The 119,344-nt window shown below is 33.3% G+C and overlaps 2 protein-coding genes, 1 long non-coding RNA gene and 1 pseudogene across 3 annotated transcripts; 3 read left to right on the top strand and 1 right to left on the bottom strand.

Moving 5' to 3' along the window:
- Positions 1-2,434: 2,434 nt before the first annotated feature.
- Positions 2,435-92,512, top strand: wge (BAH domain and coiled-coil containing protein winged eye). The gene is made up of 14 exons (XM_090104926.1): positions 2,435-3,044; positions 48,462-48,547; positions 50,337-50,408; positions 56,010-56,133; positions 64,123-64,297; positions 64,570-64,765; positions 67,096-67,197; positions 77,629-77,748; positions 84,086-86,526; positions 86,951-87,173; positions 88,176-88,834; positions 89,159-89,341; positions 89,813-89,971; positions 90,648-92,512. The coding sequence occupies exons 2-14, from the start codon at positions 48,490-48,492 to the stop codon at positions 90,867-90,869; spliced, it is 4,734 nt and encodes a 1,577-aa protein (XP_089961052.1). The 5' UTR covers positions 2,435-3,044; positions 48,462-48,489; the 3' UTR covers positions 90,870-92,512.
- On the top strand, positions 26,874-27,050 carry LOC149906741 (U2 spliceosomal RNA; annotated as a pseudogene).
- LOC149906742 (uncharacterized) lies at positions 48,866-49,581 on the top strand. The gene is made up of 2 exons (XR_016457016.1): positions 48,866-49,093; positions 49,397-49,581. It is a non-coding gene; the product is annotated as an uncharacterized LOC149906742 (long non-coding RNA).
- On the bottom strand, positions 92,497-114,013 carry Fmo-1 (Flavin-containing monooxygenase 1). Its single transcript, XM_090104927.1, has 8 exons — positions 113,912-114,013; positions 110,967-111,164; positions 108,641-108,779; positions 107,376-107,559; positions 106,641-106,916; positions 105,214-105,377; positions 104,555-104,698; positions 92,497-93,291 (listed from the first exon to the last, which is right to left on the bottom strand). The coding sequence occupies exons 2-8, from the start codon at positions 111,161-111,163 to the stop codon at positions 93,100-93,102; spliced, it is 1,296 nt and encodes a 431-aa protein (XP_089961053.1). The 5' UTR covers position 111,164; positions 113,912-114,013; the 3' UTR covers positions 92,497-93,099.
- Positions 114,014-119,344: the final 5,331 nt, after the last annotated feature.

A 119,344-nucleotide genomic window follows, 5' to 3' on the forward strand; every position in this document is an offset into this window, starting at 1 on the left:
TCGTGATCGAATTTTTTCTATTCTTTATAAATTTATATTTATAAAGCATTTGAATGCCATAAAACCAAAAATATAAATTCAACAGAAAAGGTCGTGTTCCATCGTTACAATATTGTATTCACTGAAAAGTGCTTCATATTGGTTGAAATGGTTGTTAATCATCTCAATAGATGGCGCGCGGTGTGTCCCTTCAGACACATAAAACTGAAAGAATAGAATAAATTCGATTGCTCTGGCGGGTCACGAGTGGCTGAGTTGGTCAGGCATCCGCCCCGGAATGGCGCGAAGGATGCGGGTTCGAGTCCCGCCTCGTGATCGAATTTTTTCTATTCTTTATAAATTTATATTTATAAAGCATTTGAATGCCATAAAACCAAAAATATAAATTCAACAGAAAAGGTCGTGTTCCATCGTTACAATATTGTATTCACTGAAAAGTGCTTCATATTGGTTGAAATGGTTGTTAATCATCTCAATAGATGGCGCGCGGTGTGTCCCTTCAGACACATAAAACTGAAAGAATAGAATAAATTCGATTGCTCTGGCGGGTCACGAGTGGCTGAGTTGGTCAGGCATCCGCCCCGGAATGGCGCGAAGGATGCGGGTTCGAGTCCCGCCTCGTGATCGAATTTTTTCTATTCTTTATAAATTTATATTTATAAAGCATTTGAATGCCATAAAACCAAAAATATAAATTCACTCTATCTATTAAAAAAAACCGCATGAAAATCCGTAGCGTAGTTTTAAAGATTTAAGCATACAAAGGACATAGGGAAATAGGGACAGAGAAAGCGACTTTGTTTTATACTATGTAGTGAACTGTGAAGTGTAAATTATTGACTTTTACAGAATTAGTTGAAGACCATCCTCAGTTGCAAGAACTTTTTTAAAAGTCAGGCCAGGCAGATAATTAATATGAAGATAGGTAGGTACCTACTTTTTAGTAATTTGGTACTTAAACCGTAAAATATGTAAGTGTTTCGAAATACTATTAATTAGGTTGTTATTTTAAAATCTTCATTTGACCAGTCTCTTCCCTTGCTTTTTTCAGCTCCCTCAAGAATTGTTTTTTCTGTAGGTAATTTTCTCTTGAAAAGAAAAAATCTCTAGCATATTTAAATAAACTTTACAAACAGATTTAGAAGTTAATTAATTACAACATCAGAGCTCGTCCAAAATTTTTATGGCCAAAATATATGGCAGCAATCTTATTAATATTAATTAAAATTTCAGTATATCATTCGTCTCAATGATTTTATTGATGTAATCGTTTCATTGAACTAATTAAAAAGTTTCCAAAAAGCGATCTGATTACAAAATAGTTCGCCGGTGGGCGATTCGAAGCAATAAAAATACCATTGTCTCTTTCACTCCTTAGAACCTGCGTAACTTGATAAGGTGATAAATAAAATATGCTCTATCTGTTTCGCTCTCGCACACGTGTAGGTGTATTTTCATCTCGGTCTGGACGAACCTATTTGTGTAAGTTCTGTTATCGCACAAATACTTTAGAACTTTTCTAACCTTGAATTCCGCTCAAGTTACTTTTGAATTTAAAGCTCCGAACTTATTTTTAAAAACGAATTGTTGTTGCTTGGAGCCGTTCTTATTAAACAAAAAAGCTGTTGTACTAATTTATAATGGTAAATAGAAACTGGAAAAAGTATTGAATTGCAAGTTTCTCTTTTATACGCTGTACCTACTAATCGTTTTCTAGTAATTATATGAATTATTAAAACTTCATAGTACGGTACGGTTAAAAAATCCGAGATACGTATCCAGTTAGACAAGTATTCCTGCGACCTGCAAAGCGGGTTTTATTTTGACCGCTACGATGACGTCACAGCAGCGAGCTTATCTAGTTTTTCAAACTTGTGAGCATATTTATTTGGCTTTCATTTCATATTTTATTATGAAAAAGTTCTTTAATGCTTTCACACCTCTTACAATTTTTGAAAGCAATTTCTTTTGATAGCCATGAATGATTCGATTTGGTTACACAATGATGGTATGGTTTATTCCGCTGTATGATTGACACCGTGGAATTTGAAACGCCAGCATATTGCATTCATCGCGAAACTAAAGCCAGAAACGCGATACGCGACTTCTGATTCGGCAGTACTTAATTACTGGAATTATTTCTTCATTACCCCTTCATGCCCAGAGCGCTCTCCCCTTTTTGTCGCCGCACAAAATACCTCGAACTTTGAAACCTTACGCTCTTCAAAGTTAACAGAGACCGTTGCCTCGTTCGAAGAATGGCGGAATCCTTATAATGCAGGTTGTATACGAAACTTGTTTGACCAGAATTGAGGAAAAAAAAAAGTGGCGGGTGAGTTCGCCTACAATAGCATTCCGCTTCGGCCCGCCTGCGATCCGCCCCCCGGTCCCCCCGCGCCCCGGCTCCGCGCGCCCGCCGCCCGCCGCCCGCCGCCACGCACAGTCCGCGGCGGGGCACCGGCGCGTGTTGTGCTTGCTGAACCCACTAGACACACAAAAACATAAGCAATTCCTTACTTCAAGTCTATTGTAAACAGAGCATGTAATTCTCGATCACTTTCTATAAAAACAAGCGTTTCGACGTGCGGCGTCCTACTCGATATTCGTAGTAGAGTGCACTATTAATGCATTTGCATTGCATTGTTACTGTGTGAAGTGTTACCATCGCTCCAATTATTCGGCGTTATCGATTTTACATTCACTCACCCCGAACAGCTGTTTGGGCATGCGGAAGACACCGGATTGTTGTGTATTTCCCAATTTATATAAAATAGTTTGATAGTCGTGCCGGTTGGAAGTGACAAAGAATGGTGGCGGTGTCGTAGTCACTGCTAAAATTGTGCCTTACAGCAGTGAAACAGTGATGTGAAGTGATATTAAACTCATCAGGTTCATTTGCTTGAAATACGAGTTTGCAAAAATCGCGATATTTCTGTATCCCTCTGGTCGGATGTGTCTCTGTGATTAACGGAATTTTGTGTAACATTACTGTGGTTTTCGCTTTGGATTTCCTATTCGGATGTGCAATAAGACCTGTTAATAAGGTGAGTGATAGTTTTAATTGGTATTTCACAGTGTAAAAGGGCTAAAATAACGTTAGAACGTCGTAGTTTCGTGAGCGGTTAAACGCAGTAGGCCTATCCGTCCCGCGGCAGAGTGAACGAACTTTACGCGTGCATGTGTAGGTCTAGTAGAAAATGTTCTAAATTCAAAATATTATTGCTTTTGTTTTGTCTATGGCACGAAGATTAAAAAAAGTTACGTTATGCCGTAAAGACAAATCTTAGTTTCTATGATAAAATAAGATGGAAACAACAAGATAGAGCCACTGTCTTAGATTTGTTTGTACAAATCTTCAGGAATGAATTTAATAAAATATATTTTCTGTATTTGTAACCGAGGCCAAATAATATAATTTAAAGTATGAATATAAAATGAAAAAAGTGCGAGCTAGCATAAATTAACGATAAAATAATTGCAACAAATACCTACACCTATTGTAAAAAACTAATTTTACTGTTCTATATCGATTTACTCCATTTGAATACGCATTGAAAACTGTATTGGGAAAATGATTTAGTAGAAAAAATGATAGCTGTGCACTTTTTAGTTATAATCCGAAGGTACCTACCTAGGTACTTGGTAATAACAAAAGAAAAACAATAAAATTCACATACACATAAAAATGTTATTTTTTATAGTTAAAAAAGAGGTGATAGGGTAATTAAGCCTATGTACGGCCTTGTAAAGAAATTGATAACCCTTAACGATTTTCAGTGTTCTTGCTCGATCGAATAATTAAAAATAAAATGCAATTTATATGGTAATCATTGTAATAATCTTAACATATTATTTAATGATAAATATTAGCATTTTGCAATATTACTGAAACTAATTTTTTGTTTATGGAAATTTCCTTATTCATGACCGTTATTTTTTTATTTACACAACTTTGTGTTTTGAACAAAAATGCACAATTAGTTGATAGCTGATATACCTATGAGTATTGTGGTGTTGGTTACAAGTTACAACCGCAATGTAAATTACTTCAAACAGCTGAGTTGGCGGATGGCTAAGTTTATTTTTAGCTCTTGTCACATATAAATGTTGGAGTAATCTAACCTTCGTTTATTCGTACTAAATTGAAAATCCTATTACAAAACGTTTCTATTCACGTAAAAACACCTAGATTGAATTGCAATTTTTTGTGTAGAATAAAAAAATTAATCTCTTGTAGTTAGTTACGTACGAAATGGCTGTTCGTAAAGACAAAGCCGCGGGCTGAAGCAAGTTTGAATTTTATTGTAATAATTGTTATATATAGTTTTACTAACACAACAAGATTATGCTCTCATTTTGAATCCCGGTACATGTCGATTGTATGTCAGCATAAAGGCTAATAGGTGTTTGTTCTGCAATCTAAGATACTTCTCATGCTTTCCCTTACATTCCAATCTTGTAGTTATGATTATCGAAAGAAAACATAGCATCGAGTTTATTGCACGCCTCATAAGCGAAGCGTTGAGGTGGGTACTACTGTCACTTCGCGCAAAACATCTGATTTTTCAAACTTAAAATGTCTTTATGTATCATACATTGCACTTGTAAGATAATACATACACACACATATTAAGAAAAAACACTATTTTTAACGTTCATGATATTTTTGATGTCATTTTTGTTATTTAAACTAGTTAAAAAACAGTTTAAAAAAGTTCTGTCTTGGACGTCCGTGTGTCTGTATGTGCGGATCCTTTTTCTTGTTAACACGATAGCGACCGAAATACTTTACTAATCGAGTCTTTTTTTTTCTCTTACGCTTGAGTATGCTCAGGAATAGAACCCTTTCATTTTTCAGGGTCTGATTCGATGTGGTTTAATTGTTATTAAATAAACAAAAATAATAATTAATAAATATTTATTAAAAAAAAATTATGAGGCGTGCACTTTTGGATTTTCCAAATTATTTTTAATTACATTTCTGACTTGAACTTTGGAGTGGTTGTTAACAACCAGTTTTCGATTTTCCTCTAAGGAATAAAATGTGGCGAATTTTAGATAAATTTAAATATATTTTGGTTATTGCCCGATTTGTTTCATTTACCCTATACATATTATGTAATATTTATTTTAATGTGATGTTTAGTAATTGTGTGTTGGTAATATTGTTTATACAATAAAAAAGAGAAGACAAATAAAAAAATACTGATATTAACCAGTTTTGTTAATTATTAGACGAAATGTATTGATATAGGTATTATTGGTATAATACACGGCAATTATAAAGTGAAATTATAGGTTATTTATACACGGCAATTCTCAAAGTGAAATCATAGCTTTTCTATACTAATTTTATAAAGCTGAAGAGTTTGTTTGAACGCGCTAACACCGGCTCGATTTGAAAAATTCTTTCGGTGTTAGATAGCCCATTTAACGAGGAAGGCTATTATAGACTACATAATATATATATCATCTCGCTAAGACCAACAGGAGCGGAGCACTGCGGGTAAAACCGCGGAGCACAACTACTAATCAATACTTCTACATAAGATTTAAAGAATAACTCATAAATGAACGTTCACGAATTCTATGAGTACCTGTTAGTGACGAAAGCTCCCAAGACGCAATCCTGCTTTAACCAAGATTAAGATGAGATGACTCCTAGTCTTCTAATGTGTATGTGGTTGTAACTCTAGATGCAATGAAGTCTCAAGAAGACAGAATAAAACTCAAACTATGCTTGTGCTAATTACCACATTAAATAACGTACTATCTACTGTCTGTATCACCCATGAACAAATGACTAGCAATATGCGAAAAGATGAAGAAATAAGATATGGATAGAAAATAGGTAGAGAAATATGATATTCGACTCTTAATCGCATATTTTTTCTCGTTTGCCGGTATTCTGTGTCCATATGATCAGCGTGTTGAGCTCTATTGTATGAAAATAGTGCCTAAAGAACATGTTAGAGGTAACCACACTTCATTCGAAGACTTTAGAAGAAATATTCGATAAACTTACGTGAATATCGCTGTTCAATGTAGGTCTCTGTTTTGAGATAAGCACAACAGCTATTCATCATCATTTCGATATAAATATATGCCATTTAGCTGGCGCTTGATCCATATTCGTATAATAAAGCTAATTACGTATAAATAGCTAAGCTAATTACGTATAAAGCTAGTTACGTACTACGTGTAGAACGACACATTTTGGATCTATATAAAGAATTTTAGTATCTAAATATTAACTCTGTATAAACAGATGATAATAGTTATCAACTGTTATAACCGCGACACGTAAAGATGCTTTGCTGACTATTTTTTATTTGAATTACTCTTTTTTATTTTTAACATTATCAGCATTTGTCGAAGGCGAAACTTTGCATATCAGTCCTAACTCCTACTGCTGTTCCTGGAATTGTATCCGGACGGATTCAAGAATTCTTCGTGTAAAGATAAAAATCCTTTATGATTCGGGTAGTATCTAGTATAGGTACATATACGACGTAGTATATAATACCTTTCATTCCGTTGTCCCACTTCGCACACAAAGATTTAGTCTATATTTGACCAGACCTTTTCCCTACCAGACTATCGATTTCCTCAGTACAAAGTCAGCTGGACCAGTTCGAACCGGTAAAAGTCAGGACCATTTACGGCGAAACAGAGGGTTTCATAACGCGTGATATAAGTTTAATTTTGGTTTTATTGCCGCGACATCCGGCCACCGTCGTCTAATAAAATACCAGTATTTCCCACGGTCTCCAAATGTTTTGTACACATTCTTTCGCTAATGCTAAAATGTTTGCGATAGCGGCTGATTACGGATTGTTTATGGTAATTACTTGCGAAACCGAGTTATTAGTGGCTTTCTTAGTTTCTTATAACGCGTGAGTCCTAGGTTTTTATGGAGAAAAATAATACTCACTTCATTGATTTTATCACAGAGAAATAAATTCGATTTATTAAACATGTGACATGCATCTGTTCGATCAATCATTTGAGAATGTATGATACGTTGAATTTTGATTAATTACTCAAGTCAGAGTACCGTACCTTTCTTTTTTCCCTTTTATCTTTCTTATGTCATTCTTAATGGGTATTTTTGTCTGCAACCCATCAATAATAACAATTAATCCTTTGGTCTTCTGGAAATGCTCCTTTGTACATAGTAAGAGAGCCTTGCAACATTGTGATTATGCAGGGTTTAATAGAGTTACCCGCGGCCCCATCATTAAAGCGGCTCGACGGAACACAGTGGGGTTTTAGTCGGTAAGAATCCGACATAACCCACGGCTCCTTCCCCGGGGGCTGTGGGTATCTTTGGAAGATTTCCCCACTATAAAAAAAAAAAAAAAAGGGTTTAATAGAGTGAAGACTGTTCTACTTGGTTGTAAAGAAAACCTAATCCGACCCGCCAAGAGAATCCAGGACAGAATTTAATTTATGTTGTATTAATTTATGTGTTTATCACGGGTATGTGTATTGTTTAGTTGAAATAGGTAGGTATATATGGCTTTCGCAAAAGTTCGATACGTATGATAGTTATGGCGCATACTTAATAATTTTGACTATTCTAGCCTTCACCAAGCCTTGTGCTGATATTAAAATAATTAAAAACAACGTTTGGCACTCGGGGACTTCCGCGTTAAATAATTAACACTATCAAACTGTAACTGTATTCAAATTTACAATCATACATTCATTCACTTGTATTTGCGCTTTAGTAAAGCTCCAGCTAACCGGTTTTTCTGACTTCGTTCAAGAATTACTTCTAAATTTCGGCATAAATTTATCATGAATAATTATATGCATAACATAATTCTTCCTCGTCACTTTGTTTGATCGTTTTTTAATGTTTATTTAACTCATTCAAAAAAATAAACGAGTCGGGAAAATTTGTTTTTTTGTAAAAGTTATGCATGCAAGTTGTCATGCAGCGTGGCTGTCTAGACGTGCCTTTTCGTAATCTTTACGTAAACTGTTAACTCATACGTATAAGTAATTAAGTAATTAATATTCCATAATTACTATAAAATTATGAGGTTATCCATACTAATATTATAAATGCGAAAGTAACTCTGTCTGTCTGTCTGTTACTCAATCACGCCTTAACTACTGAACCAATTTGCATGAAATTTGGTACAGAGATATTTTGATATCCAAGAAAGGACATAGGCTACTTTTTATTGAGAAATATGTACCACGGGCGAAGCCGGGGCGGACCGCTAGTATGAAATAAAATGGTTTGGAATAACTAATTAGGTATTTTTAGTTTATTAATTTGCTGAATATCGAAGAAAAGTTGTAGGTATTCTGGGATGTACACATTTTCTTTTTTTGGCGAATTGTATTATTAGGTATTTCAACAGATTTTCTTTCACAAAAAGGTCTTTATGGAAAAACTGATAAATATCAGGAAAAAATCTAATTAAAACTCCGACGTCTGTGTTAGTTCTGACTTATTAAACCAAAAATCAATCTAATTCGGATCTTCTACAAAAGTAAGGATGTTGGCCTTTGAACTTTCGACTGTCCTTTATTAATTTCATGGATTTCTGTTTCCCTGGTAACTGAGGGCTGGATTTTATAAACTACCTAATTTTATAGTAGAAAAGTTTGAATGTTTGTACGGATTTTGATGAAACTTGGCAGTGTATTTATTACCTTAAAGTTTTCAGAATATATGTACAACACAAACTATAGAAATACCAGCTTTTGCCTGTGGTTTTGTCCGTCAAACTGCCCATCAGTAGCGCGCTAATCGAAAAAAAACTAAAAAGTCTAGTCGTTATTCGAGCAGACCTAAAAAACAAAACTGACGATATAGGTATTTCCGTTTATAATTAAATTTCATTGCACACATTTGTTCGCCATATGTCCATTGCTTGGTTAATACTTCTGAAGATAATAAAAACAGTACGAAATTAATTAATACTAAAACGCGAGTGAGTTTTTCGTACTTCCAATAAATGCAAGAATTTGAGAGATTGTTTATCTATAACTCACGTGAAAACTGCCAAATCGTTTTAGGTTAGGTTCGGTTTAAACAAATACGATAAATCTTTGTATGATAGCTTTTACGCGAGTATTCACTCGATTGTTACTTGGGTAAATAAAATTATATCTAACTATATGTTATTACGATACCATAATCCTTAGTTTTTCCGTCAAGTGAAGTCCCATGTCCCCAAGTGGGGTAAGGGGTAGATGCATTATGCATACATCTGTTTCACTGATCGATTTTCTTTAGGGACAAGTAGGTGATCAGCCTTCTGTGTCCTACCAGACCGAGACATTTTTTTTTCTTCGTCTCCACCGGGAATCGAACCCAGGACCCCTCGGTTCTACGCTCACGCGTCAACCACTGTACCAAGGAGGCGGTCGAGTTTTTCCGTCGAGTTTTTCCGTCAAAGAAATACACAAATAGAATCAATAATTTTTCGTAATATTAACAGCATTTTGGAGTGTATTCTTTAGTAGTCATAGTGTAGAATCATATTTGAGATACAATACAGAGTCTGCTTTTCTGTACCAATTTCGTAATTCTTTTATAATTCCTTTCTTAGGTAAATAAAAAGACCAATGCATGTTGCACTCTTTAATCTGACTGGCAGACTGACAGATTTACTGATTGGCTTTGCACTTTTTTTTGGTTTCCTAAGTGACGTAAGTTAGTATATGCGGCTAATTCATTCATCAAGTGGAAAAAATCCTTCAGTTTTATGAAATCTTGTTTTTTCTACTGACCTAAAATCAGCGTCTCTTCATTACTTTATCGATAGAATACCTAAAGGGAATACGTCAATAAGTTCATATTCTTCTCTTTAATTAAGAGAAAAGATCATTGCGATGAAAATACATAACTGATACTATGTTAAGGGGGCGCATAAAGCAAAATAACCAATCTTCTATTAGATGATACGTGTAATATGCAAGACCAAATCTAAAAAATAAAATATATTATATCAAACTAGATGATATGTTCAACGATTCTGTTTAATCAAAAACATAAAATATTAAAATTTACTCGATAAAAAAAAATCACCAAGTTAGCTCTAATTTTCACACTTTTACGTTTTCTACTTGACATGGTAATACTTATTATGATTTTTTTTTCATAAACAATTATATTAAAACATTTGCAAGATATTTGTCAGAGCATTTTGTGTAATTACTTTTAGTTTTGGTTTTATCTGCGATAAACCACTTTTGGCGCTCTTTTTTTCTCGAGATAAACGTTTGATTTTGTCACGATAAAAGTGGTTTATCGCAGATAAAACCAAAACTAAAAGTAATTAAACAAAATGCTCTGACAAATATCTTGCAAATGTTTTAATATAATTGTTTATGAAAAAAAAATCATAATAAGTATTACCATGTCAAGTAGAAAACGTAAAAGTGTGAAAATTAGAGCTAACTTGGTGATTTTTTTTTATCGAGTAAATTTTAATATTTTATGTTTTTGATTAAACAGAATCGTTGAACATATCATCTAGTTTGATATATATTTTATTTTTTAGATTTGGTCTTGCATATTACACGTATCATCTAATAGAAGATTGGTTATTTTGCTTTATGCGCCCCCTTAAGTATTACTAACTATAAGTTATTAAGCTAGCTTTTCATGTTAAATGTTAAGGGTTATAAGATGTTATCTCTACATTTACTTAAATAAATACACAAAATAATAAAATGATCAATTAAAAAACTCGACACTTACAAACCCTTTTAAAACAAATCTCTCTAATAGGCGCTTACATTTTTTTCTTACTTTGGCTTAGCGATTTTAAATGAGTCCTATAACAGGCTTTAAAACTCCATTTACAAATTGAAGCTTAACTTAAGGACGAATACCGTAATCGGCCAAGATGGACATTCTCAAGAAACAATACGTTAAAAGGATTTTAAATCAGCGCTGTTTTTTTCCTTGCCATGTCTGAAAACGGGAGGATCGTGGGAACTGAATGGATTCTTAAAAACAAAGCTTATATTGAATTGAATTATTTAGTTTTTTCTTTCATTAACTATTTGCGAACATTATTTGATTCCTGTACTTTCTTTATACATATCTACAACAACATTATTTAAAGATAAAATTTGATCGTTCATAAGATTTCCAGTATATTTGTTATAGAAAAAGTCTCAAGTAGAAAGTATAAGCTGAGTAAAATAGGCAGTATTGCACGACTCATGATGCGAAGCATCAGAGAGTGCTTTACGATCGAAAAATTTTTTTCGCCTCATTTTTGCAGCTATTCTTATTATTATAGCCTTGTTAGTTCACGGAATCAATATAATATTTGGAATATTTTGCATACTATTGTCGAGATAATTTAATGGAGAATAATCCCATACTTTTTAAAAATTGATTTACTTCAATAGAATTGGAAAAAACACCGAAATAGGTCAAAAAATTTTCCTGTCCGTCATGTGTGAAACATGAAAACACTATAACTTGTGAAAAAATCCATCATTTGAGTTAATTTTTTTTTTAAATATTCTAATCGACGATTGTAGGTCACTGCATGCGAATGATTAATTAATTCAGTGTCGTTTAATTGCAATTAATAAAAAACGAAAACTACAATAAGTTTTTTTTATTTTTTATTTCATAATTAAATGAGCATTATGAGTCGTGCACTTTTGGATTTTCCAAACTTTATTTTTCATTTTGTTGCCATCTCGACCAACCCGGGCAGAGGTGAGCGGCTGGCAACTAATAATAGAAATACTCTCTATCCTCGAAATTAATATTTCTTTATAGTTATTTATATTTGATTAGATCTTTATCAATCATTTTCCAAATTAATAGTAGTAGGTAGATACATAATATAATTCGCAATTCGATTATTCTTGTTGTTGTATGTTTATTTTCATGTTCGACTGTTGCTAAACAATCATCATCAAAAAGAAGCAGAGCAAAAGAAGTAGAAGCATTCGAATTCGAAGACTTTATTCGAATGTACCCTATTCAGTTTAGGTTCTCGAACATGGGACTGGAACATGTTTCCTGAATCTGTGTTCCCCCACGAGTACAATATGGTCTTCGAGAGATTAGTGAACGGGTACCTTCTAGGGAAGCGCGTTCCATCTTAGACCACATCTTTGCTTACCAGCTGACGAGATATTGGTCAAGCTTGATCAATATCTCGTCTAGAGAAGGAATTAACTGTATGTATTATAACCTACAGTTAATATTCTAAAGCTGAAGAGTTTGTTTGACCACGCTAATCTCACGAGCAACGGCTCCAATTTGAAATATTCTTTGAGTGTTAGATAGCGCATTTAACGAGGAAGGCTATAGGCTATATATCATCACGCTATTACAAATAGGAGTGGAGCAATGCGGGTAAAACCGCGGGGCACAGCTGTTCATAAAAAAGAGCTCATAAAACATTAGACTCAATACGTATCTAATCTTAGGCCCATTAGACATACACATATAGTGCTTGGAGAACAAACTAGAAGTTTAACTGCACAGTATATCAAATTTTAGTGTCCATCCATTAGGATTGGACTGTAATTAAAGATAGCTGGCCTATAGACTGGTCTTTTATCTGCAAGGGAAAATGTCAATTCTGTAGTTGTTTTTAGCTAACTATAATTATTATGTATAATTATATTTTTGTTTGAAAGTTCGTTCAAGGTAAATGTTCACAATTCACATGCACAAATATATTATTTGGTGGATTTGTACGATCATATAGTACCTATTTTGTCTTTATCGCGTATTTTACTGTATGTATGTATGTATATGTTATGTTTGTGGAATTTTAAATAATATGGGTTTCAATTCTTTCTTATTAGTGGTTTGAAATCAATTGCTACTTTTTAATTTCACAATTTGCATCAAAACCGCACTTAACTACATTATAGGTACTTTATAATGATAAATAAGTACTAGTTATATCCGAATAAATTTATTTCAATTGCTTGGTTTAAATTCATAGTAACCAGTCTCGACTAATTTGCATTTCCGATCAGATAATACAGGTAAATATATTATGTAGGTACCTTGGTTATGCTGTAGGTATTTATTATAGGGTTTTTAGTATTTAAAAATATTATTAGTGAAAGTCAGTTTTGATTGCGACAAGACAATCGCTGAAGCAAATTTGATGAATTGAGGCTTTCAGACAAATTAAGAAATGGGGAATATTTGTTCAATACCACACATTTTTTAAAGTTTATTTCATACTTTACAAAACATATTTCCCTCAGAAATGAAATACATACCAAATAGGCATGAAGTAAATAGCTATTACATACAAATACCTATACCTATTATAAAATATATAAGTTGCATCAAAAGCGACTGCTCTATACAGTGGCTAAGCACAAGTTATTCTAAGCTCTGTCAAACTTTTATACCAACATTATCGGTCAATTAGGGAAAGCTGGCATGTTCACAGTACTCACACTTATGCAATTTCACTTACAGTATGTTCAAAAATAAATGCGACTCTAGTTTCATTTTAGACTTGAATTGTAAAATGAGTGCGTTGTAGATATATACCTATATATATATATATATATATATATATGCAAATATAATTACTTATGAAAGCTCTCATAATTTACCTGTAAAATTATAATTTAAAAGTAAATCAATTGATGAAGTTAATTATTTATTCTAATAATAATCAATTGGATAAAAGTATTAATAATCATTCAATTATCAAATAATAATTAAATTCCTGACTTTGGTCGAGTAAAGATATCTAAGAAATATTATATTTGTATTAAGTACGTAATAGCTACCAATACGCGCTAACAAATATGTGTTACATGTTTATTGTATAATTTTCGCATTATTGGTTTTAAACTCAAACTCAAACATTTATACAATTAGACTTCTTCTAGAAGCACTTTTGAATCGTCATAACAGTTTAACAGTTTTAACATTTACCACCAATTCAGAAAGCAGTATCTATAGAGAAGAAGAAGAATCTATTTAATCATAATCGTAATCTTCTACTTCACTGTAACTTTCATCGCTCGAAGAACTTGATGTTTCGTTGTCGGAATTTCTTAATGTTATTATAAATGAGTCAGTGTAATTATCTACTTTTGGTTCTAATTGAATATATTTTTCCTCATGTTCTCGCGTCTTTCTCCAAACGTCACTAAACATATCCAGACTAATAGCATTTGCTTCCTTTCTAAATAATTCTTCCACAGTTTTCAAGTTAAAGTTCACATTTTGTGATGCTACTTTCCCTTTAATTATGCCCCATAGTAACTCTATTGGGTTGAGTTCTGGATGGTATGGTGGAAGGCGCAATACACTATGTCCATGATCTTTGAGGATTGCATCAAGTAGGTAAAAATTGTGTATAGTTTGGCTTATTTTTTTTAATAATGTGATAACTCTGATTATTAATTAGTAATTTGATTTTTGAAAAAAAAATGCCGATTTTAGTCAAAATTTATATTTTTCTAACAAGATCCTTATCATCCAAATTTCCACCTTGGTGAGAAAAATTGACATTTCTAATGAAAATGAACAAAAAATTAAATGATTTTATTAAATACTGTAAAATAGTCTATAATTCTTCCATTTACTGTATCACAAAATTCTTCATAGATTTTTAGATATTCGTACTACACCAATTACATCACCCTGTATTTATAAACAATTGCAAAATATGACACATACATAGGCCGGGAGATACTGACACAAAATTTCGGGTCATTTGTAACAGAATGGCGGTTCTACAGAGGTCTTATTACGCAATGACTAAAAGAAAAATGATGGTCAGAACTCAGAACGCTGGTGCCGGCGGACTAGTCGCGTGGGCGTTAGTCGAACTCGTCGGATGAATAGCGAAAGTCAAACGATTTGTAACACAAAAATTTTAGAATTCACCGATAGCCCATAAAAAAGATGTAGGCGGTAGTGTCATGCCATACTTTTCCGGTGTAACTTACAGCCCCCCATACCGACGCGATGCGTTGATTAAAAAAAAAACAATTCAAACATTTGTACCAGGCTAACTTTTGCACAGGTAATCATCATCGTGCAGACATTTACGAAAATCGCCATGCCATACTTTTCGGACGATTCCAAATGGTCGCCATACCGCCGAAAATCTGCAAATTTTTTTTTTGTAAAAATTGTAACAGACAAATGACTCGAAATTTTGTGTCAGTATCTCCCGGTCTACTACCACCCGATTTGTTTTTGATTGTGTATGACCGTGAATTGACCTCTATTTGGATGCGATGGGGGAAGCGCGCCTGCGGTACGCCTGCGGTACGCCCGCGGCGCAACCGTGGCGTGCCGCCTCGTCGCCTTTCCAAAATTCTTTCATACAAAATGTATAAGAAGGACGTGGTGCAAAACAGATTCAAGAGGTGCGCTTATGGCACGCCCGCGCCCGCGCCGCTTGTGTTTGACCCGCGCCTAAAGATTAGATCGAAGCAGTACAATCTAAAAAACAAGCTATTTACCCACTCAATTCCATATTACCTATATTATATAATATAGTAAATATATCTACCGCTTTGAAAATCCTTCTAAAACAAGAGACCTAAATATTTGTTTGTTAGATGACTTAACTAATAACATAATACAAAATACCATCTCATATTCAACTATTTATTCAATTGCAATGTAACTCAAGTCCTGATAACGATGTTTATTTCCTACATTCCTCTAGTTTGTTATTGTAATACAATTCCGTTTGTTTTCAAATGTTGGTGACACAAAGCACAACTGTTTTATAAATAGCTGTAACTTGCTGACAATATAAGCTCGGAAGTTTTTGAAATGTATGTGCATCCATATTTTATAACATACTATCTTTCCGCCCACAGCTCCGCCCGATTTTTATAAAAGCTAGTAAAATATACTAAAACCTGCAAAAATTCCTCGAGAATCACTATCAATAAAAAAACCGCATCAAAAACCTTACGTAGTTCAAAGATTTAAGCAAACACACAGACAGCGGGAAGCGACTTTGATTCGTAATATTATGTTAAAAATTAAAATACCTTATATTACTTTTACAATTTGATTATTGATAGAGCAAACAGCCAAAATGTTATACATATAGAAATGTAATGTCTTGTTATTTAGATTTCTATGGTTATTCATATTGTAAAGGCTGTAGCAGTAGGACCTACCATTTCTACGCAAACTTCGAAAGTTACAGCTTTTTGCTGCTAAATCACACATTACGGTATAATCATAATATAACTACCCCACACTTAAATTTTCATCTTTACTGTAGGTAGGTACATATATTATATCGTATTTTTCATTTGCATTATATTTGGATTGCGTAATTTTTGCAATTACACCATTTATAATATCTAACTTATACATGAAGAACCAAAATACTCCTTCAAAATCATTGAGTTAATATGTACTAGTACATGTATCTCAATGTTCAAAATTGATAAAAATTTCATCCAAGTTTAACTTTTCGATGTAATATTCAGCATTCCTGTTAGCAAATACCTAGCTAAAATGGATCTAGGTCTCAGATACGTAGTTATTTGATATTTCCACTTCCGTATAACGGTGCACTTTCTCCACGATGCAATTTTAGTTGCAAGCCTTATATTTTACGTGTAACGTGTAACAACTATGGTAAAGGAAACTGTAATGTCCCTTGTTTTGAATGAATGAAAATTCTTTATTGTACTCCATATAGGATATATTTTATAAACTTAACAATAAATTAATCAATGTACAGAAGGCTGCCTTATCGCTGGCAGCGATCTCTATCAGGCAACCCAGAAAAGACGAGGAACATAAATAAATAAATATTATAGAGGAAGAATATGAAGTTATTGTTAAACTTATACATATGTAATATACAATAATAGATACACGCTTCTGTAAGAACTTGTGAAATTGTTCTAGGTATTGTGTGGTATTGTTATCGATCCTTGAAAAGTGTAGGAAGTCGCAGTTAAATCTGTCCTTTTAGTGGGTCTTAATTTAAACTACCCAAAGGCGTTAATTACATTGAAGCTTGCAAACATACAGGTACTAATAAAAAGGGTGTTCAAAATACTATTATACAAAAAAGGTCAATTGTCTCAAGAAAAATCTATCTAGACTTTAGAGCACTGCGTTTCTACTGTTGTTTTGGAAATTTTAAAATAAACAAAATTTTATAAAATTTTGCTCATAATCATTTTATGAGCTTAATTCTTCTGATTTATTCGCGTACTAACCAGATAAATAAGTCTTTAATAAATGTTATTTCCTGTCATAATCTATTCACATACCATACAGAATTCGATTTTGACATCATTTTGAAGAGTGAGCAATACAAGTTCTGTCTTACTTTTTATGGTAAAGGTAGCTAGGTAGTTTAAAGAGTATATAATACGTAAATTAAATGTATTTTGATATACAAGAAACGATCTGGAAACAAGCTTACAACATACAGAGTAATAATTATTGTCTGTTACGCGAACATGTAACAACTAATTACTGTACACATCCATTTTTTGTTGACATAATCATAGGAATGAGTTCAAAATGATCGAGAAACCCTACTTCTTTTTGTACAAATCATTTTCGGATGTTTAAACAAATTTCGTTTATCCTTCCAATGAAATACCAATGTATTTTAAAACATGTAATATGACATTAAAATGTCTCGCAACCTATTCTTCTGTGAGAGCGTGAGATGAGTCATAACAGAAATAGACAATAATTGAAATGAACTTTAAGCTGATGCGATGAACCTAAAAATAATCCAATCAAAAATAGCAAAATATAATTTGATAGATCGAACGTCGAAAACGTTGCAGTGCCATATTATTTGAATCTCGTTGTAATTACGGATCATCCGTCTTTGCCGTGAAATATTTTAGCGCTCATGCAACTAGCGGCCTCCAGCCGAGTGAAATGCACAAAATCCATTCGCTTTTATCTCGTTAACTCGTACGACTAATTTTAAGCCCTCATCCCGTAACTTAACGTTCAAATTGCAAGAACACCGGCTTTTTATTCCATAGATGACGTGTTTCGTTAGCGCAGCTTACGGTCGACTTTGATATTTTGTGCGACGTGTCTGAGTTGAATTTCGTTTGATGTGTTTAAATAAGGGTCGGGGGAGGGTCTGTTGTGGAAATTCGATTTTAGGCACTCGTGTTAGAGTCGGTTTTGCAATGGATGGTATTTAAAAGTTCTTTATGGTGTTCTGGCAATCAGCTGTTTGGGCACGCGCGTCCCCTTGGAGCGGATGATGTCAGCTCCCTTCGTTGTATTAAATTTTGTAAAATTGCGTCCCCCAGTGGTTTAGCACGGGATAAATGTAGAAATATTCGTTTAAAATATCAAAGTAGAACTAATATCGTTGATGTAGAATAGATTTTGAGCCACATGAGTGTCGCTATTTGAGCGTGAATTTTTAATGAGCAAATACTACGTTAATGGCTCTAGTTTCTGTAGCCTTTACAATTAAGTCGCAGAATACCTAATAATGCTGACGTTGTTAAGTTGATGACTGTGAGGTGAATATTATGTAATATGTTAAATCTAGAATTAGTTGAAATATTTTATTCATTTTAAAGAAGGAAATTAAATTGGCCAAGTACTTTTATAATATCATAATTTAAATAGCAATATTAGGACTATTAAAGTTCTATTTGACCAACATTAAACGAAAGATGTACTTGAATAGATTTATCAATCTGAGAGTAAAAGTAATTCAATGTATTATTAATAGTACGATTGAAAAAACTTATTAGCATAAGAAAGACAAGGTCAATCTTAATCCCAAATATATCTAACCTGATTATTAACTGGACCTTATTGTTTTTGATCAGATACTAGTAATTTATGAAAAAAAGAATTTATACCACGTATCAATAACCGGTTTGATCCAAACTTTATCACTTTAATATCTTTAAGCTCTGTTCTTCTCCTACTCTATAACAATTCCGATAAACAAATTTAATTAAATTAAAAGCCTTTTTTGAGAATTCTGACTTAAAATAACAAGACGTAAAGATAAGACAAAACAACTTATAACATTATCTTTTAGACGATGTTTACTAAGTCTCCAATAGATAAAAGATAAGAGATATATCGTCTACTTTTATAACATTTAGTTATTAAATATGTAAATACTAACGTGTGTAACAATATTTTGGATCTATAAAACAAACACATACATGCCTAAAAATATAACATCTCTAGGGACTAAGCCTACCTAAAGTTAGGTTATTAGTTAACCTTTATGAAAGGACAATTTTTTGCATCAACGTGGCTAGAACGCCGTCTGCTAACGAAATCATGACGCTGTCTTCTACAAGGATGCATATTTGTTACTCTTTCATGCAAAGCTACTAACAAGTAATAGATCAGAATAACACACGAGCTAGCGTGGGTGAAACTACGCGGCACTGTTAGTACCTACAGTTTAACAATTACCTCGTTTCAATCCACAAGAATAAACTTTTATTCCACCACCTCAATTCTCAACAAATTAAAATAAACCAAAAACACAGTGCACGCGAGTTCTAATAATTGAGGATGTTAAAAAAAGTGTTAAAACAAAGTCCAAGATGTCCGCGATAAGCCGCTGTCCGAATGAATTATGCATAGCGCTCGCGACTTTTGACTTGCCTAATTAACGTGCTTTAACCGACTTGCACCTTAAAGCTGTAAGGTTTTCAGGGTCTCGTTTCGTACTTTTAAATTATATTAAAAACTGGCTGTACCGCGTGTTTTCGCACGCGTACGAACTCAAGTAAAATATAATATTTCTATAGCTCATGTATTCAGATGGATAACTTATATTACTGTACAGTTTCATCCAAATTCGTCTTTTTGGGGCGATTCTTTGGAAACATACTGACCTACAAATTTTTCCGTAATAATCTTAAGATCGATCGACTCAAATAAATCGGTTGATTGGAATTAGCACTAAGAGTTAAGACGGCATGGTTACTTCGATGTTTTAAAGGGAAATTGCGATGGCGCTAGACCACCTATAAAGCGTTATCATTTTTCCACACTCGTAATAAGACTTCATGGTAAGGGATCTGGTCTGGTCAGTTCGATTATGAGCTACTTGGCTTTAGATTAAATCGATCAGTGACACAGATGTGACTTGCATTTGCCTCATACACTACAAATTACAAAATGATACTAGTTCCTATTACTTATTTGAAAAGCAATAGGTACCTAGTACTGTATAAGAAAACACAACGCATGAGCAAAAAAATTAATAGAAAATGGATTGTATTTGAGCCGATAGTAAAACGTTTTTGCTCAACTATGAACACACTTACCCAACTTTTCTAAACTTGGGTACTCTTATTACGCACGACTTACGAATCATCTTAAAAACGCTCCGATTCGATTTAAATAAATTAATTAAAGAGATAAACATTTACGATTCATTCATGGCTCATATCTTATTATGCTTAGCAGGTACTAACCGCCCACACGGCAATGTCTATGAAATGAAAATGAGTTCGAATTAACATAGTGGATAGTAAATCTGGATACGTGAAACCCTTATCCATAGGAAGTAATCAATCAGCCAGTTATCTTGCACCTAAGCTATGGGATTTTAGCTCTAGAGCCTTGGGAATAGGGTGGAAGATCCCATGCTCAGATTGCGCTGCTTCAACTGTGTTGTAGTATTTCTATTTAGTTGTAAAGTGTCGTGTTTGCATTATGATTGTAGTTGAAAAATGTTTGAGGTTTCGAAATTTGTTATTTTTTATATGCGCGTGTGTGGTAATATTACGATATGAGATTGATATATTTTTTCGTCATATTCAATGGTTAAAATTATTAGAATTGGTTTGTACGTCTGTTTATTTTATCCGCTAAGTTCGTATAGAAATACTGCGCAATAGATTGTATAGGTACCTAGTCAACAAATAAATTTTACACTTAGCATAGGCTGATACCTAAATTATTTCGCAATACATACCTACATAGATGTTGTGTTCCCAAAGAAGATTAGAATAATCGTAAATCTTAATGCTTACGTTAATGAAATAAAGTTTATTAGACTTAGGAGATATTACGTATTTCAGAGAAGATTTTGCTTTCTATACAAAAACATGTGATAAAATTATAATTTACCTTTCTGAGATCCCGATATTATAATTTGATTTCATATTTTCATAGTGGTTGTATTCATTGGTGCATTGATCACATATAATGTAATTAAATTTTTTTGAGATCTACGTTCGTATTTTTATAAAAACTCATTCGGAACACTTAATAAAAGTCATTTATTGGAGACATTATAATAGTGAAAGGGGAACGTTGAAAATATGAGTTGAAATTATATTTATACACAAAAGCAATATAAATAATAGCATACTGTGGACCGTATTAAGGACCGCACAGGCTATGCGGGCTTATGTGATGCAAGCTGTGAGCTTACGCGATTATCTTTAAGCTTTCTTAAAATAAAATAGAAAATATTTAATTAATTATATTGATTTAAAGGTTTTCGGTTGTTGTTGTTGTTGCTGATCTAGTTTCATCATAAAACACACAAAACAGTTCAAATAGTTTAAACTTTAAAGTAACTATGTACATTAACATTATATCGTAAACTTTAGACTGATGGTAAAATAATAATATTTAAAATCGAACCACCCGTTTGAGTTAAAACGTTACAAACAAACAAATCTTTCGTATTTATAATATGAAAAAAAATATTGAACGAAAAACATTTAGTAGGCGAGATCATACCTACGTACGACACAAAACAAAGTAACAACCAAGATTTAAAGCATAAAATACAGATACAAAAAATATGAGTAGGTATAGATAGTTTATACGTACTTATAATAAAAAAGTCTTAGTATAGACAGAAGTTCTAAAATTGTACCACAGTCCCACTAAATAACTGCGAGGTCCCTGTGGGCAGTAAAACGTAAAAAGGACCATTTCGTCGCTTCACCTCGCTTATTGCCAGCTGCCTACCGAACTTACCTGTATAATAAACTAAGAATTTTTGTATGAAATTTGAATTATCATTTGGTACTTCTAATTCCTTACTTACTAATTTAAGTATCCTGAAAGAATCTTATCATTTGGTAACACTCAATTCTAAGCTCTAGCAAGCTAGGTACTTTGGCTATGTCAATTTTGAAAGATAAACACAAAATAACATCTTGCATTGCCCGTTCAAATGGGATCTAGATAATAAATAGTTTACAATACTTTAATTAAAATAATTAATTAGATTTGTAGAGTTTAATTTTCTTAAAAGTTTTACAGATTTCCTTCCACGTATCTGTCGATTGTAGGTTTCGTCGCGATTCCTATAATATGAGTACCTACCATTGGTAGAGTCGTTAGAATATAAAGGTCGTTTAACCACCAAGGGATTCTAGTTTATATTTAAATACATTACATTTTTCGGTATAAAAATATCGTATGAGGATAGCGTAGCTCTAGATGGCTCTAGCAAAATAGTAGGAATAACGTCACAGAAGCAATCTAGTTAATTGAATAAAGCAACATATTAACATTTATTACTAAACTTGGCAGACGATACAACTCTATATAATTTTCCTAGTAAATAGGTATTAGATACTACATTGATTTTCAGTACAAAATTACAACCTGACGCGATTTCTCCAAAAATGTAATTGCAAATACACACCTTTTAATACGAAAAAAGCACGAAGTTTTTATTTTTCCATTTTGTAAAATGACGATATTTATTCCTACGTGACATAAGCTTTTCTATTTATTCCCAATTAACATAAGCGAAGCCGGGTTGAAGAACCATGAGAAAACATTTACAAAAGCACGACCAAAGGCGCCGCACGTTACATAACAATATCGCAAGTGATTACGATTCATTGCACAAAAGTCCGTTGACCTGCCAGCGACGTAAACTTCATCACTATCTGTCCAGCCGAGCGTGGAAGGCGCGCTTTACCTCGTCAACCACCTATTGTATGCAGATTGGGCAGAGAGTAGGTACGCAGTACGCAATACGCAGATGCGGTATACGTTTACTAGAAACATAAAATCGTGTTCTCGATGTACGATGTGTATGTTTCGTACTTAGCAAAGATTTATTTTAAACTAATGAAAATTCAAGTCATATCAAATCGCGTGTGAAATGAGTTATACAACGCTTTTCTGACTCATGAAATTTGATCGTGCGTTAAATTTACGAGAGCTTAATCATTAGGTACTTTGATAAACTAGCCTTATTTAAATTTTATGTACATACGTAAGAGTCTTCTGAACTTTTTATGAATATTACAAATATATTTGCATAGCTTCATAAACTTTCAATTTGTTCGATTTGTTCCGTCAATTTGTTCCTCGTTGAGTGTCGTTTCTTGCCACATCTATGATCCTCGCTCAATTTATATAGGTACTAGATATATATTTTCATGTGCAGGCACGTTCATTTATAATTTATATGCACTAAAGTGTATTTACTATTTATACGCAATTAAATTTGTAACATCTGTCCCATACTCCTTGGCTTAAGGTTGAGATATACGATAGCCCAGAGGTCACAGTGTTTCGCGCCAACGCCCCGCGGTGACGTCATCAGCCATATACCAGTAATTGTTCCGATCTATATGTATGTATGTTTATCTTATATGTGAACGGAAGTGGTCATGTAATTATTATGTAATGGAGAGTTATGAACGATACTTTTTTAGGATTATTTTTCGAAGCGATGCGAAAACATATTTATTTTAAATTCAACTTGCCTTCTTTTAGATGCGCTTTTGAATGATGAAAAGGAAGAAATTAGTAATTATATCCTTATTTTTAAGAAATTATAATTTACTGGGATAAATATAAATTTTAAGGAGATATAGTTACCTACCAAAATATAGATTTAAGCCCACACATACCTTTTGGGTTAAGTTTCATAAGTCGTTCGGAAAAATAAGTAAGGATTTTCCTTAAGTTTAAGAAAGGCAAGTTCTTGGAAGTTTAAGTAAACAGTTTTCCTTACGTTGAGTCATAGTTAATAAATGTTTCTTATAAATAAGCGATAAATAATGAAGTAGGTAAATGAAAACATAATATCTCGTTCATCTTTAGGATAATTTCAACATCTGTAATAACTTCAAAGCTTTTGTGTTCGTTTTGTTTATTTATGTTCGAATTATTTTATTAGCATTTCAAAATAAAAGACAAAATATAAATAATGTGAGAAATTGCCAATTCTAGGCTTTATATTCACGGTAGGTAATCGATTTACGTCGCGCGATGAATAATGGACTCCTGCGCTAAGAGTTTGTGTTTCGTATCTCTTTGTTTCTAAAATAACTAAAATTCTGTAACTTTATACAGGAAATATCCGCTACATAATATATTTATGAATTATGAAGCGGTAGGTACCTATACTGGTGCGTAAAATTAAAAAAAAAAATACAATTTTTGAAACAAAATTTGTTTATTTTCGATCCGAATTTCACATCGAAATCGAAACAATGAGGTCCATGGGCCATGGGTATATAAATTTATCTACCGATAGCAATTAATAAGTGTTGTTATCATAATAAAACTTATTTGTAACATAACAATGTTATGTATAAGGCTATTACAATCGAAGAAAGTTATAAAATTATAAATACGAAACGAAGTTTGCCGACCTTCCAAAGTCCGTTAACATTTTGTAGACTTTACTTTTATGTTTGGATACTTTATTTACAACGTAACGTCGCGTCTGTAAGGAGTTTGATCTATTATATAGAATTTGTTATATTAGCTATTTATTACACGCTTTTTATTAGCTTCACCTGCAGTATATTTGTAACCGACTTCCTTGGGCGCGATTTTGACCCACTTTAAACGGCCAGATTTCGTTCAAACTTTGTAGATTTATTGAGGACCGATGACAATACACTAATTTGATAAAATTATTCCATTTTTCAATTTGCAAAAAGCGTGTTTTTTAGTTTTTACACGCTTTTTATACTGGAAAAGACCCTCAAAACGCCTTGAAGCGTATAACTCCAGTTACTATGTAACATAATATGTTTGTGACAGCTCGCAACAATGTTGAACTACAAAACAATGGTACATTTTGTAACAAAGCCCTTTAATTCACTTTTTATTGCGCAACTCATTTAGATTTTTGAGGGCCATTAAAAGAGTCAATGTTAGTGGGGTCTTTTTGAATGTATCGGATTGGTCTCTGATTTGAATGTGTAGTATTTGGTGTCCATTCTTGGTGGAATTCTTATAGAAGTTTCTAGAGTAATTTATATAATATCTACTATATAAAAATAAGTCGGGTTTTCCTTCCTGACGTTATAACTCCGATTTCCACGGTTTTGCATTCGTTGGAAAGGTCTCGGGATCCGTGAGGTTTATAGCAAAGAAAAGGTGTCTCTGGTAGCGAATTGGCTAGTCTGTCATATAACTATTTGGGATTGAACATTGCCACATAATCGAGTAAGATTGCTTAAAAATATCTCTGAATAAATTCAGAATTCGCCAGCCAAAATAAAAAGGTCAAAATTAATTAATAACTTTGTGATCGTGTTAATTTTCAATGAATAAAATTTTAATAAATGTTTCTATAAAAACGAATATCCCATGTCTTTGCTGCTTATGAATGATCAAATTACGTTTTATAAAATCAGTTCATCGTATTATATTTTGTTACTTAATATGTGTTTAATACTAAAATAATAAGCGGTGAATTCATTGAATTCTTTATGAGAACTTTGTCAATTATTAGATTTATGATCCAACTATACAAACTTTATGACTATAATCACAAGCGCAGTCACAGGCGTGACTTATGTTGACTTATTGCATGATGATGATGGTAATAACAGAGGCAAAGGTTAGCTCAATCTTATCATAGAATATTCACTCTTATAGTTATTAATGTTAAGGTAAGAAATCGCGTAACGTAATTATATTAACAAACCGTTACTAGGTATGTGTATAATATATTCTGAAGATGTATGAAGATATCAGTTTATTGATTATTAAGTAATTCACGAGTCATCAAATAGGATACATGGATTAGTTAATGCATAATAATTGTATCAAGTGAGACGCTTGGCTCTAACTTGTGTTACAAATAGTGTAGTAGAGATGGCCTCTCTAATACATAGTAGATAGTAACTCAATGTTTTAAATACGCTTTATTTTATTCCTTGACTAGTCAGTCAAGAATTCAAAATAAAGACGAAATTTTGGCGTCAATAATTAATTATTAGTCGATCAATTTTGACGCCAAAATTTCCTATTTTTGAAAAAATCTAAGGTTAAGTTTAAATTCATCAAGCCGTATGGTCTACAGATCACGCGAAAGAAATCATGCGAGTTTATACAGGGTGTTTTGCACATGGACCGACAAGATTTTTTGGGGGGTGGGGGGGGTCATGTGCTATTCTCCCCCGTGAGACCCAATACCCTAAGTCTCACGGTAGTCTAGATATGTTTTTTTTTAATTTTTTTGAAATCTACGCGAAATCTTGCCTTTAAATCGTCCTAACTTTTTTGTTTGTGGTTATAATACCATAAAACAAAGTATGCTTGTATTCTACAATGTTTTCTTATTCTAAATAAATCATTACATGTTACAATTGATATCCACAAAAAAACTTCTGAGCTTTCAAAGTGGTAAATCGGTGTAAATGTTATGAAAAGTGACAACTTATCAATTCATTAAAAAAAAAACTAAAGTTCATTTTGAATTTAGCTTTTTTTTTTAAAGTTCTTTACTTATTACCCCTTCTAACGATATGCTACATGACAGAAATAATACATCAGGGGTCGACCTAAGAGATATTTTGTTGCTAGGGTCAAGATAATGAAAATACGTTTTTTTATGTTAAGTTGTTTTTATTAAATAGCAAATTTTAGCCATGAAGGCATAGCAGATTTGCTATGCCTTCATGGCTAAAATTTGATCGCTTCTCGGCCTTTTGGCTAAGATCAAAGTGTAGTATCTGTTCTTTTCAGCTTAATATTATCTTGACCCTAGCAACAAAATATCTCTTAGGTCGACCCCTGATGTATTATTTCTGTCATGTAGCATATCGTTAGAAAGGGTAATAAGTAAAGAACTTTTTAAAAAAAAGCTAAATTCAAAATGAACTTTAGTTTTTTTTTAAATGAATTGATAAGTTGTCAATTTTCATAACATTTACACCGATTTACCACTTTGAAAGCTCAGAAGTTTTTTTGTAGATATCAATTGTAACATGTAATGATTTATTTAGAATAAGAAAACATTTTAGAATACAAGCATACCTTGTTTTGTTGTATTATAACCACAAACAAAAAAGTTAGGACGATTTAAAGGCAATATTTCGCGTAGATTTCAAAAAAATTAAAAAAAAAACATATCTAGACTACCGTGAGACTTAGGGTATTGGGTCTCACGGGGGAGAATAGCACATGACCCCCCCCACCCCCCAAAAAATCATGTCGGTCCATGTGCAAAACACCCTGTATATACGTTTACAAACATACAATCTATTAACATTACCTCTCTTTTTGTGCAATCGGATAAAAAAAGCTAATTATTCAAAAAATAGACACCACTACACACTAATAAACCTTACGAAGAGTTTAAGACATGTTTATGAAATAATTATTAAATAACGTACAAGTCCTTTACAGAGTATTTTATAGTCGCAATGAAGACTGTATTAATACTGATAGTGTTTACTTTTCAAAGTTTCTGCTTTTAAACTTCGATACGACGACCGACTAACTTCTTCTGAGCTTTCTGTTAAAATTTTATAATATAACTTCCTTCAGTGGCTTCGCTTGTACTTTTATTTTTCGAAAGAGCAAGTCAGGTCTGTCTGATGTTAGGTTAGTTATAGGTAACCATATAGTTATCATAGTCACCATAAACTTTACACTTGATTTTTAAGTATTTTTGGTTTTCTATTAAATAGTTATATGTTCAACGTATCTAGAGTTGCGTTATAGCTTTTTACCAAACATATTATTTCTTATTCTGAAAGCCCCAATATTGTAATAGTGCAGAACTCCGCAATTCTTTCGTGGTTTCAAAATATATCTTGCCACATTTAGGAATAACCGTTTTTCAATCCACACTGTTCCTTATTTAACCCCCTAATAGATTGATTATCATGTATCACTATTTAAAAACTATGTATTTATATTTTTTATCAACACATATAGCCTTCTACTATATTATACACGTGGAAAAGTAACATAATACATATCTACATTTGATATGTTTGATACAGTCGAGCTTCATCTTACAAAAGTAACGCACAGAATATATATTCGTCCATGATATAACCTAACTTTTATATTTTAGCTAGGTACTAAATTATTTCTATAACAATAAAGAATATAAGTTATTAGAAAGCGATTATTAACAGATATCTATATGTATATTTATAATAATTTCGAAAAAAAAGGTATTTTTGGATGTTTTGCATTAGATAGATTTTTCATTTTACTATAATATAGGGACATAGTATCAAGAGAACAGATTTTAAACTATTAGACGTTTTCCTTACTAGATATTGAAATATGAAATATGTATATATTCTTATTTTTACAAGTAAAAGTTAACAGTCTTTTGTATAATAGAGTACGTTATTTATTTTTCTCGTATCCTGTTTTGACTGGGATATTATAAGCAAAACTATTGTTACACTTCAGACAATAATATTTACTTGTTATGGCTCGCTTAACTAAGTAGCTGACTTGGTAACTTATTATTTACTTATGAAAAATTTATGGTTCGGAATAACGGCTTTTCTGGAATATGTTTGTAAAATCTATTTTAGTATTGACTATTAAATATTAATTATTAGTTGTGTAGTACGTCTAATAGTAAAACGAGTAGGTAGTACCTACCTACTAATCGTAATCACTATCACATATATTGAATAGCCAGGAAGGAAAGGTTGATTCGAGCCCAATGACCCTTAAACGAAAAGCTGTAACATACAAAGTATGTACCTATAGTTGTCTATACATTAAGGAGTAATCATTTCACTATCACTACATAGTATAATACAAAGTCGCTTTCTCTGTCCCTATGTCCCTTTGTATGCTTAAATCTTTAAAACTACGCAATGGATTTTGATGCGGTTTTTTTAATAGATAAAGTGATTCAAGAGGAAGGTTTTAGTATATAATTTATTAGGTTTTAGACAAAGCGGGCGAAGCTGCGGGCAGTAAGCTAGTATAAAATTATAATAATAGAAGTAGGTAGGATATGAAACTGTATGATAATTCACATATGATAAAATGAAGATGTACCTACAAAATATCAACAGAAAAAAATGTATTTATTTATTAAGTCGAATAAAAACACCTATTTCCATATTTGCGAATCTATTCGGAAGTTTTTATGTAGTTTTATAGTGCCTACTTATCTATATGATAATATTATGTACTCCTTAATGAGCTGATGCTATCAAAATTACACGTAACAAACACGTATTGGTATTATATAAGTTTGCCATGCTAAATTATATCGTATCACGTACGAATAGAGTCGAAAATCACAAATTAAACGTTCCTCTCAAACATGATCGCAATACCAATGCGTTATCTTAATTTTGCATACCGCAAGCGAGGGTTGGACAAAGTTTGCGTTGCGGTCGTGAAATACAGCACTTAGAAACAACGTCTTATGTGTTAGGCGTTAAGGGCGATAATCGCCTGTCCACGTTTTTGGGGTGAACTGTATCGATGTACTGTGGTCAGCACGGCGCATGCGCGGTGAACCCGGGAGCTATACCTGTGACCTTCGCCAGTGACATTTCGATAGCTGAGATGAAAGGATATTTATCGATTTTTTGTTTGTTTGCTTGTCCGGAAATGTAGCCTATGTATTAATGCAGGTCATAATCTATCAGCATACCAAATTTCAGCCGAATCCGTACAGTATTTTTTGTGTGATGGAGTAGCGAACGAATATTTGTATTTTATATTCATGCAGTTTTTTGTATGTATTTTCCATATAAGAAGACCTTTATTTCATGAAGTCGAGAACTTTCCTCGTATTAGCTGCTACCAATCCGTTCGATAAATGGACTTTCAAACAAAATAATACTGAATTCATTGTAATCAACCGAACCAAATAAACTTCATAATATTAGCACAAGTATCTACTTGTAAATACATCTGTAGGTATTTCTCCACTTATGAACCTCATTTTTACCAACTTAACAAGAAACCACTGAACTAAATATAGGTACCATCAAATAACCTTTAAAACACTTTCATCACCAAATAATTATCGTGAAAATTACCGCTATTAAAAACAAACAGAATCAGTAAATAATGTCTAATCGCTAATAAATCTGAAGGATAGATCCATAAATCGGCCCTGCGCACGCGCTTATTAGCATCCAACCAGGATCTTATTGTATTTGTTACTGAATATATTAATACTACACGGTAGGTACTTAAATTATTATTAAGATATCTTTGTGTTTACTTTTAGGACTTATTTTATGTCGATGCATTTGAATATATACTAATATTATAAAGCTAATAAACTCAGGAACCACTTTTCCGATTGAAAAACGATTTCAGTGTTAGATAGTCCATTTATCGTGGATAGGCATATCATCACGCTTAAACCAAAAGGAACAGAAAATACTATTTAAATCTAATTAAAAAAAAATATAAATCTTTAAAAAATACATTAAAGTACAAAGCTATACAATGTATAAGAATCCTCTTCAATAGACGCGTACCTATTCATATATTTTCGCGCTAAACGATATGAAATCTTTCACAAGAATTCAATAAAGCTAGTCTACTCTTTTACGAACATTTCAGCTCAGCTTTCAGGTGACACATAGCAATATTACAAAATTAAATCCTACTTATTAGATTTTCAATACATACTTTATATAGTTTTGTAACCTATACATACAAGATGAAAGGTAAGACGTTTGAAAAATTTAGACAGGAGCTTCTACTCATGAAACTGAACAACTTTGCTGAATTCGTAAAAAAAAAATTGGACTTTGTAATTGTAAGGAAACTTCGCTAATCAGCTGACAGATTTCCATACAAAGTCCAAATTTTTTTCTACGAATTCAGCAAAGTTGTAGAACAAAAGTTGTTCAGTTTCATGAGTAGAAGCTCCTGTCTAAATTTTTCAAATGTCTTACCTTTCACCTTGTATAATATTCTCGCTTTTACCTTCCTGTATGAGACAGTTGGTAATTGGTAGATATGAGATAGGTATCAAAATTGTATACTCGTAATCAATAATTTAATCTGCATTGATTGCCTTGAAGATCTCACATTAAAAAATAGCTAAAGAAAACAAATATGTAGCCTTTTTTATCCCAATCTTTCTGTCCTTATCCCGGTCAACATAGACAGAGACAGCACTCTCCTCGTACAAAAACTCTCCGCCTTTGAAGTAGGTATCTATATTTAATTGTTCGCAGTTATATTTGTACAAACCGAAACGGCAAAAGTCAAGGATCATTGCGTACTAATGTTTAATTCATTACATTTGCAGTTGAAAAAGGTCGCTATGTATGGTTTAATTCGATCTTGACATTAACCAATCCCGTTTATAATTTATTTACTTCCTTCGCTTGGGATTAAAAAACCGCCAAGCCTTTGATACGTTACGAAATACATTTTGTTATAAGTCACTACATAGTATAATGGCTGGTTCACACTTTGATTAGTGTGAGTGCAGGTGATTAGTGCGAGTGCAGGTGTGTAGTGCGAGTAGTGTCCAATTCAACTGCGAGTGCAGGTGATTAGTGGGAGTGCAGGTCAATGGTGAAATTCGCGACGCTACACACTACGCTAAACACTAAACACTCCTGTCCAGACGTGTTTAGGCAGGCACACTGCGAGTGAGGGGGAAGGGAGGGCGCGCGGGACGTGGCTACTCGCAGTCCACTCGCAAAAAAATAGAACACGCTTCTATTCACTTTACTACACAGCCTTCTAAACACTCGCACTAAACAGTCGCTGTCCACACGTAGTACTACTCATCACCTGCACTCGCACTAATCAAAGTGTGAACCAGCCATTAAACAAAGTCGCTTTCTCTGTCCCTATGTATGCTTAAATCTTTAAAACTACGCAACGGATTTTGATGCGGTTTTTTTTAATAGATAGAGTGATTCAAGAGGAAGGTTTTAGTATATGATTTATTATGTTTTAGACAAAGCAGGCGAAGCCGCGGGCGGAAAGCTAGTATGAGCAATATGAAAAGGTTATTGCGTAGTACGATCGCGTAGTTGTGCAGACTATGATTTTTTGTACTTATATTAGACGGCTAATACATTTCTGTATATCTACAGATCTATACTAATATTATACAGCTGAAGAGTTTGGTTGAACACGGTAATCTCAGGATCTACGGGTCCGATTTGAAAAGCAGTGAGACTTGAGAGCTGCTTTTCAAATCGTAAAAGTGAGGTTTGAAATTTGTAACGGTAGTACCTATAAACTAATTGACTGTGAGAATTGTAAAACGATAATGCACAACTTATCATTTATTTGGATTAAGGTACTTCAAAGTGAAAGAAAAACATACGATCGCAGTTAGAGCTTAAACTAATGTCTCTCATTAAATTTATTAAGCAATAATAGTATCAATATTATTTATACAATCTATGTATTCTCCTAATAAAACAGAAGCACTTCTCACCCTTCGACAATTCAAGTGATATTGGATCGAGAAACGATCGACAAAAACTCGAACGTTCGAGACGCTGTCTCGCTTCCCTGGGGCGCGTTTGACCGATGAGTAATGGCTCCCAAAGTCTGGCCTGTGTGGGGCAAGGGGCAGGTTATAGCGGGAATTTATATTTAGTATTGTGGATAATTTATCAAAATTAATATAAGAAAACTGTATTATTGTAGTCATGACTTATTATTTTGTTATATAATAGAAAAAAAAAACTCAATGGGAGCAAACATCAATATTGAAACTGAATATCTACCTAGACTGTATTTCGAACATTGAAAAAGAGTTTCTTGGATAATTTTGTGTTTTGTAGATCCGAAGACGGTATTAAAATTGATGTAAAAGTGCGGTTACCGTCTTCGTGAAATAAGGTTAACAAAGAATTTCCAGAAGAAAACCAATGAAATGTAAATTAATGAATCGGTCTGTTTGAATGGGACAATAAAAAACAACGTGATATCGTGTAACAATATTTTTAGTGACAATAAATAAATGTATTTTATTTTTAAAGTTTATTTATAGCACAAAACCATTATCATATTATATTTTAGGCAGCAGTTTTTTTAGATAGGTAGCCTGTACAGCGTGCATGGTTTATATTATCTTTGCAATATTATATTTAAGCTTTAAATAAAATATCTCGACGCAAATGATTTATAGCTTCTAAATTACGAATATGTAAATTTTATGCGATTTTTTATAGTATTTAATTTAAACTCTGACGTTTATTGATCTGTATTTAATGTTGAGTTGTAAAAATGAAACATCAATTTGAAATTTCGTTATATTCGGCAGCGTTGTCATAGCAACCTTCATTTGTTTTTGTTACGATTGTAAAATTCTGTGGTAACTTTATTTATAAAAGTTTGAAAAGTTTGAAGAAAAAGTTTGGACATCAGATAAAATTTCTATTTTGAAGTAAGTAAAGTAGGTAGGTAGGTTCCTGCCGATTTATTATAAGTAGGCAAAGTCTCTAAAGTCATTAATATTTTTGTTTTTGTATAGAAAGAAATAACTGTGCAACTATTAGAATATGTGAAACATTATAGTGATCGTTTTTTATATTACATATATACCTACATAGGTATATGTAGGTATCCAAATTAAAACATGCATGCATCTTTGCCTCTTCTGACTACTAAAAAATATTTTCAAGTATTTCTCATAAAATATGATCTTCATAGAAAATAATGATGAAAATTAAATCGCGATATTCCATACCTTGGCCCATTTCACAGAAATAGGAACGATTACGACATTTGAAGACAGAGCAGTGAAATAAAGAGTGTATTCCATTACACCATTTGTTCAATTTGAACTAGCTAGCTCCCCAGGCTTTACTTGCGCACGTTTATCGCGAAATAGCTTTATGTCGTTAACAATTTTACTGTTGCCCTTTCAAGTTTTGTTAGCTTATATCTTTCATCGTTGATCATGTTTATGTACAACTAGCTTACCGCCCGCGGCTTCGCCCGCTTTGTCTAAAACCTAATAAATTATATACTAAAACCTTCCTCTTGAATCACTCTATCTATTAAAAAAGCAGCACCAAAATCCGTTGCGTAGTTTTAAAGATTTAAGCATACATAGGGACATAGGGACAGAGAAATCGACTTTGTTTTATACTATGTAGTGATAAATTTGTTTAGCAGCTTTCGAGCTTGAAACAGACAAACAAACTTAGGAGATATTATGAATCTACATCATTGGTTATTACTTAGTATTTTAAATCTATCTGTGACAATTAGACATGGTTAGTCATAAAGGTTGGCATCTATGACTTTGCATGAACGTTTAAGTAAAAAAAAAAACAAAAAATATTGAGTATATTTCGGCTGATGTGTACATACATGAGGACTGATACCTCTTATAATTCAATGCAAGGAAAGTACTTCATTTCAATACTGTCATAGCTACATGGAAATTAAAACATTTTATTCAAAAAGAGCTATATTATACCTATCCTTTAAATAGAAACCGGTAGAATCTCAAGATACAAGATAGTGGTATTGCGATTTGCGTGTAATTGAAATCGCCACACGTGTTTTCCTTTTACGATATCACAGAGGAAATAAAGCAAAAACGTATATTTAAATTAGATACAAAAAATAGAAGAATTGTCCTTAAGAGTATATAGTTAAAGATTACTAAATAATTAGGTATATACTGCCTGAAATTATTGTATTATCACCGATCCCTGATAAGTGTACAAAGTTTGAATTGAAATATCTTTGTATGAAGTGGTTCGAGTGATACAAACATACGAACAATGAAGCTAATAAAATCAAGTTAAAAATATGCTGAACATTTGAGGTAAATTTTATTAACAAATAGGTACGGACTGTAATTGTTCGCTTTCATAATAGGAGAAAGAATTTTTAAAATTTATGGAATAGTTTTAGACTAATACTATAATGAATGTTAATATTCCTTGTTAATTAACATTACAATTTGTTAAGGGATGATATTATTAGAATCGATTTTTGTAGTCCCGTTGTTTATGATAATAATTTAATAAATATATTTTTGTTTCAGGTAAATCTATTTACAGATCTATACGTAAGTCTTGCTTTACGAGCAAGGTATAAGTAAACAAGCATTTTCGTCTGCTTTCAACACATGGTTTCCTATTAGTCGTAGCGTGATGTTGTATAGCTTTCCTCGATAAATGGACTATCCAATACAATCCTAATCTTCTTATATATAAAAATGAATCGCAAAATGTGTTGGTAAGCGCATAACTCGAGAACGGCTGAACCGATTTCGATAATTCTTTTTTTATTATATTCCATGAAGTACGAGGATGGTTCTTACGTAGAGAAAACGTAAACATGTACCACGGGCGAAGCCGGGGCGGACTGCTAGTAATATTATAAATGCGAAAGTTTGTGAGGATGTGTGTGTGTGTTTGTTACTCTTTCACGCAAATACTACTGAACCGATTACAATGAAATTTAGCACACATATAGAGGGTAACTTGGATTAACACATAGGATAGGTTTTATCTCGGAAATCTCACGGGAACGGGAACTATGCGGGTTTTTCGTTGAAAACGTGGGCGAAGCCGCGGGCGGAAATCTAGTACTGTAATACTCTTTCAATCCAAAAGTCTAAGTTAGAGATGAGCGCGTTCAACCAAAGAAACAATTTTCTTGATAATATTACTAGTGGTCTGCCCCGGCTTTGCGCGTGCTTATTATAATAGTACTAATCCAGCGTTATATAATTTTTGAAATCAACTAGTTCCTGAGCCTAGCGCGTTCAAACAAGCAAACTACATATATAGATTATTCGAGCATGCAAAATATCTAAACGGACTTTACACCACTTGTACTTTGTTACAATGTACTTGAATAAACAAAATCTTACACTATCACTGCACTTGCCCTGTGACATAATGTTCCAGGAACCGATATCAGCGCTGACTCAGAATGACACAACTCTGAATCACAGCTGTTATCCTAGTATAGAATAACAATTATTGCAGTTAACAGACTTGAGCACACGTCTTTACTTAATGTAAGAAATAGCCTATTTTTTAGCCTTATACAATGTAAGATACATATTCCAATTTTAAGTGATAATAATTCAAGTTGAATATAAGAGCCTTCTGCAATGTTCTAATTCTTTCGGATTTAAAATGTATTTAAAATGCTGTTTATTCACTACTTTCATTATTTTAATTTAACCATACTGTGAGCTGTTCAGTATATTTTATATCCGTGATTCCGATAAGTCTATTCGATGCAGTTAAGAATCGATAGCATGAAACAAGTTTTAAATTGAAAATACGTTGTAGAAATACAGAATTTTTTTTAAATATCTCTGTTTAGCCCTATATAAGGATTAAGGATATACGTGCAAGTAAGTGAGTCAATAGCTTTTTTATACGTAACAAGAGTTTTATTCCTGCAGATGTTTACGTAACATCAAACAAAGTACTAGGAGTCCATATTCGCTTTGATAATTTACGTTTTTAAATCGAATTACTTACAGAGGACCATTAGTTGGACGTAACCGTGCACTTCCTCGCAGGTGCAGGATAATCTCATTAGCTCCCTTTCCCTTCCCTGAGTGGCCTCGCATTTATTGCAATCATACGGTTATTCGATTATTTCGGTATGCGCTAAAAAATCTGGTTTATACGACGTAGGTTATACTAGATTGAAGTAGGGTGAGAAATTTCGAATAGGAACTATGGATAAAGTTTTATCAACAACCGTTATACGAATATAACTTAAAATATATATATGTACTTATAATGTCATTACATAGTAAGATAATTTTCTGTAAAATGTTTCTGACTTCAGACTTCAGAGATGATGATGAACTTTATTTAAATCTAGAAATTGACCCTCTTATAACTCTCTCCAGTTTGAACTGCATAAAATCGTACTACATAATATATCGAAATAACATTAATTTATAAAAAGTATAGGTAGTTTAATTTTCATACACAATATTCTTACGATCTTGTTAATTTGCAAAACAAGTGCAACCTATAAAATCAATAAATGAGTCACGGATGTGTCACTTCACTTAGCAAAGTGGAAAACAATCCACCTCCTGCTAGCAGAAGACAATAACCAGGACAACATAAACACGAAATGGTGTCTAATTCAGGAATTGCCATAGAACACGCGAAGCTTAAAAACAATTTGTTCTCAAAACCAGTACATCAACAATCATAAAGCGGAGCGTATTTATTCTGTGGCTTATCGCGTTATCAATATCAAGTGACGGAGTTCTCGGAAACGCCTACCTAGCCAGGTAGCGCCCTTGCTGTGAAAACAAGATAGTGTTGTGCGTGGGACTATCGATAAGTGTATTAATTCAATAAATCCATTCAGGTAGAACTTTGCTTGTGTTTTTTTAGTTTATGGCATGGCATTCGATTTGCTATTAAGAAAAATGTACCTATTGTCTAGGCTCGATCGTAAAGTTAATGATTAATATGACTCTACTCCATTTCTAATTAACGAAAGAATTTTCTTTGATATTTGCTACCGTAGTTCCTACACAAAAAGACATTGTTTTCAACATTATAAGGCATAAACACGGTTAGTGATGCGCGCCGATATGATCACGATAAGGTCGGAATGTCGACTGGTGGCTAGTGACTGCGCAACTCGATTGTTTTTACCACAATTAATTTCATGTAGCATTTCATACATTTACTTTGTAACGTTTTTGAAAGCGCCGTTCATGTTATTCAAAATATTTGATTTGTATTAGATTCGTTTTTGTTTATTTTAATTAGTACGTGATAGCTAAAAAATACCGAAATTTAACAATGATTGCAATAACGAGAACGTAAATTGTGTAATTTTTTTTTATTTCTGCGCCGTTCTAATATTATATTTAAAAAAAGCTCTAGCGTATAATTACCTCTCATGTATTTATTTATTAAACTTTACGTGAGAAATTTTCGCAAATGTTAAAAAGAACTAATTGATTACAGCCATTCCACTCACTGATATAATTAAACAATATAAAATAATTTCACATTAAATTATTATGAGATTATTAAGCCGTGGCCGTAATTGTTGTGATAAATGCGTAAACGTAATTACACGTTGCAACGCCTCGCTGCTTCAAACACAACCAGGAAAGCAGCAAAGCATCAAAGCTTGTTGAATTAACAACATCACTGTTGCAGTTGCATATTTGGAAAACTCTGAATATTCAACGACGATCATTAAGATGTCCTTTTCGTGGATGCAGCGTCGTATTTCAAAACAGCAGTAAGTGATTGTTATGTAAATTACAAAAGCAATTATCTTGCGAGATCGCAGTTAATAGCACGAATGCACCAATGAGTCGGCCGACACGCCGTGCTCGCTCGGCTATGCCGGAGTGTACCTAATTGGTATAGTAAGCGATGGAAATGTTCTAAATAATTATAGCCATTATCATAGGTACTCCGTTTTTGTTTGGTTTCACTGTATAATTTGTTGTTAAACAATTTTGGAATTTAGTCCATGAATAGTGATTAATTTAATTCGTATCATTATGTCGATTATTGATTTAGACTTTGTTGACGTATTAATTATTGGCTTAATAAAATAATATGGTGTAGGTATTCAAGTGGTAGTGGTAGGTATACATCTGTATTTGGTATTGAGTGTGGTCTATGTGAATCCATTGCAAAAGCTTTAATAGCATCAACGGTTCAAAATATTTTTATTGCTTTTCATTTTATTTAGTTTATAGAATGTAATGTTTTATTCATACCTTACTAGCCTTTTCGATTCTACATCTAGGGAAGTATCAAATCGAAATCGATTAATAGTTATATGTTTTTTCTACATTATTTCCTAGAATCTAGTTTAACATAACTTTAAACAAGTAATTATCGTTTGAACAAAAAAAGTCAACCGGGAAAAAACAGCGCAAAACACCAGCCATAATTAATTTAAATTTACCCAGTGTCGCTCTCACAATTAATGCAAATCTAACGACACATCCGGCTAAAGTCCATCCAAGCGATACACATACATTAATAAACACTACTCGCTTTGGCAATGTCGGTTAAAAGTAAATAAAAACATCGATAACTCAATCGCGACATGCCTATCCCTATTCACTGTAGCTATGATGAGAATTTTTTTTCATCCATTTTTTGTCGCATTCAACGAACTATCGCGGTGCATTTTTTGTCCTAAAATTTTTTCAGTATGTTTTTTGTCAAAATCTTTGGTTTAGTTCCCCGTCGTACGTAAATTGGATTCAATTGCTTTTTTAATTCATTGAGATGCCATTCGAAATTTAAAACGATAATTATAATGCAGTCTACTTTGAGGCGGTTTTAATTTCTTTTAGATTGCCTATTTAACCAGTATTAACATTTTCATTTAGATAGACACGGATGTTAATTGTGTATGTAAAATAGTTATTTAGGTAAAAATTCGTATTGAAACAGTTTATATCTTTTAATTTTGAATACACAAAGAAAAGGGCTACTTCTTTAAATTATGTACCTACACATTCATAGTAAAATAAATAGAAAAAGAAAACGGAACGGTATGTTTTAATTTGGCAACCAATAATGGAGGAAAAGTTAGAGACATTATCCATTCTCTAGACTCTAACATATACATTATTATTAGATAAACATTTTATACTAAAACTAAATGTTTCGAAATAGATCGATAGATCGAAGTTAACAAGAAGTCATTTTAAATAATGAAAATGTTCTTTTCCACTTATTTACACACCATATCTTATCTGTGGTCAATATTGACGTTCAAATTTTGGGTTTAGGAAGCGAGCGCTGTGAATACTAAAGACCATTTTTCGTTTTTTCTTATTTATTTTTGTTTGGATTTGTAGATAAATTCATGTTAGATATGGACAAAGATAATTAGAGAAGTATGAATTCATTCAAATTGAGTTTGTTTGTAACATAACTTTTTATATTATGTCTATAATTATAACACATTGTCTTTGTTGAATCTTAGTTCTGCTTATCAAAATAATATTTATTTTGTTATGTGTATATTATTGTAGAGCCATTTTAATAGGCAACATTTGACAGTTCAACAAAATTCAACAACGTAACCTAGTAACCACGACATAGAATAACATGATATTTCGTTTTGTTAGAACTGCACATTTGTTTAACTTTTTTCAATTACGATTACATATTTATAATAATAATGACCGATAGAAGTAATTTTAGGACTTGATTTTACTGATAAACCATTCTAAACATAATGAACAATTTCTGATTTAAAGAACTGACGTCGCTACAATTTTGTGTCAATAAACATTTTTTCTTTTTAAATACCAGAGACGTTACTCTAAAAATCGAAATCTGACATCTAGAATCGAATGCATTGATTACTTGGGAATAAAAATTATCATAAATTATTGACATGTGTTTCAAGTTCGATTGACAAATGTTTCAAGTCCGTATCGATTAATTCACTTTAATCGATGTTTTTAAGCAGGTTACCACCCTATGAAGATAAAATTGATAGACGTCAAATGTTGCCTATTAAATTGGCTCTACTATAATTGATTTCATTAAGACGTTTATCTTTAGTAGATACTATTACAATTAAAAGCAAATAATATTCAGACTTTCAGAATAAGCTTTATTTTATTGTTCTACATAGTTAAATTATGTATGATTAAATGCGCGGTAAAGAATGTAGTAAAGAATTTTTCATATCTCTCGCTATTTTCGGTATATGTTAGCAAATATTTTGTTTACCCTCCCCCTTAAAAGAGGGCTCGTGCTTGGGATAATTACATCAGCGAGTACCAGGGCGGCATAACTACGTAGGGGTAGCCACCCCTACGTAAACATTCTGTCTGGACGTAGTGCACACACCATTTTTACACATGTGTGCGTGAATATCTAGAAGTATTTGTAGATATTTGTATTTCGTATGGCAATGGTGTTTTATCAATACAAAATATCTTGATTAAGAAATATACCATTTAGGTTTTGATTGGTACATCAATCAATCACAGACCTTATTATAATTACATTATGTTAGGTATTAGATATAATGTTTCATATTCATTTCATACTGGTCGTTTCATTTTCGTGTTTTAGAGAATTGTTAAGTCATTCTTGATATTGCGGCAGAATCCATATAAACTCGAAAATGTTTTCTTCCCTTCCCTTCAGGCCACAGAAACTTCCATTACTCGAAATCTCACCTCTAAAAGTCGAAACAATCACTGAGTTCCTGCAAACAAGTTTGGTACATACAGAGTGTAATCGTTAAGTGTGCAAAGGCGATTAATCCGTAACTATTGCAGATATCAAAAAACTTTAAACTGGTATTAAAAGTACTTAACCTAATTAGTAAAATGACAATAATAACTTTTTAAAAATAAAACGAGAAATATCCAAAAAAATTACATCAACGCATATGATTAAGTACTGATTCCCGTACAGGGTTCCAAGTAAAACCAGCATAGATATTACAGAATATAAAATCTTTTATGAAACATATTAGTACTCTATAATTTCTCGAAAAAAAAAACCTTTTTTGCACATCTATTAATACGTTCAGAGAAGTTTATAATTATAATAGAAATTCATACTTTGTTTGCAAGAAACCGCTAATTATCAACTTAATATGCTTCTTTATGTTTTAATTTACAATTTTATAGCTCTCCTCGTTATAATCTTTATTATTTTAGATTACTTTTATGTGTTTATGTTAATAAGCTTTTAAAATACCTACGTTTTATTAAGCAATACAAATTTAAAAGTAGGTAGGTACATCAATAATTGTCTAATGCAAATTAGGTAAATATGCTTGAAAATCATAAAACTTAGGTGGGTATAGTTGTTTCAAAAATTGTGATTTTGAGTAATTAGACAACCAATAAACTTACTTCACTACTAGATCTAGATTCTAGATTCTAGATCTAGTAGTGAGTCTAGAATCTAGATTCTAGATCTAGTAGTGAAGTAAGTTTATTGGTTCTAGAAGATGTACGATGTAGGTATGATACGTATGGATTGAGTGTAGAATCTTCGTAATTACACGCTGACGAGTCTGTGTAGGTTGCAAATAGCTATGCTAAATGATTTGAACAATTTTAATACTCTTGTAAGTATTCTTGCTTCCCATACTTATTTCTATTCAACTAAGGAGTTTGGATAGATCCAATCATACCTATTATAAACAAAACCGTTTGTTTGTTCCTTCTGTGTCTCGCAAAAACAGGATCAGATCAAATTTGGCACATAGATGCGGATGATAAAATCTTTCTAACTTTACACCTTTGCGCCGCTGACAGATTTTCATAGAATTTTCATAAATAGGCGTACAGTATCATTAAAGACTCAATACAGTATTATTCATGTATATTACAAGGCAGGCAAATTCGTACGTAATACGGCTATAAAATTAAAAAAATTTGGAAAATCCAAAAGTGCACGCCTCATAATTTTTTTTAAATAAATATTTATTAATTATTATTTTTGTTTATTTAATAACAATTAAACCACATCGAATCAGACCCTGAAAAATGAAAGGGTTCTATTCCTGAGCATACTCAAGCGTAAGAGAAAAAAAAAAGACTCGATTAGTAAAGTATTTCGGTCGCTATCGTGTTAACAAGAAAAAGGATCCGCACATACAGTTACAGACACACGGACGTCCAAGACAGAACTTTTTTAAACTGTTTTTTAACTAGTTTAAATAACAAAAATGACATCAAGAATATCATGAACGTTAAAAATAGTGTTTTTTCTTAATATGTGTGTGTATGTATTATCTTACAAGTGCAATGTATGATACATAAAGACATTTTAAGTTTGAAAAATCAGATGTTTTGCGTGAAGTGACAGTAGTACCCACCTCAACGCTTCGCTTATGAGGCGTGCAATAAAGAGCACATGATTAGAAAGCTATTTAGCTAGTATTTTAATTCATACTTAACTAATAAGCCTCTACACAAAATAAAATATTGCCTTTATTTACCATGCAACTATTCCCTCAAATATTATATCGTGTCTCAGAAAGGGAAGACAAGCGTGCTCGGTAAATATTTGCCCGTGTCTGGCGAGACTAAGTGGACCTTTACAAAATATTCAAGTACATATATATTCAGTTATATTTAGTAGTTAGTATTTAGTAGTAGATGAATTAGAAAGTAATTATGTCCTAATTAATAGGTTGATTGATAGGTACTTGTTACATTGTTTAAGTTGAAGAGAATTACATTAAATCTTTAAGTAAATAAAAATATGAAAATAATAGTCGATAGTCGGTACCTTCTTAGGTACTTATAAAAATACCACCGCTGGTATTAGTTTTTGTCTTGAAAAACGACTCGATCTAGACCGGGAGATACTGACACAAAATTTCGAGTCATTTGTAACAAGGATGGCGGTTCTACAGGGGTCTTAGTACGCAATGACAAAAAGAAAAATGATGGTGTGAACGCTGGTACCGGTGTCTTAGTCGCGTGGGCGTTTGTCGAACTCGTTGGAAAAATAGCGAAAGTCAAACGATTTGTAACACAAAAATTTTAGAATTTACCGATAGCCCATAAAAAAGTAGTAGGCGGTAGTGTCATGCCATACTTTTCCGGTGTGACTTACAGCCCGCCATACCGACGCGAATGTGTTGATTTAAATAAAACAATCATTCAACCATTTGTACCAGGCTAACTTTTGCACAGGTAACTATCGTCGTGCAGCCATTTACGAAAATCGCCATGCCATACTTTTCGGACGATTCCAAATGGTCGCCATACCGCCGAAAATCTGCAAAAAATTTTTATTTCGCCAAACTTTTTGTACCAGTATTGCATTTGGATTTTTGGAGAGTATTTGATAAAATGTGACCATTACTATATTTGCCATACTTCTAGTAGGGGGAAAAAGTGCTGTTATACTTGAAAACTTAATTTATTATTAATTTATATAAGTGAGGATTTCCAACACTTAGATCTTTGAAATTTTGTATTTATATTTGTTGATCCTCAAACTTACAGGAAAAATAAGTGCCATACTGTTACAAATCGTTTGACTTTCGCTATTTTCCGACGAGTTCGACTAACGCCCACGCGACTAAGCCGCCGGTACCAGCGTTCACGCCATCGTTTTTCTTTTTGTCATTGCGTACTAAGACCCCTGTAGAACCGCCATCCTGTTACAAATGACTCGAAATTTTGTGTCAGTATCTCCCGGTCTAATCTATTTCGTTAAAATGTGTTTAATCAATTACTTGCGATAAAAAACGTGAAAAAAACATACAAAAAATGTCACACATAGGTAAAGTCGGAAAATATGATCTAATTCCAAAGATAATACCAGGAACACATGAATCGAAGGAGAATAATAAAAAAGGCGCCAGTATCAATTATTGTCTCGCGTTTAGTTAATTTACACGTCTGTAATTAGCGCAATTACTTAATTGTTGAACTCCACCCCAACTATATTTAAAGTTACGGGCAGATGGATATTATATTAATTGGAACTTGTGTTATCTTTAAAACCCTTTGAAGCTTGTTTGTGAGATGTGTAAAGGGGCTCATTTTAATATTAATGATCGTTGATAGGCAGTTATTTGAAAATAAACATATTGATTATTTGGGCACCTGTTTACTTTTTAAATAAAACCCTTTGCTACATTTTAAATAAGGATATGGTAATATAAATTAAATTAGGTACAGTATTAATAGTATGCTATAGCATAGCCTATAAGAAAAAAAAACCTTGAGATAATTGAAAAAGATGTAAAAAGCATCGAGAACCGTGCAAAAAGGTTTAATTAAATTAATTAATTTATCAATGAACGTTCGACTACGTTATTGTAAATGGTATTGAAAAAGTCGTACGACGTACGTTTTAAATGTACCCTCGGTGTGATTGTTATTTTTTATAGACGTGATATGGACCTTTTTATTGGTGTTTTTTTACACTAAAGCTTCTATATTACAGTTAATTAAAAACTAAGTAAGAATAATAAAAATAACATTAAAAATAACACATTTCTTACGGAAATGAACAATGTGATCTACCACAGAATACTTAATAGTAGCTAATACTCCTACAACAACCTAACTATAGGTTTTATTTTCGCATTGAAGTCGGTTGCCTGGCAGCACCCTCTTCCGGGGAAGAAGCCGCACTAAATCGCCGGAGTTGATTGCTTACGTCTAATTGAAAATGGAGTATTCCTAGAAGAAAGTATTGGCTTTAGCCTTTAACCATTCATCAGGCTTTATGATACCCTGGTATTTAATAAAATAACAAAACACTTCTAGTAATAAGTTGAAGTACTTAAATTACAGATTACATCGATAGGAAAACAATGCTGCCCGTTACAAATGTGATGAAAATATTGATATTTGATATCTTGGACTGTAAATTTAAGTTTCATTATCTTAAAAAGTTTTTGTATTTACTGTAAAAAATATTGTATCAAACATAAAGTAGGTATGTTTCATGCAATAATTTGTAATGACAACACACAATTTCTATGTGAAACTGACCTGTTTAAAAATTAAAGAACCACCGCATACAGGCTGATACAAACTGTTTTAAATATTATGTTTTATTATAAGCCAAATCTCTCTATGTAAGTCACATTTTAAATTAAGGCATAAGAGAAACCCAGTTACAAAAATGTTTTGAACGATCCGGCAACCATAAAAATATAAGGCCTTTTTAATTACACTAAAAAGATACCCAACTTGCTGCGACCCCAAAAAATGAGAGAACAATTTAGTGTCCTTTTAAATATTTGATGGTATTCAAAATAGTTCATTTAACTTAACTGTTTCACTAATGAGCTCGTCACATTCAAACTTTAGTTAACAAATTGACTAATTGGGAGCTTTTGAGGACTCTTGCAAGCAATGCGTTCACTTTTTGAGCTGACAAAAAGTATACTAAATGTATAAATGCTTTTAAATTCATCGTGACTCTATTATAATTGTGTTCTTTTTATTTGGGGGTATAATAAATTGTATACCTAAGATGGAAGTGGAAATTAGACACAGTGATTACGAATAGTATAAACTACAGAGTATTTAATAATTTATTGTTTCCTTTTAATTTTTAAGTACTACTAGTTTATGAATCACCATCTGAATTGTATAAACATCGTAGGTGAAGTTTTGGTGTTCTACTTATGAAGTTAATTTTTAATGCATTTATAACGATTATTATTTTAAAATTTAATATCCCTAGCAACAAAGCGTTTTAGCGTTCATTTTTTTTCATTTTTTTTCATTTCATTTTACCCAGTAGAAGGTAAAGTATACCTAGATATGAAATTAAAATATTTATTGCAGCATAATTTGTATCCGTTTATTGCGTCTAATTGATTCTTAATCTTAATTTCGTCGAACTAATTAGCGATCAATTACAAAATTGATTGTTAAATTGGTTTGTTGTTTTCGACAAATTCATTACTAAAACGGATTTTATATTTTGTAACGTAATTTAGGGTACATTTTTGTTGTTTAATTATAAAAGTGAAGCCACCAATAAAGAATTACGGGCAAATGGCAACAAAACAGATTGTTAAAAAGCAGATAAAATATTTTAATAAACATAAAAAGACGAGAACGCCCTCGCGCAGGAATGGAATGGGTTCGGAAATTTAATGGGAATTAATTAACCCCGTGTCACTTCCCATAAACCTAATGCACACCTCTAGAATCTGATCCTTTGGAGCTCGATTCAAAGAAACCCATACAAATAAATCCATCCTACATAAAAACTTCGGAACTGGTTATCGTAATTTATTCCACATCTTTCACACAATAAGCTTTTTGTCTGTCCGTCTATTTCGCCGCCTCATTTTTAACGCGATATTCGACTCTGGTACCAGGCAATAAGGATCGCAATGCGGTGCTAAATGGCATTTTTACATTTGTATGCTTATTAGGTTTTTGCTGGACCGTTTCTGAATTCATTACAAATTAACGTTTATATTACATTATAAATTGCTCGTATTTGTATTGTTGTACACTTTATTACTAATTAAAGGTTTGAAACATATTTAAGTTGTTTAACAACTTTAAAATTGTATTATACTTAGGTATCTATAGTCTGTCCACTATAAGAATTGCTTTTTGACAGCTCGACGGGTGATACCAGAAGTGATGTTCAAAAGATTATCGATTGTGATAACATTTCAATTATAAATTCAAAATATTATCATAAATCGAATCAGGTACGTAAATAATAATTACAACGTAAACGTACTAATAAGATATGTAATAATAAGACCACATATCCATGCATTGTATGTTAAAACTAAACTAAACTAATATTTTATTGTTTATTGGTTTCTATCTTACAATTTGGTTGTCTTTACGTTTAAATTATATAACATAATAGAAGAGTTTTTCTGTATCGGATATATTTTACAGAGTATTTCTATCGATTATTTTATTCTATCGACCCATCATTGAATAATTCTGTGTAGGCATCACTAAGTGGGCGGGACCTGTCCATGAAGTACGATAATTATTTGTATGACATTTTAACATAGACAATACAATCCTACATAGGCGTGAAGCTGTCAAAAAGCAAATAATATAATGGACAGAGTATACTTACTTGTAATCACGTGGTTCCTACTCATAAATTGTCCTTTTATTTATTGAAATAATTAAAGTGGTCGCCCTAAATTTAACAAACATGAATATAATTTTAATTTAATTCTTTCCAAATCCTACAAACCTATTGATATTCGATTTTGAAATGCGGTCTAGTTTATTTTTCAGATAGGTATTTTTCATATGAATTCATCAAATGAATACCTATGCATTCCTATTTCAAATTGATTACTAAAACCCCCATACATTACTTTAACTGGCGGATTTACTAGCTCGTATTACTAGGAAAATATAAATTATATGAAAGTCTGAAATGCAAACGACGCACAGCATTATGTTATGAATAGCGCGGTAGTTTACTAAAAGCATTCCCTTGTAACGCGTTAAGCTCGCGAACATTTTTATTAAAATTTTTATATAAGAGCTAAATATTCCTAATGATTTTTAACATAAAAATTCTTGAAAATCCTGAATGCCTGTTTAAATCCTACTGAAATTAATGTTGCGAGAACATTTTAATTTATAGAACTGCAACTGTAGAAAAGCTATAGCAATGTTTTTAAAATAAGCTCCGGTTCATTCGAACAGAATTTTGAAAATAGTGCTTTTTACTGAAAGGTTTTTAAGATGTTTAACCAGTTCAATACGAAATAGCATTATAAAAAATGCCTCTATCGATCGTAAAAATTACTACATTTTTACATTACTCACTTTAGCAGGCGTTCCATTAAGCAAATGTATACTAAGTTTGTATGTCTGTCGCAGGTGGTGAGGTGGTTCAACACGAGGGGCGATGCTGGGCGGGGCGGCGGGGGGCGCCCGCTCCCGCCCGCCCTCTGATCTCCAACAAGGTATGTGAGCCTGGTACTCGACGTGATCAAATTTCGATTTTACGTTGGAATGCGGTTTTTGGCTTTCCGACTTTTTTCTATGTTACAAACTCAAAAAAATTTATGAAATAATTACCTATTGCTTTGCTTGGATAACTCATTTCGGTGATTTATTTATAATTAAGATTCTTTTATTAATAAATTAGGGAAACAATCAACACAGTAGACGATTAGAAAGTTCTCGATTGTACTTAAACTAAGGTGCTTTACCAACATGTCTAACATCATTTAATTGTCATGTACACTTATTTTTCATAATGTATGACTTATTTCCACAGAACAGTAAAGTAGATAGAAGTGTGATGTGGGCGTGGCCCACGTGTCACTAGTAAGGTAAGATCACCTAACTTGCTCTCAGTTATGCGCAGAAAAATATTCGAGTCGGTTGTCAGCTGTCAAACCTTTTTTCCATATTTATTCATTAATTAGGACGTGTTGTTCGGTATTAGAGTGCAAAAATGATAGCAGACGAAATAATATCAGCAATGAAGGCATTTCATACCATCGGTAAGTCTTATTTTTATTTATTTTAATTAAATTTTATGTTATAACTTCGCTTGTCGTAATTTGTCAAAATTGTATACAAATATCTAGTCAAAATGAACCTTAATACGTAAGAAATTAGTACTATTATAGATTGAACAGCAAACAAGACTTTCTGGAATATTATTGCAATAAACAAACGAATGTCGCTTTAGTGATGCTTGTGGCGTATATCGACAGTATTGATACTTTAGAAAAGACAAACATTATAAATATTAAATTTTATTTTATTTTTCCTTAGCTTTCATTTGTCCAATTTATTTATAGATTTCCTAAAGAGGCTAATTTAAAAGAGAAATGGATAAATGCAACGTGGCGAGTTAACTGGATGCCGAACAGCACTAAGCGGTCTAACAAAGGCCACCGATACAGCAAACCTACGGCAGTTCCAAGATTTAAAATAATGCATATTTTCTGTTTGTATTTTGTAAATATAGATTAATACTATTCTATTCCGTTTTTTATTTAATAATAATAATATAAAAAGACGTACTTAGTAGTAATAAACATACTCCAAAATGTGACACATTATACTATACTCATATTATAAAAGAAAGAAAGAAAATACACAAAAAAAATTATTTGTGAATTATCGATAACAAGGCTGACATCCCTCAGAGCATAGCATCAGATAAATATCAAGTTAATGTCATTAATGTTGAGTGACACAAATTTCAACCTTATCTCTATGTGTTGCGTTTCAAATTTATATCTATCGAAAACTAACGCCCTCTGTTGTGGAGTAGCTGAATGTTTTCGAATTTGGAATTTCTGTGCAATGAGAAACAAAACAGCTAATATACCTAGGGATTGTATACTAAAATAAACCGTAACATGGTGCATTAGGGTACATATTGAAATGCTGGATTTATAACCTAAGTCAGTTTTTACTCAAATTAAGCTGTCCAATCAAAGGCATAGTTTACTTGTAGTGTACTGTATAACTATCGGTTTAAATGTGTGGGTTTGGCGACACTGGTTTTCATACTAATTATGACATTATAGCACTTCTATATGTTTTTACTGTTCTGTGCTTATTTCATAAAAGCATCTCATAACCTTATGAAAAATAATTTGTACTTACTTAGTATCTACTCAATACGACTAGGTATAAGTAATTTTTAATTTTCAAGAAAGTATCCCTTCATTGGTTCAGTTAGTTTTTAATAGAAGCTTTTGTAAAAACTAAAAATATTGTCTGTAACAGGTGTTGCGAGATTCCCCCTGTACTCGTTGTTCCCGAGTCAAGGGACGACTAACAGGACCTCAATTCATAAAGGTAAGAAAAATGTTTAAAATTTACCTAATGCTTATTGCATGTATACTTTTTTCAATTTAGCAGTAAGCAAGTCACACCAAGATTTTATCAAACTTTGGTAACTAGTTATTTTTTTACATTTGTATAAAAAAAAATTAAATTTTTTTGTTCATTTTAATCCATCAGTCCTCGGAATCACAGACACAATAGAAAATCTATTGTGTCGCGCCCCGATCGGGCCTTACGGTGGTCAATGGGTTAATGCGATTTCCTAATCGAAATTTTCTGTTATTTAAAAAGTTATCGGTATTTTTTTTTTCGTATTTAACAATAATTAAAAGCATAATGTATGTTTACAATTTGCCTCAAACCGTCACAACATAAAAATAGACATTTCTATCAACTATCAATAAGATTTCATCTAAAAAATATCTAAGTCAGAACAGATGTCGATTGTCGACTCCCGGAGGACCGATCGCCTGTCACTCACTGTAAGTGACTCCAAAGCTGTCAATTTGTCACCTGCAATGGGTGACAAATTAGACTCGATGTGGATAGGGCCCGAATCTATTACAAGGCCCTAAATTAGGATTCGGATACCGTAAAAAAACATATGTGACTAGAAAACGCCAGTACTTATATAAGTGTTAAAAATTAAAATACCTAAGTAAATTGTATTTCAAATCCGGGATAGAACCATTAATTACTAGAAGTTTTATATTATTAATTTAGCAATGTTAATTTTACACAAAAAGCGTTTTTGCATTCGCTTTGCAATCGCAACTTAATACATTGTAGATATTTAATTTCATAATACATATTCACGTTCTTAACTTTTGATAGTTACAAGTAAAAACCTACGAATTTCCAATTAGATTTTAAAAAATGTGATACTTATACGGCTTATTTGAGTGCAAAACATAGAACCTTCTTATACCGCGGGGTTTCGTTCGTATTTTTAAAAACTATTTTTTCACTGATTTAGTAAAGCAGAAAATAGAGAAATAAATGAAAGATAAATCCTACCACGTACTTACATACATTGTTCAAAACATCGCCACACACTTCGAGTTTATCTCCCCACTATATTTTTACGTATTTTAAAGAATTTAACTCTACTTCACAAAAGCACTACCAAATTCCTTACAAAAGAGATTTAATAATTACATTTGTACAGCCATGACAAATCGGCTCAATAGACTCCCTTGCAGCTTGTGGTTTAGAAAAAAATCAATTTAAACCGATATAATGGATGGATCTTTTATACTGTAACGTGACACTGAGTGACATTGTATACGGGGCCCCGGCGTGGCCAATCGGACATTTGGGGCCTTATGTTTTGATATCAAAGGCTTCGATTTTGTTATGGATAGGATTAATTAATTATTTTTGATGAATGATTGTGTATAGATTAAACTATCCTTTGTATAGTATTAGGTAGCTGGTATAGATTTCGAGGGACTATTCTTGAAAAAAAAAATCTTGGTATATACCTACTACTATAACCATCGTACCTATTAATTATTGTTTATACGTAGAATCGGCTGTTTTCAGTCCTAGAAGTTTTTGCAAATAGTTATTTAAAGAAAATATGTTTAACTGTTCTTTACGCAATAAATAAAGTGCTATACGTTATAAGTATTTATATACATGTTTTTGACAGTCTGCATCGTAGCTAGCAAACGACTTTATAATCGAATATCATATCTGTTGAAATGATTCTTATCCATGGTTGGCGGAAATAGAAGCATTCGCCTTGGAGATATTTAGCTCGCTTTGGAACTAGTAAAATTATCTTGTTTTGTGTTATAGAATATGCTTTAAAGAATGAGAATTTGAACTTTGCGGGATCTTAAATTCACTCATAACAAAGTATGTATTACTTAATTATCTGCAGAATAAGTTGGCACAAAAAATCTTGATAGAAAGTATTTATTTTTCATATTGTTTAATTATTTTTATAAATATAATCCAAAGAGCCTAAGGCCCTATAAATAAACACAAGCTTAAATTCGCCCCTGTCCCCACGCGTTTAGTCCGTCCGATTTATTAATTCACTTCATATGAGTGGCCGACCGTGCACGATAGATTATGGCTCGCGCATCACTGACCATAAACTCGTTTTATACGAATCGATAACCTACATTAAAGACATACTATACCTATCGCTATGTCGCCCTGGTACTTTATTTACTTTTATTGTGAGGTAAATAGTGAATTTTTATCGGCTTTAATTACCGATCGTACCTTTTTTGTTTAATGTAGATTGTAGGACATTCAATTTTCGATCAATTTACTTAATTTTATAATTACTTAGTTTTTTGCTATAATCTCACTTATTTTAAAGATTTTTAATTACTGACTAAAGTAGGTAAAAATAATATTGAACATTTTAATTTTTAAGGTTTCATTTAAAATTAGCTTTTTGCTCGCGGCTTTACTCGCGATGGTAGGTAGACTTCATGTTCTAATCGAAATTTCATTTTTCATGATGGGGTACCGTCACTTAATATCATTTATAATATTATGTCGAATAAAATATCCTTTATATTTTCACAACACTTGTCTATCCTCCAACAAAAGTCCTACTATAATAATTGGTTCCGTCGTATCCTAGATTAGCCGGACGCTAAGAAGGATGGATAAATATTGGATAAACTGTTTATGTTTTTGTAAATGAAAACCTTTATTTGGTAAAATTAGTGGTAGAGACTTCAAGTTATCTATGTGCGCATCGTATGTAGTAATCAAATGAGTAGCCGATTTAAAATTAATTTGTATCCTTTATCCAAAACCAGGCTTTGTCTGTCTTTCTTCTTATACGTGTAAATGTTATCTTTGGAAATTATTTAATAAAACTTAAATTGTCGAATGCTGTTATGACTTAAATTCAGCACCTGACAACAATATACCTAAACGTATTATCTACACTAATATTATAAAGAGGAAAACTTTGTTTGTTTGTTTGATTGTAATGAATAGGCTCATAAACTACTGGACCGATTTTAAAAATTCTTTCACCATTCGAAAGCTACATTATCCACGAGTCATATACCTAGGATAGGTTTTATCCCGGAAATTCCACGGGAACGGGAACTATGCGAATTTTCTTTGAAACCGTGGGCGGAGCCGCCGGCGGAAAGCTAGTGTGAAATAAATTACCAAAAGAATTCTACAGTGGGTGTACCTACCCCATATCTTAAAAGACTTCCAAAATTAGTTACACATAAAAATAAGTTCCTATCACTTTTATTTGCCTCTGAGTGACAACCATGTAATGCATGTGACAGCTTGGCTCCTCTGTATGTATGTTCACTTGAATGTACGGATTAGCGTGACCAATCTGTAATGTTTCCCGAGAACTGAGCGGCCTTATTGTTAATTATACGTGGAACAAGCAGTTCGATGCGGTAAATATTTTTATTGCTATTGAATAAACCTTATTTAATACCTATCTATACTAATATTATAAAGCTGAAGAGTTTGTTTGTTTGAACGCGCTAATCTCAGCAACCACGGGTCTGATTTGAAAATTTATTTCACTGTTAGCTAGTCCATTTCTCGAGGAAGTCTATGGGTATTGGGTACATATATCATCACTCGACAATAGGCTGGAGCAAATAATGCGGGTAAAATTGGCACAACTAGTCTTACATAATAATATCTATGATGATAAATTAGATTTTATCGGCACGTTTATATTGCGAATATGGTTAAAATACTTAACTTTCATTAAACTTTTGGTCTTCTTATATCGTACAATAGAAATCTTGTTACTTATAGACTCTTATTGCTCATTAAATTCAACAGTAATGCTTCAATTTCCTCAATATTTAGATAATAAAAATGTTGTGTGGTTTTATGAAACCACGGTAAAAGTGAATCTGTTCGAACGGTTCCGAACACTGCTTTGTGTAGCGCATGTCGCGTGACGGTCGGCTGCCGTACAAATATAGTTTGTAAGACCCTACATAATATACAAATCTCTAGGAAGATTATAGATACACCCTAAAATATAAATTAAATATTGATTTTTATATTAGGACAACCCTCATGACAGTCCCTACGATCTTGATTAAATCAAGTGTGCAGATGATTTCGATTATTTCGATGTATGTTACTGCATTGTATTTTTGTAATATATTATTTAGTAGGTACTATTAAAAACTTAAAATCATCTTTATTTAGTTATTTTGTCGCTTATTCCCGCTTCATTCAAGATTCTATAGGTACCTAATAAAACATCGATATTGAAGACAAAATTATTTAAATTATATCGTCATAGTTTATGTCCCAAAAGACCAACTTCATAGATTTTTATCCTTCAGCCTAGACTCACATTAATTGACACATCAAAATCCATTTACCTCTCCTATTAATAAACATTATTTTCAATCAAAATATACACATCAACAAACATAAAAAATACCCTTCCAAACTGTTGCCATATAAAATGATTATTGCCAGTTGTAAAAAACCTTTTAAAAACATAATCGTACGAATGCACGAGTCGAGTTGGCAATCTATTTTGGTTGTCCCTTGGGATAGACCTTAATTACGGCTGTCTCGAACCCCAGGCGACTCCCGCGCATCGTGCCAGATTACGGTTTAATGCGTTTTTAGATGTGGTAACCCTTATAAATTTTGTACGTCGTTTATGTAGAGAATATGCGTGTATGAATATAAAAACAAGTTCTATATAAAGATAAGTGTTTTTCATTTATTTAGATGTACAAGTAGGTACATGATTTCGCTTTCCCAACAAATTTTAAAATTTTAAATAGAAAACAACTGAATTCTTCTGAATACCTACGCGTATGTTCTAATTTGTTTTTTCATATGATCAATATACGTCAGTCGTCACGTTTCAGGTGTTTACTACGAAGAAAAAAACTATTTATTTTGTTAAGAAACAATCTTATAATAATATGTATAATTGAAATTTGTATTGCATGAAGCTATTTACGTGGGAATTAGTATTATATTTTGTGGCGTAATAACATAATTTAGCCTTTTAAATTTGATTTGCAGTAGATAATCTGCTTTAGAACAATCTACAATGGCTCAGTCACGTTTCGTTGATTAACTTTAAAAAGTATCCTGTTACATCATTTAGATAAGAATCGCAGTAAATACGTGCTATAAACAAATTATAGAGTAATGTGACGGTAGATAGCTATAGCATGCTATAGCTGTAGGTAATTTTAATATACCTAAAGAAGACCTAAAGAAAGAAATTGTAGGCCCTGCCTACTCGATGTTTCAAAATGCAAAATTATATAGGTATAATTATAAATATTTTAATTAAATTTGAAACACGAATTAATAATAAATAATAATAATTAATTTAATTTAGCGGCTTTCACCGACTCCGCCCGGGAATAGAATAAACATAGATATTATTATAATATGAAATTACAATCAAATGTTACTCAGGAATACATATACATAGCTTAATTCTCAAAATTAAGTAATTATTATTAATGTTTATAAATTCTTATCTCTTTGACGGATAAAACAACATACAAAAAAAAGCTCATCTTTATAAACATGAGTGAAGATAACGTATCTCAATACTATATGTGCATAAAGAACAAGGAGTTAACACATTATATTCTTCAGTAACAGAGAGCCTGTTCTCCACGTCGCTGTCGACGTTCGGCGTGCCCACGCCGCCGCCCAACTCCCCCTACTCGCCGCTGCAGCTGGAACTGCTCAACTGCAACCGGCTGCTGCTTGCTGATAAGTATGTTGTTTTACGTACAGTTCGATTCAAACTTAATGGCGGTTCGGAAGTTAGCTGCGAATGCATGTGCGCGCAGATCCGTCCCTAAACGTCCGTCCCGCTGAAAGCTAAAATTGTTTTCTGCGCATCAGATCGTTCGATGTTCCGAGCCGCCATTAAGTTTGAATCGTACTTTAGATATTTTGCTAATTGACGTCTTACCTATAGTTGCTAAAGGAGATGTTGTGGAAAGTGTCGTATTGTTGAATGCTTACGTAGCTAAAAAGATAAAGTTTTTGAATTACACACAGCAATATTTGATATTGGTTGGTAAAGTAACTACATATAATTTATAAGAAGATGACGATGATAGTTGTTAGAAAGACTGACTAGATAGCTATCTCGAGCACCCTGCAACGAAATTCATGTAGGTAATAATATTTTCGTCATTAATTTATACTTTTAAGGTGATTGCAACGATCTGTTCCCAGCCAATATCCCGCTAGATGGCGCTGAATTCTACATTTCTAGTTTATTTGAGTTTTTGCGTAATTGGAATAGTCATCAAACCTAGGAATAGTCATGGCGGTTACTGAATATTATATTTTATTGAAATATGTTATATCATTGCCTTAAAATCCACCCAATTCGGTAAAATTATGCGTTTTAACATCTGTCATTGCATACAGGGTCGTTTACACACACAGACGTATACAAAAATGATAAAGATTTAACTCTAGATGGCGTGAATGTAAAGCGCGTCACACACGGTGAAGATACTACCTATAATATTTTATCTAATCTAGTAATATTTTATATTACAGTATCTTAAGGTATCCGGTATCAGCGTTCTGACCATCATTTTTCTTTTTTCGCTGTAGAACCGCCATCCTGTTACAAATGACCCACAAAGGAGAATGACCACGGGTGGTATCGGTAAAATTTTAGTTGTGCCACGTATTCGTTATATTGTTAATTCCTATTTGTATTTATAATGATCATATGTATCAATATTAAGTCTTAATTAAACCGGATAAATTGAAATAATAGTAAAAGTAAAAGTTTTTCTTTTGAAACATGTATGAACTTTCGCATTAGTAGGAAGTAGGATTGTTATAAAAATAAAAGTTATATTTGTTGGCGTAAACTATTTTATTGTAATTTTGGGAAATAAATAATGTCAAAATTGATTACCTACAATAAAACGCAGTTTTATTTTATTACCTACATTACACTATTGTTTTTTTTTTATCAAAACATGTATTTGAAGTAGCAAATATGATATTATGCTGATCCAAGCATTTTCACTCAAAACTAATATCACTAATGATTTGTAAAAGTAAATTATTTCAAAATACATTTCATAACCAACAAGTAAGAATAATTATTCATACAACAACAAATCAAAAACACTATTTACTATGGAAAAAAAACCAGGAAGGTGAAAAACATATTTACGATTTCGATGCACTCGACTTTTAGTAAAATAATAGGTAAAAATATTATTATGGTTTTGATCACAGACATATCTGTGGTTTTGATTTCAGCTACTAGTATCAGAAAGCTGCGTGTTCAATGCACGTCGGGGTCCCACAACTGTGGAGGAAGGAAGGTATTACCTCCATCGAATAAGTGAAGTTTCTCGACATACTCGATTTGCCGGCCGGCCTCAATGAAGATTGTCCAAAAGTTGTATATGTGCTCTGTAACGAAAAAATTTCGCTAGCGCGATTCAGAGTGAGGTGTCGTACAATATACCTAATGAAGTTTTTCATCTTTTTATTTTACTGCAAATACAAAATAAAAATTAAACAATGGTAATGTAAATTCTAAACAAACTACTACCAAAATACAATTAGAACAAAAATCATTTGACTTGTTTATTTCACCCAGAGGCCAGAGGCGGCTCGTGACAAAATTGTATAGGTGTTCACTTGAAATAAAACAACGAAAATACAATAGCGTTCGGGATGATTTATTACAAAAAAATGAGCACCATATTTTATAAATGTCTATAACACTAAAAATTACAAAGTACAGGCTATTTCAAAACGAATTCAATGACTAGGTATCAATAATTAGTAAATCACCGAATTTGCATTCGCGAGCGTAGGTATCCATAGTGTTTGTCACTGACGGTCACTGACCTCTATAACTTATAGTTATAGAGGTCAGTGGTGTTTGTTGTGTAAACATGTATGTATTTGAGTAGTTAGTAGCATATTATATTCTGAATTTCTGATCCATGCCTATTCACTCAAAACTAATAACACTAATGATTTGTAACAGTAAATTATTTCAATAGGTAGGTATTTGAACATTTCCCAACAAGACGTAAGAATAATTATTCGTAGGTATACAAGATACAATAACAAATCTAATACACTATTTATTATTTTATTATTTACTAGCGGTCCGCCCCGGCTTCGCCCGTGGTACATGTTTACGTTTTCTCTCCATAAGAAGTAATAGCTAGAGAGCTAGCGCAAAGCTACCTGTATGTATTTGACCAGACCTGGATTTTTGTGTGTTGATTCCCCTATACCTACTATACATGAGATGAGGAGTCACTGAGCCCAGAGTGGTGGACGGGGCGCGCGCTTAGGTAAGACAGGTGGAAATTTTTGGCGAACTTTGAAACCATTTGACCACGTCTGCCATTTTGATATTTGAAAATAGATTATTATTACTATCGGAAAATAACAATGGCAGACCATTATCACGCGGATAACATTCTGGCAGACACTTATGAAAGTGCTGAAAAAAATACAATTTTGAAAGTATTTGACCAGATCTGCCATTCATATATTTTATTTATTAGGGTCTTAAAAACTTATTTTCGAAACGGCAGACATTTTCATTGCGTACAGACTTCAGCAGACAACAAAACTTTACAGACTTCAGCAGTCAACAAGACTTAGCTTCTACATGGTCAGATGTATATATGTATTACGTTCCCTGACCTTACATCAATGATTTACTTTATTAATGTTTTTATGGTCATTTACATTTAATTTTGAAAACTATGGAATAAAATTTATAAATTTGATGATACAAAACTAAATATACATTTGTAAAGAATCTCAAATATAAAGTTGTGTTGCAAATAACAAATCATCATTTAAATATTTAGTTTATTTCTTTATTTAAGAAACAATTAACAATTACAAAACAACATAAAAAAACACGCATGCATTTATTGAAATGTTCATTCATCATCATTATCGTATGGCGTTGTGTGACTCGTCTTCATAATCCATTGAATCGGATTCTGTAAAAGTAAAACGTAAATTATATAATAAAAGAAATGAGTCATTATAAACTTACCTAGTAAGGCAATGCCTTTGATGTCGCACGATGCCGCCGCGCCGCCAGTGTAGGTACTTCTGCTGCTACATGAAAATATGCTAGGGTTGCAACAAATGGGAAATAAAACAATTGTGATTATTACTATTATGATGTAATCATTTATTCATATTATGTACATTCAAAACAATTGCTATTATTAAATCTGATGTAATTATTTTTTCATAAATATATAATTATTATTAATTACATAATATATTGCACTGTGAAATATTTACGTATCACTTTATTTTTGATGTTCTTAATTGTCTTTTATAAAATTTAAGTGACGCATTCGCATTGGGATCAACAATCCGATAAGAAAAGAATGGAGACAACATATACATAGCTTTGATTTCAATTCTACAGATACAAAATATACAATCTATCTAAAATGATACAACGGATGTTTCCTGCGTTTTCTCGTCAAAATACCGAAACAACGTAATTATTGTATAGTAGTTGGGCGTGAAAGTAAAAAAACAAATGAAAAGTGTTTTCCATATGATTATTTATTAAATTTACGCGATTAAGAATAATTTCAACGATACAATTTAGTAACCGAGAATTCAGAGGATTAAAGAAAATACCTGCCTGATCATTTTATCAAACTCTAAAAGAATTATGGTTATTTCGCATCACTCGGTTTATTAGTTTGGTAATAATTATTAAAGGTAGTTACAACCCTAGCCATTGAGTCGAACGGTAGGCAACACAATATCGACTTTGTGCGGGTACATATGGTACATTTCTTCTTGCTGTGAAGCGTAATTATTATTATTAAGATTTTTTAGGCTATTTTGAATCAGCTGTTCTAATTTAATTCTAGAAATTTATTAAAACGTGATTTTTTTAAAAGTATATTATGAGTTTATAAATACCTCAACCAATAGTTATTGTGTCCTATCCTCATTTCTTTATATCTTGGTAGGTAGTTAACTAAAGTGTTAAATTTACATAACCTCAACAACAACATTTACACTGCCACTGCACTAAAACTAAACTAACTAGCTCTCTAGCTATAAGAACCATCCTCGTACTTCAAGGGATATAATAAAAAAAGAATTATCGAAATCGGTTCAGCCGTTCTCGAGTTATGCGCTTACCAACACATTTTGCGATTCATTTTTATATATAAGACTAGCGGTCCGCCCCGGCTTCGCCCGTGGTACATGTTTACGTTTTCTCTACATAAGAACCATCCTCGTACTTCAAGGAATATAATAAAAAAAGAATTATCGAAATCGGTTCAGCCGTTCTCGAGTTATGCGCTTACCAACACATTTTGCGATTCATTTTTATATATAAGATAAGATTATGTGAAAATAACCAGGAAGGTGAAAAACATATTTACGAAAACATAGTAACATAATATGGCTGTCGCTACAATAATTATATTTCAATTTTATCTTTTTATACCTAGTAGAACTGGCCGACGAATAAAAAAAATCGTATTAGAATAAATACAATAAATTACGGAACAAAAAAAGGATTGTAACTGAATTAGGTATGTTTGTTTCTGGGCGCACCGTTTTCGACGACGCGACGCGCGACGTAAGCGTATAGGTATAGGTACCTACTTTGCTAAAACAAACTAATAAAATTGTGTGTCTGTCTGAAAATTCGGAAAAGCATATTTTGCAAGTTTGTAATTACTTTGATAGTTTACCGATTTATAATAATTGTAATTGTAATTGTATAATATATAATTTGCAATGTGGTGAAATTTCATAAAAATCACGGGCCAATTTTTTGTTTTGAATCCCACCGAAAATATAATTGCGTTATTAGAATAATTAATTACTATACCTACCCACGATCAATTATTACAATATAGTCTCAAATGCATACTAGAGAAATATTGCAATTTGATTCAATTAAAATGCATAGCATACAAAAATAAATTCACAACACAAGAAATTCCGCGCGCAAATCATAGCGCGTGTCAATGAAATCAAGAATGTTTTATATCAAGCCGACGCGGACGACGACGCGACGCCGAACAAAAGTACCTACGACGGACGACCACGCTTCGAGTTGCCAAACAACATGAGTAATAAATTGTTTACAAAAAAAACAAGTTTTCCATTTTTCTGTATGAGTAGACAGAACTTCAAAACGCCACCTGCTACGGTTTATATTATGAACGATTGTTATAAAAATAAAAGTTATATTTGTTGGTGTAAACTATTTTATTGATCAATAATTTTGGAATTTAAAATTGTCAACATTGATTACAATAAAACGCAGTTTTATTTTATTACACTATTGTTTTTTTTATCAAAACATGTATTTGAAGTACCATATAATATTATGCTGATCCAAGCATTTTCACTCAAAACTTATATCACTAATGATTTGTAAAAGTAAATTATTTCAATATACATTTCATAACCAACATGTAAGAATAATTATTATTATTCCTACCTACAACAACAAACCTAAAACACTATTTACTATGGGAAAATAACCAGGAAGGTGAAAAACATATTATTATTTACGATTTCGACGCACTCGACTTTTAGTAAAATATAGTAGGTAAACATAATACCTATTATGGTTTTGATTTTTGCTACTAGTATAAGAAAACTGCGTGTTCAAACTACTTGTTTGTCTGTCTGAAAATTCGGAAGTACTTTGGTAGTTTACCGATTTATAATAATATTGTATATATCGTTGTTTAAAAAATATTCAAACACAATAAAATATGATATACTGATTTATCACTGGTTTCAGTGATGAACTGATGAGTCAATTATAGCCACTATACTTTCGTCATACGTGTGTATGATTGATGTGATTTGCAACGTGGTGATATTTCAGAAAAATCACGGGTCAAATTGTCCCACCGAAAATATAACTGCGTTATAAGAATAACTATACCTACGATAAATTATACATAATACAATATAGTCTCAAATGCATACTAGTGAAATATTTTATTTGAATCAATAAAATAAAAAAATAAATAAAAAATAATAATAATACAAAAATAAATTCACAACACAAGAAAATCCGCGCGCAAATCATAGCGCGTGACAATGAAATCAAGAACTTTCGAGCCGACGCGGACGACGAAGGAGCCTAACAAAAGTACCTACAATCATAGGCGGCTCGTGACAAAATTGTATGGCCGTGTTCACTTGAAATAAAACAACGAAAATAGGTACCTACAATAGCGTTAGCAGTACAAAAAAAAAATGAGCACCACATTATAAATGTCTATTTATACACTAAAAATTATAGAGTATTTCAAAACGAATTCAATTATTATTTAGCAATAATTAGAAAATCCCCGAATTTGCATTCGTGATCGTATTCATAGTGTTTGTCTACACTAATATTATAAAGAGGAAAACTTTGTTTGTTTGTTTGATTGTAATGAATAGGCTCATAAACTACTGGACATTTTACCAATGTTTGCAAGTTTGTGATTACTTTGATAGTTTACCGATTTATAATAATTGTATACTTATATCATTGTTTAAAAATATTCAAACACAATATGATATAGGTACTGATTTATCACTGGTTTCAGTGATGAACTGATGAGTCAATGTTAGCCACAATACTAATCACTTTCGTCATACATGTGTATGAACTATGATTGATGTGATTTGCAATGTGGTGAAATTTCATAAAAATCACGGGCCAATTTTTTGTTTTGAATCCCACCGAAAATACATATATTACTAATTGCGTTATTAGAATAATTAATTACTATACCCACGATCAATTATTACAATTTACAATATAGTCTCAAATGCATACTAGAGAAACATTGCAATTTGAATCAATTAAAATGCATAGCATACAAAAATAAATTCACAACACAAGAAATTCCGCGCGCAAATCATAGCGCGTGTCAATGAAATCAAGAATGTAATTTTATATCAAGCCGACGAGCGACGACGCCGAACTAAAGTACCTACAGTACCATTTACCTTCAGTGTACAATACAGTTTACAGACCTACGACGGACGAACAATAATGAGTAATAAATAAAAAAAAACATAGTTTCTAAGGTCATTAGTTTTATTTTATTTTATTGTTATTTTCTTTGAACGATTGGAAATGAAATTACTCAATTTTTACACAGAACTTTGATTTATTAGAATTATGCTCATTATAAGCTCATTATGCATAAGATAACGAACGCGAATGCACGACATCTAGCGCGTCAATGTCTAAACATCGCCTTTCGTTTAGACATTGACGCGCTAGATCTGTAATAAGTATATAGTCTATGCGCTAGATGTCGTGCTTTATGTCGTGTTTCGCTTGGCAAAAGTCACGCACACTACTGTAGAAGTGTCAAATTTTTCCGGTATTTTACTGTTGTTTTTCTAAGTAAATATTGTAAATTATTGATTAAAAAGGTCGAACGCGCACACATTTCATTATAGAGAAGTGATAAAATGATTAGTTTTAAAGAAATAGTGTCTGTGTTAAGTGTTTAGAGGTAATCAAAAATGTATGGAGGGACGGTCGGAACATCAACCTTAATTATTTACAATAGCCGTTTACCTATTCTACGTTATTTAGTTAAAGATCTAAAACTGATCCAGTTATTCTAAATAAACGCTGTAGTTATGTGCCCCAGAGTTTAAGATTAATTAACAAATAAAATAAAAATATATTTTAATTTATTTATATTTACAACAGGGACAGCAGCAAGATGGAAGAGGCTAAAATGGGAAAAGCATGTATGCCCGAATCACTCTGCTGCCCTGATCAACGTCAGTTAATTGAAGGCGTCAATATGATGCAGCCCTTGACAATCAAAACCGAACAAGCAAAGCGGACGTGCAATACTTGTCTCACCAATTCTCCTAAGAAGGTATGTTATCATAATACTTTGGTAAAGTAATAAAAATGTAAGGGGATTGATAATTTTGATCCAGTGTTACCGACAACTACTTATTGGATGCTTTGTTATATTTAGAGAGAATCATACATCCTAATTTGAATTTATAGATTAAATGGAATTAAATAAGAAAATAGCTAGTATTATTATTAATTCCTGTAGGGAAGAGAAGGAAATTAAAGTAATTGTTTACCGAAGGCACGAAAAAAATTAAGAAAGAATTACTAGGTAATTATTATGTTCAGGTTATACACACCGACGGTGGGTGCAGTCGAACAAACCCCGTAACCTGGCTGGGTGTTACCGGCCAGAATGTCGTGCAGGTGAAGCGCGAGCCGCAGCACGTGCACGTGTCCGAGCTCGTCGCCGTGAAGCTCGAGCAGGCGTCGCCGGGCAACAAGCCGGAACAACCGCCCACTATACCGGTCTCGTTGAACAACGGTGAGTTATGCGTGGTTATGCGCTCCTAGTCGCTGCGGATTTACAGAAATCTCTAACTGCTTCTCTAGTCCTTAGTGCGAGCGAGACTTGTTTAATTTTAAGACATTTTAATTATAAATAAAACTTAAATATAATTAATGTTATCTCTCATCTAGTTCCGTTTATAATCACGATCATTAGCATATTAATTAACGTTATCTTAATTATGGCAATAATCTAACAGCGTTTTTTGTTTGACAACCCGTTTGTTGCACTTCATTATTTTCCAGTCATTTTTAAAGACACGTCTAATTATAACTTCCTGTGTGATCACTGATTACTATTAGTATTACATATACATATAATTAGACATCGGATTATATGCACTAACAAAATGCCAAAATATGCATGCAAATATGCACTAATAAAGGCCGAAATATGCACTAAAAACGACTGATATGCCTAAAATATGCACAATACAAAATAAAAAAACCTTAATTATTTTTATATATTTAAATCAAAGATTGTACAAAAACAGTTAAATTTTCTTGAAATTAAGTATAGTTTTTGTGTCAATATACAATTAAGCATTTTTACCAAATTTTCGAGCGCAAATTTGTGACGTTTGTCACCTGCGAGCCCAGTGTGCCACCTTAGACCTTCTCGGGCTAAATCTAGCCCTTTTTTGGAATTCAACCCGTGTTTTAAGTTTTTAGCCCCAAAAGGGTAATTAATCTAGCCCTATTTTGAATTGCTCAAAAATTTACTAAAAATGGAGCCCATTTTGTAATTTTTTGCCATTTTACCATGCCAAAATAGGGTTTGTTTACTCGCTGAGCGTTCTGATTGGCTAATAAAGGTTAGTCGACCAATCAAAACTCCCGCTACTTAACGAAATATGCACGATTGGTGAAAAAGGCTAAAATATGCACTAACGCCGTAATTAGAGAGTTTTATGCATTTGCATATTTGCATATGCAAATGCATATAATCCGATGTCTACATATAATAAACATAATATCATAATATTTTAGTCATGTACCTAATATTTAGCCTACCTTTATTAACACGTTTTTTTAATCTCCATAAATAAAAATAAATGGTTATAATAAGTTCGTGAGATCGTTATTTAAAATAGCAACAGAAACTGGTTTTAATTGCGTAACGCTCTTTATATCTTATGTTCTTCTGGTATAATGAAAACTACAGTATTTCGCATATTATCAGGGTGAAGGTTGATAACGAGGTTACAAATTAACTAGGTATCTAACTGTATTCGATCTGACTGGACTATTTTCATTCTAAAACTCTGAAGCTCTTTTTAACTCATGAGCTCCCAGTGGGTGTACCGTACAAATAACGGTTCAGTTAACTTTACAATTACGTCATTCCTGTAATGTCAATCGTCCAAGGACGTTTTTGTAACTTTTGTGAGCTCGTTGACTGTTGTTGTTGTGTTAGTTATACCTAGATATTATTATGTAGGTATCTATATTATACAAGAAAGTTTAAAATAAAAATAAAAAAACATTTATTTATATTATTATGTATAAAATATTGCTTATAATTTAAATGTCGAATAGTAAAGAATGGCAATTGCCCATAGCTGTTGGCTGAATTTTGTTAACAGTTTGCTATAAGTTATAACATCTTCTGCTATTTCATTATTGCCTGGTATTATTCGTATTGCGATGATGCAACATTTACGAAGAAATATGGTTGATTTTTTGCACGCCATAAGCGAAGCGTTGAGGTGGGTACTACTGTCACTTCGCGCAAAACATCTGATTTTTCAAACTTAAAATGTCTTTATGTATCATACATTGCACTTGTAAGATAATACATACACACACATATTAAGAAAAAACACTATTTTTAACGTTCATGATATTTTTGATGTCATTTTTGTTATTTAAACTAGTTAAAAAACAGTTTAAAAAAGTTCTGTCTTGGACGTCCGTGTGTCTGTATGTGCGGATCCTTTTTCTTGTTAACACGATAGCGACCGAAATACTTTACTAATCGAGTCTTTTTTTTTCTCTTACGCTTGAGTATGCTCAGGAATAGAACCCTTTCATTTTTCAGGGTCTGATTCGATGTGGTTTAATTGTTATTAAATAAACAAAAATAATAATTAAGAATATTTATTAAAAAAAAATTATGAGGCGTGCACTTTTGGATTTTCCAAATTATTTTAGGTTGCGCTTATTGGCCGGAATGTGAAAAAAAATTTTCAATGATAAATAAATAAGTACTTAAAATATTTTTTGATGAAATTATTTGTTTATTTATTTAATTCATAACAATATTATGTAAAATCAGGTCATATCGATAATATTATTTTGTTTTAGGATCCATTCCCGTGGGAATAGCGGTTGCGAGGCAACGAGTTGGTGATGCTGGCCTCCTCGCTGCGCTGTCTCAAAAAGACAACCAACGGCTTCACGATTTAGGTAAATTTTGTTTTTATTTTATTTCCTTACTAGACTTTTTCACAGAACTAAAAGCAATTCTAAGAAATAAGCATCAGTTTTTATTATTGAAAAACGAACATGTAATCGCTAATTGTGTGATTGCGAAGTCCGTGAAATACTTGATTCGTGACGGATGTTATCAATAGTTGCGTCAGAGATACGATAAACTCTTCGATGCTTCTGAGTGCCTAGTAGCACTATGTATTTACAACGGTGCAATATTAAATAAAAAATAATGACGACACTCGGCTTTCATTTTTTGTTTATTTATTTAACACTTAGTTAACGTTAAGAAACGCTCTATAGTAGAAGAAGCACGATTTAATTTTTAATCGTGCTTCTGTATTTTTTAAATGTTGATTTAATAATAATTAGGTGGCTAGGCTAGTAATAATTATTATGAAAACAAATCATCACACTACATAATAAGAATATGGCAGCTAATATTTGCATGCTTGTGAGTTGTGACTTGTGACGAAGCGTCCGCATTGCGATGCCGTTCATAACTAAACAGCATAAGTAATAAAATTGCTGACATATTAAAAAAGGGATTCATTTTAATCGCTTCATTCCTATATGCTGGGGTTGAAAGTTAAAAATATTTAATTTAACTAGAACAACAAACAAAGAACTTAAAAATACCCTGTAAAGTAATTTTTTTAAAATTTCCCATTAAAGTTTAAAGGCACTTTATTATAAAGTTGATGAGAAAGGATTACCTATTTCATCACCAATTATTTAACTATTTTATCTTGAATTAAAGTTGACTCACTAAATCGTTAAAACGCATGAAATATGTTCCATACTTATGTAATTGTGGTTTTCCTCCACCGTTCGTAGAAGCGTGTTAATTTGTAGTTGAAATGCATAGTTATATCTGGCCTTTGAGATTTATGGCCAAGAGCGATTCGCATCCGACAATTATATGCTAATCACTGTAGCTAGTGTGCCTATAATTACATCAAGCTAGAACTGTACTGCGCAGTATAGTTATACATATAGGACCTTTAGTGCTCGGAAAAACAATTCCAGGTACCATAAAATATAGAGCTGTTGAAAAAATTAATCTACTGCGTTTGTGACTCGACTATGCTTTGATAAATGTTTTTTAAGTTTTATTAAAAAAAATCAGTCATTATTTCAAAAGGAGGAAAAGCTAAAACGTAATTTTTATACTCATTTAAAAATAATTTATGTCACGAATTTAAATTCCAAAGCAATTTTCCATAAAAAATATTTAACCTCAATAAGTAAAAACCTGATCGCTAGCAAGCTGGAATCGTAAAATGAATTTCCACCTGTCGTTGTAAAATGATCGATGGTACGATTTCACGATAATTATTATTTGTTATAAACTTATAATTCACACGTAAAGTTTTAAATGAACTATTTTTATTTACTTGAAAACCAAACGAAACATCAAAATAGCAATGGATCGTGTTATTAGATTTATTGGTTTAAGATCCTTACTTTGTTGTGAAGAATTTAAAATTCATACGTGTTGAATTAAAACAATCAATATTCGTTTCTAAAACCTGCTATAAAATATAATTTATATACGGAAAAACAACTAACACATGTATAAGAAATTCCATTAAAGGTTTTCCCATTATTCTAATAAATATTAATTATTATGTTTTCCTTCATGTTGATGGTCTTGAAACTTTGAAAGTACCAAAAATAATTGCGTTCTTGTGTGTAACTGTTAAATACCTTTGTAGAAAGTAATATGTATTTCTAATTGTCCATTCCTTTTATAGTGCACTAGAGGTCCGCCCCGGCTTCGCCCGTGGTACATATTTCGCAATAAAAGGTAGCCTATGTCCTTTCTCGGGGATCAAAATATCTCCATACCAAATTTCATGCAAATTGGTTCAGTAGTTTAGGCGTGATTGAGTAACAGACAGACAGAGTTACTTTCGCATTTATAATATTAGTATGGATTAATCCAAGTTATAAACTATTGCGTTATAGAATCGCCAACATGAACATACCTCTAAACATTTAATTTAACATGTTACGTCCAAATCTACCAAATAAATATGAACAACTCGACACTGACGGAATAAAGAACAAAGCAAATTAGCTTTTCATTCATTTATTCATTCATTCCTTGTACAAGACGTCTTACTTACGACTAATCAGCTCGATTGCAATACTCACACGAAATAGATAACATCGCAGCGGATGTAACAGCTATCGTATGAAAAGCAAAAACCAGCCAATTATATGCTAATCAGAGTTTCACAATTACGATAAATTGCGCGTCGACCAGCTTTTATAGCTTCATGAATTTTACAAGCGTTTTTTTTTTCAATTCGCCTTGTGAGTTGTGCGTTTATGAACGTTAGACATGCGATACGGTAAATTTTTTGCTGAAAAGTCGATTTGTTGACTTTTCCTAATTTATATTTATCTAGTGCAGGTACCTACTAGGTATAAGATACCTATGGAACTTAATATTATGTGTAAGGCAGTGTTTGCCGGTGAAACCATTTTAATAAAAAAAAATGTATGCGTGCACTAGAGTACACACGTAAGAAGTGAAACTTCTTTATGACCTTAAAAATGTCACGAGTATGGCGTAACGCAAAAATGTAACGTGTACGGCGTAACGCAAAAATGTCACGCGTACGGCGTAACGCAAAAATGTTACACTAAATTTTTGTCCAACCCCGATAAAGAAGTTTCACTTCAAAAATAATTATCATCGGTTTTGTGTACATAAAGACAATATCCACGACTCAAACCATGACCACCCCCTGCGACCCTCAAACGCTTGCAATAAAAACACATTATTACTTTTTTTTAATCTTTTCTAGTTCCTTTCTTCTCTATGCCAACTAGAATAAGGTTGACTTTCAACTACTAGGGTCGCATAAACTCAAGGAGCGCGGTTATTGTTAAAGCGTGACGCATTTATAGATAACGTTTAAAGGAAAACGATCGTTATGTATCTGTAATAAAGATCATTATTGCTTGATACGATAACAAAGAAGTGAAACCGCAGCGAGTGGTCGACAACTGGGGGCACATGACAGAAATATGAATTATTTTTGATTTATTAACACTAGTCGCACAATTAATTGTCGACAACTTGAGGGTGTCGAAATAAATGTAAACAGCGCTGGTGAAAGACACCTATCCCAAACAATAATTACCACGTTAGTTAATTGTTTTTTGCGAATCTATTTCTGATACATAATATACAATTTTATGTCAAATTTAGTAAAAACAGTAAATCAATGCTATCCTAATTCCTAATACATAGGAAGATTCATAGGAAAAAAATATTATTTTTTTGTTTATTTAATACTTAACTGAATGGTACATATTTCGCAATAAAAGGTAGCCTATGTTCTTTCTCAGGGTCTAAAGATTGTCTGTGGCAAATTTCATCAAAATCAGTCCAGTAGTTTATGCGTGAAAACCATACATACATACATACATAATTACAAACCTTTCCTCTTATAATATTAGTATAGATAAAATCCGTCAATAACTTATTTATTAATAAACGTCTAACTTCATAGATCTGCCTAATTAACTACGCTGTATGACCAAAATCATACAACAAGGATAAATAAATATAATATGTACCTAATATGTAATTGAACCTGTTGTTTTCCGGGCGTTGTGGTTTTTCTTAGAAATATAACGAGTTAATGAACAAATATTATCGTGTAGGTATACGAGCTTTGGAAAAACACTATTTATAACTACAATTGTGGGTTCTATTAGACTATAAGATACTAAGTGAAACCCGCGGCGTCACTCGTATGGTACCCGGCTGTCTATGTGCTAATCTAGTCTATATTTGTACCAAGTTCCAAACACATTCGATCAGCTGTTTATGCTTGACAGAGTAACAAACATTCGCGTTTATTATATTAGCAGGATAAAATAGTACTTATAGTTTCTAGGAAATTTAACATTTCAACCAAGCTAGTATCAATTTGATTTCACCAAGATGTTCGCATTATCAAATAAGGATTTATCTAGGTGACTGAAAGCTGAATCAGAGGACCTCAATTTGATCAGAATTCTTCCTCTAAAGTTATATATAAATTTTAAAGAGAATTTGTAAATATCACAGGTAAATATCATACATTTTTGATTTTAATATCAATTTATTCGATTCGTTCATATGACATTAATTGTTCTTTGAATTATTAGGATCAATTATTATAATCAGGATTACGGTCTACATACTTTTAAAGTACGGTTAGTATAGCATTTAAAACTAAATGAATAAACGTTCATGTTTTATCATTACACTAATATACCAGATAAACATAACATAGATAGAGATGACTAACATAGTAGACAGGCCGATGGCAGAGTATTTCTAATCACGTCGCGGCAATTCGGGGCCAGCCGCCCGTCACAAGCATTTGGCGTGCTTCCCGGCGGAGATTAGGGCTGGCTATTTCGAGATAACGTAATTAACAATATTTATTTATTATCGGTGGATATTTGTTTCACATTTTACGTAAAAATATTGAGCGAAAACATCCAAACAATTTGAATTCTAAAAGGCGTCGCGCGGTTTCAGTAAACAATAAATAGGGGATATTTGAAACTACTTAGGTACCTACATAAACCATCGGTTTGGTTACGTATACGTTAATAATGATTAGTCATGTATGGTATAATGCTCAATTTTACTTTTTTAAATAATTAAAGAGAAAAAGGACATATACTATCTGGCTCTGCTAAAGAGCTAGAGGAAAAATATTAATTATTTTAAGAACAAAATTTGTCTCATGAAGTAAACAAACTGCATATTATTTTCTTCTCCTATTTTATACGGATTCCACTTAGCACGTCAGGAATTATTAAAATGCTTTTAAATAGAAACTACTATCAATTTTGATAATGTGTGAACCCTATGCAGTAAAAGCATATCCAAACCCTACAAGAAATTCTCCCTCTCTCGCGTGTCGCGACCCTCGGCCTGTACGGACCGAGGGATGTCTCCACGGTACCTACGATACATTGCTGAGTTCCTGGTGAATTCTCTCATTTTGCAAACAATGAATCGAACTTGACTAGGCATTATATTATTTTTTGCTAGGTGAACAAAACAAAAGCAAGCTAGCTGCACTTAACATTATTATAATATTAAAATATCATGTCCATAATCGGTAATCCGTATTAGGTATAATTTATAATTTATATTTTTACTTGAATGTGTTAATTATGTTCGTTCAAAATTTCAAATACTTGTTGTAGAAAAGAGCTATGAAACTATGTATTAAATAAGAAACTTTTTTATCACCAAATTCCTTCCCTTTCTGGTTCTGATCAACATTTTTAAACCAATTTCTTAAAGGTATTGTAAATAATAAATAATTAAATATCTATAAACGAGACTAAGTAGTAAGTACAGTTTAACCAATTTCTTTTGGTCATAAATTCCTTTCATTTGTAAACGGTCTCTGTAATCTGTATACCTACATAATTTTTTTTATTTTTATAAGTAACTAGTGTTTAGTAATTGGACACACTTGTCATGTTACATTATTCTACAAAAAATTGCATTGCAACTTCATTATATTTGAATCAAATCAAACACACATATCTTTATGATGCCCTGGTGTTTTTTTGTGTAACCTTCTTACTTTTTTTTGTATTAAAAATTATTTTTTTGACTGACCACCTTGCCTTGCCGCCTAACAATTTTATTCTATAGTCAATCCTAACATGAGAGTGTCAGGAGAACATTATAAGAAATTTTATTTACTTTGCAGAATTTTTATTTTTTTAGGATTTTATTATAAAATATTAAAAATATTAAATAATGTAGTCATGTTAAAATAGTCTATAATTTCTTAGCGTTAAATCAGTGATGCGGGCTGCGTCACAGCGGACGCGACGATTCTATTTGAATTTACGTTACGCTTCACTACGATAACCACGCAACACGTTGTTGTTGCTATTCTAGGATGGCGACGATATTTAACTGCCCTAGATTAAAACTTGAAAATAAAACCGAGCTGCTGATAGAAAAGTAAGCTCGGAAACTTCTTAACTACGCTTGTACTTCATCTAACTTGAGTAAGAACTTTTAGTAGTTAGTAGTTACACTAAAACTTTTTCTAAAAGCTTTTGCGGAAAACTAGTCTATTTGGAAAATCCTAGGGGCTCTAGTGTCGTTTGGCGTCGGATAAACCCTTTTCTTCAGCGCGCGTGATACTAGGCTGACAACAGTCCACAGGAGGTGTGTTTAAGTATCTACGCGTACTAGTGTAAGTGCGAGCGACAGGCTCTTACGTTAGGAATGCCAAAGATAAAACAGTAGAGATATAGCTTGCGTTGAAGGTCAACTGATATGTACGCCGCAGAGCAGAAAAACACAGAGTAAACGTTATATCGGCAATTTATATATTTTGCTGTTCGAATAAAACGGTGCATTGAAATAATTTTATCGAACATGCTTAAAATACACACATTAATAATTCTGGTTAATATATTTGATACTTGTCAATTAATTTTACAATTAAATTCAATTAGCTTAGCATTCAATTCATTTTAATAAAACAAATATTAAAATGAATTATGAAAAAATTTAAATGTTTCAATTTTCTTATTAGCTTTAACTGCTAAAGTATTGCTAGATTTCAAACAAAATATACAAAACTGTTTATTTATTGCTCTATGCACGTACGGAGAATGAATGAGAGATATGTATATGCAAGACAGAGAAAGCGATACCAGCACGTGGCTTCGCGTCGTAATTGTTATTTTGCCTCCGCGCGCCGCTGTCGCTCCGGTATTACGTCTTTGTGGGAATTTTGTTTCGTAAGAAGTGAACTGAGCCGCTTTATTTTTTTGTTCTTTCGTAATAATTATTAATTTTATAATTGTTTGAAATGATTTATTTAATAAAGTTCTATTTCTTAATTGTTTATGATAATCACTACATAGTATAAAACAAAGTCGCATTCTCTGTCCCTATTTCCCTATGTCCCTATGTCCCTTTGTACGCTTAGATCTTTGAAACTACGCAACGGATTTTGATGCGGTTTTTTTTAATAGATAGAGTGATTCAAGAGGAAGGTTTATATGTATAATAACATCCATTAAATAGTGGAGAAGTACTGTTATTTTTGAGGTTTCTAATGTGATGTCGTAAAGAATTACATTTCTTCCGCTTACATTTCTTCCGCTTCCGCAAACGCAGGCTGAACCCTACGAGTTTTATCAAAATAATGTACTAAGTATTGTACACATTGAAAAGGTCTACAGAAAAGTCCGCGATGGCATATGTCTATCTCTTATGGATAACCCACAATAACTTTTTTTTGTCATTTACTTTTTACGACAAATAATGGCTAATTTTCGAAGCGATTTTAACCAATACAGCATTAATCCTTAACCAATTAAATACCTTGAATACATTGTTCATTTAATATAGATCTATATGGCCCTTTACACCGTATGATTTAAGTAAATATTTTCGAAGATATTACAGATTTAAAAATTGCGGGACGTACCGTTTGCGGCGGTACCGGCCGACCGGGCCGCTATGTTTTTATAATGTAGTGTATTTAGTATCAGCATTGCACCCGTGCGAAGCCGGGGCGGGTCGCTAGTTTATTATAATATAACGACTATAATAAATTGCCTTTATTGCATGCACTATTGTATTATTTTTTCACGAGAATCGACTAATCTCTAAATTAGGTAGTCGTAAAAAAACTTAGTTTTTTGTTCCTATAAAAAATACGAAATAGATGGTACCTACCTAAACTTACCATTCAAACTCTTTAAATTTATCAAGACTGTATCCCAGCTGACTAGATGTATCGAAGCCACCGCCAAACTTAAGGTATTACTACCTATTATGTTATTAATAAATAATAAGTAATTTTTACACTAGTTTATACCTAAGCTAAGTATTTAAAGTCAATATAATTTTCGATACCCATGAAGTTTTTACATAGTTTCAATTTAACTTATTCCATGAAGGTAGAAGTTTGAACAATATTATGAAACTAATCCAACTTTTAAAATTCAAATGCTAAGGCCACAGTATTACAATATTATTTCTAAGGCCATTCTCTCACAGGCGATTCAAGTATCCTGCAAGTCTCGGAGCCTGTGCGTATCGTAATGGGAGAATGGCCTGAGCTTCTCGAAATCTTTGAGTTTGTCTTTTCCACTCGTAGGTAGGTATAATAGGTATTTGCCGTAAGCAGAAAATAAAGAAAATTGAGATTAGTTTCATTTATTTATGTATGTTACACGGTACCTACACCCTACCTACTAGCTACCTTTTACCTAAGCATTTATCGCGTTTTTATTTTGACGAAATTTTGAAAAAAGATGAGGTAACCTTGGAAAATATAACATCGGTAGGTAGGTAGGTACTTTTTTAAGTGAAACTTCTTTAGGCGCGTTGAGAGTAAAATTTCAAGGTGCCTACGTCATTGCAATGCCGTTACCTCATGGAGTAAGGCGACGACTGGTATCTTTGAATATTGCCAAAGAAGTTTCACTTCTGACGGCACGGCACACACGCTGCTTTTTTGTCTCACCAAACGATGAGTCGATGTGATGTAGGAGATTCAAATATTTACCCACTTACGATTGTCGCGCAATAACGTTAAGTGCAAGCGAAGAAGCGGGCGGAAAGCTATAGTAGGTAGGTACTAATTGATAGAAATTTACCTTTCTAATACAAATTACAAAGTACCTATGTAGTTTAATACATATTTCGGTTTGCGGAATCATCTTTCCGATTTGAAACATTTCCCGGCTTTAGCCGTTCGTTGTAAAGTGCAAATAAACATCGTAAAAATACCGAATATTTTGTGAGAATAAATAAATTAAAGAAGTCTCGTATGTTACCTAAGGGCCCTTAGTAGGTGAAAAAGGCAAAATGGACTGTTTTCTATGCTATAACTGATAATAAATTCCTATTTACCTTCTCGATTTCGTGATTGTTTTAGACTTAGAAAATATGTAGGTACTAAATATTTTCATTCACTTTTTGATAAAAATGTGAATGGCGCTTACGATTTTTAGTTTCGAGCACGTTGATTCCATAAACGCGGACCCCCTCACCAAGGGGTGAGGTAAGGACCTCAGGCCCGAATAGCTGAATTTTCGCTGACCGCCTAACCCCCCTTAAGTTATAGGTTACCTACTTAAAAAATACCTACAAAACCACGTAAGTTTCAGCTTAAGTAACTTATGAATACCTACCTAATTTTCCTTATATTTTAAGTTATATATACCTAAAGTCTAAACCTTACCTAACCTAAACCATCAATGTAGGTACCTACCTTTTTTGTCTCTCGATGTTAGTCAGAAGGGTTGCTACATCTTAATCATACCGAATGCTTATTAGGTACAATTTAACGGTTTCACATTGATAGGCAATCCGCAATATTAATTTGGCGAAAAATAATTCGTTAAATTGTAAGCAATATCTACTTCAGTATTTTACGGATCACAATCTTATACCTACATATTACAATATCGCAAGTCGCAAGTTACGGTATTTATAAGTTTACGGTTAGGTATTTTATTTATTTACCTAGGAAAGAAGAGCTTTTACCGCCCTAAAAACGAAGAAAAAACAATTTATCATAAATTTTATTTTTATTTATAAATTAAAAAACCCCTTTCAAAATATTGCGGAAAGTGCGGAGAGTAAAATATGTATACCTATCTACATATATCACGTAGACGTATCTTATTTTATTTCGAAAGAATTTGCATAATTTGTTCCGATTCGCAACACAAAATGTACACACATCTCGTGTGTGTAACACAAGCAGTTTCACGTGGATTCGCTGTGATAACCCTACCTACGTAGATATAATTTAAAACCAAGCCTTTCCTCCTAGGTATGTTAAACCAAATAAAATCTATCTAGGTGCCTCCATAACAATAATTTTGCTTGAATACCTAGATGTTCAGTAGCTTTTGAATCTCCTTAAACAAAAAACACATTGAACAAAAACGATAGGTAAATCTCTAGATTTGTATGAATAGGTACGCAAAAGATGATTTTGATACGACGAATCTTACATTCACATTACGATAACGTTGATTTCAGTTAAATGTATATAATACCTACGTTGATTTTCCTTGTAATCGATGTTTCATCACGATTCACGATACATGCTGTAGAATACAGATTAGAAACCACTTTATTATAATATTGATTAAAAACAACAATCTTTCCCCAATCATGTGTCATGTAATTTGTAAACGAAGTAATCACGTTGATCGCTGCCGTAATAATATAATATGCAAACGCACGATGACAAAATATATGATGCGAATATCATCAAAATTCAGCCGTATGAAATGTTTTAATCATGACAAAATTCGTATTTATCGTAAACTCATTACGTAATGATCAAGTAAAACATTGCATTGTTTTCATTGCAGATACAGCGCAGGCGGCCATGACGGTGGGCGTGGCCAACGTGTTGTGCGACGACCGCCCCGCCCCGCTGGCGTGGCCTACCCCGGCGCCCGCGCCCGCCGCGCCCCTCTGGCAGTACCCAGGTAACACCTCCCACTGACTCATGCTCGCCTGGTAACTACGCGCCAACTACATTGTGAGAGCGCCGTTTTAGCGATACCGGTCGCTCAGCGATTTTAAATACACCTCCTGCGGCGTCATGCCACTTTAGTAGCGGCATTGCAACTGAGATCGTTTTGACGTGTACAGACGGGCATTTGTTTTTTTATCACGTCATTTTCTAGATACGGTTGCCACTCTCGCTGCGATACTTTACTCGACTAAAATATTTTTTATTAATAAAATAAATGTCTTTTACATACATATTTATTTCCTATGTATAAATTATATTATGACATTTAAAAATGATGTAACGTACCTACATATTATGTAATGCCGATATTACAAAAACATCAATAAATAGTGATGTGATCAAACGGTACAAATAATCTCAACATCGACCCAATTTATTTTTTTATTTTTTGCCCAACACTCGATCCCGTTTATTACGGCCACCGGTTTCTTTCATCGCAAACGTTTTATTGTTTTTCGTTTCGTTTTGTTTCGTAATCAACTAGCGCGCGCCCGCGGTTTTATTCACGTGGAAGGCGACTGCTTCATTATGGCCTTTTTTATTTTTGCGCTAAGTGCAATTACGCTTTTAATAGCCGTATTGAATTTCTAGGTTTGATTTTAGGTACTTTTGTCATGATACGGGTTAAAAGTTGAAAATCAATTAATTTTAGGCAATAGGTACTTAATTTGTAATCAATCTTTTATAATTCTACAATTATTTATCTAAAATGTTGGACTTAATGCTGATAAGGAAACAATAAGTACCTATTAAAAATTTTACGCTAACCAGATTATCCCCTAACAAGAAGTGAACAACGCAAAAAAAAGCGTACAATTCAGAAAATACGTCCAGATTTAAAATGTTTGGTTCAATAGTTGTTACAATGTAAACAAGTACAATACGTAATAAAAGTATAACAAAACAATTGAAACGGCAATGTATGATACGAATTACGATAGACTATTGTAAACAATTACACAGTCAATACTCACATTTATTCAAATTGTTATACCTACAGTTTATTTATCAAAAACACATGTTGACACTGAAAACTGGGAAAGTAATAATAATTTAAAATATATAATAAATTGATTCTTATTAAATCGTTCACGTTTACTTTTAAAAAGGAGCTTCATTTCCAGTTTTACAATAAAAATGTGCGTCTTGTCAAACATTTATGACAGTAATTACACTTAACGCTAATAACCAAGAGTGGTTTTGTTTGAAAATAATATGTTTCATGCTGTTTACATTATTTTGTATTCAATAAAAAGTGTTTAATAACACATGTATCTGATGTTATACGAGTGTATTTTGTAGAACAAAAATTGTTTTTAACATCAAAGCCCATCGCCCTAGCAACCGCCAAATCGCTTCCCACACGAAGCGGAACTCGTGTCACTCTCAACACATAAATTATCCATCATCCGAAAAACAAACAAAAAAAGCATCGTAAAAACTCATTTATCGATAACCACAGTTGAATGTAGCCAGCCCTAAATATTTTAGCCGCCCACTTGGCGCCACCCCTTTCTTACGTCTCGACCAATCAGAGACGAGCGCGGGAAGAAGGCAGGCTTTGATTGGTGCCCGCCTCTACCAATTTTAGTGTTGTATTAGTTTTTTTCGTAATGGCGATTATTATCGTTAGTGCTTACGGATCGGAATTTGACACCTCACGCGATCCTAACACAGTTGCTATAGCGTGTCAGAATAAAAAAAAATGATTTATTTTTCTATTCAAACCGTTCTCATGTTATGCTCGTAAAATACAAAGTTAAAATTAATTCGCTGTGGTCTTAATGAAGGGTGGAATATAAAATATCCACTTAAAAACTGCTTCCACATTACACCTTAATTATATAGAATGTTATCTTTTTTCTACTCTTGTAGTTAATTAATGGTTAATTCATAATTGTTTACAAGTTATTTGTATGATTAATATCACAGTGATCAAAATAACAGAAAGACATTATTTTTACAAATAGGTTACCTAACTTAACTAACTCACTTACATTTGTTTATGAATCCAATCATCTCTTAATTAGATTGGATAAGCAAGGTTAACAATAGTCCTTGATAGAAGGCATTCTAAATGATAATTACGTTGAAATGTATTATCCTACTGCAGAATTTCTTTTTGAATCTTCAAAATACATAATATGTCGTTCATTTAAAGTGGTCTTCATTCGATCTTTGTTTAATCGGTTGCCAGGAACCGAGTTTCTTGTGATAAAACCTTTTACGTAATAGATACCTACCTAGATCTTCACCAAATTGAGCGTGTTAAATTCTTACCTGGCTAGTACTTACCTATAGGTATGATAAAATTGATGTGCCTAATCTTCATTTGCTTAGGTATAACAAGATGATTTTTACCACTGAACCGTCTTCAAATCAGATAAAATATGAAATTAATTGATCTCTAATTTTGCATTCATACAAATGCACAAAATAATAGATAAATAAGTATGTAATTCTAGTAAGGTGCTATTTAAAAAATACCTAGATACTACAGAAGTAGGTATCTAATGGGTAGGTAGTCGATGCACCACGGGCGATGCCGGGTCCGCTAGTTTATACTAATTATAATTTAATCCATACTAATATTATAAATGCGTAAGTAACTCTGTCTGTCTGTCTGTTACTCAATCACGCCTAAACTACTGAACCAATTTGCATGAAATTTGGTATGGAGATATTTTGATACCCGAGAAAGGACATAGGCTACCTTTTATTGCGAAATATGTACCACGGGCGAAGCCGGGGCGGACCTCTAGTTTGGGTATAAATCTATAAATTTATATATTTAATTTACGGAATCATCCCTCGTTCCTTGTAACTAACATGCAATTTTTTTAACAGTTACCTATACCTATCTATCTTGAAGATATAGATAGAAATAAATAAAGCTATGTAACAAATGATCGTACTAATTTCGCCCATATATGGCAGCACTGACCTTAAACCTAGTAAAGCAATTAGTCTAGTCTAGCTTTTTGCTGTCTAATGCATAGGTAATTATAAATACTTAAGTTAAAAAAACTGATACCTGAAACGTTCGTTTTTTTCTATTCATGGATACAGGCTTCATATTAATTTTAAATTAAGTAATTTATTTATAAAAACATAGCTTTGTACCTAACTATAAAATAAAAATATAAAAAATTTTTTTGTTTGTTTGTAACACGCTAACTCCGCAAATACCTAGGTACAAACGATGATTTTCATTGCTTACTTTTTCTTGTGTAAAACATGTTTTAGCTTTAAGGTAGGGTAAAGGAAACTAGAAATTAAATCGAATAATTGATTTATCGAATTAACCTTAACTATATTTTTTGTAACCTTCTTTGTAAGAACCTATGAGTAAATAATCTATACATATAGGTAATAAATCTGTAGAAGGGTCAATTCTGTACATTGAAAATATTGAAAAAAAAAAATAAATAGCAGGGGGTGTTACTGGATCGATACCAAACCCAAATATGTGATTAAAAATTTTTTTGTCTGTCTGTCTGTCTGTATGTGAAGGCATCACGTGAAAACTAACGGTTCGATTTCGATGAAACTTGGTATAAATATACCTTATTATCCTGGGCGTAAAATAGGATACTTTTTATCCCGTAAAAATACTTAGGAAAAAATAAATCTTAACTTTTCTTAATTTTTCAAAATAAATAAAAGTTCATTTATTTGCCTTCACAACTTAAAACTATTACAAAGGAACTCAATATGTAAACGTGTAACATTTTCGTTGTGAAGGACTAGTGTCTGAAATAGGTCTGTGAAAGACCTGTAGTACAGATCTAGTGATCTGTAAATTGTAAATTTAAAAATGTAAATTTAAAAGTGCTGGGCTAGTGCCCTCGCGGATAGCACTTTTAAATTTTTAATAACTCAGGCCCCGGAATCACAGACACAATAGAAAATCTATTGTGTCGTGGACCGATCGGGCCGTTCGGGGTTAAATACACTTAAGTAGGTACCGATAGTTTCAATACCGTGAAATATACCAACACTGCCCACTTTTTTGGTATAATTTTAATTTTTGCAAATTTTTAACCTAGAGGAGTCAGTTTGTCTACTTCTAAATCAAAATTAATTTATTTCAAGCATAGGAATTTGTTTCAAGTAGGTAGATATACCTACAAGAACAACAAAGTAAATATTATTTAAGAAACAGAATGCATCGTAATTTATCGCTTTTTCCAAACATTCCCATGCGTTTTAACTCTAATCGGAATAAAATAAATAATTTATCTGGTTTTAGTTGAAACAATGGATCGCATTTGAATTGAACACCGGAACCTTTTTGTTTTAACCGAACTTTTGTCTCTTTCTAACATGTGTTTGGTTTGATGTTGTCTCTATTTATTTAGTTCATTATGGATAGATTTCCGCCCGCGGCTTCGCCCGCGTTTTTAAAGAAAAACCCGAATAGTTCCCGTACCTGTAGGATTCCCGGGATAAAAAGTAGCCTATGCTTACTCTAGGTCTTGAGCTACGTACATACAAAAGTTCATTGTATCAGTTCAGTAGTTTTTACGTGAAAGATTAACAAACATCCATCTATCCATCCCCAAGTCGTAAGTCGTAAAAAAAAATAAGTACCTATCTACTTATTATGGTTTACCTACAGTTTACACCAAAAATAAATTTACATTTTTTTTTATTGCTTTTTAAAATTGTCAAAAATATAAATCCTTTGTTAGGTAGGTACATCTGTTTTGTAAGTACCTACGTAGGTGCTTACTTACAAATTAATAAGCAATTGTGAGATTACCTACCTATTAACTTTTTTCAATTTGGTAAATTTGACACTTACCTCTTCAAGTCATGTTCCAATGAATAACAATAACACAACAATATTGTGTTACAAATTACAATATTGTATTCACTGAAAAGTGTTTCATATTGGTTGAGATGGTTGTTAATCACCCCAATAGATGGCGTGCGGTGTGTCCCTAAGACACATAAACTGAAAGAATAGAATAAATTCGATTGCTCTGGCGGGTCACGAGTGGCTGAATTGGTCAGGCATCCGCCCCGGAATCGCGCGAAAGGATGCAGGTTCGAGTCCCGCCTCGTGATCGAATTTTTTATATTCTTTATAAATTAAATTTTGAACTTCCACTTCTTACTATACATACCTACATGAAAATATTTTTTTTGTCTATAATTTAAGGTCCAATCAATGAAATGCATTTTTAGTAAACAAACATGGAATTCCTGATACAATTACCAGGCTCCCATAACACAAGGGAGGCCGGTGGGCCTATCCTAGGGGTCAACAAATAGACTATTCCCACAGTATTAGCATTCCTACGCGACCCTCTGCGGAAGCGAGATGCCGGAATACAAATTATATCTACGACGATCACCTGGCTAGCCGTAGAATTAATATGAGTTGCTATTTGTATACAATATACATGTAGTGTTAATTTATACTCGTTATCTTTGTAAATAAAGTGATAATTTATTACCGCTCTTATCTATATTTTCTAAAAAAATTTTTTCTTTGATGAATATAGGTATCTCAGGCGATTATTAATTTTAAGTAAAGTTTTTAAATTAAAGTTATTGTTTCGTCTCCATTTATTTGAACATACAACTTTCTCCACTATAATTAATCGAAATATAATCGATTATATCTAAATAATTATTGTCATAAGTAGTCATTCCAATTCCCAATACAATTCAGGATTTAAAACACCCCAATTAACATGTCCCGGGGTCGAACTCAGGACCACAACTAACACTAGATCTATTAGACCTATAGGACGCAGTTCATTAAATCACCTACTTAATATTCCACTGCACAACCTACCGCGTGAATTGATTAACATTTAAACGTATAATTTAGCCATAGTCGTGTTACGAGTATCGTAGTAGGATTGATTGTATGATAAGCTTGGCTTGAATTAAATTCTTATTGTACGCTGTAAGATGTAAGACGCCCAGGGTGTTATTGCATTCATTTGTGTCTTATTTAGAAGTCTGTATTTTTCTTGTTGTTCTGTTTATATTTTGAAGGTGTCATTTCAAAAACGTTGCCTTAGATGAATTAATAGCTAAGAAAATAAGTGACAATGCTAACTAAACTTTAGCGTTGTAGGGTTTATAAATTATTGTATTTAGCATTCTCATAATACGAACATCTTATCTTTACTTATTGTATTTTGAGAGATATCATTAAATTTTTGAGCCTTTTTAAACTTGTAACTTATTAGAAGATATTATGTTGTCATGTGCAATATAAATATTTAGTATCACGTAAAACTTATATCTTATTTGATTTGTTTCAGCTCAAGTATCAATGGACAGCATGATGGTAGGCGGTGTCGGCGGCGTCGGCATGGGCTCCGTCGGCGGCGGCGTGTCCTCTGTAGGCGGCTTCCAACTCGTCAGGGAACCAACCTCTGGAGCCCTGCTATTACTACCAGCTCCTCCAGACCTTCCTCACACAGTCGTTTGGGGAGGAATGCCTTACCCCTCCGCCCCGCTGCTCCTTCCCCCCGCGCCACACCCCTCCCATCACCTGCAACTCCTACCAGGAGACCTCCTAGCTTCGACTGCTACACTACAACATACGCACACGCATTCAACTCGTCTAGTTACGTTAGCACCCGCGCCCGCTCCACAGCCACACCCAGCTCATACAGTGGAAAAACGAAAACCGATCATTCAACCGCTAATAACGCCTCACACATTGATAAAGATCGAACCGGAGCCGCCACAAGAAAAACCGCAGCCGACGTTTGCACCTGAACCGGTGCAACAACCAATGTTAACGACACATTTATATTACCAGCCAGAGTTCCAAGAACAACCATGTAGAAGTCAAGCCACGTCACCCGCTGCACCACCGACCCCACCTCCTGAAGCTCCTGAAGCCCCGGCACATAAAGACGCTTCAAATCAAACTGATCACATCGAAGATGATGATGACAACAATCAAATTGATGATGATGAAAGAGAAGTGGCTTGTATCGGTGTGGCTCATAACCCAGAAGAGTCGAATACTATGCAGCTCCAAATGTTACCACCAATAGATAGCGCAGAAGAATCTTCATCCGAAGCTCTTGCATCTTCAGCGGCCGTGGAGAAAGCGATCGATGCCATAGAAAGAGATGAAACAATCGACAACTCCAATAGTTCTCAAGAATTAATCATAGATACGGGACAGAGACCCAGTCCACCGCCGCACCCAATACCAACTAGACCACCCGACGATGTAAGCGGTTTAGAGCTTTTGTCAAACAGCATTGAACAATATGAACGAACAACACCTGGCCATATGCCAAGCTTAGACCCTACGCCTTTGACGGTGGATACGAGAACTTCGTCAAAATTAAATATTATGATAAAAACATCACCTAAATCTCCGCCACGTACCGATGCTGAACCTCAGAGAAGATTTGATTTCCCAACCAACGAAGCATTAGAACAACAAAAGCCTTCCCTTGATAGGTTGGGATTGTTATGTGAAGTGATTTTAGCTGAACAACGGTTGATGGAAGAAGGTGCAGAAAGTATTGTGAACCGCCCGACTGCTTCGAGACCTTTTATAAAAGCAGAACCTTTATTGAGCCCCACCGATAGAGATAGGCCAGCGGAATTAAAAAAGGAAAAACATAGACGAGATGACTCTTCAAGTGAAAGGAGACGAAAACGAAGTCATGATCGCGAAGATCGGTTGAGACATAAGATAGAAAAAATGCGCAGACATAAACGGGATAGAAAAAGCAATGAGAGAGAAGACAGCGGAGGAGAACTAGAAGCTAGTTTAAGAAGAGTTACAGCGTGCAATTGTGGTTCTACAGACTGTGTGCATTCATCAAAAGTCCCATCTGCTCATGACTTGGTAAATGCGATTGAAAAAGACATGCGGAAACGACTGCAAGATTTGCAAAGACAGTGCGACGAAAAGAGAGCACAATTAAATGCCTTAACCCCGCCCTTGCCTGTTTTATCCACTCCGCCTACACCCTCGACTCCCGCTCTCTCACCAGACTCAGATAGAGGATCATCGAAAAAACGAAAAGTTGGAAGACCGCGCAAAGTATCAAGCCCTGATTCCACCGAAACGATAGTTGCTAAGAAACCCAAATCAAAAAGCAGCCTGGTCGGTTATTTACTTGCGAAAGGCAAATTGAAAGGAGGCATATTGTGTTCTAGAGGCGAACCTTCTAGAGAAGATGTCAGCCGGACGAGCAAAGTTCGTCCAAAGTTAAAAGCTGAACCAATATTAAAAGTATATTCCGAAGAAGATGACACCGAATGGGGTTTAAACAGATCAGCGAGTTCGTCAATGGAGAGTTTAAATGAAGTAAGACAGAAAAATCGAGAAAAAGTTGACAGTTTAGTGCGAAAACATTCAAGAGATGATTTTTCAGAAATAGAATTAGCAATCCGAAGAGCGAGTGCATCGAGTGACAGCGATAAAGATAAGGAAAGACGGCGAGCTAAAAAGAGACGCAAGAGTACGAAATCTAAAGAGAGATCGGAAGAAAATGATAAAGAAAAAGAACCTGAAGCGGATACTCAAAAGCCTGTTATTTCTCGATGTACGTTAACCGAAGATAAATTAGATTTTTCGCCACGAGTTTTAACAGCTCGAGGAGGGTTATTCTATGCTGGGAAGCTGAGTGCAGTGCAAGCGCCTGATGTATACGCTATAACATTAGATGGTGAAAGAGGGAATAAGCCACATATCTTATCAAGAGAGGAGACTTTGAAGGATGCTGTAAGTATATTTTTATTTACTACATATCTTCACAATTTACAACATAGGATCATAATAAGAATCGATTATTAAAATAATAAGCCTTCTCCCTCTTTTAAGCAATATCAATACAATATATTATTGATGTACGGTCTATATGATGCGAATTAATATATATATTTTTTAATTGCAAATACTACTTAAGTTTCGTTTTAAGAATCAGAATATAATGACATACAACCTAAATAGGTAACATGAAATCAGCTAAAATTTCTTTATTTCCATAATCTATAAACCAGATAATGAGCGTTGAAAATTATTCTACTATGTTGTAGATCAAACTCATAATATCATTGATCATTGATGCTTTCAATATCATATTATGTTGGTCTTAATTTTAATTGTACAGCAAATTGAGTATAATGCTACTATTTCTTCATTCCAGATACTAGAAGTAAGTCCAACATCAGTATCTGAACTACCCTCTGGCACCCGGGTTTGCGCGTACTGGTCGCAGCAGTACCGCTGCCTGTACCCAGGAACTGTTGCTGTATCGTCTCCAGATCCTCATGATGATAAGTTTGTGGCTGTGGAATTTGATGATGGAGACTCGGGGCGCATAGCTATAGAGGATATACGCTTCTTGGAACCGAATTATCCGATTGTTGGTGAGTTGCAACCACGTTGGAAGACTTAACCTTTAGGATAATTTTCTATTGTTATGTATATTATATCTTATGCTTCGCCTTTGCCCATTCAATTTAGCCTTTTTAATTTTAAGCGAGACTTCATATACTGTATTTGAATAATTGGTCTGTTCGTGAAGACTATTCTCTTACATATTAGTTACTAGCTTTCCGCCCGCGGCTTCGCCCGCGTTTTCAGAGAAAAACCCGTTCCCATAGGATTTCCGGGATAAAACATATCCTATGTCCTTTCTCGGGTATCAAAATATATCTATACCAAATTTCATGCAAATTGGTTCAGTAGTTCAGGCGTGATTGAGTAACAGACAGACAGACAGAGTTACTTTCGCATTTATAATATTAGTATGGATTTGTTACTTACAAGTTTAACCGATTGAAATTAAACTATATTTTGTATTATGTTACTTCCTAAACTTTTAAATACCGGTTTGATCAAACCGGTATTTTATTAAAAATGTATTCAAGGTATTTAATTGGTTAAGGATTAATGCTGTATTGGTTAAAATCGCATCGAAAATTAGCCATTATTTGTCGTAAAAAGTAAATGACAAAAAAAGTTATTGTGGGTTATCCATAAGAGATAGACATATACCATCGCGGACTTTTCTGTTGACCTTTTCAATGTGTATAATACTTAGTACATTATTTTGATAAAACTCGTAGGGTTCAGCCTGCGTTTGCAATGTAAGCGGAAAAAATGTAAAAATTTACGACATCACATTAGAAACCTCAAAAATAACAGTACTTCTCCACTATTTAATGGATGTTATTATACATATAAACCTTCCTCTTGAATCACTCTATCTATTAAAAAAATCAAAGCATCAAAATCCTTTGCGTAGTTTCAAAGATTTAAGCGTACAAAGGGACATAGGGACAGGGAAAGCGACTTTGTTTTATACTATGTAGTGATGTATAATTTCTTTACAGCATCTGTTTTACGTTTACATTTACATTTTTCAGAATACGAGAACACACTATTTACCCTCGGCAAGCGGCGAAGAAACACAAGCGTCACTGAAGAAAAGAAAGCAGTAGCATCAACTAGTGGTGAAACAAAACCAGAAACTTCAACACAGGCACAAAAGGAAAACGACGACAAAGAAGAAGACAAACACAGAGACAGGAAAAAGTTGAAAAAGCACAGAAAGGAAAAGATCAAACGCTTAAGCGAAGACGATCCGAGCACAATAGATTACATAAAGAAGAAGAAGAAAAAACACAAGTGCTGCGAAGAACATTGCAAGCACAGGCGGCATCATAAGAAACATCACAGAAAGCATAAGAAAAGACACCATTCAAGCTCATCTGGTGATGACCATAGACACAAATCGTCTTCTGATTATATCGACTCGAATAAATCGAATGAAGATTCAGTCGATTCCAATGAAAAACTGTCAACTCTAATAGCTGTTGAAAAATCTCCTGAGGAAAAAATGAAGACAGTCATTAAAAAGGCAGTTTTACCAAAGACCTTGGTGAAGACTCCTGTGCTCGATTTCAGTAATATCGGAAAGATTGTTTTGTCTAAAGATGAGGAAAAGAAAGATAACTTGAAGGACAGTGGCATTGGGCTTTTAGAAGAGGAACCTTCCACGTCTAATAGTGATTTGAATAAGAAGGTAAATTAGTAATAATTATTTGTAACAAGTTATTTTATTATACGCGTAATGGTTTTCAATTGCAGAATTAGATTCAAAATGTGTACTATTACTTGCAGTTGCTTGTTTATACGGAACCCTTATTGTTGCGAATCTGACTCGCACTTGACCGATTTTATATTTTATCGTTATAATTAAATTTGTGTTTAATTAATACAACAATATGCTTGCATTAAATTAATTATTATTAGCCGAAATAATAAATATTCTAATTACAACTACTAGGATTACAGAAATATTAACCATGACTATATACTAAATTTACATAATGTACTGGGATTTCAGAAAGCGAAGCGTCGCACTGTATCCTCATCATCCGACGGCGGTGGCGGTGTCAGCAAGATGGCTGCGTTCCTTCCCGGTGGGGCTCTATGGCGGTGGCACGGGCCCGCGTACAGACGGACAGCAAGGCCTCGACACAGGAAGGTGTTCTACAAGGCGATACAGCGCGGGGAAGAGACGCTGCATGTAAGCTCTTTGTGTTTTTGTTATCCTGGTACCTATAGGGCCCCCGGCCGCTGGTATTGGGATTGTTAATTAACTATAATGATGATAAAAATAATTATCTTAATAAATTCAAAATAAGTGAACTAGGTTTTGTTTTATTTGTTTATTTGTATGCCAACGGTTTCTTATCGTCACATGAGTAAATAAAAAGTACAGAGGCAAAGCTTCATACAATATGCATATAGGTATGCCAATGTATGAACTTTTGCAGTGTATTATGTAAATTGAAAATTGTTTTGCTGGACAAAAATGCAAATCGAATGTGTAAACAATCTGATAAATGTGGATACTACTTATACCGTACTTAAATAATGAAGGATTTCTTAGTCCACACTATGTAATTACTAATTAGTCGTATTTTTTTGTTATATGCTTATATTTCTACCTATTGTATCTACATCTATTACATTAATTTGTATTATCAATTCGCAGGTGGGTGAAGCAGCCGTATTCCTATCCACGGGTCGCGCGGATCGTCCATACATCGGTCGTATAGTCGCACTATGGCAAGCTCGCGGTGCGATGGCGGTGCGCGTGCATTGGTTCTACCACCCCGAGGAGACAGCTGCGTGCCGCCCGCTGCAACTACCAGTGAGTTTATGGGACCCTGGTACCGCTGTTACTTAGGGATTTATAAAATAGCTCCTGTTGTCCCTGGAATATCCGTTAAAAATATTTTTTAACGTGATAACGTTTTTAAAATCGTTTTAGTCGGGTGACATGTTCAGAAACTTGTGTCACACCAAAACCTCACGAGCGCGATCGCAGGTATAACGAGAGAGAGACGGACCGATCTCCCGTCTCATCTCGAGCACTGCCACCAATAAGACGTTATCACGTAAACATCTCGATCTTACAAACAACTAATTTTTTTCAAAAAAAATCTAAATCTGTTCATCTGTCGGCATAAGATTGTAAAATCCGTTGAATATAATTATCTTACTCGCTAAATTATCGAAAATTATCCTTTGATGCAATTTTATATTTTAACAAATTTTCGGCGAAATTTTAATTTATTGGTGACATATTTGTATTTAATCAAATTTTAACCCTTTTCATAAAAGAGGACTGAAATATTCATAATTTAAAAAGCTGGGTTTCATCCAGTATTATATAATATTATAATTTTAGTTCACCAGTTTCATTGTTTTTCCTGTTTCGAAAGTTCGTTCTTGTTCCATTCTAGCTTTGAAATGTTGATTCTAGATCCATACATTACTTCTCATTACTGACTGCAATTTTAAATTATTATTCACATATTTTTCAGGGAGGTCTATTTGAATCGCCGCACACAGACGAGAACGACGTACAAACCATATCACACAAGTGCGAGGTGTTGCCGCTCGCGCAGTACAAGGAGCGCATGGGCGACGACCCGGTCAAGTACAGCACGGTGTACGACAACAACGACGTGTACTACCTCGCCGGCCACTACGACCCCACGCAGCAGACCCTGCGCATGGAACCCGACATACCGTTCGCCAACTAACCTCCTGCACGCCATGCACGCCCAGTACTTCACAAAAAAAGACATACAAAGTTTTCTATAAATAAAGTGCAATCGAACGATCTTAATCGTTTTGTTTTATTATTAAAATAGGTTTAGTTTTTTCGACAGATTATCAATAGGGATAATAGTGATTTTAACAATCTCGATGTTAGTGTTTTTATCGGTAGTTTCGACTTAGCTTTCAAAATCACATACAGGTGTTAAGAGTACAAGGTAGATTTTTCGAGGCTCAATGAATGTGACGATGTTCACAGTTGCCGTCCGGCGGCCGTTCGACGTAGACGTGTTAGTTACCCTTGTTACGTTTTATGGAATGTTGTGTTTTGGGGCCGAGTTGTGACGTCGACTGCGGGTCGACTGACACGGTGATATGTGATTTATTTTTATACATGTGACGCTGTAATCTCAGTGTATAGTTAGATGTATATGTCGTGTATATTCTATTAGATTTCTATGTTTACACCGTAGTTCATTTTCATATATCTATTCTTATGCAATACTGTCTCAGCTAGTCCTTATTTCGTTCAAAATTGACCAGTGATCGTATTAGTCATTCGATTGATATTATAATTGGAAATCGATAACGCGCTTGTTATGATATGTTTGTTTTCTCTGATTTTATATTATTTTGGTTGATAATATTATGTTACTCGATGTATACCTTATCGAAATGGTGCTAGACGCTTGATACTTCATTAATTTGGTCGTAGATAAGAGTGTATATAGAACATTGCTAGTTCATAAGTTTGTTTCCACTGAGCGTGGTCTGGTTTACAACGCCTGCATGTCTAAGTTGCCATTATATCCTAGCGTACTATTTACTTAGGGTTTATTTCTACAGGGTACGAGACCCGGCTTTTTATCCTTTTTTAATGAATGTATGAAGGGACTGAAAAGACAGGGATGTAGCTAGGTTGAGGTTTAGGAAAGTAGGTAAGTTTTTGTACGAAGCGGCCAAAATGTTTATAAAAAAGTTTGGAAAAAATTCAGCCGATATAATGTATGTTTATTAACTATTGTGTGGGCAATACTTAATGCTGATCATTTATTCTGTGAACCATACATAATTTTATGGACGTAGTAAATGCAGATTACTGTAGTGCGACAATTTTCTAAGATAATGACTTATTTTTCATAGTTATATTTTTTGTAGAATATTTTATTTGTACGCATGCAACACAGGCTGTCTTTATCTTTACCTTTTGTCTTTTCGCGGTAACTAAATAACGATGGATTATTATGAACGTTTTATGTATGGTTTGCGTATTTATAAATCAATACCTACTTATGTTTATCGCGTTTTCCTATACCCTATTTTTATATAAAAAATATTGTACAGCATATTGTATAAGATCATTTTCCTTAAAGGAAATATCCAGTGAGATGATTTTTTTCTTATTTATAAATCTATTTTTCAGACGTAATATATCTTCTTCCATATTGAGTTAAAATGTATCCATTAACGACGTATTTTTGTTATAGTTTTAGATTTACATTTCGTTAAGTTGTAGATTTAAGGTTTTTTCATGATTTTATATACGAAATTGTAATATTGGACACGGAAAAATTGAAAATTAATTGATATTGTGGATGAGAATAAACGGTATTTTTATATATTGAGAGTAACGTCTTTATTTTGAAAAAAATATTATATTAAGTACAAATTTTTTGAGCGAGTTGCGAGCTCGGCCCAATGCATGTATACTAACATTAAATTTTATAAAATTTAAGACAGCCTTAATTCCTAATATTTTTATTATGTATTAAGTCTGTTATAAGTTTTTAAATATTCTATAACCGTAGTGTGTAATTAAATGGGAAGCCATAAAATAATTATTAGATTTAAAGATTTAATAATATATCAGCATTGATAATATAAAGATTATAAATACGCTTAAATAAAATATTTTTGGCTGAAAAATCGAGTTTTATTCATCATCTTTTAAATATAGGCGAGTTACATAATATAATAAATGTCACTTTAATACAATACAAAAAGGCTCATTAAAAATTGTCTACACACTTCTATACAACAATATCATAATTTAAGTCAATTACTCAGTAAAATACATTCTATTAATAAAATTGAGCAAATCTCCTGTATTAAACAATTACAAATACATTTTTAAAATTACCGTCAGCATCCTAAACTTAAAGGAACATCACTAGTTTGAGCTTAACTTAAACATTATATTATTCCCTTGTAGGGTCAACAAAGAACTTCCCTTTTCCCATTACTTATAATTTCGTAAGTATCATCGTCTATTATTTTATACACATCTTGTCGATAGCTCTGCAAATTGTGAAGGAATCTGATTGAACTCTCGTCACGGATTTTGGTGATGACAGATGGTAGGTTTTTCGTGTTTGCTTCTGATGCGAGGGACGCATAATATCGTTGCTGGAACAAAAAATGTCAAATTAGTGGACAAATAAATAGAAAGGAGTTTCCTCCTTTACACTTATGACACAAAAATATAGAAAGATAACTAAATTAACTTTAAAAAAGAAAATAAAATTGGATCTTAAATTTAGTGCGAGGTTAAATGCTCTAGTTACTGGCCTATGAAATCTCCATAATCTGTTTTAAAACTTCGGCAAAAATGATGAAATTTCTAGTTAGTGTTATTCAGTGTCAACTGTTAATGACGAGATTATCTAATTACAAATGTTTTTAAAAATAAGTTTGTTTATGCATCTAATTTTAGGTTCTCAGCATCACTATGACAACCGAGTCACGAGATCTCATATCAACGGTTAACCTTGATAACCTTGCAGAGCTTAATAACGAACTTGTCTGAATAAGGCCATAATAATAAATTGCTTCAATGCGAACAACGTGCGCCATTGTGAGAATAATAGTGAAAGGATCAAGACGTTTCGCGCGCTATACGTATTTCCACTAAATATTTCGTTCATCCCATATAAATCGTGGAGTCCTGGTAGCTTTGTATTCGATTTTTTTTGTATTATTTTGTTTGTTTGTGTTTTAATTTTTTGTGATGTAAAATAAAAATATTTTTATTGTTGTGGTTTTATTTAGTAATGTGGATTTATCTTTTTAATTTTGCTTTGGAAAAATTCGAATATAAAATCGAATTGATCATGTATAAATAATTAAATTTAGATTTTATTTGCACTTAATTTCCTTAATTATTTTTGGAAGAATACTCACCTATCTACTCATATTATATTGATCTTTTTTTTAAAGAAATGTAAGTTCATCTCTAAACCATGTTTACCTGTCCATCTAGGTATGTAAATAAATATTATGGTTACCTAATATAAATTTAAAGCTACTTAATTATGAAGTACCTATCAGATAAATACAGCAGAGCTTATACATTACGTGCCTAATTAAGAAGTTTGAGATTTTTAACTTCGTATTATAATATTAAATTGTAGTCTTAATATTCAGTCTATTCACAATATACAGAATCCATTCTTATCAGAAATATAATTTTTTGGTAGGGTTCCCTACACAAATTGAATTCAGCTATTACTGCGAGACTACGATCTATATGTCTGTCTGTTTGTCACCAGGTTATTGAAAATACATTGAAACAGAGGAAGCTAATAAAGCGTGCAATAACGTATTAAGCTGGGTATCGACTTCGCGCTCCTGGCGCGCGCGCCATGAATGACCGCGCCGAGAGTGCGTTCCGCGGAGCGCGTTCCAAATAATTGAAGTATATCAACTAAGCGCGCCTGGCGCGCGTGGCAACTGTTCCAGTGTTTGACCCAGAGGCGGCTCGCCCTAAGGAGCGCTGGTGCAGTGAACTCCCATAAATAATTATAATAAAATCATACTCCTTAATTTAATTATTAACATTAATTATTATTATTTAAAATCAATCGTAATCTTTAAAACTAATGTTAATACCAATGAATATATCCATCATTCCATCATCACATAAACCTGTATAATACCTACTATATTATGTAACGCGCGAAGCGGTGCGCTCACGATTGCGCTCCAATGAAAAAAGATTTAGTACATTTCCTAATACGAAATCCAATAGGAGTGAAAGAGAGGGTTTTGCCAGGGCGCTGCGCGTGAAACAAAAGATTTTCTATGGAAAAGTAGCAACATTCGGAGCGCCGCACCCGCAAACGTTGCCGGTTCGTTTTTACCGCCCGGCAGGACAGCGATTGCGCGCGCGGCGCGATGTTGCCAGTTTCCACTTCTATAATATAAACAAACACTCGAGTCAACTTCAATGCACGCGCGCGATTCATGCAATTTTCTAATTAAAATCATAAAATACGTGTTGAAATAGCCTGTAGTTATCAGTATTACTTGTGAGTGTTAAAATGAACAATAATTATAATGTGGCGTTCATTAAAAAGTGTGATAAAACGTTACAAATTCGGCTTGAATGTAAAGCTAAGGGACCGCCACGGCCTGAACTTGATCTTACGCAAAAATGTACGACAAAAACGAAAACATATACGCGTGTGTTTAAATCTGAACAATATGTGAAAACACCGTGGTTGTGTGGTTGTGATGAAAGCAACAAACTATTTTGTTTTCCGTGTCTTTTATTTAAAGCGGGCGCGGCCGGCGGAGGTGAGAGTGCTTGGACTGAAACGGGCGTTGACGACTTAGCTCATCTTTCAATCAAGATGAAAAAACATTCACAATCTCGGTACCATTTGTTGAATGAACTGCAATTGGCGTCTATCGGACGACAATTGCAGTATTCGTAAAGCACTAGATTCCGCGTACCGAAAGTCAATACGCGAGTTCAATGACCGTGTCGATGAAAACAGACATATTTTACGAAGGTTAATAGATTGTGTCGTATTTTGTGGTGCATTTCAAATTGCTTTATGGGGGCATGATGAGTCTTCGGAATCCCTGAATCCCGGAATCTATATATGTATATATATATGTGAGAGAATCATAACAGAGTAGTTGTTATGTGGCTATACCTTCCTATTATAATGTACTCTACTGTGTATAACATAATGTCGATATTGAATTGATATGAAATGCATGGGTTTACGGGCCATGCTATGGTTTATATTCCTTGGGTCAGTAGCTCGATGATATAGTCTCGGTACTACCATCGACCGCGCAAGGTGTGCGCACTGAGTCATTATTTAATATTATTTCACATATCTACCTAATTATAATTAATTATTGAGAGTTATTTAAATTCTCCGACAGCAGCGGTGGGATCGGCACTTATTACCCCCGATTCCAATAAGAATACTACGTTAAACGGTGCAAATCTGCAAGTGAGTGAAACGAGTGATAGTGTTAGTGGAGTTCAAGAAGAAATAGATAGTGTTAATGAGGTTCGAGAAGCACCAGAGTTTCCACCAATAAATCGTGAGAATGTTAACATAACAACAACATCATGTGTTGTGTGTGGGTTTTCCCAATAAAGCATCATGTCGTGCGCATCCCTGTTAAAAGAAATGCAGATACACTTCCCGAAACGAAATATTTTGTTTCCGGGTCTAATGCATAAGTAAGGAAGACCCACTACGAGGCCAGCCTTCATCTACCTGTGTGGACATTATTTTTAACGTGAAAAGAAGCTAAGAAGCGAGAGGAAATACCTTTTCGAGATATGGTATGGTAAAAAAGTGATCGAGTTTCAACATACATCGAGTGCTCTACTACAAAGTTGGCGCTAATCGACCGGCTGAGTAAATTCGTGGTAGAAGGTATTGCAGATGACCAGGTATGATCTGATTTATTATGATACACGCCGATTGATTTTGTGGGTCTTGATAGACATTTTGGCACAAATCAATTAAAGCGTCGCATGTTGCAAATTGTTTGCTATAACTGTGTGTTCACATGTCATTACAAACGTGACGGTAAATCTCGCCTATGAAACAAAATCAGTTAGTTTAATCAATAAGAATAACAAAGGTCCGTTGAATATTTAAGAAATAGTACAACAACGCACTTATAGTCATAAATTTGGTCACATAGAAGAGGTTTGTTTTCTAAGCAATGGGCGGCACGCTCTTTAAGAAACAATACCCTGTTAATGTGTGTTTACAGCACGATACCCTGCTTACAGTCACAGATGTTGCCAGCGTTAAGTTCAAGTGCCTTATTGACAGCGGGTCCGATTGTTTTTTTTTTTCCTTTGTAAAAGGATAGCCGCGGATAACATGACCAGGCCTCTAGAGTTTGTATACACTCGCGTAACAAGAATTGGCATGTATCAACCTATTCATTCGCCCGTTCACATTACCCATAACTGTAAATATTATGAGCTTTGGTTTTTGTAGACTCTCGAGTACTTCCTGGGATGAAGTAACAGGTTGAGATGTTTTTACTAGAGCCGGACGTAGTTTGATTATGAATAACAATGGGACTCAAATTATTCGTGAATATAAAATAAACAATATTTGTTTTTGCGGAAAGTAATTTTGAATCTATAGACACGGATTTAAATGATTTTAATGATTTTCATCGTGTCAGATCCATTATTGAAAGTAAAGCACAAATTTTGTGAAATGGGAATAAGACTTGTGAATACAACCCTAGCACAATCTACAGTTCTTTCAACATTGATAAGGTTTTGTAATGCCCTTGTTGTAAAACCAAGGACTAGATAAATTACGTGACTTCATAGCTACTTTTTATATTCAACGATGTTCTCGAGTTTTCAAAATCATAAGAGGTTACATTCTTTTGTTTAAAAAGAGTATTGAAAGTCTCGCTTGCGCAGAGTTTTCATTTAATTGGAATAAATGCAAGTTGCTGTTGCAACATTGAATAGGTATTCACCACAAGGTTTCATAACATCGAACGGTACTTGTCAGATAAAAAAAAAATAAGGCTCTTGCTGAAGCATTATTGTTAAAAGAACATTAAAGTTCGCGAAATATTTTAGAGTGATAAAAAAAAAAAAGATTTCTGCTTCTTTATTAACGATTTTCGTACAAATCTCGTTGTCGAAGTACACACAGATTCCTGTTCAATAGATTGATAGTGGTTCAGTTTTCCTACAAGAAAGTTAAAAGTCGAATATTATCAAAGAATCACTGACACAGAAAGTTGTTATCATAGTTATTAAATAGAGTTAAAATATTTAAGAAGACCTCAAGCATAATCAATTAAGTGTTAACATTTTAAAATATTAACAGACTGAAATAGTCTCAAAGCATCATGTCATAAGAAAAAGATTTTCTCCTCGTGTTCATAGATGATGGGCTTACATACAAGTTTTTCATTTCGATGTCGGTACCTACGCAAGGGTCCAAGAATACCGCATGTAGATTTTATTAGTAGAAACTAGTTGTCTCCACATAATGTTCAATTTGGGCAAAAAAAAAAGTAAAGATTCGCGACGACTACAAGCCGAACATAAGTTGTTGATCCGAACATAAGTAAAGTAATTGAAGCCGATAAAATGATATTATTGATTTAAATTTAAGGTGTCACATATGATAAAAAACGCTTGCTGTATAAACATTTTCTTTTGTTTGGTGCAAACGAAGTGTATTATGTAAGTGTATTATTAAGTGTATTCATTTATTGATACAATCATTTCATGATTATTTGAAACATTGAAACATTTTAGTTTGGAAAAAACCTGCAAACTTTGTGTACCTACTTAGTTCGTTAGAACGTACATTGAACGTTTTTAGATTGCAAAGTTAATAAAAGGCCCTCCTAGAGCTAGACAGTTGACTTGACATCCGATAGAAAATGTATCAGAACCACTTCATACATCGATACGAATGGCACTTACGAGTAGCGGTATAGCTTTATAGAATGCGAATTGGTAATTGTTGACGCATTTACTGGTAAATATTGTCACCTAGCTCCTGTTAAAAATGTGTCTCCAAAAAAAAAAGAGCATGTTAAGCGCTTTGTTTTTGTTATCTTATTTAAGGCGCTGAAAGGAATAGTAGCCGATCAAGCTACGTCATTCGCAGGTAGCGAACTCATAGACTTGTGTTGACAATGTCCTTTTGAGTTTTACAAAATTACAAGCGGGATGAGTTGCGCTAACGGGTTATTTTAAAAGGTTTATGTCTGTTCTTAAGTTCATTGTTTCACTATCGCTGAAAATCATGAACGTAGATAATGGTATTCTACAGTTATTGGCGAAATTCAACTTACTTTGAATTGTATTGTATGAAAGAAACGCACAGCACAGGCGACAGCCCATTGCAATTGTCTATAGGCTGCAAGTCCACCGCGTAGTCATGAACGTAGATATTGGTATTCTACAATTGGCGAAATTCAACTTACTTTGAATTGTATTTTATCAAAAAGCTTAACACAGGCGACAGCCCAATGCAATTGTCTGTAGGCTGCAAGACCACTACGTTATAATGATTTAGTACGAGTGTCAACACTTTAAAAGTTAACCTGTTTGAAATTAGAAATAACGCAAAAGTCAGGATGGACGAGCATTTGAACGTCTATAAGGCTCGTATTGAAAAAAAAAAAAAAAAAAAAAAGGCATTCTGTTTAATGTTGATATTGTGTTGTAAGAAAGAAAAGCCGATTGTAACATCAATATTATTTTACTTGTTTTGGCGGTCATTTATGATTATTGAATTGTCTCAAGGACTATGAAAATGTGATATCGTCGGTAGTGGTAAATGGATGATGGAAAATAATCTCAACTTTGCGATAACGAGAGGTATCGAATCGAGCCTCAAACTGGAGGTCATGCTCAGTACATATTTGTGTCAAGAACTTCCAAATTTATCTAAGCAGTTGGAAAGTGAGCCAATGAATAAAAATGTATTCCATAAAGTTACTCCTTACTTCCAGTAATTTTCAAGTTGCCTGGCAGAGATTGCTGTGTAGCAATAAGGCTGCATATTGTGCAAAATATTTTTACTTTATAAGTTTGTACTAGATTTTCTTACATTGTTTTGTACAATAAAGTATTGTAAAAAATAAATACTTCGTATAATTTTATTTTTGTTTTATTTTATTATTTTTACCTATTTACTTCCTCGGTTGTTACATAGTTCCGTATAGTTAATCTAAGTAATACACAAAAGTTTCATAACACACATGCACACCACACTTTAATAGCTCAATAATAGCTCTGTGTTTGACAAAGCAAGGCGTGTATGTCATATTGTACATTGGAAGCTCCGCGCTTCGTGTAGTTATGGGTAGCATTGCGCTCCTTGTGATAACAGTACATGGCAGGCTCCGCGCTGCATGTAGTTCCAGATGTTATGGGTAGCATTGCGCTCCTTGTGATAACAGTACATGGCAGGCTCCGCGCTGCATGTAGTTCCAGATGTTATGGGTAGCATTGCGCTCCTTGTGATAACAGTACATGGCAGGCTCCGCGCTGCATGTAGTTCCAGATGTTATGGGTAGCATTGCGCTCCTTGTGATAACAGTACATGGCAGGCTCCGCGCTGCATGTAGTTCCAGATGTTATGGGTAGCATTGCGCTCCTTGTGATAACAGTACATGGCAGGCTCCGCGCTGCATGTAGTTCCAGATGTTATGGGTAGCATTGCGCTCCTTGTGATAACAGTACATGGCAGGCTCCGCGCTGCATGTAGTTCCAGATGTTATGGGTAGCATTGCGCTCCTTGTGATAACAGTACATGGCAGGCTCCGCGCTGCATGTAGTTCCAGATGTTATGGGTAGCATTGCGCTCCTTGTGATAACAGTACATGGCAGGCTCCGCGCTGCATGTAGTTCCAGTATTTGTTCAGAGCTCTACACTTACAATATAATAAACACACACAATACATTCAAAGCTTCGCCTTTAGGCGACAGTAGCAGTTGTTGATATCACCGTTGATGACGATGATGAGTAATAATTTGAGAGTCGGTGCGAAAAGTTACAAACCGTGAAGGGAAAAGAGTTTGAATACAACAAATGAAATACGACGCAGAAGTAATCTCGCAAAATTACTTGTCGAATTGTTCGCGCGAGAACGCGCTCGTTGTCAGAATGGCCGTGTGAGAGAATCATAACAGAGTAGTTGTTATGTGGCTATACCTTCCTATTATAATGTACTCTACTGTGTATAACATAATGTCGATATTGAATTGATATGAAATGCATGGGTTTACGGGCCATGCTATGGTTTATATTCCTTGGGTCAGTAGCTCGATGATATAGTCTCGGTACTACCATCGACCGCGCAAGGTGTGCGCACTGAGTCATTATTTAATATTATTTCACATATCTACCTAATTATAATTAATTATTGAGAGTTATTTAAATTCTCCGACATATATATTTTTTTTAATTAATTGTACTGATTTACACCATGTATTTTCAGTGTTTTATTTCAAGTGAACACCCATAAAATTTTGTCACGAGCCGCCTCTGGTTTGACCGTTCATCATGGAAGCTAGTCGTGTACGAGCAGCAGCAGCATTTTTGTCTTTAACTCCGGCACAGGGACTCCCATTTCACTACTGATTTATCTCCAACCAATAAATCGCTTAGAGAAGATCTCTAAGCGATTTATTATGATACGAAGAAATTTTACTGTTCCACAAAACTTCTTTCGTACCATATAGCTGAATTAATTTACAGCAACTTTGGTTATTTATATATTTTATCCATAATTATTACTCGGAGCGCAACAAACACAAAAAATACGACAAACCCGTCTCCATTGGCGCGCGCGCCACGTTTGATTTTCGATAAAAAACCGACACCCGACGGAACGGACCGCTCCGCGTTCGACCGCTCCAACAAACATTTTGGCGCGCGTTCCAAACTGGTATCCATTTCACGCGGCTGGAGAGCGCGCCAATGTTCGATCTCTTGGAGCGCGAAGTCGATACTCACCTTTACGTAGGTATGTTATAAGTTGTTACGAACAAGTTACATATGTGAAGCCAATAGCGATTTAAAACGGTCTATAAACCTAATCCATATTTTACCGAAACGAATGTTAATGAAATTCTTGAATACCTGATAAACGCTAAAACGATTGTGAATTGTCGAGTTTACGTTTTATGTTACTGTGCATTTACATCAAACGAGCGAATGCTCATTCTAACCTCACTATGTCAAATTATTTTAATGTAAGGCGCGGGTCAAACACAAGCGGCGCGGGCGCGGGCGTGCCATAAGCGCACCTCTTGAATCTATTTTGCACCACGGCCTTCTTATACATTTTGTATGAAAGAATTTTGGAAAGGCGTCGAGACGGCACGCTATGGTTGTGCCACGGTTGCGCCGCCTAGGCCTTTCCAAAATTATTTCATACAAAATGCCAATAACGCACCCGATGTCTCTGTATATAGTCTATGACCCGATGCACGCCGCGCCGGCAGTGCGCCCGATGCGCGCCCGACGACGACGCGACGATAACCGATAGGTATAATATCTACCTAACTATCGAGAAATCAGCTATTCCGCATTTTCGATTTATGCTGCCATTTTCTAAATATAATAATTATTGACGAAAGCATTTAATGTTTTTTTAATATCTCTACATCTCTTTTCAGATAAAAACAAAGTACCTAGTTACCTATGTAACAAAATCGTTGCTAAAAATTAATAGATAAAGTTTGTTGTAATTTTTATTTCATCTTTTTCAGAATATTTGATGGATAATTAAAAACGCCTAGGTTCTACTGTTATGTGTAAAAATTATGGTAAAAATCAACTAATAATTATTCGTTATGGATTCTATTGAAATAGGTATTATACCTACCTATCCATCAAAATGTAGGTCAATCAAATCTATCGAAACAACATTATTTGTGTCTTATTTTATTTGTTACACCAATAGGTTATTATTTAAACAATAAACGGACAATAAATGAATACATTAACATACATATAGTTATAACTTATACTATTATCATATTAAAAATGAATTTACTTAAAACATTTATTCTTCAAACTCGATATAAGTTTAAATCACACTTTCATTACAACAAAATTCTCGTCATCCAAGATTGTATACACTTCATTTCTGTAATTAGCAAGATCGTCCATAAACTTCAAACTGCTGTCGTTATGTATGGCCGTGTATACCGGCGGAAGAGGTCGACTGCCGCTCTCCATTGATAGAGATATGTAGTAGTCAGCCTTTAATCAAAACTAGTGTGAATAAAACATTGATTACCGTTTATCTAATGTTAAACATGGTTCTATCATTATTTTTTGTTATACATAGTTACTTACTGCGAAATAAGTCATATAGCAATGAATAATTTCCATTACCCAAATTGTAATCAAATGAATAGAATAATAAAATAATACGTTCGCATTGCAAGTTTGATGTGTTCAATTTTTATTAATTTTTTGTAATTTTTTGTTTTGAATAAATCGATTAGATTATTTAAATGGATATTTAATCAATAGTAAAAGTAGCTAACACTTTTTTATTTAATTATTAAATTTACCTAGAAAAGGAAAGTCCCGTGTCCTAGTGGGGAAGTTTAGGGGCAGATGCATTACGCATACATTTGTTTCACTGATCGATTTTATCTTTAGAGACAAGTAGGCGATCAGCCTTCAGTATCCTGCCAGACCGAGACATTTTCTGGCATTTCTGACATTTTCTGAGAACCCAGGACCTCTCAGTTCTACGATCACGCGTAACCACTTTACCAAGGAGGCGGTCGAGGAAAGGAAAAGTATAAATTTATTATTATGTATCTATCATATTACCTTCAGAGCTCAACCTTTCCCGACATAGCAACTTATTTCAACCTTACACATAAATAATATTATTATTCTAGCATCTACATACATTATCATAAGAAAACCTCAAATGTCCATGTATACATGCAAATCAATGAGTAACCTTATTTTATTTCCAATCTATTACTGGTTAATAAAAACAATTGATTGCAATTGCTTGTGAGGTTGGAAATTTATTTATAGTTTTTTTATACGAGTCTTTTTTTTATAAGTTGTAAACAGTTTGGAGTAGTAAAGTTCTTTATTTAAGTAATGGACAATAAAAGTGAATTTTAAATAGATATACATAATTATTATAAGATAAGATTCGTATGTTACTCTTTTAGAGAATGCTGAATTGTTTGAATTTTTTAAACTTATTTAGGTAGGTACCTATACATAGATTAGTTTTAAAAACACGAAAATAAACCACGGTCTAGTGAATTGCGACAGACGTGGGTTCGAATTCCGTCACGTAATCGAATTCCTTCTATTGCTTTAAAATTTCTCATATACTTACACAGCATTTAAAAAATAAGAGGAACAACTATGCGGATAATTACCTACCATAAAAATAGTGGTGTGAGATGATACAGGCGATGGAAAACGTATTTGTTTGCGTAAAGTACTTGCTTGCAAACGTTTATCCCGGTCAACAATGAGTACCTTTGTAGATAACTATTTATACGCTCCTTCCATTGCTACAAACCTGGTCGGGTCCTATCATAATATGCGCCTGCCGCTTATTGTACCCGCGTGCTGCTCGTTCCTGCTACTCTTCTTCCCAGTGTTTCATCATCTCATCTGGTGATCGTAACTTGAATACGCCGTTAATGATTTCCTGGTCTACCTGGGGCAAGCTACACGTATTGTTTATGTCTATGTCTAACCTCCTTCTAATGCTACTAACCTGGTCATCGTCGTCGTTCAGCGATAAGACGTCCTCTGCTGAACAAGCCCAAGATTTTCAGCTACAACCATAACCAGTGGTTCTATGATCTATCTTTAGCTCTTGTAAGCTCCTGTCAAGTGCTACCAACCTGGTCGGGTCCCATCATATGCGCCTGCCGCTTGGTATAACCGCGTGCTGCTCGTTCCTGCTTCTCTTCCTCCCAGTGTTTCATCATCTCATCGGGTGATGGTAACTTGAAGACGCCGTTCATTGACCGCACGTAGAAGCGTACCTGTGTAGGTAAATCAAAATAAAAAATAAAAATTGTGTGCGTGTACAATTTCTTTATGACCTTATTTTTCAAAAAATAATTTACTACTTATATGCAACTTTACAGAAATACGTCGAATCACGCGTGGTAGGGATAAGAAAAAGATGGCGCGTAACGGAAAAATGTCACGCGTAACGAAAAAATGTTACACAAATTTTTTTTCCAACCCCGATAAAGAAGTTTCACTTCAATAAGCATAGTTAGAGACGGCAAAAAAGGCAAACGGCAAATTTACTCAATGTCATTATTTTATACCTTATACTCCTGTCACAATTTATTTATTTATTGTGATGATGCGAATGCCTATGCTTTAATTTATAGTAGTCAACGAAAAATTCTGGAACTACCAGATTCCCTTGAAATCCAAAAAGAAATCACAAAGCGAGTTAGGTAGAACGATCCTACTAAAATTCTAAACGCTCGAAACAACACATATTTATAAATATAAACGTATAAATTGTATTATTGTAACTCACTTGCAAATCGAACATGGCGAAAGCGCACACATAGTACGGCACACCAATGAAGCACATAGTTGGATGCTGTATATTCACCAAGTGCTTGTACAATGGCTCCACACAGTTATCCTCTACCACGATACCACAAGATTCGTCCAGGAACGGGAAGTTGTATTGGTAGCCTGGAAGTTGACAATCAATGTAGACCTCTTTCATGGACTACAGTCCTAGTAACATTGTAAAGCTCTATGGAATTTAAAGTTTTTTTAACGGATATATTTGTTTTATTTATCGTAAGTAATTCCTAATGTTTTCATATTAGGGAATTAGTAATGGTTTTAAATTATAAGTGTCTTCTTAATTTATTTCTAAAATTTTGAATACCAATCAAAGAACGAGAAAACAGTTGAAATAAATAGTAGGTAGATGCTGAAAAGCTGCTGGTTGCTAATGCAAATAGGTACGAAACGGTTTTAAGTATATATTTTGTTTTGAAGACAGGTCATTCTTTCTACCTGAGTCACACAAGGTGAAGTTAGGTTATTATTTAAAAAGTGACAGGTCCTTTCAATTTCGTACGTATTAGTACTAAAACCTACATAAGATACGTTTATAGGTAGTAATTTAATTGCAGCAAAATCAACTAAACATTAAGTTAAAAATTTTAAGTTATATAAAATACTAGCGACCCTAGTATATATACTTGCCCCGGCTTCGCACGGGTGCAATGCTGATACAAAATACACTACAGAAAAACTGTGAACGTTGTATATAAAATTAAAAACATAGCGGCCCGCTCGACTCGCCCGATAGCCGGGCGGCCGGCCGGTACCGCCGCAAACGCTACGTCCCGCAATTTTTAAATCTGTAATATCTTCGAAAATATTCACTTAAATCATACGGTGTAAAGGGCCATATAGATCTATATTAAATGAACAATGTATTCAAGGTATTTAATTGGTTAAGGATTAATGCTGTATTAGTTAAAATCGCATCGAAAATTAGCCATTATTTGTCGTAAAAAGTAAATGACAAAAAAAAGTTATTGTGGGTTATCCATAAGAGATAGACATATACCATCGCGGACTTTTCTTTAGACCTTTTCAATGTGTATAATACTTAGTACATTATTTTGATAAAACTCGTAGGGTTCAGCCTGCGTTTGCAATGTAAGCGGAGAAAATGTAATTTTTTACGACATCACATTAGAAACCTCAAAAATAACAGTACTTCTCCACTATTTAATGGATGTTATTATACATATAAACCTTCCTCTTGAATCACTCTATCTATTAAAAAAAACCGCATCAAAATCCGTTGCGTAGTTTCAAAGATTTAAGCGTACAAAGGGACATAGGGACATAGGGACATAGGGACATAGGGACAGGGAAAGCGACTTTATTTTATACTATGTAGTGATTCTCATCTATAAATCCAAAACCTACCCGTGCAAAGGAAAACCACATCCACCTCATCTTCACTGCCATCATTGAAGGTCACCTTCCTTCCATCCAGCTTCACTACATCAGGTTTCATCACCAGGTTGCTGGGAAAGACGCTCTTCGGTTCCTCCTTGAGGTGATGACTGAGGATAACCTTCTTGGTGACGCTGGTGATCTCCAGGGCGATGTCCATGCCGGAAGGACCCGCTCCGATCACGAGGACACGCTTGCCAGTGAATATTTCTGGCACTCTGTAGTCGTGGCTGTGCATAACGTCCCCTGAAAAAGGTCGAATGGTTATTTAGATAAAGAACTTGAACAGTTTGATGGAGACACAAATGGAGTATGCTGGCAGAAATTTTTAGTAAATAGAAAAAAGAAAATAAATACAAAACTACTGCTTTTATCGAAATTCGAACACTTGAAAATTAAACTGACACTGTTGAGTGTAGGGACTGTAGGGTGTTCTTTAATCTTTTCTATTTCAAAAAATTGTCTCTGAGAATAAATTATGCTTTTAGGCTATTTTTATTAAAAAGGAAATAACGTGAATAGATCTAAAACCAAGTAAAAAAAATGTTGTGTGGTTTTATGAAACCACGGTAAAAGTGAAACTGTTCGAACGGTTCCGAACACTGCTTTATACCTACTCGGCAGCCGACCGTCACGCGACATGCGCTACACAGACTAAAAAGTTTGAGACGATGTAATAAAAGTTTCACTTTAACTAGTATGTACCTTCAAACTCCTTCAGTCCCGGGATATTAGGAATGAACGGCGTATTATAATGGCCATTGCAAATGAACACGTAGTCATACTCTTTTGTGACTGAAACTGAAGTGGTCAGGTCCTTGTAGGTGACGTCCCAGAGTTCGCCCGAAGGTCCAGCCTTGGGCTTCACTTGTTGAACGTGCTGTTTGAACTGAAATAAACATGTTTTATTAGAGTCAAATCTTCTTATATATGTATAAAATTCTCGTGTCACAATGTTAGTCTGCATACTCCTCCGAAACGGGTGGACCGATTCTCATGAAATTTTCTGTGCATATCGGGTAAGTCTGAGAATCGGCCAACATCTATTTTTCATATGTACCACGGGCGAAGCCGGGGCGGACCGCTAGTATTTTTATAAGAGCCGCTTGCTATGGGTTCGCCAATAACTTTTTTGAACAAGTAAAAGTTATTTGCGTCGAAGTAGTAAGTATGGTAGGTAGGTAAGGTTTTAAAAAATTTTCTCATAAAGTATGTAAATTTTCATAACATCTTTGTTTTTCTCATTATATGAATGATATTTTGAGAATTTTTTTTTATTTTGTACTAGCGGTACGCCCCGGCTTCGCCCGCGCATCCAAAAAAAAACCCGCATAGTTCCCGTTCCCATGGGATTTCCGGGATTGCGTCATTTTCCCGGGATAAAAAGTAGCCTATGTCCTTTCTCGGGTATCAAAATATCTCGATACCAAATTTCATGAAAATTGGTTCAGTAGTTAAGGCGTGATTGAGTAACAGACAGACAGACAGAGTTACTTTTGCATTTATAATATTAGTATGGATTGCTCTGGTGCCTAATGTACTAGTAACCACTATCGAGCTTTTTTATACGATTAGTTTTTTAAAATATAAATTGCCTTTTTAACGACAAAAGGGATGATTATTATGAGAAATAATTGCGTAATTTGCATTTTAAAAATTACGGCTCAGACATAATTATCACCTTCAATCTTATCGATATAATATGTCCCTAGATTAATCTATACTTCTATACTAATATTATAAAGCTGAAGAGTTTGTTTGTTTGAACACGCTAATCTCAGGAACTAGGTCCCATTTGAAAAATTATTTCGGTGTTAGATAACCCATTCATCGAGGAAGGCTATATAGGCTATATATCATCACGCTAAGACCAACAGGAGCTGAGCCACGCGGGTGAAACCGTGGAGCTCAGCTAGTCATAAAATAAACTGACTAGGTAACTATCGAAGATTTTAATTACTACAACTTACTTTAATATGTTCCGTAACACCATGTTTATCCGAATACAATTGCAGGAAGGCCAGCATGTCTTTAGCAGGTAAATATGATTTATCGCTCTCTGGTATGGGGAAGTCTGGGAATCCCATGATTTCCTTGGGAAGGTTCGTTCTGAAAAAAAAATTCGAAATCAAGCTGTGTGCTGAAAAAAGCTCGTCAACAGTTGGTCCATTTAATTTTTTAAAGATCATGACGTGTGCGGTTTCATGGATAGTTAGATACCTATATTATTTGACACTGATATTTAAATAATTTATTTTATTATAATAATTTTAATTCAGAAAAAATGCTTTCATTCCAGAAAAAACAATAAATAAATAACAAAGTCATTTTTTGTATATCCTTTGAAACGAAGTTTCATCAAACATTCGATACTACGTCACACGGATGTCAGCATCAATTAGGAGCACTAGTTACAGACACTTCTAGAAGATGTGATCGATAGATGTCGGTCGGCTTATGTTGCCCTGATACCCTGTGACCCGGCTGCCGGTTACGTGCCACAAACAGCTGATAATAGTTATTTGTATGGATTACAGCGAAATCCGTTTGTTTCCATATTATGATGTAAACGGATATGTTATGAATGGAATAACAATGTTGAAATCAGACTAAACTAGACATCGCGCACATAGGTAGATTTCAACTAATTAGGCGGCCAAAACTCGCCACCTCAAAAAAATACTAAAGATAAGATAACCATTTACTCAGGTAGTAAACAGTTCCGGGAATACCATAGGCACCCCCTACCCACCCTTCGTAGACGCACAATTGTTTCCCTAGGGTAGTAGGGTAGTCGATAGTCGCTTAAGGTGTACGTGTCTGTTCTCGGCACTCCTAAACTTACAACTTTTGTAAAATTCATATTTGTTTTCTAACTACTTCTTTTCGAGTGACAGTGGTGGATTACAGTAATTCAGGTAAGAACCTATGTTTTTCAACAGTAACATTAATAGTTTCTACTTCCCCTGATAAACTTTTTATTTTTTAAAGATAGCTCTATCAAAAAATCCGTTTTTTTTGTGTTTCTCACAGTTAAATATGTCTTTTGACGAACTTAAGGGTCCGTCCGAGCAATGTTTTCTTTATTTTACAATACTTTACTTATTTTTCTATTATACCAGTAAAAAATTGGCCGCGGAAACCCGCGCGTTTTGAAAATAAGAGCATTTGAATCTAAGGGGTCGAAATTGAGAAAAATACCAAGTTAGTGCTAAATTGTATTAAATCGAATTATTTTTTATTTTAGGTCCGTCTGGTGCCTCGGGTACTAAAATAGTGACTCGGAAGTACCTGTTTGAACAGGTAAAAAGACAAAATTTACCAAGTTTAAGGGAAAAACTCGATTCGTATGAAAATTTTCTTTTGATACCTTATGGACACACTGAAAATGCTAAAAAGCATTTGAAGCATAGATATTCTTGTATCAAAACCTAATTCATGAAAAGATGGATGAAAGCCAGTAAATACGAAGAAGTTTTCCTAGTAAACAACCGAGATTGGTTAGAAGGAACTTTCGAGATTCCGATACAATCGGCTTCTCCTCAAGGTAGGCCAGCAAAATCTTTCGAAGATTTAAGTGTGCGAAGCAAAAGAAGAAAAACTGAAAAATTTGCGCGAATTTGGAGCATGACGTCATCATCCATGCCGCACAATCCGTTTTACAAAACACTGGGCAAAGGAATGCTTCAAAATTCTCAAAGAAATTACTAATTCGCCGACACAAGCTAGCAAATATAGATCTATAAGATCTATAAGAATATTTAAGATGTAGTTAAATGATATTTAAACATGTTTTGGCTTATAACTAATAATTCATAAGACGTTTTTTTTTTATTTCTTTGGTAATTTTTAAATAATATTTATTTTTGGTATTTTATTGATGTAAGTATATTGTATAATCAATAAATATATTTTTTCGGATCAAAAACGGTTTATTTTAATTTCCTATTGTACATATAGATATTTTCCAGAAAAAAATATTTTTGGCCGCCTAAATAATTGAAATCTACGTATGTGCATCGATAACAAACGTAATTAGACTAATAAAAACAACTTCATTGTGTTTTTCCAGCTTTTGTTTTTAATAAATATTTTCCTAGTTGCCTTAAAAAATATATTTCATTCATTCTAGGTCACCGATGCTCAAACATTTTCGATTCACCTAAACTACTTTTAATTAAATAATAAGCTTTTGATTAATATTATAATATTTAATAGCTACTTATAAATAGGTTTATAGGTTTCTGATTTAGCACTTGATATACCAGTACATCAGAACTATCAAGGACGGCTTACCTCAAACTCTTATACATGCTCGTATGAATGGGCAGGCCGAAGTCATCATAACCCACGTTCTCTGTGTACACCCAGGTGCCTCCCAACTGCCCAGATTGTTCCAGAACATCGACCTGCGATACACACGGCGCTTCCAGAAGGTGACGAGCTGCGCAGAGACCAGCCGCGCCAGCACCGACTACGCATACACGAGACATTCTGGAAATAATTATAAAATTTATCAAAATTTTACTCGTAAAAATAATCCGCCGCCTCAATTGGAAGGCAAAAGTTCCTCACCAAAGTTTGAAGAAATTTGTTTTTTGTGCCGTTATTCATGTCGCAGTGGAGATCGATATATTATATCGATATCGATTCCACAATATGATTTTTATGTTCAGAGACGGATACGAGATACCTATACAGATACGAGGAAGGTCTAAGGTTACTTTTTACTGCGGTGAAAATCTGATTTCCATGAAAATTAATCCTTTTAAAACGCCTCCGAAGCTGCAGGCGGAAAGCTAGTTTATGGATAAAATATCATCTGACTGTTTTTTTATTTTTATACATATAAAGTATAATCGTTTTACAGGTAGGTAGGTAGGTATAATTTTGTCTATTACTATTCAAATGGGAAGCTAGTTTATTGATAAATACTTATCAACTGACTTTTTTTTTCAAAATATTTAAAGGAAAATCGTTTTACAGGTAGTTTTATATCAACAATAGGTATAATTTTGTCTATTACTATTCAAATTCCAAAGATAAAGTCATTTGGCCATAGTGATTATTAAACAGCAGCCCGAGTCAATGATCTTATTAGAGATACTCCTATCGCCAGTTCAAATATTACGGTTCAATGGGATCAAGAAATTTGTAAAGTTATATTGTATCAATAAAAATATGTATATCACATTAATTTAACTTGCAAAAGTCTGTCCGTGTATTTGTACCTTCTGTTCTGAAAGTAGTCGAAGGGTATTTTTTCGTAGAACCATAAAGAGATTTAGAAAACTTAATATACTGAAGTGGGAAACTTTCTTCTTTTAAAAGTTTTGGTCAAATATCTCCTTGTTTGCTGTCATTTACTTTTTAGTACCTACTATATAGTATGGCGCGGCTGAATATTTTATCTCCATGGGAATTGGATTAATTACACGAGCGAAAATCTAGTATATAAAATAAATATTAATTAATTTATAATTGCCTTCATAAATGATCTGTATCGTTGATTCAAAAATAATTAAAATGACTACGCGAAACGGAACGTAAAAGTAAGTGTAGTGCCCCTTGTGATAAGATAACCAATAATTATGCAGTGTTTATAAACTACAAAAAATTTAATTAATTAGGTATTTAGTGTACCTCAATTGGTGACATGACAAGATTGTTATAGATATTATCAATTATTAAAGTGATACGTTATTAGACGCGTCGCGCCATGGTAATACCGTCTCGTAATGGAGTAAGGCGACGATTGTAGTATCTTTGAATCTTGCCAAAGAAGTTTCACTTCTGACAAGTGTGCTCGGCACACACGCTCGTTTACTACTAAAATACTTAAAAATGAAATTCATGAACTTTAAATAAACGTTATTGAAATAAATTTCTTTTTATGTACTTATATTTTAGCAATTGCATTTGCATTTGGTTGGCCTTCTCGTTCCAATATAAGTAGATAATTTTTTAAAGTATATCATGAAAAAGTACACAGGACGTAAACAAGTGCCTTTAAATAGGTACGTTTGAGAATTTTGAGACGCAAAATTTTTGGATAATTCCCAAATATTTTAGCTTTAATTCAATAAAACCCTTCACTTCTTTTGAAAAAGTTTTTATAATCAAACGGTATTAGAGGCCAGCTAATGTGAAGGAAAATATGCAATTTATGGATTTTGTAGTAAGGCCGCTAATAGTCTGTAATCGCATAAATTAATAGTGAAGTAATATGGAAAATTGTCGCAAGAGACTAAAGTAATTGGCTAGCTTAAATCAAGATTATAATTTAATTTACCTGAGTACATGTTGACCTGTATATATATACACTTAACCGGTAATATCACTAAAATATAATTATCCAAATTCAAAAATTCAAATTGCTTTATTTGCAGAATGTAGATAGAATTACAAAGATGTTTGTAGATATAGATAAATACTTATCTAAAAAAATGCGGCTCGAAACGAGATCAGATTACGAAATAATTATTATAATTAAGTTTATCTGCCCTTTTTTACATTGCCATTACTCTAATGATTAGAGTCTAATCGATGAGAGAATATCGATTAGAGTCTAATCGATGAGAGAAAATATCGTGAGATCTCAATAAGAAAAGTTTGATGACCTATGCATGTGACCCGTATTTAACAGGTGTGGTGGATTATATAATTGAAAATATATTCATTTAATTATATTATACTGATTAATAAATATAGGTACTAACGCAAATAAAATGCAGGCGAACCGCATTAATTCAAAGGATTGTAAAGTGATTGTAAACATCTGGGTCTTAACAATTATTAATATGGGAACTAATTAAAAAAAATCAAATTAAATTAGTGTTGGTTAGCAATCATAGGTATTCGCTTCGGTACCAATCTTTTAATAATTTAACTCCGTAACAATTATTTTATTCGAAAAAATAATTTGAGTTTAAAAAAGTATAAAACTAAAATTAAATAATTCCATTCATTTAACTCAGTTAAAACTTAAAAAAAGAATATAATGATCGATTACGAATTGCATTACTCTTTTTCTAAACCATGTATGGTATAGGTAATTAATTCTATATGGCCCTCCCAAAATACGACTTTTTCATTCACAAGAAAATGAATTTAATTTAAAATACATCGCCATAAACATTAATTTACCCTCTATTTGAGAAATAATTAATTTTAGATATAACATCATAACAATAACACGATTTAACTTACACATACTGTTAACACTTATTAAAAAAACATACCTATTAAATTTAATTCCAACGAGACAGATTAAAAATCACTGCACTATGCACTTTATAACAGACGTGTTAGGTCGTCGAGTTTCCGTATATGAATGACGAAACCGCACGCGGTACATTTAGTTTTATGCCCTCAATTAATATTGTTTGCTCAAGAGGTTTGAAAAGCTTTGAGATATAAATTAAAAAAAAAATAGAGATGAAAATATATGGATATTTGTAGAAATTTCATGTATGTAACTACTAGGATAACATGAATTTGAAATAAAGATTATTAGCAAAAAATATTTGTGCATAAAAAAAAGTCGAATGCCGCATTGAGAACCACTTTCTTTTGAGAAGCTTCGAGAATATAAAATTAAAATAAATTCATTTTCCACATCAGTAAAAATTGTAACTTTATGTATGTTTTATTGTTATATCGTTAAAATATTATCATATCATAATCTTATATATAAAATTCTCGTGTCACAATGTTAGTCTGCATACTCCTCCGAAACGGGTGGACCGATTCTCATGAAATTTTCTGTGCATATCGGGTAAGTCTGAGAATCGGCCAACATCTATTTTTCATATGTACCACGGGCGAAGCCGGGGTGGACCGCTAGTTAGGTATATAAAAAAATCTCATTTAATTCATTGTTCCTGAAAGAGAATTAATTGAAAATTGTAAACATACAATATTTTGTTTTCTTACATGATCGAGGGTAATTTATCCAACTATCATGTCCGGATAATTGTGTAAACAATAATAAAATATAATATGTTTATTAAATATTATTTATAGTTAGTACCCTTGAAAGGCTTGTGACCATGCATGAACAAGAGACGTTGAGTTCATGAAAAACAAAATTATGAATAAAAATTAAAATCGTTTCTAATTTTCAGGAATGTTTTAGCTGAGCTATGCTTTAGTTTATACTAGCTTTACACCCGCGGCTTCGCCCGCTTTGTCTAAAACCTAACAAATTATAGTATACTAAAACCTTCCTCTTGAATCACTCTATCTATTACAAAAAACCGCATCAAAATCCGGCCTAGTTTTAAAGATTTAAGCATACATATGGACATAGGGACAGTAAAAGCGACTTTGTTTTATACTATGTACCTAGTGATAAAGTAACTTATAGTCTTTTCCTTTAAAAATTACTTGATTAACCCCTCTGACCTTTTCCACCTTGATAAAAATGCTGCATGTAATTTTTACAACTGTTTACAATTTCTTCATATCAATTTAATAACCAAAGTGCAACCATGTTCCAATCAAGGCCATTTCAGTTCAATGAAAAAATATTAAACACGTTGGTATCATGTGATTGATTAATTATTGTAAAGAATTATTTATTATATACTAGTGGTCCGCCCCGGCTTCGCCCGTGGTACATATTTCGCAATAAAAGGTAGCCTATGTCCTTTCTCGGGTATCAAAATATCTCCATACCAAATTTCATGCAAATTGGTTCAGTAGTTTAGGCGTGATTGAGTAACAGACAGACAGACAGAGTTACTTTCGCATTTATAATAATATTAATGGATTATTTTATTGAAAATTATAAAATAACAAAGTAGGTAGTGTGAATTATATACAATGTACTAAGATATCATGAGTAATTAAGTAGTCGCAAGTGAATCTATATATGTATGGTGAGAGTACCTAACTACTACGAAAATGATTAATTATTAAATAATCTAGCCTGATATTATGGTCGCCTAGTACAAAGTGGACTAATAAATACTAGGAGTAATATTTATGACGAAACCAGATGCATGTTGTAAATGAAAATTAAATGCTGAGCTTGTACTACCATATAGATAATAAGCATAATATAGATACCATTTTCTGAGGTTTCCACAACAAATATGGTCGTGGAAATGAACATGACCTCTCAATTCTTGGAATAAATGGTTTACATGGAACAGGAACATAAACGATTAGCGGCAAGATTTTTCTTGAATCTATGAATGGAAAAATGACGTTAATTGTTTACGTCTGCTGCTGCAAATCTTATCAAATTGGAAACAATGTTGCGGATGGATTTATTTCTTGGCAGATCGATTGAACTCTGGTATTTAAATTATATCAAATCATTTGACCCAAGTTAATTTAATTAGATACTCCATTTCACCTATGCGGTAGAGTAAGTTAATAAAATAAATAATATATCTAGCTATTTATTTAAATTTGAAGTAGGTAATTACTTTATTTTATGATTATATTTTTCACACTTTTACATATAAATCATTTTGATCATATTGACTTGGCTGTATAGACAAGAACCCATGCCAAAGCATGCAGGTAATTAAAAAAAAAATGCTTGGCGGGCGTTATTGGCGGGAATATTGCCCAAGCGGCTTGCAGGGCGCGGGATTATGATGCAACCAGTTGAATCGTTTGCGTAGGACGTAGTTACAAACTTTTGCAGCGATCATAGGAAATTTAATCTAACATGAATGAATGGTGACACTTCTTCATAGGTTACATGAACAATGAACATCTATTATTGCAAATTGTCAAGTGCCATTAGCACTGTATAGTGTATAGTGACTATAGTAATTACAATTAGTATAGCGTGTCGTTGACCTATTCGTTAAATCTGACTTTTTGTAAACATACGATAACGCTTAAAGTTTAAAATTTAAATGATAATTAAAATATTGTTTACTATTACGAATTAGATAGTCAAATTACTATATGTGAATGATAATTTTCACTAAATTTCTTTTAATTTCTAGTCAAAAGTCTGATAAAGTATTTGTAACGGTGTTTTAATATTTCCGTTATTTTCGTTTTAATTTCTATTTTTTTTATGAAATATACAATTTAGTGTTGCCAATTTTAAAAATAAAATAACCTTTCACATAATATTTCCAATGAAGAAATGCTGATGCTGATGAAAAGTGATGTAATACAAACATAAACTTACACGGCTAGACAAGGACGGCTGCAAAATATTTTGTATCTCTCTCGCTCGGAAGTTTGCTATGTTATATTAGAAATAGTTGCATCATGCAGAGGTTATTCAAAGCATCAGTATTTAATAAAATGCATTTTTTAGAAATACCTACATAACTTATTCACGTAAAATTTGTAGTCTTTGTGACAGCCCTAATATAATTATTATACCTAGTAAGTTGAAAATTTAAATACTAGGTAGACTAGGCCACTATACCGTAGATACTAGATACCTAATATACTAGGCCACTATAAAGTGCCTAAGCTCTAATTATAACTTTAGATATCTGATTGCAAAACTCTCTTCATAATGCTTCCTGCTGAAGCCGCCAAGGAAGAAAAGAAGGAAGAAACCGAGGAATCTGACGATGACATGGGCTTCAGTTTGTTTGACTAAAAAGCTTTATTTTCAAAGCTTTTATTCCATAAAGCTTCACAAAGCTTAGGCATAAGGAAAAAATATTATTTTTTATAAAATTTATAGAAACAAGACACAAGACTAGATACTATTACTTAGTTAGTTTTCTAAAATTCGTAAAATTAAACTTTTTAATCCTAACTAAAAATGTGTCAAACAGACTCTGGAATAGTTATTTCTAGCAGATCAATATCTGCAAAAGCCTGCATTTGAAATTCTAAAAAAAACTCTCAATTATTTAAATCTTATTTACTCTGTTACAATAACAACACACGATAAACTGAACCGGTAGAATCTGGACAGTTAATTATGCATACGATTGCACTTTTATGGTTTTGATAAACTGTGTGTTATCTAGAAGACACTAATACAAAATGTGTATGTGTAAGTGAACTATGCTCGTTGCTCTTGTGGATAAAAAAATCAACATATAAATAGTTACAGATACTTGATCTAACGATTGAGCTTCCTTTGCCCTCTCCTAAAAAATATGAATTCACCATTCACGCACCGACTTCCATATCGTCTAAATTATATATCACGTAAATCACCGACCTACATAACAGCAATAATATTATGCTTATTGTTGACGTTTGTTATGCTCATTGAAATAGGCCAGATCCTTATCAAGGGCTCTGACGTCAGATTTTCCAATTTCTCGATACTTCGCTTGTAATTATACGTGATTTTAATATAAAAACATGGCTTCGAAGTAATTGGTGAAAACACTGATTGTAAACAATAGAATAAGAAACATCCTACAAAATAATTAACAAAATAGTTAATTAAAAAATACATCATTTGTATCTATGAAACTACAAACTTCTAAACTTACCACACTACTTACTACTGTACTGTGGCCTGTGGCCTGTGGGTATGTCTATTTACTATTTTATACAGGTGCCCCAGAAGGGCCAGAAGTCGACGTCAAGCCGAAATTTTCTGACCGGAAATGTTACACCAGTTATCAGAAAAATTAAAAAAAAAAACATTAAATCATGTATTCTTGAAGTTATGATATTTTTTTTTTAATTCCAGAAAATGCACACCACCACCATTTACGATTTGTACAAAAGGTACACAGACATTTCATTCATCATTTTCGTGTTTTATTTTTGGAATATATTTTTCAATAGTCACAGATTTGTATTAAAATTTTTTTTTTTGCAAGTTGGTGATCAGTGTTTCTTCGGCAGTATCGAATATTCTACATAATATTTTTTTTACATATTATATTATAAATAAGTAGCTAAGTTTGCCTTTCGTGGCACATCACATCGTTGATTTTGATGAAATTTTGAATAGTTGAAAAACCAGAAATGAAAATTTTTCAAACCATGGGGCACAGCTATCAGAAAAATACTACCTACGCACTCGGAATTCCTATTTATTCATTTATAAAAATATGTAGGTACCACGTGTTTACGAGAATCTGTAATATTTTTTATTAATTACATCATCCGTCACCATTTGCTTGGCCTAGATTTCACGGAAATTGTTTGAGTTTTAGCTACTGATAATCTATTCTACGGTGTTTTTAAAATATGTGTTTTTATAGTTGTTTTAATGAAAAAGTAAACAGTAGGTAATCATTACATTTAATATGTGATTGTGTAATTTAATGGTGCCATTGAATAGGGCCTTAAAAATTAAATAGAGATCTCTTAATAGCTTTTCCACTAAAATAAATAGTTGTCGAGATATAAGTAGGTACTTAGATTTATATGGCCCTAAACGTTGTTCGTGCAGTAAGTATGCAGTTTTAGCGATATCTTATGACAATCAAATCGAATCGAGATTTTCAATATGATATTTAGCAATATGCATATTAGATACATATAAATACCTAACATTTTTACAATTATCTGTGTGTCTGTTCCGGCTAATCTCTGAAACGGTTGGTAATATGTAATAAGTTACTTACTTTATAATTCCACGAGGAAGGCGTCGCGGGTACATTTTAGTTAGAAATAAGAATACTTAGCAAGAAGGGCATCAGGCTAATCATGCAGTCATATCCACAGTCCACGTGCCATTTTGGATTCAACCGCTTACAGCCCATTCA

Source organism: Colias eurytheme, chromosome 8 (genome assembly GCF_061535395.1).
Source record: "Colias eurytheme isolate Ceu_HAF_F1 chromosome 8, ilColEury1 Martin Lab GWU primary, whole genome shotgun sequence".
Lineage (NCBI taxonomy): Eukaryota > Metazoa > Arthropoda > Insecta > Lepidoptera > Pieridae > Colias > Colias eurytheme.

What these genes read in the sequence shown, in the direction of transcription:
- Fmo-1 (XM_090104927.1), bottom strand. Translation starts at nt 111,163, where the DNA reads ATGTCTCGTGTATGCGTAGTCGGTGCTGGCGCGGCTGGTCTCTGCGCA. An exon ending in TGTGGTTTTCCTTTGCACGG is followed by an intron (nt 105,378 to 106,640) that starts GTAGGTTTTGGA and finishes GTCAACTTCCAG; the next exon opens with GCTACCAATACAACTTCCCG. An exon ending in ATATGATGGGACCCGACCAG is followed by an intron (nt 93,292 to 104,554) that starts GTTGGTAGCACT and finishes TTTTTGTTCCAG; the next exon opens with CAACGATATTATGCGTCCCT.
- wge (XM_090104926.1), top strand. Translation starts at nt 48,490, where the DNA reads ATGCTGGGCGGGGCGGCGGGGGGCGCCCGCTCCCGCCCGCCCTCTGAT. An exon ending in GCCCTCTGATCTCCAACAAG is followed by an intron (nt 48,548 to 50,336) that starts GTATGTGAGCCT and finishes TGTCTGTAACAG; the next exon opens with GTGTTGCGAGATTCCCCCTG. An exon ending in AGGAGACTTTGAAGGATGCT is followed by an intron (nt 86,527 to 86,950) that starts GTAAGTATATTT and finishes TCTTCATTCCAG; the next exon opens with ATACTAGAAGTAAGTCCAAC.